We start from the raw sequence: 144,179 nt of genomic DNA, 5'->3' as shown, positions 1-144,179 counted from the left end.
ATTTTAGAACAAAAAGCCCAATCTTGCAACCGTACCAAAAAACAAGCAACAAGCTTTGTTTCTTTCTTGCTGAAGTATGCGACGGGGAATCAAAAGGACAAGGCATGATTTAATTCTGTCATTATAAAAGTTTTCTCTTTATTAATTTATCCTTAGCTCAATCTAATAGAAAAATAGAACAAGCAAAAGGTTGGAATTCAATCGAGACTTAGCAATGCACATAAATTTATAAACTTATAGAGTTGGGAGCCAATACAAATAAACTTATAGAGAGAAAATAGAAGGGTAATGTCCAAGTAAAATCTCACATGAAAATTATGAAAGCGTGTACATTATGAGATGGTTTAGAATTTTCCGCTCTTAATTAAAAGTTTCGGATTGAAATTATAATAATTGTATGGGTCAAAATCTAACCACACATGGATTAGTGCTAAAAAGAATGGTAAGAGGCCGACTAAGCCGTGGTCGTATGTACAATGTGTAATAACTACGAAGACCTCGGCAACTGCCGAGATCGAGCCATCCAAAAGCTTGTATGGTGAAGTAAATATCGTGATATTTGGGGGAGGCGACGTGAAGGAAAATCAAGGGATGAAGGCATTCCGGTTAAAAATCGATGGACAAAAGGGAATACTGATAGTATATATAGGAGGTAAAGAGATAAGAACATGGGCGATTCTCCTCCAAGGAAGGGAGACAGAAGAACAAAGAGAACCTCTGACAACCGAAAAGTTAAAATCTAGATCCAGGTTGCAAATCTTTGTAATCATCATTGCTGAATCAATAAAGGCAGATCCTTTAACTATCAATAGCACCCCCCTTTCTTCTTCGCTCTTATATTACGGAACAATGCCTCAAGAATGTAAGTTTGTTGTTTATATTTGGTATCTTTATAACGTTAAAAAGAGTTATGAGCTTGATTATATTCTGTTCTCGTCTTTAGCATGCTTTGATCTAGAGTTAATTATCCATCGAGTTTAGCGAAAAGTTTAGCACTTTTTGGTCAAATAATTTGGCGCCGTCTATGGGAATTTCTTAGCCAAATTTTTAGTTTCCTTTAGATCTAAAACTAGCCAAGTACCACTCCCAGGCTGTTATAGCCTCACCATCTCGGTATAAACACCAACTCGAAAAAAAATGGTAGATAAGCTTTTGAAATAACCGAACCAATCTAGGTCGGGCCTCTACATGAAATAGAAATTATGTCTGATATCTATGCAAAATCCATGCCTCATCTGTAGCGATAGGTTTGGCATGTCATATGCATGTTTAAAGTAGGATCACGGTCACTATGCACTTAACATGATCGCAATCCCATTTGACATATTCACCTTATATACCAGCCCGTAATTCCATCCCTTAGGAAGGGACGATAGCCTACTGTGTGATTCTTTGAAGTAACGGGCATATCCTGCCTTATTTTCGTACCCATACGCACTGTGTGATTCATGAGTAAAGTATGCCATGTTTTCCTTATGGTTTGCGCATATCGGATGGGATAGGATTGGGACTCGATCTCGATACCCCAACGGGCAAAGTAAGTCCAACCCATGAGAGGCCTAGACGCGACCAATGACGAAGCCGAATGCGGCTGCCAAATCTGAAACCGTCATTTGAGCACGAGGAAAAGTGAGCGACCCTACATCGTCGCTCCCCTCTCACCGATTTTCCAGGCAAAGGTAACAAGCAATTTTGTTTGGGTTTAACTTATCACGCTCCCTCTTTGGTTCAGGACAGGAACATGAGCGTTCTCACAAGTACACAAACAAGGAACGGACGCCACCTAAACACACCAGGAGAAGGATCCGTGCCATACAATCTCGCAAGTAATGACCGAGCAAAACCCGCTAAGCCGTACTGCACTACAAATAATATAAACGGCTCAGCACAGGTCGACTACAAAGAAACGATCTCCAGAATAGGGGACTGAGTGATGGGCCCACGAAAAGCACAGTACTCTCCAATGAAAGCAAAATTAAGTAAACCGGGACTTACCCCGATGCACGCATAAATAATATGGTGACGAGTAACGTTCAATAAATGTAATGCACCGGGTTACAATTACGACCTCGCTCAAATTAACACCCTTACGGCCATCGACCATTGCCAAACGAAAGGAAAATTCAACCTCACTCGAATCTACAACGGGTTACAATTCCAACCTCACTCGAATTAACCCCCTTATGGCCATCGGCCATCACCAAATGAAAGGAAAATTTGACCTCGCTCGAATCTACAACGGGTTACAATTCCGACCTCGCTTGAATTAACACCCTTAGGGCCATCGACCATCGCCAAATGAAAGGAAAATTTGACATCGCTTGAATCTACAACGAGTTACAATTCCGAACTCGCTCGAATTAACACCCTTACGGCCATCGGCCATCGCTAAACGAAAGGAAAATTCGACCTTGCTCGAATCTACAACGGGTTACAATTCCGACCTCACTCGAATTAACACCTTTACACCCATCAACCATCACCAAATGAAAGGAAAATTTGACCTCGCTTGAATCTTCAATGGGTTACAATTCCGACCTCGCTCGAATTAACACCCTTACGACCATCATACATCGCCAAGCGAAAGAAAAATCTGACCTCGCTCGAATTTACAACGGGTTACAATTCTGACCTCGCTCGAATTAACACCATCACAGCCATCGGCCATCGCCGAACGAAAGGAAAATTCGACCTTGCTCGAATCTACAACGTGTTACAATTTTGACCTCGCCCGAATTAACACCCTACGGCCATAGGCTATCGCCAAATGAAAGGAAAATTTGACCTCGCTCGAATATATAAGTCAAAATTGACTTTGCCCAAGTTGGCAACTCTAAGTTCGACCTCGATCGAATATATAAGTCAGGACTGATTTCGCCCAAATTGGCAGGTTTAAGTTCGACCCCGTTCGAATACGTAAGTCAAGATTGACTTCGCCCAAGTTGGCAAGTCAATTCAACCTCATTCAAATATACAAATAAAGGTTGATTTGGCCTAAGTTGGAAAATCAGAAGTCGACCTCGTCCGACTTATAGATTTGAGGCGACTCCATTCGAACTCACACCACGAAATCTGACTCAAACTTGATCCGAGCAAAGTCGGATTCCCAATTAAAAGTTCAAGGACTCGTCACGGAGAAATCCGAAGATCTTCTCCCCTATAAAGAAAGCAAAGAAACGGGAAAGAAAGAAAAAGAAAGTTAAAAGATACACAAACAAAGGTGAAGCAACTATTTTATTCAAATGTACGCGCACAACAACTGCACCTTACAAAAGGCCAAAACGAGCCCTCAAAAAAAAGTTGAAACTAAACAACAAAAGAACAAAAAAACTAAGTACAAATACTGCGACAAAGTTTCACTCGGCGTCATCTCCACCACCACTCTCCCCAGTATCATCATTATCAGAGGGAAGCCCATCCTCAATATCAATACCCTCACCAGCCTCCGGTGTTGCATGGTCGTAACCGCAGGCATTACGAGCCCCACATGCCCTCGCCCGAGCATCTTCAAAGGCGGCCTCTGGAACACTCTCCGCCTCCCACAATCCACTATATATATATATATATATATATATATATATATATATATATATATATATATATATATATATATATATATACATACATATATATATATCACATTGGGCCTCAACACAGACTCATAGCTCATATAGGCGACAGGGAATAATAGCCGACGCAGACTCTTGAGAGGGGATTTGAGCCAGTAACTGCGCCTTCTCAGCTTCAAGAGCCGCAACTCGGCCTCCCAAGCTCGAAGCATCCCGATCAAGCTCACCGATTTGCTCCTCGAGCCGTGCCTCCCTCAGCGTGGCCGTCGCCCTCTCAAATTCCTGCTCGAATTTAAGGACACGGATGGTGTCCTCTGGCGTTGCCGCCTTCGCTAAAGCGGACACTTGAGTATCCTCGGCCCTCTCCATCTCGGCCACTTCCTTTTCTAGCTCGGCCACCTTCTTCGTCCATTCTGCACTCAGAGTATTGACCCTGGCGGCATTCTTCTCAAGCTCAACTCGTAGAGACGACACCTTCGCCTGAAGGTGCTCGCACTCTGCGACAATCCCTTTGCCCACCTCAAGCTCTTCGTCCTTGGCATGAAGCAACTCCTCATGCTCACTGCATCTGCAGATAGATCGCATCAGTTCCTCATCTCTTTTCTCCAACTCCTCCCTGATGGACTGGTTTCCAGCGCCCGCTCTGAGCTACTCGTGCATCTCCCAGTATTTGTTGCGATAACACCGATACTTCTCGGCCATTTTCAGAAAGATCTTGGCCCGCGTCTCAGCCCTATGAGCACTTTCGACCTCCAACATGTAAGTCTAGAAAAGAAGGAGAAGAAAGAGTGAACATAAAAACAAAGGTCACAAAACGAAGAAAGAATAAGGGAACTCACCCTTAAAGCCATCGCAGCCACACCGTGTGACAACCCAGAATTATTGACATCCTGAAGAGGATTCGCTCTCACCGGTGGAGCATAGAAGATCGAACCGCGGCACCAAATTGACCCTGTCTTGCAACAGGTTGAGATTCGACAGAATTTTGAGTAATCGGGAAGGTCTTTCCGCTCTTACCACAGTTTGGCTAAAGCCCTCCTCGAACATCCTAATGTCCTCAGGGTCAATATCGGATTTGGATTCATAATACTCAACCACAACACCCTTCCCCCTTTCATTGGCTGAAGAAGGGGTGCAATTTGTCCGAGATGATGATGGCCTACTCAGAACAACAATATCAGCCTCAGAACTCCGTCCCTTCATCACAATAGCCTCTTGAATGCTTTTGACGGGCGTCGCCCCCATATCCAGGCTAGCACCACCATCGGTCTCGGGTGCCGTCGAAACAAGGTCGCCCCTCGAGGGTGTTTCAGCTAAAGAAGCCCCTTCCAAAATTACCCTTCGCCAATTCGACAAGGTCTCTCCACTATCGACACGAAAAAATTCTCTCATTGAACGGACTACGAGAACCAGAGTCTCCGGTTGAGGAGTAACCTCCAAGCGTACGGTTTTGGCCGCGACGCATAGGCCGAGCAGTAGCTCTTGGTGCAGGCCAGGCAGTAGCTATTGGTGCAAGCCGAGCAGAGGGCACCGGTTGACGGAATGCGAGCGGAGGAGCCCTCGTCCTCCTTATTCCTCTCGACCTGTCAATAAGGAGGAATTCGATCATATAATGACAAAGTTGAAGAAACTATAAAACAAAGAACAAAGTAAAACCACGACCAACCAACTCACCAGTAAGAGGCTTGCGCCCAAACTTCTCATGGAAAGGCGCCTACTCACGAATCCCATCGTATGTGGGAGAATTGCGCTCACTCATTCGCAAATATCGGCGACCAGCAGGGGAGGTAGTCTCTCGGCTTTAAAAACAAAAGCAACTCCTCAGTGAAGTCGTGAATAGGAGATGACCGGTGACCGTCTTAAGAAAAATTGCATAAAGTAAACAGGAAAACTCACGAGCAAAGTTCCACGTCTCAGGAAATCCCGCAGGGTTCGACACGATATGCCCTATTCAGACATAGAAGTAGCTCTCCTAAAAGCGGCAGTTAGACTTCTCGTCCATCTTCACCACTAAACCCTTGGTCCCTCAATGACGCATATGGATCATCGTACCTCGGAGAAAATTGGGGGGGGGGGGGGGGGCGAAGGGGTGGAGCATGTGCCCTAGGGAGATCCCTTGGCCAACCAGCTCTAAATACTTGATGAGCATAAGAAAGAGCTTGTACACATACGGAGAGAGTTGGGCCGGGCACACCTCATAGTAACGGCAGAAATTCACCACCAAGGGAGGAAGGGGAAGTGTGTACCCAATAACAAAGGGATACGCGTACAACGCGCAGTAGCCTGGGCGGTGTAAATGCACTATATCCTTATCCATCGGTACCATTTCAATATGAACGGAAATCCTCCATTTGGCTTTAGACGCCATGACCGCCTCAGCATCCATCGTGGAAGGAACGGGCTTCGGTTCATCTCCGGCGGGGCTGTTGAAATCAGTCCTCGCCTTCCCCGGGCGGGGAACTACCTCATCCACCGATGGAAACCCCTAATCTTCCACCACTTCCACTCCGACTTCCAGTAGGGATACGTCATTCTCCGACATCGAAGCACCTACAACTCTGTTAGAATGGGAAGAAAAACTAGCCATTTATTTTCTTTGATAAAAAGAAACGAAGATGATTGTGAGCACGTGATTTTCGCCCTATATGAGAATCACTCCCAAAAATTCAAAATAAAACAATTTTTCTTTGTGTGCAATGTTTGTATTTTTGTATAAATATTTGTATTTTGTCTGTGCATGTTTATTTGTTTAAATTAATAAAAATATAAAATATATCGCATTTTTATTTAGTATTTATTTAAGTTTGTTTTACAAAAATGAGAAAATCTTAAAAAATAATGTACGTTGCATTTTTAGCATTTAACGTCTAAATTGTGCGATTTTATCGTTAATTGCTATTTAAATGTGCGATAATAGTTATTTGGAATTATTTAGTATTTGTTTATAAGTTACTTTAGTTTATAAGTTAATTTAGAATTTTAGTTTTATTAATTAGGATGTAAAAACAAAGAGAGCAAGAATATAAAAGAAAATCGGAATTAGGCCTCTTCTTCAATTTTGAACCACAGGCCCAAATATACCCAACCTTCCTCTACGACCCGGTCTATTTCAAACCGGGTCGACCCAGTCCATAACCCAACACCCCTATTTCCCTATCTTTCAAAAAACAAAACCCTAAAATTGTATTTTTCTCTTTCACTGTTGAAAATAACATCCGCCCCCTTCCTCATCTTCTTCTTCTCCAAGAAAAACACCCCAAGCTCCCCTCCCATGGCTTCCCTCATTGCTCCTGCCCTCCTCACCCATCATCCACTAGCAGTCCACCATCGTCCTCTAACACCCACGAAGCCCACGCCATGAACGACCTCCCTTTCAGCTTCATCTTCTCCAACACCCTCGAAGCTCGGCCATAGACGACGTGAAGCAGCTTCCATGGCTGCCCCATCTTCATCTTCTTCATCTTCACCTTCTTTGTCGTCGTCACATCACCGGAAAACCTTCGTCGAAACCCAGCTCCACCCCGTCGTCTTCTTCTTCGCTGCTGGCCGCGGCCATGGCAGCTTCATGCTACTGTTGCGTCGTCTTCTTCTTCGTGCTGCTGCGTCGTCTTCTGCTTCGTGCTACTGCTGCGTTTTCTTCATCCATCACTGCTGCTGCCCACTGCATCTTCTTCGCTGCTGCTCCGACGTGCCACTGCTGCCATGGCTGCGTCGACGAGCTGCTGTCCGTTGCTTCCTTCTTCAAGTTCTTCGATGGTCCGTTCGGGGTCGTCTTCGGCGTCGAATTGTTTTGGTGCGATAATCGCTTCCGGACGGATTTGTTTTCATTCATGTTCTTCGTCGTTCCGATCCGGTTAATTGGTTTAAGTTTCGTTTCTGTCCGTAATTAGTTTGATATTTTTCGGATTTGAAATCAAATATGTTTGATATTAACTTCATGTTCATCGTTTTTTTATCTTTCTTCAGTTTGTTTCATTCATTTTTCTTGTTTATTTTTAGGTAGAAATTGATTAGCTTAATTATAATGTTGTTAGATTTAAGTTGAAGATTCAATTAATTATTTTTCAGTTTGTTTTATTAATTTAAAAGGATTTAATTTTAATATAGAAGAGTGTTAGTTTAAATCGCTTGAATCCGTTGTTTGTTGTTTAATATAGATTTAATTCGTGTTCATTTTGTTTGAAATTCGTTTTTAATTCAGTGATTTAATGTGAGTTTATGTTTTGGTTTTTAATTTTTTGATTTAGTTTGAATCATGTATCTTTGTTGTATTTTGTTGGATTTAATTTGAAGATCAATTGATTATTTGAGTTTAGTGATTTGAATCTGTTTATTTATTTTTGTTTAAGTTTGATTTGAATTTGAGCTCATGCTTTGAATATATTTGTTTGTTATTATTGGTGAATCTGAAAATAGATTTGTTGTTTAAAAAGATTGTTCAATCAAAATAATTCCAGTTGTTTCTTGTTGTTCATCATATAGTTTGAGTTTGTTCATAAAATCTGATTAGGAATTGGTTATAGCTGCTATATTTTGGTTAGAATTGATTAGTTGAACTTGTTATAGCTGACGGGGTAGATTGGTAAATTACAATGTCTTCAGGGTCAAAATGGTAATTTCAGTAAGGTCAGAGGGGTATTTTTGGAATTAAAATTTTGAATAAATATTTATTTTGAGTGTTCTGTCCATTAAGATTAAGATAATATTAAAATAATCAATAATCGGGGACAAGATATAATGGTGGGGAATAATGCAATTGTTTAATATAAGCATGGGGGACAAAATATAATGGAGTATTTGTTTAATGTAGTGGGGGACAAAACATTAGGTAGTGAGATTAAAAGGGGATGAGTGGGAAGATAGTGAGTTTTATATTTAAAAAATGCTGAAAGATGGGGATAAATAGAGGGACTTGATCAGATTTTAGGGGGAGGAGAGAGATAAAAAAAGAGCTGAATATTGAAGATAGAGAAAAAAATTCCGAAAATACTAAGACTCCAAAAATAAAAATAAAAATATTCTGGAAATTCAAAAGAAGAATAGTATACACCTGATATACAATCTAAATATTCTGATATACGGATTCAGAAATTAAGGGTTGAACAATTAATTAGTCTTTCAAATCTGAAAAGATTCCCTTGGCTTCTGTCCGTTGACTGTTGTCGGTGTTTCTGGATTTTTATCTTGATTTCAAAATCTGTCAATGGTTTCTCGTTGCTGGTTATTGGTTGCTGGGTGTTGCTGTTGTTGTATGCTACTGAATTTCTGGTGATCTCACTTTTCTTTTGCTTCCAATATCAGGTACACAACTGACACGTTGATTATTGTAAACTGAAACATGTAGCATGAATACGAAAATGAAGAGTTGAAGTTCTAAATTTATTTTAATTATATTCTGAATTTTATTTGTATATATAAATTATTTAGCTTACTCTAATCAGAATCATGTAGCTGTTTAATATATATAGTGAAACATCTGACGATAGCTTAACGGACGAACTATCTATATATTGCCTAAAAATAAATAAATGGTGTAGTAACTTCGTCTAGTTAATTCGTTATTGTTGGATGATTACCATGTCTCAAAAAGCACGTTAGTTCATCAAGCGAATAGACCATTTTGGAACTTGTAGAAATGTTGTTTAGTTAAATACTATTGGTTAATTTCAGCATGTAAATGGTTTAGAATTAAAATTAGATTGCTAAGTTTTTTTTTAATTTGACAAACTGTGAACATGCCTAGTATAATGTAATTAGGTGTAACATGTGAATAAGATGGCCCAGGTCTAGTTTATGCCATACGCGTTGGGCCTGGGCCCGCATTGGCAACGGACTGTCCTGTTTGCATCATTTTCAGATTTTATGAATCATATTCGAAACCCAACTATAATAACTCAATCATGTAAATAAATTAAGACATTTTCTCTTTCATTTTATAGAGACAAATTTAATAGAGGAAAATGTAGGAATTTTAGGATTGTCCTTTAAAAATAAATGAGATGAGCCTCGCCGAATAAAAACACAAATTGCGGGGCCCTCAGTAAATACTTGTTTAAAATTACTTAGAATTCAGGAGGGTCGTTTAGCGAATTTCACGGCCTCCGCAAAATAATAACGCGATAGTCTCTTTAGGCGCGTGTTTAATAATTTACTTTCTTAAGCTCGGGTGTGCATTTCATGCGACCCAAATCCAAATCTCAAAACATCAAATAAAATGCGTTCCGGATTGTGGGTGCATTTCATGTGACGCAGTCCAAAGACGTGTTTTAAGCGATGTTCACATTCTTGTAAAAACAATAATAATAAAGCGGTTAAAAGTTAAAATTTGCACATAAGTTCATATTCGTATAAAATCAGATAATCAAGCCAAATATAACAGTTGAGCGACCGTGCTAGAACCACGGAACTCGGGAATGCCTAACACCTTCTCCCGGGTTAACAGAATTCCTTATCCGGATTTCTGGTTCGCGGACTGTAATATGGAGTCATTCTTTTCCTCGATTCGGGATTAAATTGGTGACTTGGGACACCCTAAATTTCCCAAGTGGCGACTCTGAAATAAACAAACAAATCCCGTTTCGATTGTCCTTTAATTGGAAAAAACTCCTTCACCCCTCCGGGGGCGGAAAAAGGAGGTGTGACAGCTCTGGCGACTCTGCTGGGGACTCTAAACCTAGAACCACTGGTTCTGGGTTAGAAATTCGAGCTTAGAGAAATTGTTATATTTGGTTTTATCTGATTTTGTTACATGTTTGGGCTGAATGTGCTAAATGATGTTTTTACCGCTTTGATATTATTTGAACTGTATATAAACTGTGCCGAAACCCTTCTCTTCTTACCTCCGGGGAGAAGCTCGCTGGTCGAGACTCCCTATTCTGTTAGTCTCATACTTTGAAATAAGAAAGAGGCCGGACAAGTTACAAAACCAGACGATCCCGCGGGTCCCCGGTACGTAGCCCCCTCCTCGACTCGAGTTGTCCGCTCGGGTACACAGTCTAGAACAAATACCCAGGTTATGAACCTAGAATAACTCAGCTTCATGCTGGATCCCTAGTAGGAGCGTTTGTTTGCATCATGTGCATTTGACTTTGGAGGCTCAACACAGGGGTAGGGTCTGTCTAGGACAGGTGTACCGAAATGAAAAGACCATCCTGATGCATCCTATTTGTGCTGTGCATTTATTTGTTCCGAACCCGCATGTTGACCGGTTTTTGAATCTCGGGAACGTTGGAAAAGAAAAAGAAAAGAAAAAAAAATAAAAGAAATAGAGGTTAGGGAATTAATTATTTATTTTTGAAAAAAACCAATGCCCAAATACTATCAAAACTCTGCGAGAAATTTTGAGAAAATAAAAAATAAATAAATGTCTTACTAGTTTGTTTTATTAAAATCAAAAGAAAAATAGAAAAAAAAGAGTCGTTGTTCTGTCTTGTTTTTTTTTTAAAAAGAAAAAAAATAGAAAAGGAGAATAGTTTATCTTGCCATGAAAAAGAGTCTTGTTTTTAAAATATTTTTTTTTATTTATTTGTTTATGAAAATGCCAAATTTAAAAATAAAAAGAGTCGTGCATTGAACGCGGTTTTGTTATTTGTTGCAATATATATATATATATATAAATCCAAAAAGTTTTTCTTTATTTCCAAAAAAAAATATATATATCTTTATTTGTTGCAAAAAGTATTTGTCTTGCCAAAAAGTCTAGAAAAGTTATTTTTTAGACCTCCAATTTTCAAAAAAATAAAAATCCAAAAATATTTTCCATTATTGATTTCTTTATAAAGTCTTTTTAATTGTTTTTACAAATAATAATAATAATAATAATAATAATAATAAATAAAAATAAAAATATTTTCTTTTAATTCGAAAAAATTTTCATTCGTCTTTCAAAATTGAAAAGAAAATTCAAAATTAAAAAATTTTTTTTAAGTAAAATTCCAAAAATATTTTCTTTCTTCTTTAGAAGTTTTCTTTCGAAATTCAAAAAAAAAAAATTCTTTAGAAATCTTTCTTTGCAAAAATGCTCCCTTTCTTCTTTATAAGTCTTTCCTTCAAAAAAAAAATAAAATGAAAAAAGAGGTTAGTTTATTTACTTTATTCATGATCCCGAACTACGCGGGTTTGATTCTCACCGGATGTGAGATACGTAGGGAACCCTCATCGGGTCCAACCTCCCCTTTTTGCTAAAATAACCAAAAAATAAATAAATAAATTAAAAACATGTCAAATTTTAAATAAGTCGGGTGATGTCCAACCTCCCCTTTTGCAAAAAATAAAAAAAATATATATGTCAAAATAAAGAAGTCAGGTGACGCTGTTTTGTCAAGACATAACCGAATGTTCCCGAAAGGGACGCCGGAAGGCTGACTTTGCATAAACGGCCACTTTTTGGGTCATGTTTAAGATTTGGTCCAGTTGACCCATACAGCCTAAAAAATCTTCGTCCCCGAGGCGTTAAAAGGCCGTGTTTGCAATATTGAGTTTTCTATTTTGAAAAACGATAAAAAGAGTCATAAATAAGCCGGGATGATGCCCGCGGTCAGAGCAAAAACATATTAGAAATGGTTACTTGCCTAAGAACATTGCATTCCCCAAGGTGCAATTACAATATCTGTTAAGACTCTAACACTGACAAGTTTGTTGTTTTTCCAATCCAATATCAGTTAGTTTGTTAAAGCGTACTGGCACCGTACCATTATCAAACAAGATCAAAAGGGCCCTTACCAGAAAGCATGACTGGTTCAGACAATAGTGTTGAGTCGGAAAAGACGGCAAATCAGATGCTGAAGGAAGCCATGGAAAAAATGGAAAAGATGAGGCTGGAAATGAATGAAATGCAGATAGCCTTAGCTAAAGCCCAAAAGGGGCATGAATTACCTGTTACTCCTACTCTCCAACCAGGACACACGTCAGAATACCCCTCTCCCAGTCCTTCAACGAGTTTCCCAAGCCATCACTACTATCAAGAAAGAGAGGCCTATGATCCCCAAGCTCCACCACCCAATCAGAATCCTCCTCCACCAAATGTTCCCGTCTTTGTGGCGCCTGCCCCAGCCCCATTGCATAGATCGTCTAGTGATCCATTGTTTCAGGCTCACGATACACAATATTACCCCCCTGAACTCACATTCAAAGCACCCGAGCCACATACCTATCATCCCCACTTTGAGGTCCCGGCGGAGATTGAAAAGCCGGCTAAGAGCCCAGAGCAGGACGAGGTGATGCGGAAATTTAAAAACCTGGAGCAGTCCTTCAGGAACATGCACGGGTTAGGCAACCAGGTCAGCGTGGCTTACAAGGATCTATGCCCTTTCCCAGACGTCCAATTACCAGCAGGGTTCAAGATGCCCAAATTCGATTTATACGAAGGGCATGGCGATCCTATGGCACATCTACGGGGCTTTTGTAGCAATATGAGGGGAGCGGGGGGCAAAGATGAGCTACTGATAGCTTACTTTGGCCAGAGTTTGAGCGGGTCGGCATTAGAGTGGTATACAAGACAAGATCCGAGCAGGTGGTACACCTGGGATGATCTGGCACAGGCTTTCGCAGGACACTTCCAATACAACCTTGAGATAGTCCCAGACCGTCTCACATTGCTAAAGCTTGAGAAGAAACCCGGGGAAAGCTTCTGGGAATTTGGGTTCCGGTGGAGAGAACAGGCAGCCAGAGTTGATCCTCCGATGAGAGAGGGGGAAATGGTAGACTACTTTCTGCAAACTCTAGAGCCAACTTACTTTGGTCACTTGGTGACATCAGTTGGCAAATCCTTCAACGAGGTGGTGAAAATGGGCGGTATGATCGAAGAGGGACTTAAGTCCAACAAAATCCTGAGCTATTCGGCAATTAAGGCAACAACTCAGGCCATTCAGAGCGGCACATGAGGTGTGCTCGGGAAGAAGAAGGGGGAAGAAGTCGCAACAGTTGAAGCGGGTACTTGGTCCAGATCTAGAGGTCCTTCACCCTACTACCAATCTAGACCCCCACAACCTTACTACCCACCAGAGCCAAAATTTTCTGTCCATTATGCCCAAACATATCCCCGAGCTCCACATAATCCACCTCAGTATTATCCTCCGAACAATGTCCGGTCACATGTCCAACCATCAGGTCACCCCCTATGGCGAGCGCCAGCAACACATAATGCATTCTTGCCTTCACAACATTTTCGAGCACCCAATGACCCTAGAAAACAGGGGCAGGGAGGGGAACAAAGGCAAAGAAATAGTTTCACGCCGATTGGGGAGTCCTACACAAGTTTGTTTAAAAAGTTAAAGATTTCTGGCCTGATTGAGCCGCTCATTGGCTATACTCCAGACCCATATGCAAAAGGATTTGATCCTGTTGTACGATGCATGTACCACTCTAATGTCCAAGGACATAGCATTGAAGACTGTCTTTCTTTGAAAAAGGAAATAGAAAGAATGATTCAGGAAGGGGCAATTGTGATCAATGACAGTGACAGGGAGCACGCGAATCCTCTTGAGAACTTGTTGACTGATGTTGATGATGCTGAAGTTGGTGATGGTCTTGGCAATGCTGATATAGAGCTAAATGGCTAAAATGCCATGCTTGGTAGTTGGAAAGACACTTCATTTTTGGGTCAGCCAGAGAGGATCTTTGATGGCTTATTTTGTTGTCATTTCTGTTGTCTGGATTATTCTTAGGGTTTAATCTGAATATTGTCTTGTGTCAAACCCTCTTATCGTTCCATTTTTGCCACAATGGTTTGTTTAAGTTTTGTCCAGGTTATTTTAGGATTTTATTCTGGTTTGTTTTTGTTTGTTTTGTTAATCAAACCATTTCACCGGTAGTCTAATGCAAAATCCGGTCTTTTATTATTTCCAGTCCTCTTTTCGTTTAGTTCTTTTATCATTTTGTTCAGCACCGATTCTAGTGACATGACATGCGCACATAGTTTGGGCCTAATCCTAATAGTTAATCATAAAACCCCGGAAAGGTGATCAGAACATTTAAAGGAAATAAGGACGGTTTGAGATTATTCGGAGCTCGAGTCATACGGAACTAGGGCAAGTAAAACACAAAGAAAACCGTTAAAAGCAAGATTCGCCTTTCATGATAATGAGAGTGAGAGTGTTGCCCAACAGCGCTTTAGAGATGACAAATGAAAAGGCAAATGTGTGAATATAATTGTCAAGTCCAGCACCATCAGAAGAGGCTACAAGTCTTTGTTTAAATTGTGTTGTTTGCACTTGGCATGTTTTGAAGACTGGAATGACGAAGGCATTTTATTCTGCTATCTAAACAATTTATCCTTCGTTAACCCTCTGAGCCTTATTTGTTTTCTTTCATATCCCTCGTTCGGAATCAGTAGAAAAGGTTAGAAACACAAATGTGAAAGAAAAAGAAAAAAAAAGAAAGAAAAAAAAGGGAAAAGAAAACGACAAAAGAAAAAATGAAAAAAAATAAAAAAAATAAAATGATAACAAAAACAAAATAAAGTTAGAAGAAAACAGAGAAATTGGGAACTACGTTTGACCTGATTCCTCAAAGAAGGATACGTAGGCGCTGTAAGCACGCGATTTTTGCCCTATATGAGAATTACTCCCAAAAATTCAAAAATAAAATATTTTTTCTTGGTGTGCAATTTTGTGGTATTTTGTGATATTTTGAATAATTATTTGTTTTTGTCTGTGCATGTTTATTTGCTAAATTAATAAAAAATACAAAAATATGTCGCATTTTGCATGTAGGATTTAATTCTACAATTTGTTAGTAATTAAGTTTGTTTACAAAAAATAAAAATTTACAAAAATAGTCATCGTTTGCATTTTTAGCATTTAATGTCCAAATATACAATTTTATGCTTAATTATTACTTAATTGTGCGATAATTGTTATTTGGACAGATTTTTGAAATTATAACAGATTTTGAATCAGGGCAGTAACAGTAGTTTTAGGGGTAATACGGGAATTAATAAATTACAGATTATTTAATTATGGTGGGGACAAGACATAATGATAAAAGCAAAAAATGAAAAGGTGGGTAATAATGTCTTCTTTTCAAAAAGAGGGAACACGGGCCCCACTTTGACTACTTTTCAAAAGAGGGAACACGGGGGGCCACGTTGACTACTTTTACTAAAGTAAAAGTGTGGGTAATAATAACAGTTAGGCCCATATCGAAAAAGGGGGCCTAAGTCTGGCCATCTCGCATGAGCTAGGTTTGGGCCCATAATTTTCGGCTAGTTATCCATAATCGCAGTCACATTTTATTATTCTGTAAAAGCATTTTAAATCCTGTTATAAGTAAACTCGCAATCATGTAATTAATTAGGACTGTCTACCGTTTTCAATTGATAGAGACGAACACGACAAGAAACGTAGTTGCTATAGGATATCCTTTTAAAATAAGAACGAGATGAGCCTCGATGAAAATAAACAAAACACGCAGATGCGGGGCCCTTGTTAAATGTAAATCATTGAAGCATTTAGTTTCCCGGACGGGTTGTTTAGCAAATCTCACAACCTTCCTAAAATGACAACACGTTAGTCTCTTTAGGATACGCTTTAATAAACTTTACCTTCTTAAACTCGGGTGCACATTTATGTGACCCAAATCCAAATCTCGACGGATTCGAAATGCCTCTCTAATCACGGGTACATTGACTGTGACGTGGTTCGAGATGCATGTCCATGACGTTGCAAATTCATTAGAAATAAAGAACGAGGTGAGCCTCGCCAAATAAAAATACAAATTGCGGGGCCCTCAATAAATATTGCTTTAAAAATTGTTTAGGCTTCGGGATGGACCGTTTAGTAAAATTCCACGGTCCTACCCAAAATAAATACGCTAGTCGCTTTAGGCGCGCCTTTAATAATTTAATTTCCTTAAACTCGGGTGCACATTGATGTGACCCAAATCCAAATCTCAACGGAGTCAAAGTGTGTCGACGACCACGGGTACATTGATTGTAACGCGGTTCGAGATACATTTTCACAACGTTGCAATTCTTGATAAAAACAGTAAATGATAAAAGCGGTTAAAAGTTAAATTTTGCACATAAGTTCACACTTGTATAAAATCAGATAATCAAGCCGAATATAACAGTTGAGCGACCGTGCTAGAACCACGGAACTCGGGAATGCCTAACACCTTCTCCCGGGTTAACAGAATTCCTTATCCGGATTTCTGGTACGCAGACTGTAATATGGAGTCATTCTTTTCCTCGATTCGGGATTAAAATTGGTGACTTGGGACACCCTAAATCTCCCAAGTGGCGACTCTGAAATAAATAAACCAATCCCGTCTCGATTGTCCTTTAATTGGAAAAACTCCCTTGCACCCTCGCGGGGGCGGAAAAAGGAGGTGTGACAGCTCTCGCGACTCTGCTGGGGAGGTTAACCCAGAACCACTGGTTCAGGGTTAGAAATTCGAGCTTAGATAAATTGTTATATTTGGCTTTATCTAATTTTTACATGTTTGAGCCTAATGTGCTAAATGCTGCTTTTACCGCTTTGATATTATCTGAACTGTATATAAATTGTGCCGAAACCTTTCTCTTCTTACCTCCGGGGATGTGCTTACTGGTTGAGACTCCCTATTCTGTTAGTGTCATACCCTAAATAAAAGAGGCTCGGAAAGTTTCTAAGCCGGCTGGCCTTTTGGTTCCCGGAAAGGAGCTCCTTCCTCAGCTCGAGTTGTCCGCTCGGGTACACAGTCTAGAACAAATACCCAGGTTGTGAACCTAGTATAACGAAACTTCATGCCGGATCCCTAGTAGGAACGCTTATTTGCATCATGTTGCATTTGACTTAGGGGACTCAACACAGGGGTTGGGTCCGTCTAGGACTAGCAACCTGAAATGAAAAGACCATCCTGCTGCATCCTATTTGTGCTGTGCATTTATTCTGAACCCGCACGTTGACCGGTTTTTGAATCTCGGGAACGTTGGAAAATTGAAAAAAAAAAGAGAAAGAGAGAAATAATAGTTAGGGAGTTAATTGATTATTTTAGAAAAACCCAGTGTCCAAGTACTGTTGGAACTCTACCGAAATATATTTTACTTTTAAAATTATTTGTTTACCCAAAAAAAAAGCGGGAAGTGTGTAGGAAAAAGTCCTTTATTTTAGTTTACTTTGTTTTCAAAAAAAAAAAAGGAAAAATATGTTTGTTTTCAAAATCAGTTAGTTTACTTGCCCGAACTACGCGAGTTTGATTCTCACCGGATGTGAGATACGTAGGCAACCCTTATCGGGTCCAACCCCACATTTTTCTAAAATAGCCAAAAACAAATAAAAAAAAACATGTCAAAATTTTAATTTTGTCATGAAGAAGTCGGGTGACGCTGTTTTGTCAAAACATAGCCGAATGTTCCCGAAAGGGACGCCGGAAGGCTGACTTTGCATAAATAGCCACCTTTTGGGTCATGTGTAGGATTTTGGTCCAAGTTGACCCACACAGCCTTAAAAATCTTCGTTCCCGAGGCGCTGAAGGGCTGTGTTTGCCTCACCTGGTTTTTATTGTAATTTGAAAAAAAAAAAAAACAAAGAGTCATCGGTCAGGCGAATACCGTTTGAATTTTTAGTCAAAATAAGTTGAGCCAGCTTCGGCCGCGTCTTAAACCGTTCTTGCCGAAATAGCCTTAGAGTACATTTCAGTTGTTGAAAGGTTATTTTCGTAAAAGAACGGACAATTTTGTAAAGTTTCATAAAATAATCCTCCCCGGCCTCAAAATTCATGTGGAATTTGGAAGGGGCCACGTTTGCAAAAATAACCGTTCGGTTGCATTTGTCAAACGGAGAAAGGAAGCTGGCCATTTGTTTTTGGAGTTTGTAAATCTTCTAATTAAGATATGTGGGTTGTTTGATTTTCCAGTTTGTAGGTCATCTTCAAACCTTTGAAACCCAGTTTGTTATAATATGAAAAAAAAATGTTTAGTATTGTTTATCTTTTATTGGTCCGAACTACGCAAGGTCTGATTCATGCGGGGTCATGATACGTAGGCAATCTCCATAAGATTCGACCACAACAAAAAAAAATGAGAAAAAAAACGAAAAAAAAAGAAAAGAAAAAAATGAAAAAAAAGAAAAGAAAAAAATGAAAAAAAAGAAAAGAAAAAAATGAAAAAAAGGAAAGAAAAAAAGGAAAAAATGATGAAAAAAGAAAATGAAAAAAGAAGAAGAGGAAAAGATGTTATTAATAATGGGGACCGACGGAGTCCTTTCTAACCTGTTTCGCTTTGAATCACAAAGAAAGTTAAGGTGGTTGGTTTGTGGTAAGCCGGAAATACAAGACCCAGAAGCACACTCTGCGGGGATCAGACCTGATGACGTAAGCACTCGAATCCCATTGGGACTTGTTGACTAAGGTTGATGATATTGAAGTTGGCAATGGTCTGGGCAATACTGATGCGAAGCTCAGTGGCTGAGATGCCAGTTTTGATAAAATGGGAGGATGCTCCGTTCTTTGGTTAGCAGGAGAGAAGTTTTTGGTGGCTTATTTTGTCGTCATTTCTGTTGTCCGGATTATTCTTAGGGTTGTATTCCGAATATGGTCTTGTGTCAAACCTTCCTATCTTTCCATTTTGTCATATCAGTTTGTTTAAGTTTTGTCGAGGCTGTGTTAGGATTTTATTCTGGTTGTTTTGTTTGTTTTATTATTCAAACCATTTTGCCGGTAGTCTAACACAAAAGCCGGTCTTTCATTATTTCCAGTCATCTTTTTGTTTAGTCCTTTTGTCATTTTTGTTCAATGCCGATTCTAGGGACATGACATGCGCACACAGTTTGGGCCTAGTCTATAAAGTTAATCATAAAACCCTGGGAAGGTGATCAAAGCATTTAAAGGAAATAAGAACGGTTTGAGATTATTTGAAGCCCGAGTCATGTGGAACTGGGGCAAGTAAAACATAAAGAAAACCGTTAAATGCAAGATTCGCCAAATTGGCATGAGGGTCGTTCATGAGAATGAGAGTGTCGCCCAACGGTGCTTTAGAAGTGACAAATGAACAAGCAGATGTTGAATATAATTGTCAAGTCCAGCACCATCAGAAGAGGCTACAAATCTTTGTTGTGTTGTTTGCATTTGGCATGTTTTGAAGACTGGAATGACGAAGGCATTTTGTTATGCTACCTAAACACTTTATCCTTCGTTACCCCTTTTGAGCCTTATTTATTTTTCTTTCATACCCCTCGTTCGGAATCATTAGCAATGACCAGAAAACACAAAAAAAAACAACCAAACCAAAAATAGAGAAAAGAAAAAAAGAGAAAAGAAAAGAAAAATGATAACAAAAAGAAAAAAGGAAAGTCAAATGAAAAAAGAGGAATTGGGAACTACGTTTGACCTGATTCCTCAAAGAGGATACGTAGGCGCTTCACGGCTCGGTCATAGTTTTGAAAAACAAAAAAAAAAATCAATTAAGATATCCCCAAGCAAGAAACTGGGGCAAATGTTGCGTTTGTTGTAAATAAATCTTGTTCCGAAGGTTGTAATTAATAACCCAAAATCGATGCATTTTTGAGCCTTCAATACCCTTTCTTTCTAGCCCTATCCAAAACCCACATTACGGTCCAAAGAAAGACCTTCTGATCAGTCTTCAAAAGATGCCAAGTCAGACAAATGAGAGTCTTACCGGCGGACATAACATTCTGTTCCACAGCAGAAAGAACTCTAATCTCCAACAGAAAGAGTCATATCGACAACACTCCGAAGCCCCAGTTGGAAAGTGATACAAATAAGAGAGTTATCGGTGAAAATCTGCACGGACACCATAAGGCGATGAAAGTTGAGAGAAAAACCAAAATGAGAGACTTGATAGTGAAAACCCTTCGGGCACTACAAGTCGAATAAGATGGGGAATTGCCAATTGAAGATCTTGAAAGATGATTGACGGTAGAAGATAGGCCACATATGCATGTCATGACCATTAGAGTTGGTATCTGCATTTGATAGGTTTATTTATAGTTTCTTTTGTTAGAGAGTCATTTCTTTCCTTTGTCGTTTTATTCTGTTCCCTTTTATCTTTTTCCTTTCATAGAAAAATCCCCAATAGAGTCTGTTTGGTCAGAACAAGTGTGAATTGACTTCAAAATATGCCATCAGCTTTCCAATTATGCAAGATGAGATCTGACTAGTACATCCAAGTGGTATAGTCAGCAAGGAACAGTGCGAAGCCAGTGTCAAAAGATATCCCCAGCAGAAGTGAACTGACAAAAAGATTGACGAGTGTTAAGAGAGATATCCTTGCCAAAATCAAAGGTCATTAAACCTCAAGGCCGAGGCCCGTGGACAAAGCAAGGAGAGAAATGAACATGGTGTGGGGAAATTCATACTAGACTAAAAGGTCAGGGAAATGCCAGTTTCCGAGCTATGCCATAAAAGAAGAGGGATATCCCCAACAGAAAGGGATTATCCCCAGCGAATAATATCATCCCCAACAAGTTGTGGAACGCAGAGCAAGGAAGGAGAAAGGGAAAAGCCATCCCAGTGGGAGTATCACAACCAACCACCATGTTTTAAACTAACAAATTTTGTTTGATTTGAAACAGGTAGAGGAAATGGCATTGATGCCAGAAATGCATGCCACAAGGGATATTATCAAACTGGGGCAGAAAATTTTCCTTCCATTTAGAAAATTTTTTGGAAGTCAGGTACCCATTCGGGGAAGAATAAAGATAACACCAGTCTCAAGGGAAGTGGTCTTTGAACCAGTGTTGCCCCCAACATAATACGTTTCAATGGAGGAAGTTGTTCCTCAGCAGACAGAACAAAGGGATGAAACTTGTGCTCAGAAAAAGCAAAAGGCCAGTATCATTCCCAACAGCCTTCCGAAAAGTGAAGCACTAGTTCTGAAGGAAGCAGAATCCCCAGCAGTGTTATCCTCGACAGCGTTATCCCCAGCTGATAACATTTTATCCCCCAACAGGTAAGTAAATAATTCCCCTATAGTGTTATCCCCAGTAGTTTCGAGGAGTCCAATACAAGTTTGCTGAAAATCGGTATCCTCAGCAGTTCCTTTCGGGGAAAGGCAAAACGAGTCTTAAGGGAGTTAGTCTTCGAAGGAAGAAGCTAAAAAAAAAAAAGAAAAAAAAAAATAGAGAATAAAAAAGAATAAAAAAAAAGAGAAAAAGGGGAAGCAGTTTGCAGAGGAATGAAACATCCTACTTAAAAGGAAGTAATTTTGGAAGGAGTAAGATAACATATTTACTCAGCAGAGTTATCCTCAGCAGTGTTATCCCCAGCGGATCATCGAGATGTAGAAGCATCCTCGACAGAGTTTCGGACAACCCAGAGTGGGTAAGGAAGAAAAGGAAAAGTCATCCTCATCAAAATAATCCCCAGCAGTTTCGAGGGAAGACAACACAGGTAAGTAATTAATTCAGGAAGAAGGAAATGGTTCACGCATAGGAGACGCACTTCCTAAGTGAAGATTTCATTAATAGGAGACGCACTTCCTAGTTTGAAATTATTAAAGTTTTACCCATATGAGATGCATTTCCTCCTAAGTTTGTTTAGTTTCTCTCATAGGAGATGCATTTCCTCCTAAGTTTACTTTTACCCATAGGAGACGCATTTCCTCCTAAGTTTAGTTTTACCCATAGGAGATGCATTTCCTCCTATGTTTGTTTTAGTTTCACCCATAGGAGAGGCATTTCCTCCTAAAGTTTATTTTTACCCATAGGAGAGGCATTTCCTCCTAAGTTTATTTTCTCCCATAGGAGATGCATTTCCTCCTAAAGTTTATTTTTACCCATAGGAGATGCATTTCCTCCTAAGTTTAGTTTCACCCATAGGAGAGGCATTTCCTCCTAAAGTTTAGTTTTACCCATAGGAGAGGCATTTCCTCCCAAAGTTTAGTTTTACCCATAGGAAAGGCATTTCCTCATAAGGTTTGTTTTTACCCATAAGAGATGTATTTCCTCCTAAGTTTATTTTTACCCATAGGAGATGCATTTCCTCTTAAGTTTGTTTTACCCATAGGAGATGCATTTCCTCATAAGTTTGTTTTACCCATAGGAGATGCATTTCCTCCTAAGTTTGTTTTTACCCATAAGAGATGTATTTCCTCCTAAGTTTATTTTTACCCATAGGAGATGCATTTCCTCCTAAGTTTGTTTTACCCATAGGAGATGCATTTCCTCCTAAGTTTGTTTTTTACCCATAGGAGAGGCATTTCCTCCTAAGTTTGTTTTTACCGATAGGAGACGCATTTCCTCCTAAGTTTGTTTTATTAGGAGACGCATTTTCTCCTACGTTTATTTTCTCCCATAGGAGATGCATTTCCTCCTAAAGTTTATTTTTACCCATAGGAGAGACATTTCCTCCTAAAGTTTATTTTTACCCATAGGAGAGGCATTTCCTCCTAAGTTTAGTTTCACCCATAGGAGAGGCATTTCCTCCTAAAGTTTAGTTTTACCCATAGGAAAGGCATTTCCTCCTAACTTTAGTTTTACCCATAGGAGATGCATTTCCTCCTAAAGTTTAGTTTTACCCATAGGAGATGCATTTCCTCCTAAGTTTGTTTTAGTTTCACCCATAGGAGATGCATTTCCTCCTAAGTTTGTTTTAGTTTCACCCATATAGGAGATGCATTTCCTCCTAAGTTTAGTCTTACCCATAGGAGAGGCATTTCCTCCTAAGTTTATTTTACCCATAGGAGAGACATTTCCTCCTAAGTTGTTGTTGAAATCAGGAGTCCACCTGGAGAATAGAGACATTCAATTTTAAATTTAGCAATCAGGAGTCTGCCTGGAGAACAGAGACATACTTTTCAAGTTTGACAGCAGGAGTCCGCCTGGAGAATAGAGATATTCAATTTTAAATTTAGCAATCAGGAGTCTGCCTGGAGAACAGAGACATACTTTTCAAGTTTGACAGCAGGAGTCCGCCTGGAGAATAGAGACATTTAATTTTCAATTTAGCAATCAGGAGTCCGCCTGGAGAACAGAGACATACTTTTCAAGTTTGACGTCAGGAGTCCGCCTGAAGAACGGAGACATACAGTTTAAATTTCAAAAGTCAGGAGTCCGCCTGGAGAATAGAGACATTCAATTTTAAATTTAGCAATCAGGAGTCCGCCTGGAGAACAGAGACATACTTTTCAAGTTTGATGTCAGGAGTCCGCCTGAAGAACAGAGATATACAGTTTAAATTTTAAAAGTCAGGAGTCCGCCTGGAGAATAGAGACATTCAAATTTCAAATTTAGCAGTCAGGAGTCCGCCTGAAGAACAGAGACATACTTTTCAAGTTTGATGTCAAGAGTCCGCCTGAAGAACGGAGACATACAGTTTAAATTTGAAAAGTCAGGAGTCCGCTTGGAGAATAGAGACATTCAAATTTCAAATTTAGCAGTCAGGAGTCCGCCTGGAGAACAGAGACATACTTTTCAAGTATTGAAGTTGGGAGCCCGCCCAGATAACAGAGGCATACATTTCAGTCTTTACATTTCAAGCATTGAAGTTGGGAGCCCGCCCAGATAACAGAGGCATACATTTCAGTCTTTACATTTCAAGCGTTGAAGTTGGGAGCCCGCCCAGATAACAGAGGCATACATTTCAGTCTTTACATTTCAAGCGTTGAAGTTGGGAGCCCGCCCAGATAACAGAGGCATACATTTCAGTCTTTATATTTCAAGCGTTGAAGTTGGGAGCCCGCCCAGATAACAGAGGCATACATTTCAGTCTTTATATTTCAAGCATTGAAGTTGGGAGCCCGCCCAGATAACAGAGGCATACATTTCAGTCTTTACATTTCAAGCATTGAAGTTGGGAGCCCGCCCAGATAACAGAGGCATACATTTCAGTCTTTACATTTCAAGCGTTGAAGTTGGGAGCCCGCCCAGATAACAGAGGCATACATTTCAGTCTTTACATTTCAAGAGTTGAAGTTGGGAGCCTGCCCATAGAACAGAGGCATACATTTCAATCTTTTCATTTCAAGCGTTGAAGTTGGGAGCCCGCCCATAGAACAGAGGCATACATTCAGTCTTTTCATTTCAAGTGTTGAAGTTGGGAGCCCGCCCATATAACAGAGGAATACATTCAGCATTAATTTTCAAGTATTGAAGTTGGGAGCCCACCCATACAACCGAGGCATACATTTTAAGATCAAGTCAGAGGACAATAAAACAGAGGGTTACAATAGGAATCCCCAGCAGGAAATAATAAAAATCCCCAGCACCGGGAAACAGAAGGTTGCAACAAGAGGTCACAGCACAAACTCAAGTGCATGTGTCAAAAAGAAGAAAAGCACCAGAAAAATGCAAGCAGACGAGAAAGCAAGGCAACAAGAAAAATTGCAGTATAGCCTAGCTTCTTGTTTTCTTTTAAGCACGGTGTAACAAGGAGATCGGTAAGCAGTAGTAATAGCATGCAAAAACAGTAACATTGCAGTCCCATGGTAGTCCCAGCTACCAAAACTTCCCGAACTACATTGACCTGATTCCTGTTTAGCCCAGGATATGTAGGAAACCTCTGAAGCAAAGGTTCGGTCAAATCTTTTTCAAAAAAAAAAAAACAATGCTTCGTACGGAGTACTCGGATGGGCAAAAATCGCTCGCTTTATCTTTGCACGAAAACCCTTCGTGTCTTCGGGAAAAGAGGGGCAGCTGTAAGCACGTGATTTTTGCCCTATATGAGAATTACTCCCAAAAATTCAAAAATAAAATAATTTTTCTTGGTGTGCAATTTTGTGGTATTTTGTGATATTTTGAATAATTATTTGTTTTTGTCTGTGCATGTTTATTTGCTAAATTAATAAAAAATACAAAAATATGTCGCATTTTGCATGTAGGATTTAATTCTACAATTTGTTAGTAATTAAGTTTGTTTACAAAAAATAAAAATTTAAAAAAATAGGCATCGTTTGCATTTTTAGCATTTAATGTCCAAATATACAATTTTATGCTTAATTATTACTTAATTGTGCGATAATTGTTATTTGGACAGATTTTTGAAATTATAACAGATTTTGAATCAGGGCAGTAACAGTAGTTTTAGGGGTAATACGGGAATTAACAAATTGCAGATTATTTAATTATGGCGGGGACAAGACATAATGATAAAAGTAAAAAGGAAAATGTGGGTAATAATGTCTTCTTTTCAAAAAGAGGGAATACGGGGCCCACTTTGACTACTTTTCAAAAGAGGGAACACGGGGGGGCCACATTGACTACTTTTACTAAAGTAAAAGTGTGGGTAATAATAAAAGTTAAAGGGGAAAGAGGTAAAAGGGGGTCTTGCTTTGTATATAAGGGGGAGGAGGGGGAGAAGAATTTTTAGAAGTAGGGGAATTTTGGGAGAGATTTTGGGAGGAATTTTAAGAGATTTTAGGAGGAGAATTTTTAGAAAGAGGGTTTTTGGGAGAATTTTGGGAGAGACGAATACATTCTGAAAATTCGAAGAGAGTGTGGTAGAGTTTAAAAAGAGAACAAAAACAAAGTGAGAAGTTTCGGGTTTAATACACGCGTGGGTTGTTGTTGTTTAGTTTGTTTACATACTTTTGGTTTTGTTCTATTGAGTTGTTCGGTTTTCTTCAAAGTTTTCTGGGCCTTGAACCTGGGTCGAATTGCTGCTGGGGTTGCTGTTGTTGCTGTGTATTTACACTACTGCTGCTTCTACTGATCTTCATCTTCTTTCCTTGCTTTCCAAATACCAGGTACACAAACTGATACACTGGTTCATCTTGTAAGCCACTCGAAGCATGAATGCAAAAATGTGAAAGATTTGAAGTTGTAGTTTAATGTAGTCTTTTCTTTCTTTTACTGTCTGTATGTAGAATATTCTATGCGCTGCCCATGTAAACTCTTTAAACGACTCACTTTCGAAACTTAACTATAATAACTCGAAGTATGTAAATAAAGTAGGATCTTTTCTTCATTTATTTTAGAGAAAAACGAAAAAATAAAAAATGTAGTCGTTCTAAGATTATCCTTTTTAAAAAAAATAATGAGACGAGCCTCGCCAAATAAAAATACAAATTGCGGGGCCCTCAGTAAATATTTGCTTTAAAAATTGTTTAGACTTCGGGATGGACCGTTTAGTAAAATTCCACGGTCCTACCCAAAATAAATACGCTAGTCGCTTTAGGCGCGCCTTTAATAATTTAATTTCCTTAAACTCGGGTGCACATTGATGTGACCCAAATCCAAATCTCAACGGAGTCAAAGTGTGTCGACGACCACGGGTACATTGATTGTAACGCGGTTCGAGATACATTTTCACAACGTTGCAATTCCTTGTAAAAAATAATAATAATAATTATGAAAGCGGTAAAAAGTTAAAATTTGCACATAAGTTCATATTTGTATAAAATCAGATAATCAAGCCGAATATAACAGTTGAGCGACCGTGCTAGAACCACGGAATTCGGGAATGCCTAACACCTTCTCCCGGGTTAACAGAATTCCTTATCCGGATTTCTGGTACGCAGACTGTAATATAGAGTCATTCTTTTCCTCGATTCGGGATTAAAATTGGTGACTTGGGACACCCTAAATCTCCCAAGTGGCGACTCTGAAATAATTAAACCAATCCCGTTTCGACTGTCCTTTAATTGGAAAAAACTCCCTACGCACCTCGCGGTGCCGGAAAAAGGAGGTGTGACAGCTCTGGCGACTCTGCTGGGGACTTAACCCAGAACCAGTGGTTCAGGGTTAGAAGTTGTGAAAAGAAAGTTTGATTCCAAGAGTTGTACTGTTTTACCCCTCCAAATTATTTTAAACTTTTGATACCCCTTTTCCTTTTAGCCATACAAAAAAAACCATATTGATGTCCAAAAAAGACTTCCCGATCAGTATCCGAGAAGTGCCAAGTTCATGCACGTGGATGTCGGGAACAACACTCTGATCTCCAGCAGAGAAGATGATCATAAACTGGAAATGAATTGATAGCCGAAAGAATCCCCAACAAAGAGCGTCATATCGACAACGCTCCAATCCCCAGCTGAAAAATAAAATAAAATGAGAGAGTCTTATCGGTGAAAACCTTCACAGGCACCATGAGGCGACGGGAGTTGAGAGAAATGAGAGAGTCTTATTAGTGAAAACCCCTCGAAGGGCACTATGAGGCGACAAGGCGAGATTGGCGGAAAAGGTCCACATTTGGCAAAAGTTGAGTATTTATTTATCCCCAGCGAGATGAGGCCATCCGAAAGATTAATTGATACAAATAGACTGGGTTGATCAATCCGGAATGCACGACATGATCGTTGGGATTGGTTATATCATTCTGATAAGTTCTTTTCTTTTCTTTTTCCCCAGCGTTTGTTCAGAAAGATTCTTTTTCTATCTTTAAAATTATCACTCTTTCATTTCTTGGTTTAAAAGATTTTATTTCCCCAATAGTGTATTTTTGAAAAGGATTTTCAGAGCTTACTACCAGTTGCCAAAATGGTGCAAGGCAAAATGCGAAAAGGACAAGCCAAAGATAAGGCGACAAAGCGAAAAGAAGTTTGTCGCAAGACTAAATGATGAATGGGTCTAGATCCTAAGAGGCCCAAATTTCCAAGGGAAGTTATGGATCAAATTCCAAGAGGATCCCCAGCAGATTTGCAAGATACAGGAACAACTCCGATAAATTCTCGACCAGGTTCCACAATAGTCGGACAACACAGAGAGGGGAAGGAAGAGAAAAGAAAAAAACCATCCCCAGCAGGAATATCATCCCCAGCAAGTTTTGTAGCAAAGCAGGGAAAAGAAAAAGGGAAAAACCATCTCCAGCAGAAGTGGCACGATCACTCACAACGTATTAAACTAACAAATTTTTCTTTGATTTAAAGAAGGGAAATGAAATATTATTGACCACAGGAAGACAGGGTCACAAAGAGGATTATTAAACTGGGGCAGAAAATTTCCTCTCATTACAAAAATTTTCTTAAAATCAGATAGCCATTTGGGAAAGAGAGAAGATAACACAAGTTTTGAAGAAAATAAAATCCCCAGCAGTATACAAGAAGGGAGATGCAAGTTTTAAAAGAAAAGCAATCTTGGAAGAAGCAAGATAACCCAAAGTTGTAAAAGCAATGGCCTTTGAATCAATATCATCCCCACCATTGTTAAAAGGAGGAAGATAATTCCCCAGCATTGTTATTCCCGGCAAGTTTCAGGGAAGCGAAAGCACCAGCTTTAAAGGAAATAGTCTTTGAAGAAGGAAAATGACATATTGGTGAAATAAAATATCGGTGTTATCCCCAGCAATTTTCAGAGGAATAAAACACCAGTTTTGAAGGAAGAAGTTGTTGAAGTCAGGAGCCTGCCTGAAGAATGGAGGCTGAATTATTTTGAGAAAGTTGTTGAAGTCAGGAGCCCGCCTGGAGAATGGAGGCTGAATTATTTTGAAAGTTGGAGAAGTCAGGAGCCCGCCTGGAGAATGGAGGCTAAGTTATTTTAAGAAAGTTGTTGAAGTCAGGAGCCCGCCTGGAGAATGGAGGCTGAATTATTTTGAAGTCAGGAGCCCGCCTGGAGAATGGAGGCTGAATTATTTTGAGAAAGTTGTTGAAGTCAGGAGCCCGACTGGAGAATGGAGGCTGAATTATTTTGAGAAAGTTGTTGAAGTCAGGAGCCCGCCTGAAGAATGGAGGCTGAATTATTTTGAAAGTTGGAGAAGTCAGGAGCCCGCCTGAAGAATGAAGGCTGAATTATTTTGAAAATTGTTAAAGTCAAGAGCCTGCCTGGAGAATGGAGGCTGAATTATTTTGAAAGTTGGAGAAGTCAGGAGCCTGCCTGGAGAATGGATGCTGAATTATTTTGAGAAAGTTGTTGAAGTGAGGAGCCCGCCTGGAGAATGGAGGCTGATTTATTTTTCGAAGTTGAAGAAGTCAGTAGCCCACCTGGAGAATGGAGGCTAATTTATTTTTCAAAGTTGAAGAAGTCAGGAGTTCGCCTGGAGAATGGAGGCTGAATTATTTTGAAAATTATTAAAGTCAGGAGCCCGCCTGGAGAATGGAGGCTAAATTATTTTAAGTTGTTGTTGAAGTCAGGAGCCCGCCTGGAGAATGAAGGTGTTAAAATTTAAGAAGTTATTGAAGTCAGGAGCCCGCCTGTAGAACGGAGGTCATTATATTTTTAAGTTGAAGAAGTAAGGAGCCCGCCTGGAGAATGGAGGTGTTAAAATTTTGAGGAAGTTGTTGAAGTCACGAGCCCGCATGCAGAACAGAGGAGTACATTTCAAGATCAAACAGAAGTCAGTAATGAGGGGGAGTACAACAAAGATCCCCAGCATAACAAGCTTTAATGTAGGAAGCAGTGTCCCCAGCAGACAGAACGGAATAATAAAACTTATGTTCAAAAAAAGGGCAAAAGGCCAGTGTCATCCCCAGCAGTTTTCGAAAGAAAGGCACCAGAGGAAACACAAGCCGACAAGAAAGCGAGGCAACTAGAGCAAGGGGAAGACAGATAAGATTTTGTAATTCTTAGCTTAGTCTAGCTTCTTATTTTCTTTTGGCACGGGGTAATAAGGAGGTCAGCAAACAGTAAAAGTAGCATGCAACAACAGTAACATTGCAGTCCCATGGTAGTCCCAGCTACCAAAACTTCCCGAACTACATTGACCTAATTCCTGTTTAGCCCAGGATATGTAGGAAACCTCTGAAGCAAAGGTTCGGTCAAATCTTTCAAAAAACGCTTCACACGGAGTACTCGAACGGGCAAAAATCGCTCGTATCCGCTCACTTTATCTTTGCACGAAAACCCTTCGTGTTTTCGGACAAAGAGGGGCAGCTGTGAGCACGTGATTTTCGCCCTATATGAGAATCACTCCCAAAAATTCAAAATAAAACAATTTTCCTTTGTGTGCAATGTTTGTATTTTTGTGGTATTTTTGTATAATTATTTGTATTTTGTCTGTGCATGTTTATTTGTTTAAATTAATAAAAATATAAAATATATCGCATTTTCATTTAGTATTTATTTAAGTTTGTTTTACAAAAATGAGAAAATCATAAAAAATAATGTACGTTGCATTTTTAGCATTTAACGTCTAAATTGTGCGATTTTATCGTTAATTGCTATTTAAATGTGCGATAATAGTTATTTGGAATTAATTAGTATTTTTTATAAGTTAATTTAGTTTATAAGTTAATTTAGAATTTTAGTTTTATTAATTAGGAAGTAAAAACAAAGAGAGCAAGAATATAAAAGAAAATCGGAATTAGGCCTCTTCTTCAATTTTGAACCACAGGCCCAAATATACCCAACCTTCCTCTACGACCCGGTCCATTTCAAACCAGGTCGACCCAGTCCATAACCCAACACCCCTATTTCCCTATCTTTCAAAAAACAAAACCCTAAAATTGTATTTTTCTCTTTCACTGTTGAAAATAACATCCGCCCCCTTCCTCTTCTTCTTCTTCTCCAAGAAAAACACCCCAAGCTCCCCTCCCATGGCTTCCCTCATTGCCCCTGCCCTCCTCACCCATCATGCACCAGCAGTCCACCATCGTCCTCCAACACCCACGAAGCCCACGCCATGAACGACCTCCCTTTCAGCTTCATCTTCTCCAACACCCTCAAAGCTCGACCATAGACGACGTGAAACAGCTTCCATGGCTGCCCCATCTTCATCTTCTTCATCTTCACCTTCTTTGTCGTCGTCACATCACCGGAAAACCTTCGTCGAAACCCAGCTCCACCCCGTCGTCTTCTTCTTCGCTGCTGGCCGCGGCCATGGCAGCTTCGTGCTACTGTTGCGTCGTCTTCTTCTTTGTGCTGCTGCGTCATCTTCTTCTTCGTGCTGCTGCTGCGTTTTCTTCATCCATCACTGCTGCTGCCCGCTGCATCTTCTTCGCTGCTGCTCCGACGTGCCACTGCTTCCATGGCTGCGTCGACGAGCTGCTGTCCGTTGCTTCCTTCTTCAAGTTCTTCGATGGTTCGTTCGGGGTCGTCTTCGGCGTCGAATTGTTTTGGTGCGATAATCGCTTCCGGACGGATTTGTTTTCATTCAAGTTCTTTGTCGTTCCGATCCGGTTAGTTGGGTAAAGTTTCGTTTCTGTCCGTAATTTGTTTGATATTTTTCGGATTTGAAATCAAATATGTTTGATATTAACTTCATGTTCATCGTTTTTTTATCTTTCTTCAGTTTGTTTCATTCATTTTTCTTGTTTATTTTAGGTAGAAATTGATTAGCTTAATTATAATGTTGTAAGATTTAAGTTGAAGATTCAATTAATTATTTTTCAGTTTGTTTTATTAATTTAAAAGGATTTAATTTTAATATAGAAGAGTGTTAGTTTAAATCACTTGAATCCGTTGTTTGTTGTTTAATATAGATTTAATTCGTTTCATTTTGTTTGAAATTCATTTTTAATTCAGTGATTTAATGTGAGTTTATGTTTTGGTTTTTATTTTTTTGATTTAGTTTGAATCATGTATCTTTGTTGTATTTTGTTGGATTTAATTTGAAGATCAATTGATTATTTGAGTTTAGTGATTTGAATCTATTTATTTATTTTTGTTTAAGTTTGATTTGAATTTGAGCTCATGCTTTGAATATATTTGTTTGTTATTATTGGTGAATCTGAAAATAAATTTGTTGTTTAAAAAGATTGTTCAATCAAAATAATTCCAGTTGTTTCTTGTTGTTCATCATATAGTTTGAGTTTGTTCATAAAATCTGATTAGGAATTGGTTATAGCTGCTATATTTTGGTTAGAATTGATTAGTTGAACTTGTTATAGCTGATGGGGTAGATTGGTAAATTATAATATTTTCAGGGTCAAAATGGTAATTTCAGTAAGGCCAGAGGGGTATTTTTGGAATTAAAATTCTGAATAAATATTTATTTTGAGTGTTCTGTCCATTAAGATTAAGATAATATTAAAATAATCAATAATCGGGGGACAAGATATAATGGTGGGGAATAATATAATTATTTAATATAAGCATGGGGGACAATATATAATGGGGTATTTGTTTAATGTAGTGGGGGACAAAACATTAGGTAGTGAGATTAAAAGGGGATGAGTGGGAAGATAGTGGGTTTTATGTTTAAAAAATGCTGAAAGATGGGGATAAATAGAGGGACTTGATCAGATTTTAGGGGGAGGAGAGAGATAAAAAAAGAGCTGAATATTGAAGATAGAGAGAAAAATTCCGAAAATACTAAGACTCCAAAAATAAAAAGAAAAAAATTCTGGAAATTCAAAAGAAGAATAGTATACACCTGATGTACAATCTAAATATTCTGATATACGGATTCATAAATTAAGGGTTGAACAATTAATTAGTCTTTCAAATCTGAAAAGATTCCCTTGGCTTCTGTCCGTTGACTGTTGTCGGTGTTTCTGAATTTTTATCTTGATTTCAAAATCTGTCAATGGTTTCTCGTTGCTGGTTATTGGTTGCTGGGTGTTGCTGTTGTTGTATTCTACTGAATTTCTGCTGATCTCACTTTTCGTTTGCTTCCAATATCAGGTACACAACTGACACGTTGATTATTGTAAACTGAAACATGTAACATGAATACGAAAATGAAGAGTTGAAGTTCTAAATTTATTTTAATTATATTCTGAATTTTATTTGTATATATAAATTATTTAGCTTACTCTAATCAGAATCATGTAGCTGTTTAATATATATAGTGAAATATCTGACGATAGCTTAACGGACGAACTATCTATATATTGCCTATAAATAAATAAATAAATGGTGTAGTAACTTCGTCTAGTTAATTCGTTATTGTTGGATGATTACCATGTCTCAAAAAGCACGTTAGTTCATCAAGCGAATAGACCATTTTGGAACTTGTAGGAATGTTGTTTAGTTAAATACTATTGGTTAATTTCAGCATGTAAATGGTTTAGAATTAAAATTAGATTGCTAAGTTTTTTTTTAATTTGACAAACTGTGAACATGCCTAGTATAATGTAATTAGGTAGTAACATGTGAATAAGATGGCCCAGGTCTAGTTTATGCCATACACGTTGGGCCTGGGCCCGCATTGGCAATAGACTGTCCTGTTTGCATCATTTTCAGATTTTATGAATCATATTCGAAACCCAACTATAATAACTCAAGCGTGTAAATAAATTAAGACATTTTCTCTTTCATTTTGTAGAGACAAATTTAATAGAGGAAAATGTAGGCATTTTAGGATTGTCCTTTAAAAATAAATGAGATGAGCCTCGCCTAATAAAATGCACCAATTGTGGGGCCTTCAATAAACGTTTAATTGAATATTTAGAATTCGGGATGGACTATTTAGTGAATTTTACTGCCTTCCCCAAAGATAATAACGCGTTAGACTCTTTAGGCGCATTTTAATAATCTTACATTCTTAAACTCGGGTGTGCATTTCATGCGACCCAAATCCAAATCCCAAAACATTGAATAAAATATGTTCCGGATTGTGGGTGCATTTCATGTGACACAATCCAAAGACATGTTTTTTAAACGATGTTCACATTCCTTTAAAAATATAATAAAAGCGGTAAAGAGTTAAAATTTGCACATGAGCTCATAATTGTATAAAATCAGATAAACAAGCCTAATATGACAGTTGAGCGACCGTGCTAGAACCACGGAACTCGGGAATGCCTAACACCTTCTCTCGGGTTAACAGAATTCCTTATCCGAATTTCTGGTTCGCGGACTGTAATATGGAGTCATTCTTTTCCTCGATTCGGGATTAAATTGGTGACTTGGGACACCCTAAATTTTCCAAGTGGTGACTCTGAAATAAACAAACAAATCCCGTTTCGATTGTCCTTTAATTGGAAAAAACTCCTTCACCCCTCGCGGGGGCGGAAAAAGGAGGTGTGACAATGATGAAAGAAAAAGATGATGGTCACATCGAATCCTAGCAGAGGCAGAAATTTGAAAGATTAATGAAAGAGGAGAAGATTTGCGAGATTCTCCCTTAAGCAATCAAAAAACGTAACCTTCAAATGAGAGGCTTCCCCCCCTTATTTATAGGGATATAAATATACCAAGCACGAAAATCAAGAGCCGCCAGTTAGAAAATGGAAAGGGCATGGAAAACGATACAACACCTAGAAAACGTGCGCCATTATAACACATGGGGAATATTGATGATATCTTGAACCGACGTGATAGTCTACTCTTGAACTGACATAACGGTCTGATGCGATCCTCAAAGCGTCACGTAGCTGCCTCGCCATGAGGTCCTCGCCCTTCACATAAAGCATTCAGATTTCTCCCAGTTTCTGAATCAACAGGGTCCGCCCATCGAGCTCGCCAGCAGGCGACCCCAACAGGCAGAGGGACAAAATGTATGGGTCAAAATTTGACCACACGTGGATTTGTGGTAAAAGGAATGGTAAGAGGCCAGCTAAGCCGTGGTCGTACCTACGATGTGTAATAACAACGAAAATCTCGGCCACTGTAGAGATCGAGTCATCCAAAAGCCTGTATGGTAAAGTAAATATCGTGATATTTGGGGAAGGCGATGTGAAGGACAGTCAAGGGATAAAGGCATTCTGGTTAAGGACCGATGGACAAAAGGGAATACTGATAGTATATATAGGAGGTAAGAAGACAAGAACAGGGGCGATTCTCCTCCAAGGAAGGGAGACAGAAGAACAAGAGAACCTCTGACAGCCGAAAGGTTAAAATCTAGATCCAGGTTGCAAATCTTTGTAATCTTCGTAGCTGAATCAATAAAGCAGATCCTTTAACTATCAATAGCACCCCCTCCCCCCTTTATTCTTCTTCGGTCCTACATTACGGAACAATGCCTCAAGAATGTAAGCTTGTCATTTATATTTGGTATCTTTATAACATTAAAAAGAGTTATGAGCTTGATTATATTCTGTTCTCGTCTTTAGCATGCTTTGATCTAGAGTTAATTATCCTTGGCTAAGATTTATCCTTCATTTTCTCATTAATTAGTTTAGCAAAGAGTTTAGCACTTTTTGGTCAAACAATAATGACCAGATTATTGATAAGGAACGCCTTCTCTTCTAATGAACTTTAGGGACACAATTTCAAATTATCCGAACTAATAAATATTTATAATCGGATGGTTAAATTAAAAAAATTCAGCTTGTACATGAGGTAGATGAACAAAGGGATTTGGGAAAGCTTAGGGGGGAGAGGGGGTGGGTGGTTGGAGTTTAGGGGGCACTAGTCCTACAAAACCAATGTATATGTGACACTAATATTCCCACACTTGTTCCTTCCAACACTCTACGCGATAATACTTTTTCCCATTTTTAATACTTTCTTTTCTCTTCTGTTCTTCTCTTTCTCTTACCATTTTCCTCTTCTATGGTTTCTTTGCAGCCTTTTCTATATCATGATTCATGCCTATGATTTTGGTCAAGATTTTAATAATTAGTGTTCCACCTCCTCTTATAGACACCACAAAGACCAAAAAAAGAAAAGGAAGAAAAGAAAGCCCTTAAAACAATATTTTGTGGTCTTGGATCAGGGTTCAAGGTATTTCTTTGCTCATGCAGCTTAATCAAGAAAATTAATACATAAAGATGGAAATACTATGTAAAGTTTAGTAAGATATGCAAGTCCAAGAAATTGGAATTAAGTCGTTATATATAATACCCATTGTATAATAACCAAGGATTTTATCCCAACTCTCAAAAAGAAAGTTGTTTTAGCCTGATTATAGTATAATAATCAAGGATTTAATCTCTTACTATACCATATATACCAACATACTAGCTTACAACATGTAACTTAGAAAATCAAAATTGCATGGTCAAATACATATACGAACCCTCAAAGTTGCCAGTAAATCCCATTTAGACATTTGAACTTAGCTTTGTTCCAATTGAATACAATATTATGTTCACAATCATACCTATTAGGCACAACTAGCTGACTTGGCACATAACATGGATCACACAATATTTGAGCGCGTGAATGTTATTACACGTGGACTCTAATGATAATATTTTAAAAAATAAAATAAATATATACCTATTTAGACCCACCCGATTTTATACAAACCCTAATTTCTTTCCCTTTCGTTTAGCTCTGCCCCAATTGCTTCCAAATTAGGTCGAGAGACATCTTCTTGTTTCCAATTATTCTTCTTTTCTTTCCAATTCTTCTTCGTTTCTTTATAATTCTTCTAAATTTCTTTCTAATTCTTGCCTCTTTTCTTCCGCAAAGCAGTTTTAATGTCGAACTCGCCAAGTTTGTTGAAGGCACCTCCCACTGATGTTGTGTACTGTAACTGCGGTCAATTAGAAAACTTCAAGATATCACTGATCGTAACCTAGGTCGAGGGTTTTACAGTTGCAAAATTGGAAAGGTAAGCTTAATTCAAAGTGATAAATCAAAGAGAATAAATTGGAAATACAGTGAGAATCGAAGGTAATTGATGGAATTTTCTAGGAATTTTTCGGACCTCCAATCGCCATCTTCGATTGGGGTTAACGGGGAGAGAGAGTAATGAACGTGTCTTTTAATTTTAAATGGGGTGACTACTTAGAAATCTGATGTGGCGTATTAAAACAGTTGGCGTCTTTTAATTAGTTAGCTTTCCACGCCAGTTGCGCTTAAAAACACGCGCTTCAATTAATATTAACACTTGGCTGAGTTTTGAGCTAGTTGTGCATAATTGGTATGGTTATGAACATAGTATTGTGTTCAATTGGAACAAAGCTAAGTTCAAGTGTCTAAATGGGATTTTCGGGCAACTTTAAGGGCCCATATACGTATTTGGCCAAATTGCATCCATTTTTTTCTTTTAAACATCAAAAGGCAGTTCAGTGCACAAAGTATCACGCATTCATGCACGATCCACGAAAGGATCGCAACCAAGGGTGTGATGTAGATAGCCTATCCTAATATAAGCATTAATGACAACTTTCACGGTTCAAACCCCTGACCTATAAGTCACACGAAGACAACTTTACCGTATTTAAATATAATTATATAAATTAAATTATTAATTTTGAAATATTCTATTGCCTAAACATTGATATGCATTATATGTGGGGGAGTAATTCATTTTTACATTTGGGAAACTATCTGTGCTGTTTTCCTAGCATATATTGCTACAGCTGTTTAAAGAAAAAACATTTCTCATCAAAGACATTCTTTGCAGGTGCATGTTTTTGCTAAAAAGGATGTCTTTTCTTGATATAATTTTGTTAAATGTCATGTACAAAGTTTTTGACTTTAGTGTTGGCCTTATATGCAGAAAGAAAAATAGCTAGGACTTTATGTAGTACCATCTGAATATTCTATTATTCTGAAATATAATCTTAAGGGTTTTTCTTGGCTCAAGTTGTAAAAAATTTATATGACCTATGTTGACGCAGAATTCTTGACCATTTTCCTAAATTATGTCACAATGACAAACTCCAATCAGTTGGTTGTGTGTGGTTCAGTTCCATTACATTGACAACACGTGAGAAAAGTTCCCTAATCAGTTATGGATAGTTGGACAGAGAGTTGGAAACCTTGCCCTTTTGGCTCCTTTGTATAGGTTAGTTGTTGTGTATTCTATAGGTCACGGGTTCGAGTAGTAAAATCAATTTCTAATGTTTGCATTAGGTGTTAGGTTGTCTACATTACATCCCTTGGAGTGCAGCCCTTTCCCGAACCATGTGAACACGAAATGCCTTATGCACCGGGTTACCCTTAGTTGTTATGTGCTTCATATGTTTGTAGTTTCATTGTTAAGGGACAAGTTATTCTTTTAAATTATAGCTCAAAGTAGGATGTTCATGATTCAATTTAGTTTGGTTATTGCTTAAAAAGAAACCAAATTGTATACGGCCGAAATCATATATGCCCAATTTCCCAGGTTCGAGGGGTTGCTTTAAGCCCGAGTTCGGGTAAGGTCGAGTTCGAGCTCAATGGGCTAGACTCGAGCTCGAAGGCAGAATACAATGCACGAGGATCGAAGTGCACGAGGAACAACAAAGTCAATCATGACCAACTTCGAGATAATGCCGTTGTGAGTTTGTTATAGAAGGACCAGATTCTCGCCACGTCCCCAAGATCATGGCGTAAATTCCGGAATTGATTAGTACGAATTAATACAAATCCGTACTAGGCGGTTATACAGCTGTCCCAATAAGATTCTTTACTGTAAATGAAAATGTACCTTATTTAGGGCTCCCCTCCTATATAAAGGGATACCCAATCATTTGTAGACATCATCTAATCATTGACAAAAGAATATACTATCCTGCTTTTCTCTCTTACTATTCATCAGCATTGTCCTTTACATTTATTGTTCTTATTATATTGCTCTTAGTTCGTCTCGAGGTCACTAAGATCGAGGTCATCACTGGTGAGTAACGTTGGTTTGATTCATTTAATTCTTTCATTTCTACTTTGTACTTCTTGATTATTAATTGGTATTGAACTAAATTACATATCTTTAAAACCACAAATCAAATTTAATTGTTACTCATATTTTCGAGGTAAACAGTTTGGCGCCCACCGTGTGGCTAAAGATAATAGTGATTATTTCTTTACTGATTCTCATTACACATGTTGTTTTTACAATTTTTCTTGTCAAGATTTTTTGATTCTCAGGCTGAAACATGTCTAGCTCACAAAACGCACATGTTCATGACAACGAAGGTCTTGGAGAAAACAACAGTATAGGGGTCGGTGTACCACCAATAAACCCTGAGGAAGTGCCAAATATGGAACCAGTTGATGTTAGTTCACACAATGCTCTAAACACGAATTTAGGCACAGACCCTAGAGGGAATGTACGCAGGGAGGCTCGATCTGGTGGCCAAGGAGCACAAGGAATGGGAGATGGGGGAATCAACTTTCAAGTGATATTCAAGATGGCGTAAGCTCAACAGATTGCCTTCGCTCAACTTCAAAGTCAGAATAAGACTTTGAGTATAGCTGAACCAGAAAACACTTGACGTGCTGAACCAGCGCAAGAGAGGTCGAACGAAAATGACTCGGGGACTGACCCCACCATTATGAGAATGCCCGAAGAGCTCATCAAGAAGATCGAGTCTGGGGAAAAGAAGATTGTAGACAATGACAAAAAGGTGCAGACCTATAACTCCCACGTTGATCAAATACTGGGGGCACCTCCGGTCTTGAAAGGTTTAGATGCCAAAAAGTTCATACAAAAACCATTCCCTCTCGAATGCGGCTCCGATGCCCATTACCCAAAAGTTTTGCATGCCCGATATACCCAAATACAATGGGACAACCGACCCTAATGAGAATATTACTTCATACACTTGCAGGATAAAAGGAAATGACTTGAATGATGATGAGATCGAATTAGTTTTGTTGGAAAAGTTTGGATAAACGCTGTCGAAAGGAGCTATAATTTGGTACCACAACTTGTCTCCTAACTCTATTGATTTGTTTGCTATGTTAGCAGATGCCTTCGTGAAAGCACACATCGGGGCCATAAAGGTGGCAATGAGGAAATGGGACGTCTTCAAGATAAAACAAAGGAACGACGAGATGTTGAGGGAGTTCGTGTCCAGGTTTCAGATGGAAAGAATGAAATTACCACTGGTCTCCGATGACTGGGTAGTGCAGGACTTTATACAGGGTTTGAATGAATGGAATTAAATAGAATCTCAACAGTTAAAGCAGAACTTGATCGAGTATCCAGCTATGACATGGTCAGATGTGCATAACCGTTACCAGTCCAAGATTAGGGTCAAGGACGACCAGTTTGGAGCCCCCTCGGGCTCAGTTCATCCTAACAGGCTGGCGGTTAAGCCCCCAAGAGCTACAAATAGGGAATCAAGATTCAACAAAGAACGATATTAGCCATATGTCGATAGAAGGAACAACGGCTCGGGTCGTAACACTCCTCGGAATGATCGGAGAAACGATCGAGGTCAAAGTTCTCGGGGACTCATGAGCAAGAATGGGTTCGATAAACACACCGACCCTGTGGAAGCTTAACCTAGAGAAATGTGCCTTCGGAGTCGGCTCGGGTAAGTTCCTTGTCTTCATGGTGTCGAATCGGGGCATCGAAATTAACCTTGATAAGATCAGGCCATCGAGGATATCATGATCGTGGTTAGTGTGAAGGCTGTGCAAAAGTTAACAAGTCGAATAGCTGCTCTGGGTCGATTCATTTCGAGGTCATCAGATTAGAGTCACCGGTTCTTTTCCTTGCTCAAAAAGAAAAAGGATTTCGCATGGACCCTAGAATATCAACAAGCCTTAGAATAATTAAAGCGATATTTATCAAGCCCGCCTTCGCTTCACACCCCGAAGGTAGATGAAAAACTTTACCTATATTTGGCAGTATCCGAGATAGCGGTAATGTGATGACCCAGCCTGTCGTGTTATGAGTTACCGCTCCGTTTTCCCTATTTTTAATTCTTATTGCTTTGACTATCGGTTCTATATTGGATCGTGTTGGTTGTCTCGGGTTCAGAAAGGATTTGGTAAGGTTCGAGTCACTTAGTTTCTTTTGAGGGAACTTAAGTTGGAAAAGTCAACCGGATGTTGACTTATGTGTTAAAGGGCTCGGATGTAAGTTCCGATGGTTCGAATAGCTTCGGGAGGTGATTTGGGACTTAGGAGCATGATCTGAATGAGTTTTGGAGGTCCGGAGTAGATTTAAGCTTGAATTGGCGAAATTGGATTTTCGGCGATTTCCGGTTGGTATGTGAGATTTTGATATAGAGGTCAGAATAGAATTTTGAGAGTTGTAGTAGTTCCATTGTGTCATTTGGGATGTGTGTGCAAAATTTCAGATCATTCGGATGTGATTTGGTTAGGTTTTTGATCAAAAGCGTAATTTAGAAGATTTTGGAATTTTTAGGCTTGAATCCGATGCGAATTTGGCGTTTTGATGTTATTTTGAGAGTTCCAAAGGTTGGAACAAGTTTGAATGAGGTTATGAGATATGTTGGTATGTTTGGTTGAGGTCCCGAGGGCCTCAGGTGAGTTTCGGGTGGTCAATCGGACCATTTCATGATGTTTAGAGTTGTAGAAAATTGCAGGTCAGTGCTGTAGAGAAATGACATTCGCATTCATGAGTGGGTCCTCGCGTTCGCGAAGGGTCAGTTGAGGAAGCTGGGATTTAAGCCTTCGCGTTCGCGAGGAAGGCTCCGCGTTCGCGAAGGGCTGAGTATTTGTGCATCGCGTTCGCAGGGTGGTGTCGCGTTAGCGTAGAAGAAAATGGGCAGCTGAGCTTAAGGGGAATTTATTCATCGCGTTCGCGATCGTGAAGGTTTCTGAGGAAGCATCGCGTTCGTGATGGGCAGGTCGCAATCGCGAAAGAGGAATTTTGGTCAAAGTTATTTGTGCTTTACGAACATGAGGCTTTGACCGCATTCACAAGAAGGATTTCAGGCCTGGGCAGAATGTTTAAATAGTCGTCTTGTCCGTGATTTTGGGGTTTATTTTCACCATTGTTGAGCATTTTTGGATCTTTTTGAAGAGGATTGAAAAGGGATTCAAGGGAAATCACTTGGAGGTAAGATTCATGGACTTAATACTCGATTCTAATGTGAAATTTACCTAATTAATCATGGGAATTAAGCCTAAAATGGAAGAACTAGGGCTTGAAATTGGAGACTTAGAAATGGGTATTTGAGGGGTCATTTGTGGTTGGATTCTGATGCTTTTGGTATGTATGAACTCGGGGACTGATAAGGAATTCAATTACGTGAGTTTTATCGGGATTCAAGACGTGGGCCCTGGGGCCGGGTTTTGGTAATCTCATGATTTATGTTGTAAATTGCATATTTTTGCTTGGGTTTCATTCCCTTAGCATATTTTGACTCCGTGATTCAGATTCGATGCGAGTGGAGGCCGATTCGAGGGGCAAAGGCATCGCGGGATAGAGATTTAACAGGATTGAGGTGATTAATGATTGTAAATGATGTCCTAAGGGTATGAAACCCCGGATTGCACATCGTTGTGATATATTGAGGTGACACACACGCTTGATGACGAGCGTGAGATCGTGTACTATTGGGGATTGTGACTTAGTCCGTCCCGAATGATTATTTAACCATGTATTTGACTGAAATCTACTTGCTATCATCATTATTTGGGTTGAATGCCATATTTGGGCCTCGTGCCAACTATTTGAACCCTTCAGTTGCTTTTATTGTTATTTCATCACTGTTTTGACTTTATACTTGAACTCAGTCATGTTAAATTTTGCTGTTTTCATATTTAGCCATGTTTACTATGTTTTAACACTTAAATGATCTTTTAAATAATAATTGGGCTGAGAAATCATGTTTTACTATTGCCCGAGTGGCTTGTGAGGATTTTGATCGAGTAAGGCCAAGGGCCTATGTGGTGAGGAAACATTGACTATAATTATGAGGCCGAGGGCCAGAGATTTATACGCCACGAGATGGCTGTTGATATGAGGTCGAGGGCCTAGTGGTAATGCCACGAGATTGTTTGATGTTGCAATTGGGCCGTAAGGTGCCCTTCTAGGAGTCTGCACACCCCAGTGAGCGCGAGTACCCATGTGATGTGAGATGTAGCCCGAAGGGCTGGTATTGTTCTAAGATATTGCCCTAGGGGTGAACCTTTATGAGTTTAATCTTCTTAATTGCCTGTCTTTTACCTGCTTATTTGTTGAAAAGGTCTTTTCATGAAGTATAAGTTGAACTAAAATGACTTTTACATATCTTTACTGATTTATTGTTTTACTGGTTTTACTGCTTCATTATAGACTGCAATGTGCCTTACGTGATTTCCTGCTTTCAGTCTTTATTTATGATTATTACTCACTGAGTTAGAGTACTCAGTTTACTCCCTACACCCAGTGTGCAGATTTAGGTGTTGCTGATCCTGCCAGTGCGAGTTGAGAGCTCCCGGTAGACTTCAGAGTCTACGAGGTAGCTTCTTGGCGTCTGCAGTCCCGTGTTCTCCCCCTTTTTCATTTCTATCTCTTTATTAGAAATTTTGTAATAACTTATAGGCTTTTCAGTTTTGTATTAGGATTGATAGATGCTCATGACTAGTGACGCCCCGGTATCAGGTTGTGTCGGGTTGTTCTTCCGCATATTGTACTATTGACTACTTAAATGTTGGGTCATTTATCATGTTTTAGACTTAATTCTCATTGTTAACTGCTTAAAACTGAAATGGGTAAGTGTCGGCTCGCCTTGTCTTCACGAGAGGCGCCATCACGACCGGGTTTGGGTTTAGGGTCATGACAAGTTGGTATCAGAGCCTAGGTTACATAGGTCTCATGAGTCATGAGCAGGTTTAGTAGAGTCTCGCGGATCAGTATGGAGACTTATGTATTTATCCTTAAGAGGCTGCAGAACCTTTAGGAAAAACTTCATATTCTTGAAATTCTTGTCGTGCGAATTTATTGGATCCGTGAACTAAACTTATATTATTCTATTCTCTCACAGATGGTGAGGACATGCGCTACCGGTCAGGATGGACGACCACCATTACCACCAGCTGTGGCCACTAGAGGCCAAATACGCGGTCGTGGTAGGGGCAGAGGTATGGCTCGCACAGTAGCTATGGCAGTACTTGTAGATCTACCAGCCGCCCTAGTTTAGGATCAGGTCCCAGTTATGGATGCTGCAGTAGCACCAGCTCAGGCACCAGTTGTGCCCATTGTGATTCTGGGTCTTCAAGAGGCCCTAGCTCAGATTCTATCAGTTTGCACTGGCCTAGCTTAAGCGGTCTCAGCTACTACAGATGTAGCTACTTCTCAGATAGGGGGAGGCAATCAGACTCCCGCCGCTCGCACACTTGAGCAGGTCGTGCAGGGACTTCAGACGCCGGGGGCACATCCAGCCCAGCTGGTTGTAGCTGCTCAGGACTATGTAGTTCCTGCCATGCCGAAGGATGAGCAGCGTAGGTTAGAGAGGTTTAGTAGACTTCAGCCTCCGACCTTTAGTGGTGCAGAGGGCGAGGATGCCCAGGGTTTCTTGGATAAGTGTTAGAGGATGCTTCGTACAATGGGTATTCTGGAGACCAGCGAGTTCGCTTTCACTACTTATCAGTTTTTGGGAGCTGCCTTCACTTTGTAGGAGACTTTTGAGAGGTGTAGGCCTATTTGTGCAACACCCCTTACCTGGCAGCAGTTCTCCGTTCTCTTTCTAGAGAAGTATGTGCCGTAGTCTCACAAAGAGGAGCCGCACATGCAGTTTGATTGGTTGCATCGGGGAGAGATGATGGTGACGTAGTATGAGATGAGGTTCTTCGAGTTAGCTCATCATGCTATTTGGTTGGTTCCGACAGATAGAGAGAGGATTAAAAGGTTTGTTGATGGCCTCACTTATCAACTTCGTATTCTCGTGACCAAGGAGAGGGTGATTGATGCTACCTTTAAGGAGGTTATAGACATTGCTTGGGAGATTGAGTCTGTTCGTCGCCAGGAGCGAGAGGAGAGGGAGGCCAAGAGGCCTCGAGGATCTAGTAGTTACAGTGGTACTCATTTGAGAGGTCAATTTCAGCACGACAGAGGCCATCCATTTAGGCATGCTCAACCAGCTCGCCCAGGTTATTGTGGGGTATCATCGGGTCATGGTTGTCACAGTTCTCATCAGGGCCAGTCATCACTTAGTGCTCTTCCAACTCAGAGTTCATCCCGTGCTCCATTAGTTCAGGGCTCTTCTATGCCAGGTGCATCTGCTAGTCACTCCAGTGCGAGGGGTTCCCTTCAGTCCCCTTCTCCAGCACCTGGAAGTTGTTATGAGTCTGGAGAGATGGGTCATATGTGGAGGTAGTGCCCTCATTATATTGCATGTTTATCTCAACAGAGGGGTCAAACATCGACTTCAGCGCTAGTTACTTCATCACCACCCGCCGAACCAGCTAGGAGTGGAGGTCAGTCAGCTAGGGGTTACCCCAGAGGGGGAGGTCGATCAGGTGGCGGTCAGGCCCGTTTCTATGCACTTCCAGCTAGACCCGATGCTATTGCTTCAGATGTTGTTTTTACATGTATTATTTCAGTCTGCCATAGAGATGCCTCTATTATTTGATCTCGGTTCCACCTTTTCTTATGTGTCATCATACTTTGCTTGTTATTTGGGTATTCCTCGTGAGTCTCTTGCTTCACCTGTTCATGTATCTATCCTGGTGGGCGATACTGTTGTTGTAGACCGTGTGTACCGATTGTGTGTGGTGACTATTGGGGTCTCGAGACCCGTGTGGATCTTTTATTATTGTGTATGGTGGATTTTGATGTCATTTTAGGCATGTATTGGCTATCTCTATGTCGTTCTATTCTGGACTGTCATGCTAAGACAATCACATTGGCTATACCGGGCCTGCCATGCATTGAGTGGCGAGGTTTGACTGATTATGTTCTCAGTAGAGTGATCTCATTCTTGAAGGCCCAGTGTATGATTGGGAAAGGTTGTCTTTCCTATCTGACCTTTGTGAGGGATGTCGGTACTGAGACTCTTAGTATTGATTATGTTCTAGTTGTGAGGGATTTTCCCGATGTGTTTCCTGTAGACCTGCCGGGCATGCCACCGAATAGGGATACTAACTTTGGTATCGACCTGGTGCCGGGTACTCAGCCAATTTCTATTCCGCCATATCGTATGGAACCAACGGAGTTAAAGGAGCAGCTTTAGGAACTCCTAGATAAGGGGTTCATTCGGCCTAGTGTGTCACCTTAGGGTGCACCGATTATATTTGTGAAGAAGAAGGATGGCACTATGAGGATGTGCATTGATTATAGGCAATTGAACAAAGTAGCAGTTAAGAACAAGTATCCTTTGCCTCACATCGATGATTTATTCGACCAACTTCAGGGAGCGAGAGTGTTCTCCAAGATTGATCTCCGTTCAGGTTATCACCAGTTGAAGATCAGGGACTCAGATATTCCTAAGATAGCTTTCAGGACCCGATATGGTCATTATGAGTTCTTGGTGATATCTTTTAGGATGACCAATGCCCCAACAACATTCATGCATTTGATAAACAGTGTGTTCCGCCCTTATCTCGACTCATTTGTCATAGTCTTCATTGATGATATTTTGGTGTATTCGTGTAGTCAGGGGGAGCACGCGAAGCATTTGAGAGTTGTGTTGCAGAGATTGAGGGAGGAGAAACTTTATGCAAAATTCTCCAAGTGTGAGTTTTGGCTCAGTTCAGTGGCTTTCTTGGGGCACGTGGTGTCTAGCGAGGGTATTGAGGTTGATCCAAAGAAGATAGAGACGGTCTAGAGTTGGCCCAGACCGTCCTCAGCCATAGAGATTCACAACTTTCTTGGTTTGGCAGGCTATTATCGCCGGTTTATTCAGGGGTTCTCATCTATCGCATCGCCCTTGACCAAGTTGATTCTGAAGGGTGCTTCATTTGTGTGGTCGGATGAGTATGATGAGAGCTTTCAGAAGCTCAAGACAGCCTTGACCACAGCTCCAGTGTTAGTTTTGCCATAAGCTTCAGGTTCATATGTTGTGTATTGTGATGCTTCGAGTGTGGGTATTGGTTGTGTATTGATGTAGGAGGGTAGAGTTATTACTTATGCTTCTCATCAATTGAAACCCCATGAGAAGAACTACCCCGTTCATGATTTAGAGTTGGCTGCCATAGTTCACGCGTTGAAAATTTGGAGGCATTACTTGTATGGTGTGTCTTGTGAGGTGTTTACTGATCATCGTAGCCTACAACACTTGTTCAAACAGAAGGATCTCAATTTGAGGCAGCAGAGGTAGTTGGAGTTGCTTAAGGATTATGATATTAGGGCTGTACACAGATCAGATCGGATTTGATTTAGCATATTTTGGATTAGGATTTTGGATTCTGAAAAGGGCAATCCGAATCCGATCCGAATTGACATTGGATCGGATCAGATTTTAAACTTTGGATTGGATAATGTTTCGTATTATCGGATCGGATTGTCACAAAATTGCTGGTTAGGATTTAGGACCATTCATCTCCTAAAACACCATTCAATCAGAAAACACCATTCATCTCTTAAAACACCATTCAATCACTATCAAAAAAATTGAGTGAATAAACACCATCCATCTCATAAAACACCATTCAGTCAGATTGAGATTCACTGTTTTTGGTTGTGGAATCAGTTGAAGCATCACTTTCACCAAAATTTTCAAATATTTGAAGTTCATTCGGTGTCTCTGTCTCATCTTCCATCTACCAAAACAAAACAAAAAAATCAAAGTAAAATCAAAAGTTGAAGAATAGAACAAGAAAGACATATAAAAGACAGAAGAGAAGAGAAGAGAGGCGGAAGAAAGAGACATAAAAATCAAAGTAAATCCGAAAATCCAAAATCTGAAATTCGAAAATCCAAAATAGAGTGGATCAGATCGGATTTTGGATATCCAATTCCAATCCAAATGCACAACCCTATATGATATCACTTTATTGTACCATCCGGGGAAGGCCAATGTGGTGGCCGATGCTTTGAGCCGAAAGGCGGTGAATATGGGGAGTTTGGCATATATTCCAGTTTGGGAGAGACCTCTTGCAGTTGATGTTCAGGCCTTGGCCAATCGGTTCGTGATGTCAGATATTTCGGATCCTAGTTGGGTATTGGCTTTTGTGGTTTCTTGGTCTTCCTTATATGATCGAATCAGGGAGCGCCAGTATGATGATCCACATTTGCTTGTCCTTAAGGATAGAGTTCAGCATGATGATGCCAGAGATGTGACCATTGGTGATGATGAGGTGTTAAGGATGCAGGGCCGGATATGTGTGCCCAATGTAGATGGGTTTCAGAAGTTGATTCTGGAGGAGGCCTATAGCTCGCGGTATTCCATTTATCCGGGTGCCACGAAGATGTATTAAGATTTGAGGTAGCATTATTGGTGGAGGAGAATGAAGAATGACATTGTGGGATTTGTAGCTCGGTGTCTCAATTTTCAGCATTTGAAATATGAGCATCAGAGGCAGGGTGGCTTGCTTCAGCGGATGGATATTCCAGAGTGGAAGTGGGAGCGGATCCCCATAGACTTTGTAGTTGGACTTTCACGGACTTTGAAGAACTTCGATGCTATTTGGGTGATTGTGGATCAACTGACCAAGTCCGTGCACGTCATTCCTGTGTGTACTACCTATTCTTTAGAGCGGTTGGCAGAGATCTATATCCGGGAGATTGTTTGTTTGCATGGTGTCCCTGTTTCCATCATTTCAGATAGGGGCACTCAGTTTACATCGCAATTTTAGAGGTCTATGCAATGAGAGTTGTGTACTCAGGTTGAGTTGAGCACAACTTTTCACCCTCAGCAGGACGGGCAGTCCGAGCGCACTATTCAAATATTGGATGACATGTTGCATGCTTGTGTCATTGATTTTGGAGGGTCATGGGATCCGTTTCTACCATTTGCAGAGTTTGCTTATAACAACAACTACCAGTTGAGTATCCAGATGGCTCCATATGAAGCTTTGTATGGGAGGCGCTGTAGATCTCCGGTTGGTTGGTTTGAGCCGGGTGAGGCTAGGATATTGGGGACAGACTTGGTACAAGATGCTTTAGACAAGGCGAAGGTGATTCAGGAGAGGTTTCGTACAACGCACTCGAGACAAAAAAGTTATGCTGATCGAATGGTTCGGGATGTGTCCTACATGGTTGGTGAGAAGGTTCTGTTGAAGGTTTCACCCATGAGGGGTGTTATGAGATTTGGGAAGAAGGTTAAGTTGAGTCCGCGGTTCATTGGGCTTTTGAGGTACTTCAGAGGATTAGGGAGGTGGCTTATGAGCTTGCTTTTCCACCCAGCTTGTCGAGTGTGCACCCAATATTTCATGTTTCTATGCTCCGGAAGTATATTGAGATCCGTCTCATGTTCTGGATTTTAGCATGGTTCAGTTGGATTGTGATTTGACTTATAATGTAGAGCCAGCAGCTATTTTAGAGCGTCAGGTTTGAAAGTTGAGGTCAAAGGATATAGCTTAAGTGAAAGTTCAGTGGAGGGGTCGGCCCGTGGAGGAGGCTATCTGGGAGACCGAGCGAGAGATGTGGAGTAGATATCCTCATCTGTTTGAGGCTTCAGGTATGTTTCTTGATTCGTTCGAGGATGAACGTTTGTTTAAGTTGGGGAGGATGTGACAACCGGCCGGTCGTTTCATGAATTACCACTCTATTTCCCCCATTTTTGCTTCTTATTGCTTTGTCTATCGGTTCTATATGGGATCGGGTTGGTTGGCTCGGGTTCGGAAAGAATTTGGTAAGGTTTGAGACACTTAGTCTCTTTTGAGGAAACTTAAGTTGGAAAAGTCAACAAGATGTTGACTTATGTGTTAGAGGCCTCGGATGTGAGTTCTGATGGTTCGGATAGCTTCGGGAGGTGATTTGGGAATTAGGAGCGTGATCAGAATGAGTTTGGATGTCCGGAGTAGATTTAGGCTTGAATTGGCGAAATTTGATTTTCGGCGATTTTCGGTTGGTAGGTGAGATTTTGATATAGAGGTCGGAATGGAATTCCAAGAGTTACAGTAGTTCCGTTGTGTCATTTGGGATGCATGTGCAAAATTTCAGATCATTCGGATGTGGTTTGGTTGAGTTTTTGATCAAAAGCGTAATTTAGAAGATTTTGGAATTTTTAGGATTGAATCCAATGCAAATTTGGTGTTTTGATGTTGTTTTGAGAGTTCCGAAGGTTGGAACATGTTTGAATGAGGTTATGGGATATATTGGTATGTTTGGTTGAGGTCGCGGGGGACTCGGGTGAGTTTCGGGTGGTCAATCGGACCATTTCATGATGTTTGGAGTTGCAGAAAATTGCAGGTCAATGCTGCAGAGAATGACATTCGCATTCGCGAGTGGGTCCTTGCGTTCGCAAAGGGTCAGTTGAGGAAGCTGGGATTTAAGGCTCCGCGTTCGTGAGGAAGGCTCCGCGTTCGCGAAGGTCTGAGTATTTGTGCATCGCGTTCGCAGGGTGGTGTCGTGTTCGCGTAGAAGAAAATTGGCAGCTGAGCTTCCGGGGAATTTATTCATCGCGTTCGCGAGAGGGGGAACGCAATTGCAAAGGTTTAGTCTGAGGAAGCATCACGTTCCTGATGGTCAGGTTGCGATCGCGAAAGAGGAATTTTGGTCAAAGTTATTTGTGCTTCATGAACGCGAGGCTTTGACCGGGTTCGCAAATAAGGATTTCAGGCCTGGGTAGAATGTTTAAATAGTCGTCTTTCCGCGATTTTGGGGTTTATTTTCACCATTGCTGAGCGTTTTTGGATCTTTTTGAAGAGGATTGAAGATGGATTCAAGGGGAATCACTTGGAGGTAAGATTCATGGACTTAATACTCGATTCAAATGTGACATCTACCTAATTAATCATGGGAATTAAGCCTAAAATGGAAGAACTAGGGCTTGAAATTGGAGACTTAGAAATGGGTATTTGAGGGGTCATTTGTGGTTGGATTTTGATGCTTTTGGTATGTATGAACTCGGGGAGTGATAAGGAATCCATTGACATGATTTTTACCGGGATCCGAGACGTGGGCCCGGGGGGCGGGTTTTGGTAATTTCGGGATTTATGTTGTAAATTGCATATTTTCGCATGGGCTTCGTTCCATTAGCATATTTTGACGCCGTGATTCAGATTCGATGCGAGTGGAGGCCGATTCGAGGGGCAAAGGCGTCGCGGGCTAGAGATTTGACCGGATTGAGGTGGATAATGATTGTAAATGATGTCCCGAGGGTATGAAACCCCGGATTGCACATCGTTGTGCTATATTGAGGTGACACACACGCTTGATGACGAGCGTAGGATCGTGCACTATTGGGGATTGTGACTTATTCTATCCCGAATGATTATTTTACCGCGTATTTGACTGAAATCTACTTGCTATTATTATTATTTGGGCTGAATGCCATATTTGGGCCTCGTGCCAACTATTTGAACCCTTCGAGAATCTTATTGATATTTCCTCACTGTTTTGACTTTATACTTGAACTCAGTCATGTTATATTTCACTGTTTTCATACTCAGCCATGTTTACTATGTTTTAACACTTAAATGATCTTTTAAATGATAATTGGGCTGATCAATCATGTTTTACTATTGCTCGAGTAGCTTGTGAGGATTTTGACTGAGTAAGGTCGAGGGCCTATGTGGTGAGGAAACATTGACTATGATTATGAGGCCGAGGGCCAGAGATTTATACGCCACGAGATGGCTTGTTGATATGAGGCCGACGGCCTCGTGATGATGCCACGAGATGACCTGATGTTGGGCTTGGGCCGTAAGGGGCCCCTCCAGGAGTCTACACACCCCCAGTGAGCGCGAATACCCATGTGATGTGAGATGTAGATCGAGGGGCTGGTATTGTTCTGATATATTGCCCGAGGGGTGAACCTTTTATGTGTTTATTCTTCTTAATTGCCTGTCTTTTACCTTCTTATTTGTTGAAAAGGGCTTTTCATGAAGTATCAGTTGAACTAAAATGACTTTTACATATCTTTACTGATTTATTGTTTTGCTGGTTTTACTGCTTCGTTATAGCCTGCAATGTGCCTTATGTGATTTCCTACTTTCAGTTTTTATTTATGATTATTATTCACTGAGTTGGAGTACTCACTTTACTCCCTGCACCCCGTGTGAAGATTCAGGTGTTGCTGATCCAACTAGTGCGAGTTGAGAGCTCCTGCCAGACTTCGGAGTCCACGAGGTAGCTGCTTGGCATCCGCAGTCCCGTGTTCTCCCCCTTTATTATTTCTATCTCTTTATTAGACATTTTGTAATAACTTATAGACTTTTCAGGCTTGTATTAGGATTGATAGATGCTCATGACTAGTGACACCCCGGTATCAGGCTGTGTTGGGTTCTTCTTCCGCATATTGTACTGTTGACTGCTTAAATATGAAATGGGTAAATGTCGACTGGCTTTTTCTTGACGAGAGGCGCTATCACGACTGGGTCCGAGTTTAGGGTCGTGACAGGTAAGTGGGGTACTAGTCCGAGAAGACCAAGGTACGCAATTTCTTGTTTATTATGTAAGCCGAACTCTAGGAGATGCTGAAACCAGATACCCTCACTTAGAAAAATTAGCACTTGTATTGATAAGCGCATCTAGAAAACTAAAGCCATATTTTCAATGTGATCCCATATGTGTGTTAACCATATACCCCCTTTGAAATGTTTTACACAAATCCCGAGCTATCGGGCCGACTGGCTAAATGGGCCGTTGAACTTAGAGGGTACAATATCGAATATCAACCCCGAATGGCCATCAAGTCTCAAATTCTAGCTGACTTCGTGGCTGATTTTACGCCGTCCCTTGTACCCGAGGTGGAAAATAACTCCTGCTAAGTTCGGGTACATCATCGGGGGTATGGACCCTTTTCACGGATGGTGCTTTGAATGTAAAGGGGTCCGGGCTTGGCATTGTCTTAAAACCACCTACGGGTAGTACCATTAGACAATATATCAAGACTTTTAGGTTGACTAATAATGAGGCCGAGTATGAGGCCATGATTGCAGGTCTCAAGCTAGCCAAGAGCTGGGAGCAGAAGTCATTGAAGTCAAGTGCGATTCACTGTTGGTGGTAAACCAAGTAAACAAAAGTTTTGAAGTTCGAGAGGATAGGATGCAACGATACTTAGATAAACTACAGGTAACATTTCATCGCTTCAAGGAATGGACCCTAGATCATGTGCCCCGAGAGCAGAAATAGTGAGGCCGATGCACTTGCTGTCATCCAATTATCGAGGTCTGTGATTGAAAAGGGACATACTAAGATAAATTCAACAAGTTTGACTTGGGACTAGAGGAATAAGTACATTGACTATTTGAAAGATGGTAAAATCCCATCGGACGATAAAGAATCGAGGGCCTTACGAACCAAGGCTGCTAGGTTTGCATTAGACGAAGGCGGAACATTGTATATGAGAACGTTCGATGGGCCATTGGTGGTATGTTTAGGGCCGGGGGACATTGATTATGTTCTACGAGAGGTCCACGAAGGTACTTGTAGAAATCACTCCGGCGCCGAGTATTTGGTTCAAAAAATTATCAGAGCAGGTTATTATTTGGATAGCATGGAAAAAGACATTAAGGAATTCGTCAAAAAATGCGATAAATGCCAACGATTTGCACCGATGATTCATCAACCCGGAGAACAACTCCATTCGGTCCTATACCCGTAGCCTTTCGTGAAATGGGTAATGGACATAGTCGGTCCTCTACCAACGTCCTCAGGTAAAGTTAAATTTATTTTGTTTATGACTGATTATTTTTCTAAGTGGGTGAAAGCACAGACCTTCGAGAAGGTAAGAGAAAAAGAAGTTATTGACTTTATCTGGGACCATATCATATGCCAGTTCGGGATACCTGCCGAGATTATATGTGACAATGAAAAACAATTCATCGGGAACAAGGTGACGGAGTTCCTCAAAGCACATAAAATAAAGAGGATATTATCAACACCATACCACCCAACTGGAAATGGACAAGCCGAGTCAACAAACAAAACTATTATTCAAAACCTGAAGAAAAGGTTAGACGATGCAAAGGGAAAATGGAGAGAAGTTCTACCCTTGGTCCTTTGGGCATATGGAACAACATCAAAGTCTATCACGGGGGCTACTCCATTCTCTTTAGTATATGGCTCCGAGGCCCTAATCCCTGTCGAGGCCGGAGAACCCACTGCCAGGTTTCGACATGCATCAGAGGAATCAAATCACGATGCTATGAACACTAGCCTCGAGCTATTAGATGAAAAATAAGAGGCAACACTTGTTCGAATGGCTGCGCAAAAGAAAAGAATTGAGAGATACTATAATAGAAGGACCAACCTTCGACACTTTGGAATCGAGGACTTAGTTCTACAAAAGGTCACCCTCAATACTCGAGACCCGAATGAAGGGAAATTAGGCCTGAATTGGGAAGGACCGTATCGAGTCCTCGATGTTGTCGGTAAAGGATCTTACAAACTAAGCACAATGGAAGGCGAAGAACTCCCAAACAATTGGAACATATCGTTACTCAAACGATACTATTGTTAAGGTACGAGTGTACCTTTCTTATCCATTTGAATTTGAAACTAACTCATTGTAGGTGTTCGATCGAAGCTATCGAAGGCACCTTTTTACACAAAGGCCTTAGGTTTTAAAGCATACGTTGCACTCTTTTTCCCTTAGATCGGATTTTATCCCAAATGGGTTTTTCCAACGAGGTTTTTAACGAGGCAACAACTATGTGCTACCTAAGGATAACTCAACAGTACCCAAGGCTTCTTTTCAATCAACCTTGAATACTGGGGGGCATCATCCTCGGAGGTCATATTTTCGAGGAAAATACTCCATGCCAAAGAGGGCCTCGATAAGAGAACTTTGTAATGGACCAAACGGTCAGATGAACCATGTCCATGTAGAATAGTCGAGCCCCGATGGCAAAACATGTACGCATGTATCAATTATTCAAAGAAGCATTCTTTCTATATCGAAACACTTTGTGTCTCGAAGTCTATTACCATACGAGCTCTACCCGTATAATCCTACGAGAAACGGCCCAAGGGCCAGAATGCAAATACAACCCGAATACTCGGGGACTGTCATCGACAGCCAGCACACTCGAATCATCAAAAACTCGAACTCATAAGACCTCAAAGAGGCATCCCCTCGATATAAAGTCCAAGGCCATCATACTCGGGGACTCACCTTTCGAACAAGTTCAAAGAGTTATAGGGAAACAAGTCCAAGAGACATACTCGAAGGCTATGGCAATATCAAAGACTACGGTCATATAAAGGCTATGGACAAAATAATGCGGCTCGGAGATATCCAATCTCTTCCATAAATTACAGGCCTTCAAACACTTTAAAAAACCGGTTAAATTAGGCTACCTTTGGCAATAACAAATGATAAAGGGGCTTCCATAAAATCAGCCCTCGAACAACTTAAAGGCTTCGATAATATCAACCTTCGAAAAAACCTCAAGAGGTATTCGAGCATGTTTACAAAAACAAATCACAAATAAGGTTCCGATCCGTCGAGCCTCCGAAAAACCCAACGAGTACGAAAAATACATGCTAAGGCATAGAAAAATTTCACAAAGTCTTTTAGCCGAAAAAAGGGAAAATTTATAGTTGCTTTAGAGGCCGAATTGGCCCAACTAAAAGAGCCTAAGGGCCAACCTACAAGAGCTTAAAGGCCGATATAAAAGAGCCTAAGGGCCAAAATATATAGGGTTCGAGACTTTGCTCTCACTCAACTCAGACTCAAGAGTCCCGACATCCCGAGCTCGTATCAAATCAATTTAAGCTTATCTCGAGGATTAACAAAAACCTTAATAGGTATTATATTGATCCATAAAAAACCTAAGGGTTTAGCATGTTCCGAGTCCAAGCGAATATTCAGACTGATCATTAGAGTTATACAATCAAATTTTTCACAAATAAAGACGAAACGGAATTCAACACAAATCGAAGATGAAGCAAAGAGGTTCCTGAAATTTATGAGAGATATTTGCAAAAAATATTTACAATACCCACAAGGGGTCCTTACGCAAGAACACGAAAACAAAATAAATAAACCTAAATCTACTCCGGGGCTACATCTTTGGCAGCTGTATCTCTGAGAACCTCCTCCCCGGGGACTCCATCTTCGTCTCCTCCACTCTCGGAGCCACTAGCTGAATCATCATCGTTAGAAAGCAAAGTGGTACCCTCTTCTTCCAAAGTCTTTGCTTTTTCAATGTCGGCTGAGAGGTCGAAGCCACGAGCGTGCACTTCCTCAAGGGTTTCCCTCCAAGACTGTCGCCTGGCATGGTCGAGTGCACACGATAGCTTAACTTCGGCCACAACGTAGATCTCCTTTTCCCGGATGTTAGAAGCTTCAACATCAGCTCAATATGAAGATACAAATGCCTCTGCCATAGATTTAGCATTGGCAAGCTCAGCAACAAATTTAGCTTGAAGTTCTTAGATTTTGCGGCTTCAAGCTAGGCTTTCCTCCTTTACACTTTGAAGCTGGTGTTCGATTGAAGCTAGCTTCTCCCGAAGAGTATCTTTCTCCGAGGCGAGACAGTCCATACCTTGTCTCCACCTAAGGGTTTCGGGCTCCTTTATCTTGAGCTCCTCCCGAAGCTTTTCCACCAACTCACCCTTATGCTGGAATTGCAAAATTGAAGTATTAGTCATCAAAACAAGCAAATGCATAGCAGATCCTCAAAGGCTATATTACCTTTTCAATGAGCTCGGTCTGTTCTTGACGGTCCTTCGTCAATTCAACTCGGATATCGCTGATCTCCCCCTCTTTTTTGACATATAGGATCTTATGGCTGTCCCTCTCCTCCACGAACCTATTAAGTTCGGCTTCTCATTGGGAAAGCTCAGTTTGAGATTTGGCGAATGCTTGTAGGTGAAGCGATACGGCCTTCTCACGAGGAAAAGAAGTCAGACTTGGAAAGATGTAGATTAAACTCGAAGTAATGGAAGACAAAATTTACTTGTTTGAGAAGCTTTTTGGCCTCCTCAAAAATAAATAAGGCATCAGGATCGGGACCTTCTTCGATCCCTGCAAGACACTCCCGAAAAATATCGTTCCCTTCATGGGTCGTTCCCTCATCAGGAGTCCCCATGGCCTGGGTATCTCGGAATTGCCCTTCGGAGAAGATTGGGCCCTGCGGCAAGTCGTCTATGTTGATTACCCTAAGTGGTTCCCTTGGGATATTATCTTGTCTTGAAGAGCCTCGGAGTTAGGCTCTTCGAGCTCATCCACTAATCGGCCTCCAAGATAAGGCACGCTTTTTCCACCTGATGACTCGGGGACTTTTCTCGAGCTCCCCTATGAAATTTCTTCGGTTCGAGATCGAACTGTCTTTGCCACCATCGGTTTAGCGGCCTTCGAAGCATCAGAGCCTCCTCTTTCCCGAGCTACCAGTAGGCAATCTTCATCTTCTCCCTCTTTTTCCTGACCCCGAAGACGTTGGGCCGTTTTTGGGGATAGGGCCACGGTGTCAGTCCTAGGCTTTTGAGCTTTTGCTTTTCTTTGGCTTCGGGGAATTTGCAGGTGACCTCCTTTTTATTTTTCTTTTCCTTGGAAGGCTTTGGTGTCTCTTCCTCACCTGGTGGGGGTGACCGTATGTCAACGGCGTCTCCGAGGCCTATATAAAGATGAAATAAGTATTTCACTAAGAAATATAAGTTTGCAAACAAGAAGACTCATCATGGGTTTTTGCATCCCATCGACCTTTGGCCAAGTCACGCCAGTTACGCTCCGCGTACGAAGAAGTAGAGGCCAATTTCTGGACCCAACCTTCGAGGTTTGGGACCGCACTGGGAAACCAAGCAACAACTACACCATCAGAAAGTGGTTAGATTGAGAAAAAGATAAGGTCGAGAAAGAGAAGAGAAAACTAGGTATAAAAGTCACTATCAATAAGCGTGTACTTACTTTTCATGTTCCATTCCTCATGGAATGGCATCTCTCAACAGGAATTAGGTCAGAGGTCCTGACTCAGATAAACATGCTCATTCATTCTCGGTCTTTGTCCTCATCGATGTTGGAGAAGAGAGATTTCAAGGATCGGTGTTGCAGCTTTATCAGGAAACCTCGATAATGGCGAGGGCTATACAACTTGATCAGATGGTGGAGGGTAAAAGGCATCCCCTCAATCTGGCTCGAGAAGTATCAGATCAGATTGACGATTCGCCAGAATGAGGGGTAGATCTAGCCAAGCGTCACTTGGTATTGTTGGAAAAAATCAAGGATGACTGGATCTATGGGACCCAAAGTTGGGTTGGCAAGACCCAGCGTGAATGGGTAGGTATACACGCTTAAGTACCTCGCTTTGTGAGCAGTGATATCCTCTTCATGGTAAGGGATCATTACGTCCTTGTTCTCCCAGTTACAGTCCCTTTTCACTTGCTCGAGCTCTTCTTTGGTTATCAAACAAATATATCAGGACATGGGCTCTCATTGGCCTGGTGTCGACGCAGGTTTATTGATCTTGAAATAGGATGTTATTTCTTATGGCGGGGGAATGCACTCCTCGATGAAAGGTGGCACCACCGTTTTACTTCTAGACGGCCGTGATGGCGAAAAGGCTTTTTCTTTTTGGGGAACAATTTTAGATGTTTTAGCCATTGTGGTGTAGAAATTCAATGAGAAAAGGTTGATGATGAAGTAAGGGCAAACAAAAGAGAAGGATGAACTTAGAGAGGTTGAAGGAGCTAATGAGATTTTGAAAACGATTAGAGAAGTAAAGTTTGTAAAATGGTGAAGTTGGTCTGTTTATAAGGGCCACTTAAGCGTGTTAAGGAAGCCGAATAGCCGACCGTCAGCCGCCTCCAATTAATGGCCATGGAAAACTATGCAACTGACGCCACGAGATTGACATCGTGATCGAGGCATTGAAGGATCGAGAATCAAATCGTTTCTTATCATTTTATTCTAAGAAATGCAGGGACTATCTGTATATAGTCGAAATCAGGTATGCCCGATTTTCTAGGCTCGAGGGGTTTCTTTAAACCCGAGTTTAGGTAACGTCGAGTTCAAGCTCGATGGGCCAGACTCAAGCTTGAAGGCAGAATGCAGTGCACGAGGAACATCAAAGCCAATCATGACCAACTTCGAGATAATGCCGTTGTGAGTTTGTTATAGAAGGACCATATTCTCGCCACGTCCCCATGATCATGGCGTAAATTCTAGAATTGATTTGGTACGAATTAGTACAAATCCGTACTAGGCGGTTATACAACTATCCCAATAAGATTCTTTACTATAAATGGAAATGTACCTTATTTAGGGCTCCCCTCATATATAAAGGGGACCCCAATCATTTGTAGACATCATCTAATCATTGACAAAAGAATATACTATCTTGTTTTTCTCTCTTACTATTCATCAGCATGTCCTTTACATTTATTGTTCTTATTATATTTCTCTTAGTTCGTCTCGAGGTCACTAAGCTCGAGGTCATCACTGCTGAGTAACGTTGGTTTGATTCATTTATTTCTTTCATTTTACTTCATACTTTTTGATTATTAATTGGTATTGAACTAAATCACATATCTTTAAAACCATAAATCAAATTTAATTGTTACTCGTATTTTTGAGGTAAACACAAATCAATTATGCCAATTATTTAAATATTCAAAACGACCAAATCAAAGGCGCATGTTAGTCAGACGTATGCCCACCGTGGTTATGGCTCGGGGGAGAGGACGAGCTCGCGAAAAACCTAGGTTGCAACCTTTAGCTGTTATCGGTAAACCAGTTGAAGTTCTCATGCAACTAGAGAAAACACTAACAACTGAAATAGTAAAATCTCCTGTTCCATTGGATGATGCAAGGATGAAACAACATGAAAGTGAAGTGATGATACAAGGCCTGCTAAGAGGTTGGATCTGAGTATTAGTCCTTCACTAAGCGGCCAAAAATACAAATCAACTGGGAAATTTGAAGATCTAGTGAGTACAAGAAAATCTATACCAGATCTAGAACCAACAATTGAGAAGAAAGGGACAACAAAAGCATGGACCTCACTATTTGCAGATAATCGTAGCTCTGAGAATGGGTTAAAGTTATCTTACATTCCCCCTAAAATTATTGATGGAAAAACTGTTGTGCAACTAGAAAAAAAGGATGTTGATAAGGAAATTCTGAAATGGAGATGTGCTTTAATTGTGTATGTAATTGGGGAAACTCCGGGATATAACTATATGCATAGATTTGTAAAGCAAAGCTGGAATCAAGTTACAGAGCCAGAGATGTTCTACCATGAATAAGGCTACTATGTAATCAAATTTCAGTCCATAAATGATATGCATAAAGTCCTCTATTCCAGTCCCTATACAGTTAATAATAAGCCTCTTATCCTGAAACCATGAATTGTGAATTTTGACTTTACAAAGGAATTCCGCTGAAATTCCTCTGTGGGTAGTGTTACCAAACCTTCCTATAAGTTGCTGGGGGGCTCAATCACTAAGCAGAATTTCAAGTGCAATAGAAAAACCTTTGTATGCTGATGAATGCACTTCCAAGCAAAAGAGCATCTTCTATGCCCGTATGCTAATTGAAATCAATGTTACTCGGCCACTTCCCTCTAGTGTCACTGTGTGGGTAACTGATGGAAGACAATTTGATCAAGTGATAGAGCATGACTGGAAACCAGAATTTTGTGAAGTATGTTTGAAAATTGGCCACTCTTGCAAGCAAATGCCAATGCACAGCCAACTCCACAAGCAGGCCCACATCCAGTGGTAAAGGTGATCCAGGAATGAAGAACAAAGAAGACTGGTGAGGTGAAGGAACAACCTACTGAACTATTAGAAGCAAATAAGCCAACTGCACAGACGCATGATAAATAAGTGCTTGAGAAAGGACAACAACCTCTACCAAGATGTGAAGTGCAGACAGTTGTAAGGAGCAAGGAGACTTACAAGGAGGACTAGATACCTTAAAGAAGCCCTGAACTGAGTTGTATTAGGGAGTTCCCAGCTTTGACTACTAGTGTGGCAAGAGGGAGTACAATAATAGGGAAATCGGGAGGGAATAGGACTCAGAAATGCTTGCCTGCAGCAGACAGTAGGCCTCCTATAATAGCATAATGACCTGGGTAGTGTGGAATGTTAGAGGAATTAATAAGAGATATAAGAAAAAAGAGCTAAGGTTATACTTAAAGAATAAATATATAAAACTAGCTGGTTTGTTGTAAACTAGAGTTAAAGAAACCAGAGTCAATAGGGTTTTCAAAAATATATTACCAGGATGGGCAATTTAGTGCAATTACCAAAGTGTAGCGAATGGAAGAATATAGATTACCTGGGATCCTAATGTATACTGTGTGGATATTGACAGAGTAGAGACTCAACTAATCCACTGGCTAGTTAAGGGTCAGATGGATGGTTTTGAAACATATTTTACATTAGTATATGGCTTTAATACAGTGGAACAGATGAAGGTTCTATGGACAAGTTTGAATGATATTTCTGTACATATGACCAAGCCTTGGATAATAAATGGAGATTTCAATGCCATGTTGTACATGCATGATAGGTTGTATGGGAATCCAGTCACAATAAATGAAATGGCTGACTTTTCAGACTGTATTCATAACCTTTTTTTGAATGAGCTACCATGGAAAGGAGAATATTATACTTGGTCGAATGAACAATAAGGAACTGACATGATACTTATCAGGATTGATAGAGTATTTGTCAATGATATGTGGATGATGAACTAGGGCAATGTGTACATTGAGTATGACAATCCGTTGATATCTAATCACTCACCTATGTTACTCAATAAAATCTGTAAGGCAAAATATTAAATCACCTTTTAAATTCTCAAATGTGTGGGCAGCTCATGAGGATTTTGAAGCAATGGTGGAGAACTATTGGAAGAGGAGAGGGGCTGAGGATAAAATGGAGGACATCTGAAAAAAACTCAAAGCCCTTAAACCATTGTTTAGAAGGCTTAACATAGAAGAATATAAGGACATAACATAGAGAATTGAGAATGCTAGGTTGGAGCTCATCACAACACAAGAAAAGATGCAATAACACTACACTAACACCCTACTAGAACAAGAGAAGCACACACTACAACAGTTAGAGAAATGGTCTTTAATTGAAGAGAGCATTCTGAAGCAAAAGTCAAGGGTAAAATGGATCACTCTAGGTGATGCTAACACTAAGTATTTCTCTTCTATTATGAAAGAAAGAAGCCACATGATGGATGGAAGCTAACTACTCCTGCTAGCATCAAAGAAGAGTTTGTCAACTTTTATAAAATTCTGATGGGCTCTTCTGCTAATTCCTTGCCAGCAATCAATAAAAAGATTATGCAAAATGGTCCCAAGATCACTCATGATCAATAGCTCAGCTTAATTGCAGAAGTCTCAGCGGAGGAGATATATGAAAGTCTATGTGCTATCAACGAGGACAAGGCTTCTGGGTGGCTACAATTCATGCTTCTTTAAAAAGGCATGGCCCATAATTAAACAACAGATAGTGCAAGCGGTCTAGGAGTTTTTCATTACTGGTAGGATTTACAAAGCTATAAATTGCACAACAATCCCTAAAGTAAGTAACCTAGCAACAACAAAGGAATTCAGACCTATTTCTTGTTGCAATGTCCTATATAAGATCATATCTAAAATAGTAGCAAATAGAATTCAAAGAGTAATTGCTCGTGTTATAAGTGAAGCTCAAGCATGATTCATTCCTGAGAGTAAAATAGAAGACAACATAATTCTATCCCATGAGCTTGTTAAGGCATACACAAGGAAGAACTCATCTCCAATATGTATGATTAAAATTGACCTAACAAAAATGTACGACTCTATGAAATGGATTTTTTTGGAGTAGGTGATGGTAGAACTGGGATTTCCTAGTAGGTTTCAACAGTGGATGCTAGCTTGTGTGAAAATAGTGAGCTACTCAATAATTATAAATGGGGAACCTTTAGAGCCATTCCCAGTAGGTAAAGGGTTGAGGCAGGGAGATCCTATGTCTCCTTTCCTTTTTGCTATTGCTATGGAGTACTTGAGTCGATGCCTAAATGGATTGAAAAAGAAGTGTGGTTTCAATCTCATCCCAGATGTTCCAAGCTGATAATTACTCATCTTAGCTTTGCGGATGATCTGCTGCTCTTTGCAATGAGCTTATATGGCATCACTCACTCAGCTGCAACAATGCCTCAATCAATTTTATGAGGCTTCAGGCTTGAAAGCTAACCAAGAGAATAGCTCAATCTACTTTGGAGGAGTAACACAATTGGTAAGAGAAGAGATATTGCAGAAGCTAGGATATACCAAAGGTGAATTACCAGTCAAGTATTTAGGAGTTCCATTGTCCACTAAGAAGATGTCAATAGCTCAATGACAACCCCTCATTGAGAAAATGGTAGCAAGAATCTCATCATGGACTGCAAAAAAGCTTTCATATGCTGGTCGGATATAGTTAGTGCAGTCTGTCTTGTTTGGCATCCAAGCTTATTGGTACAACTATTTTTGATCCCTAACAAAGTGTTGAAGACAATCGAAGCCTATTGCATGAGCTATGTATGGTCGGGAGAGAATTTATCACAAGAAGATCACTAGTGTCTTGGGAGAAAATATGTACAACTAAAAGTGCAGGTGGACTTAATTTAATCAACCTCAAAGTATGGAACAAAGCAGCAGCAACAAAGAATTATTGGATCTTGCACACAAAAGGGACAAAATGTGGATCAAATGGATACATGCCTACTACATAAAAGGGAAACGGATTTATGATATGCCAATACCTCAGCATGCCTCTTGGCTAGTCAAAAAGATGATTGAGGCAAGGGATTTGGTAGAACCAACTCAAACTCAGACCAAGAGCAACAATAGCATGATTAGACAAATATACCATTCGATGGTGGGCCAATTACATAGAGTGGAATGGAAGTTGTTTATGTTTGGGAATGATGCAATGGCTAAAGCTAAATTCACCATGTGGCTGTATTTTCAAGACAGGATGCTGACTAGTGATAGACTGGCTCGATGGGGAATACAGGTGGATCCTCTATACGTACTATGCCAATCCTATAATGAAAGCAGAAATCATATATTTGTTGAATGTGAGTTTGCCAAGATAATATAGAAGAAGATAGTACGATGGATGCAAAGACAACATTACTGTGCAAATTCATGGGACCAACATTGAAAATGGGCAGTGAAACACGCAAAAAGGAAATCAAGGAATGCGACTGTCTTCAAAATGGTATATGCTGAGACATTGTCATATGATTTGGAATGAGAGAAATCTCAAAATCTTTGAGGAATGTAGCAGGGAAGTAGAAGAGTTAACTAGAACTGTTGGATGTGTCTATAATGTGAGAGCTTCTGCTCAAACTAGAACACTCCTGCAACAGCTTAAATTTTGAGTTAGAAGTAGACTATCACATAAGATTTGAGGATTATTTATGTATGTACAGGTAGAGATAGACATTTTAGATGAGACAGGAGGCTGAAATAAAAGCCAATTGTGGTTTTGTAAAGTAACATTGGTGATTAATGGAAAATGTTTAACTACCAAAAATAAAATAAAAAGATAATACAAATTTATCAGTTTTAGTATTAGGGGTTTGGCTTTTTTCGGTTTATAAATAATTAATATTTTTGAACAATAAGTTAGAAAGAGCTTAAACTTTTCGATGTCTAAGGAAGATGAATAAGATTAATAAAAAATTTAAAGAAAGTAAAAACAAATAAAGAAGTAACCGGAAGAGAGGCAAATGATTGTAAACAAGTAAAAATTAAATTGGAGAAGAAAGCAATACTTATACGTTGTTGTTGCTCCTTTTACTTGTATTTCCTACTCCTTACTTCCCCTTTTTACCCCAAAGTATAAAGGGCAATTGTTAAGCCTCTTTTAATATTTACTGTTCGAAATTTTCAAAATTTAAAAGCAATATTTGTACATACATTAGTCCAGATAATGAGTTGTCATCACAAATAAAAATATTATTTAAGCTTCTTCACCAAATTAAAAATCAAATAGGCCAAATATGAATTATATGTACTGTAAAATATCAATATCCTTTGTTCTCTCATGAAATATAGAGTTGACTGCAATTTGAATTGCAGCTTTGCTGTCACACCTTAACTGAACTAGTAACTACATTGACTCTATGAATAGTCCAACTAGCCAAGTAATCTCTACACATGTGGCCAAGCTTCTGAATTTGGCTTCAGATGAACTTTTACGCATAGTTTCTTGCTTCTTTGACTTCTTAAAAACTAAGGCATTTCCAAACTTCACGAAGTATCTTGTCACTAACATTCTAGTTTGCAGACAGGCTCGCCAGTCTGAGTCACAATAGGCCAATAGTTGATTTGAGTGTTGTGCAGGCATAAACAATCCTAGACCAGGTGTTAAAATAATATAAATTAAGTCTTTAACATAACAATAATCCCAAAATAAGGTGAAACAGAACAATTGCAGAATAAACATAGCCCGACATCGGGGTGTCACCAGTCATGAGCATCTACTAACCGATTAAAAACAGGAGGGGTCTACATAGTCTATTACAGAACTAAAATAAGAGAAAATAATATAGAGGGAGAAACACTGGGCTGCGAACACCGAGCAACTACCTAGTGAATCTCTGAATCCGCCTGAGCTGGAAGAATCAACACTTGCCAGCGGGACCTGAAGCGCCTGAATTTGCACACAAGATGCAGAGAGTAAATTGAGTACTCCAACTCAGTAAGTAATAACAATAAATAAAGGTTGAGCGACAAGAAATCACATAAAAGCACATCAACATGCTATAAAGAAGCAGCATAAAACCAGTAAAAGCAATGGAACAGTGAATATATATAAAAACACCTTAGTTCAGAATAAGCTTCTTTAAAACACCTTTTTAACAATTAAACAATTAAATAAAAAGCATCTAGAACAGATAAACACATAAAAATCTGCCCCTCGATTTCAATGTCAATAGAATCCGCCCCTCGGGCAATATCATGGAACAACACCAGTCCCTCGGGCTATATCTCATATCATAATGGGTACCCGCGCTCACTGGGGGTATACAAACTCCGAGAGGGGCCCCTTATGACTCAAACTCAATATCAAGCCATCTCGTGGCATAATCAATAGGCTCTCAACTTCATATCAACAAGCCACCTCGTGGCGTACAATCTTAGGCCCTCAGCCTCACAATCATAAATCAGTGTATCCTCACAACACAGGCCCTCGGCCTTACTCAGTCAGAATCTCGTAAGCCACTCGGGCAATAGTAAAACATGATGCTCAGCCCAAATTATCATTTAGAATATCATTTAATGTGTTAAAACAGAGTAAACATGACTGAGTTATGAAAATAATAGCATATAGCTTGACTGAGTATAAGTATAAAGTCAAAACAGTGAGGAAATATCAGTAAAATCCCCTAAGGGTCCAAAGAGTTGGCACGAGGCCCAAATATGGCATTTAACTCAAAACATGATAGCAAACAGTTTTCAATCAAATACGCGGTAAAATAGTCATTAGGGATGGACTAAGTCATAATCCTCAACGGTGCACGACCCAACGCTTGTCATCTAGCATGTGCGTTACCTCAATGTAGCACAACGATGTGAAATCCGAGGTTTCATACCCTCTGGAAAATATTTACCATCATTACTCACCTCTATCCGGTCCAATCTCTAGCCCGCGATGTCTTTGCCTTTGACCTCCGGATCTCCAAATCTAACCAAAATCAGTGCAAAACCATCAAAATATGCTAAGGGAACAAAGCCCACTCGAAAGAAATCAAATTACAATATAAATCCCGAAATTGGCCAAACCCGACCCTCGGGCCCACATCTCGGAGTCCGATAAAAATTACATCAATAGACTCCTTATCACTCCCCCGAGTTCATTCATATCAAAATTACAAAAATCCAACCTCAAATGATCCCTCAAATCCCAAATTTTAGGTCTCCACTTACAAGCCCTAGTTCTTCAATATTAGGCTTAAATTCCATGATTTATTAGGTAAAATTCACATTAGAGTCGAGTATTAAGTCCGTAAATCTTACCTCCAAGTATTCCCTCTTGAATCCCTCTTTAATCCTCTTCAAAAAGATTCAAAATCGCCAAAAATGGTGAAAGTTAGCCCCAATATCGCAGACAATGGGTATTTAAACATTCTGCCCAGGCATTCAAAGCCTTCTTCGCGAACGTGGTCAAAGCCTCGCATTCGCGAAGCACAAACTGACGTTGACCACATTTTCCTCCTTCGCGAACGCGTCTGACCTCTCGCGAACGCGATGCTTCCTGACTCCAACCTTCACGAACGCGGCTCCCCTTCTCATGAACGTGTAGCTCAATGGCCCAGCCCTTCGCGAATGTGGGACCTCCCTCGTGAACGCGAAGGCAATATTCAGCCTCACCTGCTAACCTTTCACGAACGCGAGGGCCTACTCGCGAACGTGAAGGCCAATTTCTGCAACATACACAACAGTTTTTCTGCAATCTTTCATAACATGAAAATGGTCCGTTTAACCACCCGAGGCCTTCGGGACCTCAACCAAACATGCCAACATATCCCATAACATCATTCAAACTTGTTCCAACCTTCAGAATGCTCAGAACAACATCAAAACACCAAATTTGCATCGGATTCAAGCCTAAGAATTCCAAAATCTTCCAAATTCCGCTTTCAATCAAAAAGTCTATCAAATCACGTCCGAATGACCTAAAATTTTGCGCACACATCCCAAATAATACAACGGGCCTACTGCAGCTTTGGGAATTCCATTCCGACCTCTATATCAAAATCTCACCTATCAACCGGAAAACGCCAAAATTCCATTTTTGCCAATTCAAGCCTAAATCTACTCTGGATTCCAAAACACATTCTGATTACGCTTCTAAGTCAAAAATCACCTCCCGAAGCTATCCGAACCATCGAAACTCACATCTAAGCCCTTTAACACATAAGTCAACATCCGGTTGGCTTTTCCAACTTAAGCTTCCTCAAAAGAGAGTAAGTGTCTCAAACCTTACCAAAACCTCTTCGAACCCGAGCCAACCAACCCGATCAAACATAGAACCGATAAACGAAGCAATAAGAAGCAGAAATGGTGGAATTGGAGTGGTAACTCATGAAACGACCGGCCGGGTTGTTACATCTACCCCATCTTAAATAAATGTTCATCCTCGAACGAGTCAAGAAACATACCTGAAGCCTCAAACAGGTGAGGATATCTGCACCGCATCTCCCGCTCAGTCTCCCAGGTAGCCTCCTCCATGGGTTGACCTCTCCACTACACTTTCACTGAAGCTATATCCTTTGATCTCAACTTTCGAACCTGACGCTCCAAAATAGTTGTTGGCTTCACATCATAAGTCAAATCATCATCTAACTGAACCGTGCTGAAATCCAAAACATGAGATGGATCCCCAATATACTTCCAGAGCATAGAAACATGAAATACCAGATGCACACTCGACAAGCTGGGTGGCAAAGCAAGCTCATAAGCCACATCCCCAATCCTCCAAGCACCTCAAAAGGTCCAATGAACCGAGGACTCAACTTACCCTTCTTCCCAAATCTCATAACACCCTTCATGGGTGAAACCTTCAATAGAACCTTCTCACTAACCATGTAGGACACATCCCGAACCTTCCGGTCAGCATAACTTTTTTGTCTCGACTGCACTGTACGAAGCCTCTCCTGAATCACCTCCACCTTGTCTAAAGCATCCTGCACCAAGTCTGTCCCCAATAGCCTAGCCTCACCTGGCTCAAACCAACCAACCGGAGATCTACACCGCCTCCCATACAAAGCCTCATATGGAGCCATCTGAATACTCAATTGGTAGCTGTTGTTATAAGCAAACTCTACGAACAGCTGATCCCATGACCCTCTGAAATCAATGACACAAGCACGCAACATGTCCTCCCATATTTGAATAGTGCGCTCGGACTATCCGTCCATCTGAGGGTGAAAAGTTGTGCTCAACTCAACCTGAGTACCCAACTCTCGCTACACAGTCCTCCAAAGCTGCAAAGTAAATTAAGTGCCCCTATCTAAAATGATGGAAACCGGGATACCATGCAAACAAGCAATCTCCCGGATATACATCACTGCCAACCGCTCTGAAGAATAGGTAGTACACACAAGAATGAAGTGCGCGGACTTGGTCAGCCGATCCACAATCCCAAATAACATCGAACTTCTTCAAAGTCCATGGGATCCCAACCACAAAGTCCGTGGTGATCCGCTCCCACTTCCACTCTAGAATCTCCATCTACTAAAGCAAGCCACCCGGTCTCTGATGCTCGTATTTCACCTGCTGACAATTGAGACACCGAGCTACAAATCTCACAATGTCCTTCTTCATTCTCCTCCACCAATAATGCTATCTCAGATCCTAATACATCTTCGCGGCACCGGGATGAATGGAATACCGTGAGCTATGGGCCTCCTCTAGAATCAACTCCCGAAGCCCATCTACATTAGGCACACATATACGGCCCTGCATCCTCAACACCCCATCATAACCAATAGTCACATCTCTGGCATCATCATATTGAACTCTGTCCTTAAGGACAAGCAAATGAGGATCATCATACTGGCGCTCTCTGATGCAATCATATAAGGAAGACCGAGAAATCACACAAGCCAATACCCGACTGGGCTCCGAAATATCTAATCTCACGAACCAATTGGCCAAGGCCTGAACATCAATTGCAAGAGGTCTCTCCCCAACTAGAATATATGCCAAACTCCCTATACTCACTGCCTTTCAGCTCAAAGCATCGACCACCACATTGGCCTTCCCGGGATGGTACAATATAGTGATATCATAATCCTTTAGCAACTCCAACCATCTCTACTGCCTCAAATTGAGATACTTCTGCTTGAACAAGTGTTGGAGGCTACGATGATCTGTAAACACCTCATAAGACACACCATACAAGTAATGCCTCCAAATCTTCAACGCTTGAACAATGACAACTAACTCCAAATAGTGAACGGGGTAGTTATTCTCATGGGTCTTCAGTTGACGAGAAGTATAAGCAATAACTCTACCCTTCTGCATCAATACACACCCAATACCAACTCTCAAAGTATCACAATACACGGTATATAAACCTGAAGCTGATGGAAAAACTAACACTAGAGTTATGTTCAAGGCTGTCTTGAGCTTATGAAAGCTCTCCTCGCACTCATCTGACCATACAAATGAAGTACCCTTCTGAGTCAACTTGGTCAAGGGTGATGCGATAGATGAGAATCTCTGAACAAACCAGCGATAATAACCCGCCAAACCAAGAAAGCTGCGAATATCTATGGCTGAGGATGGTATAGGACAACTCTAAACCGCCTCTATCATCTTCGGATCAACCAGAATACCCTCGCTGGACACCACGTGCCCCAAGAAAGACACTTAACTGAGCCAAAACTCACACTTGGAGAACTTTGCATAAAGCTTCTCCTCCCTCAATCTCTGCAACACAACTCTTAAATGCTTTGCGTGCTCCTCCTGACTATGAGAATACACCAGAATATCATCAATAAAAACTATGACAAACGAGTTGAAATAAGGCCGGAACACGTTGTTCATCAAATGCATGAACGCTGCTGGGGTATTGGTCAGCCCAAAAGACATAACCAAGAACTCATAATGAACATATCGGGTCCTGAAAGCTGTTTTAAGAATATTTGAGTCCCTAATCTTGAACTGATGATAACCTGAACGGAGATCAATCTTGGAGAACACTCTCGCTCCCTGAAGCTGGTCGAATAAATCATCAATGCAAGGCAAAGGATACTTGTTCTTAATTGTTACTTTGTTCAACTGCCTATAATCAATGCACATCCTCATAGTGCCATCCTTTTTATTCATAAATAAAACCGGTGCACCTCAAGGTGACACACTAGGCCGAATGAACCCCTTATCAAGGAGTTCCTAAAGCTGCTCCTTTAATTTCTTCAACTCCGCTGGTGCCATACTTTACGGCGGAATAGAAATGGGCTGAGTGCCCGTCACCAGGTCAATACCAAAATCAATATCCCTATCCGGTGGCATGCCTGGTAGGTATGCAAGAAACACATCGAGAAACTCCCTCAGAATTGGAACAAAATCAATACTGGGAGTCTCTGCACCGACATCCCTTACAAAGGCTAGATACGAAAGACAACCTTTCCCAACTATACACTGGGCCTTCAAGAATGAGATTATCCTACTGGGAACATAATCAGTCAAACCTCGCCACTCAATCCGTGTCACACCCGGTATAGCTCATGTTACTGTCTTAGCATGATAGTCCAGAATAGCACGGCATGAAGATAGCTAATCCATGGCCAAAATAACATCAAAGTCTACCATACATAATAACAACAGATCCACTCAGGTCTCCAGACCCCCAATAGTCACCATACACAACCGGTACATACAGTCTACAACAATAGTATCGCCCACTGAAGTAGATACATGAACATGTGAAACAAGAGACTCATAGGGCGTATCCAAATAATGAGCAAAGTATGATGACACATAAGAAAAGGTGCAACCGAGATCAAATAATACAGAAGCATCTCTGTGACAGAATAAGACAATACCTGTAATAACAACATCGGAAGTAATAACATCGGGTCTAGCTGGAAGTGCAATGAAACGGGCCTGACCGCCACCTAATCGACCTCCCCCTTTAGGGTGACCATTAGATGACTGACCTCCACCCCTAGCTGGGTGGGTGGGTGGTGGTGAAGTAACTAGTGCTGAAGCCGATGGCTAACTCTTCTGCTGAGATGAACCAGCAAGACGATAAGGACACTACCTCCATATATGACCCATATCTCCACACTCATAGCAACTCCCGGGTGCTGGAGATGGGGACTGAAAGGAACCCCTAGAATCGGAATGACTAGAAGATGCACCTGGCATAGAAGAGCCTTTAACTGATGGAGCACGAGACGAACTATGAGCTGGAAGGGCACTAAGAGATGACTGGCCCTGATGAGAATGGTGAGAATCATGACCCAATGATGCCCCATAATAACCTGAGCTGGCTGGCTGAGCATGCCGAAGGGATGGCCTCTACCGTGCTGAAACTAACCTCTCGAATGAGCACCACTATAACTACCAGATCCTCGAGGCCTCTTGGCCTCCCACTCATCTCGCTCCTGGCAACAAACTGACTCAATCTCACAAGCAATGTCAACAACCTCCTCAAAAGTAGCACCAGACATCCTCTCCCCGGTCATAAGAATACAAAGTTGATAAGTGAGGCCATCCACAAACCTCCTAATCCTCTCTCTATCTGTCGGAACCAACCAAATACCATGACAAGCTAACTCAGAGAACCTCACCTCATACTGTATCACCGTCATCTCTCCCTGACGCAATCACTCAAACTACCTGTGAAGCTCCTCTCAGTGACACTGCGGCACATACTTCTCCAGAAAGAAAACGAAGAACTGCTAACAGGTAAGGGGTGTTGCACCAACAGGCCTGCGCCTCTCATAAGCCTCCCACCAAGTAAAGGCAGCTCCAGAAAACTAAAAAGTAGTGAAAGCGACCCCGCTAGTCTCTAGAATACCCGCTGTGCAAAGAATCCTCTAATACTTGTCCAACAAACCCTGGGCATCCTCGCCCTCTACACTATTGAAAGTTGGAGGCTGAAGTCTACCAAACCTCTCCAACCTACGCTGCTCGTCCTTTGGCATGGCAGGAGCTACATAGTCCTGAGAAGCTGCAACCGGCTGGGATGGGTGTGACCCCGGTGTCTGAAATCCCTGCACAACCTGCTCAGGTGTGCGAGCGGCGGGAGTCTGAGTGTCTCCCCCGGCCTGAGAAGTAGTTGCGGCTGTAGTAACTAAAACCGCCTGAGCTAGGCCAGTGCATAATGATAGAATCTGAGCCAAGGCCTCCTAAAGACCCGAAATCACAATGGGCACAGTTGGTGCCTGAGCTGGTGCTGTTAGAGCGTCCACAATTGGAACCTGATCCTGAACTAGGGCGGTTGGTGGATTTGCAGGTGCTACCCTAGCTGTTGTGCGAGCCACACCCATTCCCCTACCGCGACCACGACTGCGTCCTTGTCCTCTAGTGGCCACAGTTGGTGGTACTGGTGGTCGAGTATCCTGACCGATAGCGCATGTCCTCACCATCTATGAGAAAATATAATAACAGAAGTTTAGTACTCAGATCAACAGATTCGCACAACAAGAATTTCAAGAATATGAAGTTTTTTCTAAAGGTTCTGCAGCCTCTCATGAATAAATACAGAGGTCTCCATACCGATCTACGAGACTATACTAAACCTGCTCATGACTCGTGAGACCTATGTAACCTAGGCTCTGATACCAACTTGTCATGACCCTAAACCCGGACCCAGTCGTGATGGCGTCTCTCGTGAAGACAAGTCCAGCCGACACACTCCCAATTCATTTTAAGCAATTAAAATAATACAATTAAGTTTTTAACATAACAATAATCCCAAAATAAGGTGAAACAAAACAATTGCAGAATAGACATAGCCCGACATCGGGGTGTCACCAGTCATGAGCATCTACTAACCGATTAAAAATAGGAGGGGTCTACATAGTCTATTACAGAACTAAAATAAGAGAAAATAAGATAGTGGGAGAAGCACTAGGCTGCGAACGTCGAGCAACTACCTAGTGAATCTTCGAGTCCGCCTGAGCTAGAAGAATCAATACTCGTTAGCAAGACCTGAAGCGCCTGAATCTGCACACAGGGTGTAAGGAGTAAGGTGCGTACTCCAACTCAGTGAGTAATAACAATAAATAAAGGCTGAGCGATAAGAAATCACGTAAAAGCACATCAACATTCTATAAAGAAGCAGTATAAAACTAGTAAAAGCAATGAAATAGTGAAAACATATAAAGACACCTTAGTTCAGAATAAGCTTCTTTAAAACACATTTTTAACAGTTAAACAATTAAATGAAAATCAGCTAGAACAGATAAAAACATAAAAATCCACCCCTCGGGCATAATGTCAATAAAATCCGAATATCGAGCAATATCATGGAACAACACCAGCCCCTCGGGCTATATCTCATATCACAATGGGTACCCACACTTACTGGGGGTGTACAGACTCTAGGAGGGGCCCCTTACGGCCCAAACGCAATATCAAGCCATCTCGTGGCATAATCAGTAGGCTCTCAACTTCATTTAAACAAGCCACTTCGTGGCGTACAATTTCAGGTCCTCAGCCTCATAATCATAAATCAATGTATCTTCACAACACAGGCCCTCGGCTTTACTCAGTCAGAATCTCGTAAGCCACTCGGGCAACAGTAAAACATGATGCTCAGCCCAAATTATCATTTAGAATATCATTTAATGTGTTAAAACAGAGTAAACATGGTTGAGTTATGAAAATAGTAGCATATAGCTTGATTGAGTATAAGTATAAAGTCAAAACAGTGAGGAAATATCATAAAATCCTCTAAGGGTCCAAATAGTTGGTACGAGGCCCAAATATGGCATTTAACCCAAAACATGATAGCAAACAGTTTTCAATCAAATACGCGGTAAAACAGTCATTCTAGATGGACTAAGCCACAATCCCCAATGGTGCACGACCCAACACTCATCATCTAGCGTGTACGTCACCTCAATATAGCACAACGATGTGAAATTAGGGGTTTCACACCCTCAAGACAACATTTACCATCATTACTCACCTCTATCCGGTCCAATCTCTACCCCGCGATGCTTTTGCCTATCGAATCGACCTCCGGATACCCCAAATCTAACCAAAATTAGTGCAAAACCATTAAAATATGCTAAGGGAATAAAGGTCACTCGAAAGAAATCAAATTACAACACAAATCCTGAATTGTCCAAACCCGACTCCCGGTCCCATGTCTCGGATTCCAATAAAAATTACATCAATAGACTCCTTATCACTCCCTGAGTTCATTCATAACAAAATCGCCAAAATCCAACCTCAAATGATCCCTCAAATCCCAAATTTTAGGTCTCCAATTACAATCCTCAGTTCTTCAATATTAGACTTAAATTCCACGATTAATTAGGTAGAATTCATATTAGAGTCGAGTATTAAGTTCATAAATCTTACCTCTAAGTGTTTCCCCTTGAATCCCTCTTCAATCCTCTTCAAAAAGCTTCAAAAACGCCCAAAAATGGTGAAAGTTAGCCCCAAAATCGCGGACAATGGCTATTTAAACATCTGCCCAGGCATTAAAACTTTCTTCGCGAATGCAGTCAAAGACTCGCGTTCACAAAGCACAAAATGACGTTGACCTCATTTTCCTCCTTCCTGAACGCGTCTGATCTCTCGCGAACGCGATGCTTCCTGACTCCAACCTTCGCGAACGCGTAGCTCAATGGTCCAGCCCTTCAAGAACGCGGGACCTCCCTCGTGAACGCAAAGGCCAAATATTCAGCTTTACCTCCTAACCCTTTGCGAACGCGAGGGCCAACTTGCGAACACGAAGGCCAATTGTCTGCAACATACACAACAGTTTTTTTTCAATCTTTCACAACATGAAATGGCCCGTTTAACCACACGAAACTCACCCGAGGCCCCCAGACGGAAACCAAACATGCCAACATATCCCATAACATCATTCAAACTTGTTCCAACCTTCAGAACGCTTAAAACAACATCAAAATACCAAATTTGCATCGGATTCAAGCCTAAGAATTCCAAAATCTTCCAAATTCCGCTTTCGATCAAAAAGTCTTTCAAATCACATCCGATTGACCTGCAATTTTGCACACACATCCCAAATGACACAACATACCTACTTCAGCTTTCGGAATTCCATTCCGACCCCTATATCAAAATCTCACCTATCAACCGGAAAACGCCAAAATTCCAATTTCGCCAATTCAAGCCTAAATCTACTCTGGACCTCCAAAATACATTCCGATCCTGCTCCTAAGTCCCAAATCACCTATAAAAGCTATCTGAACCATCAGAACTCATATCCGAGCCTTTTAACACATAAGTCAACATCCGGTTGACTTTTCTAACTTAAGCTTCCTCAAAAGAGACTAAGTGTCTCAAACCTTACGAAAATCTCCCCGAACTCGAGCCAACCAACCCAATCACATATAGAAACGATAAAAAAATAATAAGAATCAGAAATGGGGGAAACATTGTGGTAATTCATGAAATGACCGGCTAGGTCGTTACACCAGGTGCCTCTTTTGTATACTTCACTACTCTAAGAGCAGCTTCCATATAGGAGATCATTGGCATGTGCATATAATAACTTAGCAATTGAACAAAAAAATCCAAGTCAGGTCTAATCATAATAAGGTATAGCAGCCTTCCTACTAGTCTCCGATAGGATCCTATATCCTTGAGTACTTCATCTTTAGAATTACTTTGTATATGTTTGTCATACTCCTGAGAAGTTAGCTTCTAATTTGAATCTAAAGGAGTACCAATTGGTTTTGATCCTCATAGCTCTGACTTAGCTATGAGTTCTAGAGTATACTTCCTTTGGCACATCATAATACCCTCCTCTGACCTTGCAAATTTAATTCTCTCAGGTCTTTCATTTTAAACTTGGTCTGTAATTCATCTCATCTCTGATCTAACAAAATTTAATGGCTGCCTATGATTCGCAGGCCATCAACATAGACTAGAACAATTGTCAGATCACAATGAGTCTTTTTGGTAAATAAAGAGTAATCAAAATAACTTTATTGAAACCCTATTTGTGATAGGGCTTTTGTCAGCTTCGTGTTCCGTTGTCTGGGGTGCTTTTCTTAAGACCAGATAATGATTTATGTAGTTTTCAACCTTCATACTCTTCCTGTGTCTAGCAAACCCCTGAGGAATATGCATATAGACCTCCTCTAGAAGATTTACATTTAGAAATGCATTATGAATCTCCATTTAATAGATCACCCAACTCCTGGAAGCAACAAGGGCCAGAATAGATCTAGCTGTCACCATTGGCCACATGCGAAAAGATTTCTGTGTAGTCAAGTACCTCCTATTGACTATAACCCTTATCAACCAACCTAGCCTTGTATCTCTCTATTTCCCTTGAGGCCTTATATTTGATCTTAAAAATTCACTTACACCCAATACAGGTCTTATCAGGAGGTAGATTCACTATACTCCATGTGTGATTTGTTTCCAAGGCATTAATTTCAAGCTACATTGCTTCTACCCGCTTGGTATCCACCACTACTTTTGCAAAGTTCCTAGGTTCAGTGGTAGTTGCGTTAGGTGACATTGTATGTCTATAAGGAGATTTGACATTGACATAGGTGACATAAGAGGAAATGGGAAAGTGACAGACACCTTTTCTTGGAAATGATCACATAATCTTTCATCTAGAGATGGGTCAGCACCTTTACTGGATCTTCTAAGAGATTGATCAGGAGGTGGTTCATGTAAATGTTTATTAGGGCCAGGATTTTCTACAGTTGGTGCTATAGTTAAAGAAGGTTGTGACTCCACTTGACCTTTAATATCAGATAAATGAAATGAAGGATCAGAGCCCTTGTAGTACCACTTGATGGTGTAACATTTGGATCAGTTATGCTGCACTCACCTGATGATACTGAATAAAGAACATAAAACATAGGATTGCTTGCATCCTTCATGTGCTTGATAGGCAATAAATATTATTGAAACACCACATTTCTACTTACAAAGAAGGACTTTATATGCAAAACATATAGCTAGTATCCCTTTTGAGAGGGAGAATATCATATCAATACTGTTGGAATGGCTCTGGAAGCAAACTTATGCTCTTTTGAACTAGTTGCATAGCAGAGATATCCAAACACTCTAAGATGAGAGAGAAGGAGATTGCAATTAAAGCATCTCAAAAGGACTTTTGTGATGTATAACTCTGGAAGACAGTCTATTAATAAGATATGCTGCAGTACAGTCAGAGTCACCCCAAAATCTCAAGGGGACTGCAGCTTGAAACCTGAGAGACCTAGCCATTTCCAAAATTGTCTTATACTTCTTTTCAACTACTCCATTTTATTTTGGAGTATAGACACATACGATTTGGTGTGCAATGCCAAGACTAAACAATAATTGCTGAAACTCACTACTACAAACTTTACTGCAATTGTCTTTTCTGAGAGTTTTAACAGTAGTAAAAAACCATATTTTGTATTCTAGTCAAAAAGTCTCCAGATTTAGAGTTAATAAAAAATACCCAAGTGTATCTAATATAGTCATCTATAACTGTAATAAAGTACTTCTTTCCATCAAAGGTGGGAAATCTATAAGATCCCCAAATATGGCATTGTAGTAGATCAAAAGCAGACTTAGAGAGTGTAGTACTCAAGTGAAAAGATAGTTTTGCTTGCTTTGCTAATGGACGAACAATACAGTGATGTGGAACTACGTTCTTCAAGAATCTAAGTGACTCATATTTCTTAATTAAATCAAGAGGTGCATGACCGAACCTCAAATGTCACAAATGAAGAATCAGAATTAAGACTAGTTGTGTGTGCACATTTATGTTTACTACTGACTGTGATTGTGACATCAGGAGTGAGATCCCTTGTAACAAATAGAGTTCATGATCCTCCTTACCATTAACCCTCACCAAACCATTGTAGAGGGCCTGAAATACACAGAAATCAGGAAAGAACGCGACAAAGCAATGTAACTCCTTGGTGATTTTGAGCAATATATAAGAGATTGTACTTAAAGTCACGTATGTGCAACACATTACTGATGTCCTGATCTTTAAACATAGAAGAGTTTCCCTTATATGATACTAATACATTATTTCCTGTTGGTAAGTGAACTTTGCTTTATTGTGACTCTGGAATCAACTGATACCTTTTTAGCAGCTGTAGATTTGATGCCCAAATATCTACTATCCAGTTGCGATTAACATACTTGGATAGTAAAGTTATTAAAGTACATGCAAATGTAGCTTTGCTAGATGGTCCATCCTCATCTCCTTTGTTGAGCATCTGCATAATCTTTTGATATTGCTCCTGGGTAAAAAAAAGAACATGTAGTTAGGTAGATGCTCGTTGAGGCTGAGGCTGAGGCAAGATTGGATATCCTCATCTACTTTGTGGAATACCAAATCCTCCTCTATCCCGTGGAGTTCCAAATAGCTCCTGGCAGTTTCCTATAATATTGCAAACTTCTCCTACTTGTAAACTTACATCACTAGCATGATTACCATATAGACCAGGATTTACTCATTTCTTCTTAGACTTCAAGTCAGAAAGATAGCCAATCCGCTTGTAACAGGTTTTCTTGGTATGACCTTTGTAGTTACAATATTCACATTGAACTTGATTCTTCTTCTGCTTGAAGTTTCCTCTTGCATTGAATTGGTTCCATGTACTCCCAAAGCTTCTATTGCTATAGAGTGCAGTGATGTCCAATGCCTCAGTAATCTGCACTACCTGTGTAAAATTCTATAGACTCCTTTGACTTTCTTGATCAACAAACAAGGGGTATGCTTTATTAATGCTTAGAATAGGAGATATCATCATGAGTTGACTTGCTGATTGTAAATATGACTCATTTAAACCTATGAGAAATTGCAGTAGTATGTGATACTCAAGGTGCTGAGCATACTTCTTAAATTCTGGGCAGAGGAAGTCAAGACAGGGCATGAGTACATCGACTCATCCCAAAGGTCCTTTAATTTTGAAAAATAATCAGTCACTGTCATGTTACCTTGTGTGGGAGTATGAATCACACTATGGAGTTATAAAATATTAGGTCCATTAAACTTATAAAATCTCTCTTTCAAATCCTCTTACACCTTATGTGCATTATGGGCATATAAGACACTACTGAGTAGCTCAGACCTTACGACATTCATAATCTATGACAACACCACAACATTCACCTTCTCCTATTAGTCATAAAGTGCAGGTTCAAATCTAATCTTAGGGAATCGACCATCAACAAATCCTAACTTGTTCTTGCCTAGTAGACTAACTCTCATAGTATGATTCTACAAAGCATAGTTGTCAGATCTAATTAACTGAAGAGAGATCAGAGAACTACCCAGAGTGTTAGTTGGTTGTTAAACAGAGGGTGATTTTGATCAATTGTGGGAAAGGTTGTAGTAGCAGTGACGTAATTTCCTGTGCCAGAAGTCAGAAAGGTCGTCGAAAAGGTTGGATGAATATTTTGCGCTTCTATAGAGGTTGATTCATATCTGATCTCTATTGTAATAGCAATAAATTACCAAACAATTCCCAAATCCTAGCTTTGATCCATGATACTCTAAGACACTTCAACACATGGATATTGAAGTGCATATGTTGATTGACTTAACTATTAGGAAAGATTTGATTCTGATTGAGAAAGATGATTCTGATTGAGATTTGATTGTATTCTATTTGATTGTAATTTGTTTTCCTTCCAAAAATAGTCATAAGACTTAGTGTATAAATATATTTTCTTAGGGATGTAAGAAACACACATAAATACAAGAAGCATTTTCTTCTTCTCAAAATCTACATGGTATCAGAGTCATTGCTGCCTTTTTAGGTGGGTTATCTCCCTCGTAGCGCTAGAGTTCTATTTTATCAAAGAGTTCGAGTTTTCTCTCTCATGGTGGCTGTCCGCAATACAAATCCCTTCTAGTTCCATCGAGACATATTTGGTTTTCGGTGTGGCAAATTATTTTTTGAGCAATTGTTTTATATTTCCTTCTGATTGGGCAGAAAATATGGCGACATTCAAGGAGATGGTTTCCTAGCCAAACTTGACTACGCTAATATTGCCACATCCAATTATGTACAATCAGGTAGTGCCTTTGCTTCTCACCTTAATTCTTGGATTGTTTATTATGGTACAAATAGACACATTACAAGCTCTTCTAAAGACATTCAAAACTATTCCCCATGTTTCAAATGAGATAATGTTAAAATAACCAATGGTTCTTTTACACTTATCTCTAGAACACGTTCTGTCATTTATAATCCTAATATTAAACTATCATCCGTGCTCCATGTCCCTGAGTTACTTGTCAATCTTTTATTTGTTAGTGCTATCACCAAAGGTCTAAACTGTAAAATCGAGTTTTCTCCCGATCATTGTATTTTTCAAGATCTTCAAATAGAAAAAATGATTGGCAGTGGCAGATTACATGATGACTTTTAAATATTAGATGGTATTCAAAACTCTGGTCAAGCCTTTTTTTGAATAAAGTAAAGATGTCAACCAAGAAATAATACAACGGCATAAACGGTTAGGAAATTCATCATTCTTTGTTTTGAAGAGGTTATATCTCGATTTGTATTCAATGACTCAATTTGAATCTTTGTTCTGTGATGTGTGTGAATATGCCAAGCATACTAGAAACTCTTATTCCGTGAGTTATAATAGAAGCACAACTTCGTTTATGACTATTCATTATAATGTATGGGGTCTTACAAAAAATGTTTCTTTGTCTGGTCGATGGTTTATTACTTTCATTGATTATTGCACTAAGATGACTTAGGTATATTTATTAAAAGCCAAAAGTGAAGTTTTCTCTTGTTTTAAGTCATTTCATAAAATTATTTGTACTCAATTTGATGGTGAAACAAAAATTTTGAGAAATGACAATGGCGGCGAATACATGGATAAACGATTTGGTGCTTATTTGGAGTCCAATGGGATAGTCCATTAGACTAGTTGTTCTTACACTAATGCACAAAATGTGGCCGTTGAAAGAAAAAATAGGCATTTGTTAGAAGTAACACGATCTCTTATGTTCACCATGCATCTACCAAAATCTTATTGGGGGGATGCTATTCTAGTAGCTACCTATCTTATCAATATAATGCCACTTAAAACCCTCAATTTTTAAAGTCTTTTGGAAGCTTTAAAGGGTAAGAATGAATATATTATTTCTCCAAAGGTATTTGGGTGTTTGCTTTGTCCACACTAGAAATTCTGGGAAACTTGATCCTAGAGCTATAAAGTGTGTTTTCATTGGGTATGCTCCAACACAAAAAGGTTACAAATGTTATCATCCTCCCTCTAGGAGATCTTTTGTTAGCATGGATGTTGCTTTTCGAGAATTTGAGCCCTATTTCAGTATTACCTCATCACCTCTTCAGGGGGAGAGTAGTAGAGAGGAAGAGATGATTCTACCTAGTTCCATCAGTAAAGAGGAAGAGGTGATTCTACCTAGTTCCATTACTGGACCTCTTGATGACATTGGCATATGGGAAAGTGAAATTAGAGAAAGAATTCAGGGGGAGACTATTGGACATTTGGATATGCCTGATTTGAAAACTTACTCAAGGAAAAATAGAGTAGAAGAAGACATTATGCCATCTACTGAAGCTCAACCTTCTTCTACTAGTGAGTTATTTATATTTCTAATAAGTTAGATGGACCTGTTGCTCATAGAAAAAGAGCCAGACCTTGCACCACCAAACACTCTTTATATAATTTTGTCTCCTATATTTCTTTGTCTCCCTCATATAGAGCCTTTGCCTTGTCTATTTCTTCCGCGTCTATTCCCTAGAATTGGAGGGAAGCTTTTGCAGATCCTAAATGGAAGCAAGCTATGACTGAAGAAATGAAAGCCTTGTCAAAAAATAAGACTTGGGAACTTGTCACTTCACCACCATACAAGAAGTTGGTTGGCTGCAAATGGGTCTTCACTGTGAAGTACAAAGCTGATGGCTCGATTGAAAGATTCAAAGAAAGATTGGTGGCTAAGGGATTCACTCAGACTAATAGAGTGGATTATTAAGAGAGATTTGTCCCTGTTGCTAAGATGAACACTATTAGAATTCTTTTCTCTTGTGCATCTAATCTTGATTGGGACTTGCAACAATTTGATGTGAAAAATGCAGTTCTTCATAGAGACTTAGAAGAAGAGGTGTATAGGGAGATTCCTCCTGGATTTGATACTGCACAAAGTCAAGGAAAGGTATACAAATTCAAGAAAGCCTTGTACGAACTGAAGCAATCCCCTAGAGCTTGGTTTGATAGATTCTGCATAGCAATGATCCTCTTTGTTTACCAACAAAGCAATGCTAATCACACTCTCTTCATAAGAAATCATACGATAAACTTACTCTTCTCATAGTTTATGTTGATGACATAGTAATGACAAGAAATAACAAAGAGGAGATGGCCTGATTGAAGAAGCTGTTGGCACATGAATTTGAAATCAAGGATTTAGGAAAATTATAGTACTTCTTGGGAATTGAGGTGCTAGATCAAAAAGAGGAATCTTTATTTCGCAGAGGAAGTATATTTTGGATCTCTTGAAAGAAACTGGTATGACATGTTGCAGACCCGCAGAATCGCTCGTTGAAAGAAATCACAAGTTACAAGGCGAAGTTGGAGAGTCAGTTGATAAGGAGAGATATCAGAGGTTGGTTGGAAGACTCATTTATCTCTCCCACACTAGACCAGATATAGTATATTCAATTAGCCTGGTGAGTCAGTTCATGCATGATCCCCGAGATCCTCATATGCAAGTTGTCTTTCACATTTTGCGATATCTCAGATCTTGTCTAGGGAAAGGTGTACTTCTCTCCAAACATGATTACCTCCAAATAGAAGCCTTTATAGACGTGAATTGGGCTGGATCTCTCAATGACAGAAGATCTACATCCGGTTATTGTACGCTTGTAGGAGGAAACTTAGTTACTTGGAGAAGCAAGAAGCAAAATGTAGTTGCTTGATCAATTGTGGAGGCAGAATATAAAGCTATGGCGCTTGGTGTTTGCGAATTGCTTTGGCTACAAAAGATACTAGAGGAATTGAGACTATCTGAAAAAGGAAAACTTTCCTTGTACTGTGACAATAAAACTGCCATCAGCATAGCTCATAATCTAGTCTATCATGACCGAACAAAGCATGTAGAAATTAGTCGACACTTCATCAAAGAAAAAATTACAACTGGTATCTTGAGTTTGTTTTATGTGCCATCGGAAAAACAGTTAGCTGCTATGTTTGCCAAGGTTCTCAACAAACGGACTTTTCATACATTGGTTAGCAAGTTGGGTGTGTGTTACATATTTACACCAACTTGAGAGGGAGTGTTGATTGATTTAATTATTAGGAAAGATTTGATTCTGATTCAGAAAGATTTGATTGTGATTTAACTGTATTTTGTTTGATTGTAATAGATCGTAAATTGATTGTATTTTATTTTCCTTCCAAAAATAGTCGTAGGACTTAGTGTATAAATACCTTTGCTTAGGGATGTAACAAACACCCAAAAATACAAGAAGCACTTTCTTCTTCTCAAAATCTAGAGTATCAACCAAGACGAAGAAATGTGAGCTGAAAGGAGGTTTAAATTGCTAGCGATGGGTCTAATACCATGTTAGCAGCCATAGAAATGGCAATTACAACTAAGAGACAGACGACGTGGAGAGAAATCTAAGAGAGAAAGAGAGAGCATTCAGAGAACTAATTCGATTGAAGTGGTGTAAAATGAATCGTGTTCTCAAAATATTTGTACAATGAGTATTTGTACTCTTCTTCTATAGTGATAACTAACTTGGAACTAGCTATATATTCAACTTAACTATGGTTACACAACTTGTTAAGATTAACCATAGTCAACACTCCCGATCAAGCTGATAGTTAAATATATGTTTTCACCACTAGTCTATGAAGTAAACAATTATGTTGTGTCTTTGCCAGACTTTTTGTAAGAATATCAGTAAGTTTTTCTTTACAGACTTGTAGTATTCTTTCTCTCACAAATTAACAATCTGTATCAAATATGCTTTGTTCTCTCATGAAATAAAGGGTTGGCTGCAATTTGAAAGTGCAACTTTGCTATCACACCTTAACTGAACTGGTAAATCTACATTGACTCCAAGTTCATCGAATAGTCTAATTGGCCAAGTAATTTCTACTGTACATGTGGCCATGTTTCCGAATCAGCTTCAGATAAACTTCTACACATAGTTTCTTGCTTTTTTACTTCTAAAAAACTAAGACATCTTCTGTTACGACCCGGATTTCCCACCCTCAGGAGTCATGATAGCGCCTACTCGTGAAAGCTAGGCAAGCCGAGTATTATAGATTCACTAACCCTTTTACTTGGCCTTTTTAACAGTTTATGACAACATGCGATCAACAGTGGAATATTAATAATAACTAAAGACATGTGGAAGACGAAATCTGATAACTTAGCCAAATACAGGTACGAAAAACACAAAGTACATCTCTACCCAGAACTGGTGTCACAGTATCACGGACCATCTATAAATACTACAAACAGTTGTCTGGAAAGAAAGATATAATATGTCTTTGAAGTAAATGAAAACAGAATGCAAAGATAGAAGGGGACGTCAGGGCCTGCAGATGCCTGCAGAACTACCTCGGGTCTCCTGATGGACTGAAGATAGAAACCTCTCTCTACGGTCCGTATGCTCTGATAACTAGGGATTTTGACACATTTTATACTCCTTCTTTCTCATGCTTTGATTAGAAACTCATACAAAATAGTCCCAAAAAGCTCATAAGTTGTACTTGATTGCAGGTTTGATCAACAAAGTGACAAGATGTCAAATATCAGCTCAAAAGGAGTGAAATTTGCACAAGTACCAAAGACAAGACAAGCTCAGGCAAAATAGGTCTAGTGCGGTTGCACACCACTTTGTGCGGTCCGCACTAGGAGGTTCAGAGGGTAGCTATTCAGGTTAAAAGGCAATGCGGCTGCACTAGATTTAGTGCGGTCCGCACTGGAGTCCATGTGACTGCACTATCATTCTGTGCGGTCCGCAAAGCCAAAATTCAAAGAAGTTGAAGTTGGAGCTTTCAAGCCAATGTGGTCCGCAGTCCACTTTGTGCAGACCACACTAGAAGTCACCGCGACCGCAATCCATTCTGTGCGGTCTGCGGAGCTTGAGTTCAGGGAGTTGGATTTTTAAGCCAAGAGTCCCAGTGTGGCCGCAGTCCATTTTGTGTGGTCCGCACTAACCCCGCATGGGCATTTTTGTCCAGATTTTTCAGCTTAGTATAAATAGAACCTTTTTTCATTTTTAGGTCATCAAATAGATTTTAGAAGCAGCTACGCTCGTAGGAACGACTCTTGTATCCATTTTGGGCAATTTTACTTACTTTTCATCATTGAATCTTTGTATTTAACTTAACATTTAATTAATATGTGTTTATCTTCATTTATTTCTTATTTTTCTTCTTTGAATATGAGTAGCTAGACCCTATAGCTAGGGTTGTGGCTCAACCCTAGTGTGGGTAATTGATGGGTCTTGCATTTTAGGGCTAAATTGACTATGGGTGTTTGATATTTGGGCCAATTTCATGGTTAAATTGCTGAATTAGTGGTTGCAAGCACTAGTTTGTGTTTAGTTGACAAGGGCTCTTCTTGAGAAAGAGAGCCTAAGTCTCCGAAATTGATCCAACAAGATATTGGGGCGTACTTAAGAGATTGATAGCCCCAATAAAAGGGTTAAACCTCGAGAGAGTAATACCCGACTTGAACCCTAAGTTGCTTGTGCAAATTTGCATACCCAATTGGTCTTGAGAAAGTCAATTGGAAAAAATCACTTGAACCACCGAGAGGTGTATAGTGGGTAAAGTAGTGCAACTGTTATATCATACTCCCTAATTATGTCAATCGTGCCTCAGTTTCAAGTACCCGTCAATTGACCACCTAGGCGAATGTCACTACCCTAGTGCCTTTAACTATTTGAACAACCCGTAGCATTTAACTCTCAGCTTAATTTGCAATTTGTAGTTTGTTAAAAGTAGAATTAAAAGAAAACCCCAAAAATTATGAGAAGTGCAATCTGGAACTCTGCGCAATCCTAAGCTAAATAGATACACCACTCCATTTCTAGCTCTCTGTGGAAATCGATCCCGACCCAATATCGGGTAAAAGCTATTGCGACCCTCTCTTGCTACTTATTAGTGGTGCGGAGCAGGCTGCGATCATGCTTCAGTACCATGATATGCACATAGTGCAGAGTGTAGTATCAGTACAACTGACCCTATGTGCTGGTAAGTATCGAGCCTAACCTCGGCGAAGTAGTGACGAGGCTAGGACAAGACTACCAACTAAACCTGTACAGTTAAAGCATATATATGGAAAGTAATAATAAATGAAACTAGAAGTTAAAGATGGGAAGGAGACATGCTATGGGGGAATATCATTTACCAACAATAATTCTGGAGAAAAGCATAAAGAACAATTTAAAATTCGCAGCAGAAAGAATAAAGAAACAGTAACAAATCAATATCCACTTTTATCCTTTATTGTTGCGGCGTGCAACCCGATCCAAATCATAAAACTCTGTTGCGGCGTGCAACCCGATCCATATCATGTTTCATTGTTGCGGCATGCAACTCGACCCCTCATATCCTCCCTTATTACTCCATGTTGCAGCGTGCAACCCGATCCATATAATATTATTGCGGTGTGCAACCCGATCCATATATATTGTTGAAGCATGCAACCCGATCCCAATAATACAATTCAACACCAATCAAAAAAGAATCCCGACAAGGGAACAACAAAATCCCGACAAGGGAATCGATAGTAACAAGTAAATACGTCCTGGCAAGGGAATCAGCTATAACCAAACTTGTTCCAACATTTGACTTCACAAAAGCGACCTCAACTAGAACCAATACTCAACCATAAGAAATTTTCACGAGAATAATCATAATTCTTGCCCAACACAGAGAATCAACAACTTAGGAATTTGTAGTACTTATTAAGAACACAACGATGTCAATTTAAAACTCACGACATGCTTGAAACCAACGTATAGATACTCGTCACCATGCTTGTACGTCATACTCATCAAATAACACATAGCAAATATTACTCGACTCCTAATCCCTCAAGCTAAGGTTAGACCAAACACTTACCTCGATGCCACGAACACAATTCAAGCCTCAACTACCGCTTTACCTCTTGTTTCCACCACCAACTCTCTTGTATCTAGCCACAATTTACTTAATGATATCAATAAATGTTAAATGAATCAACTCCAATGCATGAAAATAGGTTTTATAAAGTTTACCCCAAAAGTCAAAAATAGACCCCGGCCCGCTTGGTCCAAACTCGAAATTCGGAGCAAAACCTGATTACCCATTCATCCCCGAGCCCGTATATATAATTGGTTTTGGGAACCGACCTCAATTTGAGGTCTAAATCCCCAAATTTCAAAATTCTTAGGTTTCACCCAAAATCCCCAATTCCACTATGAAAACAGTAGATTCTATGATGAAATCTTATTAAAAGAAGTTAAGGAGTGAAAGAAATAAGTTAGAAATCACTTACTAGTGTTTTGGAGAAGAAAGAGTATTTGGAAAATCGCCTCTTACGTTTTAGGGTTTTTGAAAAGTGAAAAATAACTGAAAAGTCCGTTTAAATATACCCCTCTCAGACCCTCTCCGCGGACCGCACAAAAAGGACTGCGGCCGCGGTGTTCCACCATGGACCGCATGAAATCGAGTGCGGCCGCAAAGTCCCATCCGCGGTCGCAAGAAATCAATGCGGACCGCACATGCTGGTTCAGAGATCTGCAACTTCTCTGAACCTGCAATAGCTATGTTCTAAGTCTAAATTCACTCCGTGGCCCATCCAAAACTCACCCGAGCCCCCGGGGCTCCAAATCAAATATGCACGCAAGTCTAAAAATATCATACGGACTTGCTCGTGCGATCAAATTATCAAATATACATTAAAACTATGAATTAAACCTCAAACTCATCATTTTCATCAAGAACACTTAAAGTTCATAATTCTTCAACCGGAGGTCCAAATCACGTCAAATAAACTCCATTTTCACAAAGTTTCACAGTTATTATTTAATTACTTTATCAAGTTTGTACCGGGCTCCTAAACTAAAATACGGGCCCGATACCAATGGTTTCAAATATTAATTCTTTTCTTTGTTTCATAAATAATTCAGCAGAACAATTTCTTTCAAAAATTAATTTCTAAGGCTTGGGACCTCAGAATTCATTTTTGGGCATATGCCCAAGTCTCATATTTTACTATGGACCTCCCTGGATCGTCGGAACACAAATTTGGGTCCTTTTGCTCAAAATACTGACCAAAGTCAACCATGATCAAATTTTAATTCTAGAAATTTCTATTTCTCATATTTTTCACATAAAAACTTTCCGGATATACATCCGGACGATGCACGCAAATTGAGGTGAGGTAAAAAGAATTGTTTCTAAAACAAGTGATGACCTTTCGAGTCATCACATCCTCCACCTCTAAAATAATAGTTCATCCTCGAACGGACATAAGAAGGAAGTACCTGAGTCAGGGAAAAGATGGGGATAACGGCTCCGCATATCGGAATCGGACTCCCATGTCGATGCCTCAGCAGACTGACCTCTCCACTGAACACGAATAAAAGGGAAACTCTTCGATCTCAACTGACAAACCTGCCGGTCTAGAATATCTACCAGCTCCTCCTCATAGGACAAGTCCTTATCAACCTGGACAGTGCTGAAATCTAACACGTGGGATGGATCGCCATGATACTTCCGAAGCATGGACACATGAAGCACTAGATGCACGGCTGATAAGCTCGGCGGAAACGCTAGTCTATAATCCACCTCCCCCACTCGATCAAGAATCTCAAAAGACCAATGAACCTAGGGCTAAGCTTGCCCCTCTCCCCAAATCTTATCACACCCTTCATAGGTGACACCCGAAGCAACACCCGCTCACCGACCATAAATGCCAAATCGTGAACCTTACGGTCCACATAACTCTTTTGCCTGGACTGAGCTGTACGAAGCCTATCCTGAATGATCTTGTCCTTGTCTAAGGCATCCTGTACTAGATCCGTACCCAACAACCGAGCCACTCCCACCTCAAACTATCCAACCGACGACCGACACCGCCTACCATATAAAGCCTCATAAGGAGCCATCTGGATACTCGGCTGATAGCTGTTGTTGTAGGCAAACTCTGGTAAAGGTAAAAACTGATCCCACGAGCCTCCAAAGTCAATAACACAAGCTCGAAGCATGTCCTCCAAAATTTGAACAGTATGCTCGGACTGCCCATCCATCTGAGGATGAAATGCTGTGCTAAACTCAACCCGTGTGCCCAACTCCCACTGAACTGCTCTCCAGAAATGTAAGGTAAACTGTGTACCTCGGTCCGAAATGATAGACACGGGCACACCATGAACACGAACAATCTCCCAGATATAGATCTCAGCTAACCTCTCAGAAGAATAAGAGACTGCCACGGGAATGAAATGTGCTGACTTGGTCAACCTATCAACAATAACCCATACCGCATCGAACTTCCTCTGAGTCCGTGGTAGTCCAACAACAAAGTCCATAGTGATATGCTCCCACTTCCGCTCAGGAATCTCAATCTTCTGGAACAAACCACCAGGCCTCTGATGGTCATACTTAACCTGCTGACAATTCAAACACTGAGCCACATATACAACAATGTCCTTTTTCATTCTCCTCCACCAATAATGCTGCCGCAAATCCTGAAACATCTTAGCGGAGCCCGGATGAATTGAGTATCGGGAACTATGGGCCTCCTCTAAAATCAACTCCCGGAGCCCATCCACATTAGGCACACAAACTCGACCCTGCAACCTCAAAACTTCATCATCTCCTAATGTAACCTATTTGACACCTCCGTGCTGCACCGTGTCTCTAAGGATGCACAGATGAAGGTCATCATACTGCCGATCTCGGATACACTCTAATAAAGAAGAATGATCGAATGTGCAAGCTAACACATGGTTGGGCCCAAAAACATCCAACCTCATGAATTGATTGGTGAAAGCCTGAACATCCAAAGCAAGCGGTCTCTCAGCGACCGAAATATACGCAAGACTACTCAAACTGGCTGACTTCCTACTCAAAGCATCGGCCACCACATTAGCCTTTCCCAGATGATATAAGATAGTGATATCATAGTCCTTTAATAGCTCCAACAAGCTTCCCTGCCTTAAATTTAGCTCCTTCTTCTTGAACAAGTATTGCAAACTCTTGTGATCCGTGAACACCTCATATGATAGCCATATAGATAATGCCTCCAAATCATCAATGCGTGAACAATGGATACTAACTCCAAATCATGAACCGAATAGTTCTTCTCATAAAGCTTCAGCTGTCATGAAGCGTAAGCAATGACCTCGCCATCCTGCATCAACACTACACCAAGTCTAATATGAGATGTATCACAATAAACTGTATATGGCCCTGAACCTATGGGCAAAACCAACACTGGTGCCGTAGTCAAAGCTGTCTTGAGCTTCTGAAAGCTCGCCTCACAATCATCCGACCACATAAACTGGGCACCCTTCTAGGTTAATCTGGTCATCAGGGTCGCAATAGATGAAAACCCCTCCACAAACCGACGATAATAGCCTGCCAAACCCAAGAAACTCCGGCTCTCTATAGTTGATGCGAGTCTAGGCCAAATCTTGACTGCCTCTATCTTCTTCGGATCCACCTGAATACCCTCTGCTGAAACAACGTGACCCAAGAAAGCAACTGAACGCAACCAGAATTCACACTTCGAAAACTTGGCATACAACTAATTGTCTCTCAAAGTCTGGAAGACCACTCTCGAATGCTGCTCATGCTCCCCTCGGCTGCGGGAATAGATCAAAATATCATCAATGAAGACTATCACAAATGAATCCAAGTAAGGCCTGAACACTCGGTTCATAAAATCCATAAAAGTTGTCGGGGAGTTTGTCAACCCGAATTGCATCACCAAGAACTCATAATGCCCGTACCGAGTGCGGAAAGCTGTCTTAGGGACATCAGATGCCCTAATCCTCAACTGATGGTAGCCAGATCTCAAGTCAAACTTCGAAAATACCTTGGCACCCTGAAGCTGATCAAACAAATCATCAATCTTCAGATATAGAAACTTATTCTTGATTGTAACCTTGTTCAACTGCCGGTAATCTATACACATCCTCATCGATCTGTTCTTCTTAACAAACAACACTGGCACACCCCAAGGCGAGACACTAGGTCTAATGAAGCCTTTTTCAAGCAAGTCTTGCAACTGCTCCTTCAACTCAGGCAGGGCCATACGATACGGTAGAATAAATGGGCTGAGTGCCCGGAGCCAAATCAATGTAGAAGTCAATATCCTTGTCAGGTGGCATACCCGGCAAGTCTGAAGGAAATACCTCAGGAAACTCATGAACAACAGGCACATAATCAATAGAAGGAACCTCGGCACTAGAATCACGGACGTATGCCAAATAGGCCAAACACCCCTTCTCGACCATACGTCGGGCCTTCATATATGAGATAACACTATGGGTAGAATGACTAGGAGTCCCTCTCCACTCTAAAAGAGGTAAACCCGGCAAGGCTAAGGTTACAGTCTTGGCATGACATTCCAAGATAGCGTGGTAAGGTGATAACCAGTCCATCCCCAATATGACATCAAAATCAACCATACCCAAAAGTAACAGATATACTCGGGTCTCAAAACCCCCAATCACGACTATACATGAACGATGGACACGATCTACTACAATAAAATCACCCACCAGTGTAGACACATATACAGGAGCACTCAAAGAATCACTGGGCATGACTAGATACGAGGACAAATATGATGATATATAGGAGTATGTAGACCGTGGATCAAAAAGAACTGAAGCATCTCTACTACATACCAGAACGATACCTGTGATAACTACATCGGAGGCCTCAACCTCGGGCATGGCTGGAAGAGCATAACATCGGGGGTGGGCCCCACCACTTTGAGCTACATCCCTAGGATGACCTCCTGCTGGCTGGCCTTCACCTCTAGCAGCTTGTCCTCCACCTCTAATACCTCTACCTCCACCTCGAGAACCTCTACCCCTACCCCTAGCTGGCGGAGCCGATGGTGGAACACCCGGTGCCTGAACCATAGCACGGGAAGGCTGCTGCTGTGACTGAATACCCACTAATCTCGGACAAGACCTCCGAATATGACCATACTCACCGCACTTAAAGCATCCACTTGAGTGTTGCGGTTGAGAAAATTGAGACTGATCCTGGCGGGCAGCTGACCATGAAAATAGCTCTAAATAGGAGGTACTCTGATAGGAGCTAGTGGTGCACTGTAGGACTGCTGATCAGAATACTGCATATGAGAATCACGGCCACCTGAAGCACCGTGAGAAACCTGAAGTGCTGACTGAAAAGCCCTAGGAGTATGGCCTCTACCATACGAATCCTGCCTCCAGACGAGACGCCACTAAATCTACCTGTTCGATGAGGACTCTTGTCAGACCCCTGACCACCTCCCTGCGATAGAACCATCTCAACTCTCCTGGACACATTGGCCGCCTATTGAAAAGAAATCTCACTCCCCGTCTCCTTAGCCATTTGAAGTCGAATAGGCTAAATGAGTCCATCAATGAACCTCATCACTCTCTCTCTCTCAGTAGGAAGTATAAGTAGAGCATGCTGGGCCAAATTAATAAACCTGGTCTCGTACTAAGTAACTGTCATAGAAACCTACTAGAGATGCTCAAACTGCCTCCGATAGATCTCCCTCTAAGTGACCGGAAGAAACTTCTCTAAAAGCAGCTGAGAAAACTGATCCCAAGTCAAAGCTGGTAACCCGACTGTTCTAGCCTAACAATAATCTCTCCACCAAGTCTTGGTGGATCCAGATAAGCGAAAAGTAGCAAAGTCAACCCTATTGGTCTCCACTATCCCTATTTCCTGAGAACCTCATGACATCTATCTAGATAATCCTGGGGATCCTCGGAAGATGCACCGCTGAAAGTAGAAGTGAAGAGCTTGGTGAACCTGTCCAATCTTCACAAGGCATAGGCAGACATAGTTGCTCCATCACTAGTTTGAGCTACCACACCTGGCTGAACTGCTCCAACTGACTGAGCTGCTGGAGTCTGAAACTGGGGAGTCATCTGCTCCAGAGTGTGAGTAGCAGGAATTTGGGCTCCTCCTCCAGCCTGAGAGACGGCTGGTGCTACAAGAAGCAAGCCTGCCCCGGTGACACTCTTCATAAGGCCCACTAGACGGACCAGAGCATCCTGTAGTACTGAGGTAGCAATGAACCTCTATACGACTTGAGTTGAGCCCCACCGGAATTGCCTGGGCCGGAACCTCATCGTTAAACTCAACCTGAGGCTCCGCCGCTGGTGTTGCTGCTCTACCCCTGCCCCGGCCTCTAGAATAGCCTCACCCTCTTCCCCTCGTGGGAGCTACTGTTGGGGGCACGGGTTGCAGGTCAGCGGATGAAGAAGCGCGTGTTCTCTCCATCTGCAAAAGAATAGAGTAGAAATTCAATTAGCATTGAGAAACCAAACCGCACGACAAAGATGAATAGAAGTGAATGTGTTCCTAACTTTGCAGTCTCTGGGGGATAAGCACAAACGTCTCTGTACCGATTCCTTAGACTCTACCAAGCTTGTATGTGAATTGTGAGATCTAAGCAACCTAGAGCTCTGATACCAACTTGTCATGACCTGGATTTCCGACCCTCGGGAGTCGTAATGACGCCTACTCATGAAAGCTAGGTAAGCCAAGTATTATAGATTCACTAACCCTTTTACTTGGCCTTTTTAACAGTTTAAGACAATATGTGATCAACAGTGGAATATTAATAATAATTAAAGACATGCGGAAGACGAAATCTGATAACTTAGCCAAATACAGGTACGAAAAACACAAAGTACATCTCTACCCAGAACTAGTGTCACAATATCACGGACTATCTACGAATACTACAAACAGTTGTCTGGAAAGAAAGATACAATCTGTCTCTGAAGTAAATGAAAACAAAATGCAAAGATAGAATGGAACGCTAGGGCCTGCGGACGCCTACAAGACTACCTTGGGTCTTATGATGGACTGAAGGCAGCAACCTCTCTCTACAGTCCGTATGCTCCAGTACCGTGATCTGCACACAGTGCAGAGTGTGGTATCAGCACAGCCGATCCCATGTGCTGGTAAGTGTCGAGCTTAACCTCGGCGAAGTAATGATGAGGCTCAGACAAGACTACCAACTAAACCTGTGCTGTTAAAGCATATATATGGCAAGTAATAATAAAGGAAACTAGCAGTTAAAGATGGGAAGGTGACATGTTATGGGAGAATATCATTTACCAACAGTAACTCAGGAGAAAAGCATAAAGAACAATTTAAAATTCGCAGCAGAAAGAATAAGGAAATAGTAACAAATCAATATCCACTTTTATCCTTTATTGTTGCGGCGCGCAACCTGATCCAAATAATAAAACTTTGTTGCGGCGTGCAACACGATCCATATCATGTTTCACTGTTGCGGTGTGCAACCCGATCCATATAAGATTGTTGCGATCTGCAACCCGATCCCAATATACAATTCAACACCAATCACAAAAGAATCCGACAAGGGAACAATAAGGGAACAACAAAATTTCGGCAAAGGAATCGACAGTAAGAAGTAAATACGTCCCAGCAAGGGAATCAATTATAACCAAACTTGTTCCATCATTTAAATTTACAAAAGAGACCTAAACTAGTATCGATACTCAACCATAAGCAATTTCCACGAGAATAATCATAATTCTGCCCAATATAGAGAATCAACAACTTAGGCATTTGTAGTACTTATTAAGAACACAACGATTTCAATTTAAGACTCGCGGGCATGCAACGTAAAGATACTCATCACCATGCCTATACGTCGTACTCATCAAATAACACATAGCAAATATGACTCGACTCCTAATCCCTCAAGCTAAGGTTAGACCAAACACTTACCTCGATGCCACGAACACAATTCAAGCCTCAACTACTGCTTTACCTCTTGTTTCCACCACCAACTCGCTTGTATCTAGCCATAATTTACTTAATAATATCAATAAATGTGAAATGAATCAACTCCAATGCATGAAAATAGGTTTGATAAAGTTTTCCCCAAAAGTCAAAAATTGACCCCGGGCCCGCTTGGTCCAAACTCGAAATTTGGACCAAAACCCGATTACCCATTCACCCCCGAGCCCGGATATATAACTGGTTTTGGAATCCGACCTCAATTTGAGGTCTAAATTCCCAAAGTTCAACATTCTAAGGTTTTACCCAAAATCCCCAATTTCACCATGAAAACCGTAGATTCTAGGATGAAATCTTGTTAAAAGAAGTTAAGGAGTGAAAGAAATAAGTTTGAAATCACTTACTAGTGTTTTGGAGAAGAAAGAGTGTTTGGAAAATCGCCTCTTACGTTTTAGGGTTTTTGAAAAGTGAAAAATAACTGAAAAGTCTGTTTAAATATACCCCTTTCAGACCCTCTCTGTGGACCGCACAAAAAGGAATGCGGCCGCAGAGCTCCACCGCGAACCGCAAGAAATTGAGTGCGGCCGCAAAGTCCCCTCCGCGGTCGCAAGAAATCACTGCGGACCGCACAGGCTGGTTCAGAGACCTGCAACTTCTCTGAACCTGCAACTTCTATGTTCTAAGTCTAAATTCACTTTGTGGACCATCCAAAACTCATCCGAGCCCTCGGGGCTCCAAACCAAATATGCACGCAAGTCCAAAAATATCATATGGACTTGCTCGTGCGATCAAATCACCAAAATAACATGTAATACTATGAATTAAACTTCAAAACTCATCATTTTCATCAAGAACACTTAAAGTTCATAATTCTTCAACTGGAGGTCCAAATCATGTAAAATAAACTCCATTTGTTTACCAAATTTTACAGTTATTATTTAAATACTTTATCAAGTTTGTACCGGGCTATGGAACCAAAATACGGGCCCAATGCCAATGGTTTCAAACATTAATTCTTTTCTTTGATTCATATATAATTCAGCAGAACAATTTCTTTCTAAAATTGATTTCTAAGGTTTGGGACCTCAGAATTCATTTACGGGCATACGCCCAAGTCACATATTTTACTGCGGAACTCCCGGGATCGACGGAATACAGATCCGGGTCTTTTTGCTCAAAATGGTTACCAAAGTCAACCATGATCAAATTTTAATTCTAGAAATTTCTATTTCTCATATTTTCATATAAAAACTTTCCGGATATACGTCCGGACCATGCACGCAAATCGAAGTGAGGTAAAAAGGAGGTTTTAAAGCATCAGAACATAGAATTTATTTCTAAAACAAGTGATCACATCTCCAAACTTCACTAAGTATTTTGTCACTGATCTTCTAGTTTGCAAGACAGGCTCCCAGAGTCACAATAGGCCATTAGTTGATTGGAGTTTTGTGCAGTCATGAACAATCCTAAATCTTTATACACTTCACCATATAAGGGAGATCTTTGGGCTGTGCATATAATGACTTAGCACCTGAACTACAAAAGTCAAGTCAAGTCTAATCATAGTAAAGTATAGTAGCCTTCCTACTAGTCTCTGATAGGATCTTATATCTTTAAGCATTTCATCGTTAGAATTACTTTGTACATGTTTGTCATACTCATGAGAAGTTAGTTTCTGATTTAACATCTAAAGGAGTACCAATTGGTTTTGATCCTCCTAGTCCAGACTCGGCTATGAGTTCTAGAGTATACTTCCTTTGGAACATGACAATGCCCTCCTTTGACCTATAAGATATAAGATGAAATGCGTTAGTTGTCTCATAAATTATATGATTTTAAATGATTCCAATAAGAATCAAATCTTGCACCTATAAGAGTATAAAATAACAACTTTAATACCTATAAATTACCACCAAATTCTTTCCTTTCAGTCACTTAGTAATGTGTCGATAGTCGATGGCAAATACAACAACTACTATAATTTCAATTCCAAATAAATATACACCTGAATCCCAAATGTTTCAGACGGTAGCAAATACATCTAATAAAAAGTTTGGTATATTTTTCTACTGATCTAATCACTATGCAAATGTTCGCTGCAAAGTTTGATCAAGTACTCTAGTGTTCTCCTTAATTCAACTAAAACTATAATGGTGTCATTTCATCCTCAAAGCTAATTATTCTTTTGGGCTTGTTAGACACTTTACATTTTAGAGTGATATGACTAATAAGTAGAACATGCAACGGTTTGGGGGGGCGGGGGGTTTCATTTTCTCTTTCTTGTCATACCTACTTTGACTTTCTGTTAAGTTCTTTTCATAGTACGTGTAATTCTTTTGGCCTTCTATATATAGGGACAACAAAGCCTTTAATTAAGAATGAGCTCCATAAATAATTAATGTTTGACCATCATCATTGCGTATCACTATATTTTTCACTTCTTTTTTCCGGCTTAAGTTTGTAAGAAAAGAATATTTACTCACTCCGATCTTCTTACTCCATTTTGCTACTTAGCTAAAGTTTATTATGGCATCATTTGTTTACATTTAACGTAGGTCCACGTCTTAATTATTTAGATCTTAGACATTAAGTACTCAGTTCGATCCTTCTTATTTGCTACTTAGCTAAAGTTTATTAATGCATCATTTGTTTATATTTAATGTAGGTCTAAGTCTTAATTATTTAGATTTTAGACATTAAATAATTTTATTTTTAAAGTTTAAATTTTAACCATTTAAATCTTAATTATTAAACGTGCCTGTTTTTTTACTTAACATTCACTTAATGAGTCTGAATAGATCTGTACGATTAAGATCTTCATTAGGATGTTGTCATCCACATTCATTACTCACTGCTCCCACCACCTACGATTATCAACTACCACCACCATCATCATCAACCATAATCACATACTCACCCACCTCAACTACCAAAACTAATCACCTCATTACCATCAATGACCATAGCTGGAACTGTCCACAATTATAAACCAGCACCACCCACATCACCTTCCTCAATCACAACCAGAATCACCACCCACCATTATAGGCTATCACCATCCACCACTACCATCCTCAATCATAATCGTTCTTGCTACCAATCGCCACTAGCTACTACCTAGAACCACCTCCATTAGATTAATTAGTATTTTATTTAAATTATATGTTTATTAATTTTTAAATAAAGATAAATTTTATATATTCAGATGTTAAAACATAAATAGTCTTAATCATTTATGTAACGATCCGATTGGTCATTTTGAGCAATTTCGTCCGATTTGGCAGTTTGAGGTCACGAGTAGCTTCATATTATGTGTATCGACTTATGTGCGTAGTCCGGACGTCAAACTGGAAAGCTTTTATGTGAAAATATGAAAAAAATAGTAATTTTTAGAGTTAAAATTTGGGTTTTACTTGACTTTGGTCAATATTTTTGGGAAACAGATCTGTGTTTCAACAATCCCAGGAGGTCCGCGGTAAAATATGAGACTTGCGCGTATGCCCGGAATTGAATTCCGAGGTCCCTAGCCTTAGAAAATAATTTTTGAAGAAAATTGTTGTGCTAGTTTTTAAAGGAAATAAAGAAATGAATTAATATTTGAACTCGTTGGTATCAGGCCCGTATTTTGGTTCTGGAGTCCGGTACAAGTTTGTTATGATATTTAAGTCTTATCTGTAAAATTTGGTGAAAATCGGAATTGATTTGATGTGATTTGGACGTCCGGTTGAAAAGTTAGAAAATCATGAGTTTTGAGGTTAAATTCATAGTTTTTGATGTCATTTTGATGATTTGATTGCACGAGCAAGTACGTATGATATTTTTAGACTTGCCTGCATGTCACGACCCAAAAATCCCTCCGAAAGAGTCGTGATGGAACCTAGTCTCTAAACTAGGTAAGCCTAACATCTACTGAAATAACATTGATATTTACTAACTTCAAATGAAATTTCTCTAAACAATTTACATTTACCAAAACCGGTAGTACAAGTCATTAGCTTTTCTAAGAGTAGTTATACAAAATAAATACATCACTGTTTCGAACAAAAGGAACATATGGAAATAAGTACAATTGAAGGTGACTCCGAGGACCGCAAACGCTGCAGCAGGTTTACCTTGAGTCTCCACCGCAACGAACAGCTACTATCGATCCAATACCTGGATCTGTACACAAAATGTACAGAAGTGTAGTATCAGCACAACCGACACCATGTGCTGGTAAGTGCCTAGCCTAACCTCGGTGAAGTAGTGACGAGGCTAGGACCAGACTACCAAATAAACTTATACAATATAGCGTACAAGATAATAGAAAGCAGATAACAACGATGGCAACAATGATCAACCAGTGATATAATTAGCAGGTAACAAGAACACCATAAATGCTTTTCAACAAATAATAAATACAAGTACAATCAATTAATCGAGTCGTTCAAATATAAATCTTTCGCCTATAAATCCTTCAAGTAATAGTCTCTAAGATAATATGCTTTTCAATAAATACATTTCGAATATATTTTCTTCAAATAAGTATCTTCCAAGTAAGCATCTTTCGAATATAATTCTTTCAAGTAAAGGTCACCTTGTGACGCCTCATTTCATAATCACAAATAATATAAGTCTCAACCCACTTTCATATTTTTATGGCACCTCGTACCCACATATTTCTGTCTCATATTGCACAACAATATCCTCATATTACTCAGTTCATAGGTTCCATGACCCAATACAATTAAGAATGTTCAAGGAGCCTCATTCACTTAACATAAAGTAGAGTATAGCTCCCAACCCAAATAGGAAAATCAACAAGAAAAGATGAAGTTATTTTTAGAAATCATTTAATAAAAAAAATACCCTTTTCAATTAAAGTACAATATCAAATAAATTATTACCTTTAATACGAGAAATCAATAAATCAAAACATAGAAGAAATTCCTTTTTAAGTAAAGTACAACCTCAAACGGTTTAAGGAAAATTTAGTTGAGAAATAAATTGAGTTAAAAATGTAACAATTGTTGAAATTTTAAGTATTGAATATATATATAAAACAAATAGGGCGAGGTATTGTCAACACTATGGATTCCCACACAAAAGATCACAGCCGTAAAGGAATTTAAACCATTAAAACACTTGAATTGATAATAACAATTACAACGAAGACAAAATAATCTCGGAAGGAGTACAGCGGTCAGGGCCCTACTGAGATAAAATAAAATATAAGGTATGATGGATAAGATAAGCAACTCAATTGCAAGCTAACAATAAGAATATTAATACGAGAAAGTAAGAAATGCAATAACCGAAACAGAGGCTAAAACAATCGCTAGGATAATAACCGGGGATCTCTCAGTATCACGAGGATCTCTTGGTATCCTCAATCTGTACCAGGAATCTCTTGGTATCCTCATTACATACTAGGGATCTCTTGGTATCTCGAGGATCTCTTGGTATCCTCATTACATACTAGGGATCTCTTGGTATCCCGAGGATCTTTTGGTATCCTCATTATATACTAGGGATCTCTTGGTATCCCGAGGATCTCTTGGTATCCTCAATATAAATTCTAGGAATCTCTTGGTATCTCGAGGATCTCTTGGTATCCTCAATATATGTGCGAGGGGATCTCCCGGGAATCTAACCCGTAGCCCCAAAGTAAATACACAACACAACCAACAAAATCAACAGTTACATCACAACAGAAGGATCGGATATCACCGCAATACATATAATAACAACAAATGACAATAATACAAAGTAAGACAAGTAAATCAACTCAGGGGCTGTAAATCACGAGAAATAGTAGAACCAGCGCAAAGGAATAACCACAGAAAAGAATAGTGGCATAAAGGAAATAGTTCAATAACGGGAAAACTAACACGTAGCAATGATCTCACCATATATAAGTCAATAATAAGGAAATCAACACGAGTCAAGTAGCTATGAAAATATACACAACAATAGGAGAGACGAAACTCTTCAGTTAAGTCAAATAGGAGTCACATTAATCAAAGTATAAGACTGAGGTGCATGCTTGACTCCAACGAATAGATACTCGTCACCATGCCTATATGTCGTACTCGACAAATAACACATAACAATTATGACACAACTCTTAATCCCTCAAGCTAAGGTTAGACCAAACACTTACCTTGCTTTGCAACCAATTTAGTCCACTAGTAGGCGTTTTCCTCGATTATCAAACTTTGAATGGCTCGAATCTAGCCAAAAATAATTCGATACGGTCAACAAAATTATAGCAATCAATCCCATATGAAAATATTAATTTTTCCAATAAAATCCGAAATCAACTCAAAAATTGCCCGCGGGGCCCACATCTCGGAATCCAGCAGAAGTTATGAAATATGAACACCCATTCAACCACGAGTCTAACCATACCAAAATTACTAAATTTCGATAACATTTCGACCCTCAAATCCTCAAATCTATCCGAGAGGGTTTTTAAACTCTTCCAACTAAATTCACAGATTTAATGCCAAAACTAGTAATAGATTCGGATAATCTAACAAAAATAAAGTTAAGAACACTTACCCCATTGTTTTCTCTAAAAATCTCCCGAAAATCGCCTCTCCCTGAGCTCCAATTTGGTAAAAATCCCATTTTCAGAACTTGAATTATAATCTGTCCAGCAATTTTCGCATCTGCGGTACTGTTCACCACAGGTGCGGTTTACTGTTCACCGCAGATCCGGTACTGTTCACCGTAGATGCGGGATTACTATTCATCGTAGATGCGGTACTGTTCACCGCATCTGCGAAAAAACCAGCAATTGCCTAGAAAATTTCAACAGTTTTTTATTTCACTAAAAATGCTCTAACTCCATCATACGAACTCGGAATTCGACAATTCTTGTTCCTATGAGTCACAAATAATAATACGAACCTATTCCTTCAATTGAAACTAAATTCAGATATCATTCGCTCAATGTGATACCCATTTCGCTCGTTAAACAATTAACTCATATTTCGCGCTAAAAACTCAACCGCGACTTGATGAAATTAGACCAAGCTTTCTAGATCACTCATATAATTCATTATCAAAATCCAGAAAGTCTCGAAATTAAATTTTGATTTCTAGAACTAAAAATGGGCCTTTGGATCACTACGTGCTTATGCTCAAAACACCAAACTCTTCCAAAACTCATCCGAGCCCCATGGGATCCCAACAAAGTATACTAACAAGTCCCATAATATGACACGAACTTGGTCGATGCCTCAAATTATATTGAACAATACTAAAACATGAATCGCACCCCAATTCAAGCTTATTCAAAACTAACAAATTCCAAATTCTACATTCGATGCCGGAACTTATCAAATCAATTCCGATTGACCTCAAATTTTACACACAAGTCATAAATGACATAACGGAGCTGTTCCGATTTCCAGAATCGGATTTTGATCCCGATATCACAAAGTCAACTCCCCACTCAAACTTTCCAAAAATCTTCTATTTTTCCAACTTTTGCCAAAATGTGTTAAATTGTCCTTCAGATTTTCAAATCCAAATCCGAGCATATGCCCAAGTCAGAAATTACCATATGAATCTATTAGAGTTATCAAAATTCTATTCCTGAGTCGTTTGCTCAAAAGTCTAACTCCGATCAACTCTTTTGATTTAAACTTCCAAAATGAGAGTTATTCTTTCATTTAAATTCTGAATCTTCCAAAAATCAAGCTCGACCACACATGCGGGTCATAATGCATATTATGAAGTTTCTCAAGGTCTTAAGACGTTGAACGAAACACAAATTCTTAAAATGACTGGTCGGATCGTTACATTGCATGTTTGTTTTGGAGCCCCGAGGGATTGGGTGAGTTTCGAATAGGTTTAGGCTATGTTACGCTTGTTTTTGGATGCTTTATCGTCGTTTCTTCAAGCAAAAATAATACCAAATTGACAAAATGAGATCCAAATTCAGTTTTATTTGAACCATTAGATCCATATCGAGATTATGGAGCCATAGAAAAAAGAATCATCGAATTTGGACATCGTATGAGGAAGTTATGCTCATTTTCGTGTCAAGAAAAATTGTTGGTTCTCGTGTGGTCGCAAATGCAAACTTTTTATCGCATTTGCAATGCCCAGTTCGCAAATATGAGATTATTATCGCAAATGCGACTTCTGCAAGCCCTATATTGTTCGTAATTGTGAGGGGTTCGCAAATGCGAACCCTGGGTCTCAAATGCGACATCTGAGGCCTGTTAAGTGAGGTTTTTGATGAGATTTTCACCCTTTTTTTTTTAAATTTTCTCAAACCCTAAACCTCTATGGGCGATTTTTCAAGGACCCAAACTTCTCTATATCATTGGGTAAGTGTCTCTAATCAATTTTCAACTATATTTTGTGATTATATCTTAGATTTAACATCAAATTCATGAGAATCTAAAGGAAAATTTGGGGAAAATTGTGAAATCTTTCAAAAATGTAAAATGATGATTTGAATGACCAAATGGTATCAAAGATAGATAATTTTTGTATGGGTGAACTTGTAGCGGAATGGGTATCCGATTTTTGTAAATTTTGTCGGGTTCTGAGGTACGGGCCCGAGGAGTTGACTTTTGTTGACTTTTTGCAAATTGTATAAGAATCATAGTTTTGTCAATTGAAATTATTTTCTCTTGTATTGTTTGATGTATTCAAGTTGTTTTTGGCTAGATTGAGCCGAGCGTTGATGAATTGATAAAGGAAAAGCTAAATTGAGTATTGAATTGGCCGGATTGAGGTAAGTATCTTGCCTAACTTTGTGTGGGGGACTTCCCCTTAGGAATTGAGTCTTCTATGCTAATTGTAGTCCATGCATACAAGGTGATAAGTGTGTGCTCGGACTTATTTGTGGAAAATTTGTCTCTAGGGTTCTTAGGTCCTTATGTGGAAAGTATCCCGTTATGATTGAGTTTCCTAGTTGCTTAAATTGCCTCTATATGCTCCATACGAAGTTGTTAGCTTTCCTATAATTCTTACGTGTTACATTGACCCTTAATTGCCTTCCTTATCGTTTTGATACTTCTTGATTTTGAGTTCCTCTATGACTTCGTGCAAATAGGTTACATGTCCAATTGTTGTGATTACCGGTGTAGTTATTGCGTGCTAATTATGTCTTGTTGTTTAGTTGAGGTTTCATTGTGAAGTTAATTGTTGGTACAAGTTTGGTTATAGTTGATTCCCTTGCCGGGACATATTTAATTCTTACTGTAGGTTCCCTTGTCGGGACGTGTTGATTCTTGTTGTTGACTCCCTTGCCGGAATATTGTTGTTTCCTTATTATTCCTTTGCCGAGATTCTTTTGTGATTGGTGTTGACTTGTATATGGGATCGGGTTGCACGCTGCAACAATATTATATGGTATCGGGTTGCATGCCGCAACAATATTATATGGGATCGGGTTGCACGCCGCAACAATACTATATGATTTGGATCGGATTGCACGTCGCAGCTTCACTATATGATTTGGATCGAGTTGCATGCTGCAACAAGAAAGAATAAAAGTGAATATTGATTCTTATGGTGAGAACGAGAGTAAAAGCACGAAGGGTGATGTCATGCACGTTCTTCTGTTTTGTTTATTTGTTGTTATCAATTCAAATGTTTAAACTGTTTAATTCCTTTATTGCTGTGATCCTTTGTGTTAGAACCCACAGTGTTTTTAATACCTCACCATATATATATATATATATATATATATATATACATACATACACACACACACACATTCCATTACTTCAAACTTCAATAATTGTTACATCCTTAGTTCAATTAGTTTCTCAATTATATCCCCTTAAACCGTCTGAGGTTGTATTTTTCTTAAAAAGGAATTTCTACTATGTTTTAAGTTATTAACTCTCATGTTAAAGGAAATAATCCATTCGATGTTGTATTTTAATCCATTCGATATTATTAATTCTCATGTTAAAGGCAATAATCCATTAGCTTAGAAATTGTAATTTTCTTTATATTAGGTAAATGGTACTTCTTGGACATATTTAGTGCATTGTACGGACGATATGTATTGTATAGCATGTGGATTTTTTTGTTAAAAGTGAAATGGAAAATGAAATATGGGGGCACAAGGTGCCATGTGTGTTGAAGGTTCAGAAGTTGAGATTATGATATGAGAAATTGAGGGTTGATATGGTCGGGACTATGTACTAGGCGTGATGTGATTGATTTAGTTTGCATTGCCTTCTTTATTTGGATACATTCTTACTTGTCTTTGTTCCTGTTATGTCAGTGTTGATTCAATTGGTTATCGTTCATTACTACCCGTGTTCTCCCTTTATTTCTCCTACTGTTTGTATTTTGATTTCTCCCCGTTGTTGGTATTACCATGTCATCTTTATCTCGATATTTTATTATAATATCCTGTTCATTTCATTTGACCAGTAGGCTTCTTGACTGTTCCTCCTCACTACCCCACCGGGGTTAGTCTTTATACTTACTAGGCACCGTCGTGGTGTGCTCATTCTATACTTCTGTACATTTTTGTGTACAGATCTAGGTATTTAATCGGTAGTAGCTGTGCGGGTTATTGCGGTGGAGACTCAAGGTAAACCTGCTACAGCGTTCGCAGGCCTCATAGTCACCTTCATTTGTACTTAATTCCATTTGTTCCTTTTGTTTTTGAGAAGTGATGTATTTATTTTGTATAACTACTATTGGAAAGGCTTGTGACTTGTACCATCGGTTTTGGAAATTGTAATTTGTTCACAGTAATTTAATTTAAAGTTAGTAAATACCCATGTTATTATAGAAAATGTTAGGCTTATCTAGTTTAGAGACTAGGTGCCATCACAACTCCTTTGGAGGGATTTTGGGGTCGTGACAAGTTGCTATCAGAGCTCTAGGTTCTTGGGTGCTACGTGTCACAAGCAGGTTTAATAGATTCTTGCGGATAGGTATGGAGACGCCTGTACTTATCTTTGAGAGGCTATAGAACTGTTAGGAAATTCCCCTTCTTTCATTCCTTATTGTGTGATATTGATTCAGCTCGAAGTATATAACTTATGTTCCTTGACATCTACTCGTGTATAATATTACACTCTCAGCGTTAGCCATGTGCTAGTGGTTCATGATGCTATAGAGTGGCTACGAAGGAGTCAGTGATGCTCAGGCATTGCCATGACGTGTTGTTTAGGCTTAAGATACAGAGGCATTGAGAGACTATTTAGTTGTTCGTATGGAGGCGTAGCGGTTTCCGGCATCTGATTGATGAGTGCTAGCTTGGGAAGGTTTAATTGGTTGACTAGTCATCGCAATTGTGGCAAGGCCACAAAGTGAGTGTTGATTGGGAATAGTTGATGGTATTGGAGTACCTTGTGATTTGTGTTGTACGAGCTTTGAAAGTTAGTTTTGCGGATTATCAGACGTTGTTTTCTATGGCTTTGCGCCAAGTGAAGGAGTCAAATAGCGGCATTCAAATTGCAGAGTTAGATTTATATCATACTTGGCATAGGGTATATGTATATGTGGTATTGGTAGGTTTCCGGAATTAGTGCCCCTAGCCTATGTTATGTGCTACTCTTTTATGTTGTGTTAGGCGGTGAGGTTGTATGATAAATCCCACGCATGTTGTAATTCTGTTCAGGCCTTATGGCGATGCGGGCAAGATAGCCCTCGTAATGTTGATTTGTTCATTGCACCTTAGTTGTGCTTGTTTCTTTCATGTTCTAGCACTTCTATTCATTGTTTCCACAATTTTACTTATGCACTCTGCTGTGCCTGATATCAATATTTATGTGATCAGTGGACCCGAGCATTTTGGCTTGATGAGTATTTGGGAGGGGGCTGCGCGCCACAGCGGATGTTATGTGGGGTACCCTTTCATTGTGTTTATTTGGTGTTGTGTTTTCCCTTTGTGGGACGATTTGATGAAAGACTATACTTTTGTTGTCACGCATGTTGTACTTGTTAGATAATTCTTATACTTGGCTTTCCCTTATTTGTGCTGCATAAGTTAGTTATTGCTGGTTTGGTGTACGAACTGTGTAGTGTGAGAATCTATGTGGTTCTGTAGTGAGTTGTTAGTTTGGCTGTTTGTACTGGCTGAGATAAAGTTCTTAGACATGAGATTTGTACTATAGTATTGGGGTGAGGAGTGCTTGGATGTATGTGGTTGATTCTGCTAAGAGTTGGGTAATGGCCCTTGGCGGGCGAAAGAGTTTCTTGACTTGTTGACTTCATGAGCAGCTATGAATATCTACATGTTTCTTTATTATGGGTAGTTTTGTGGGGGTCCGGAACAAGGTTATATTCAATGTGAGGTGTATTGCCGGCATTCAGGATGTAATTTGAACAGCTATGGTCGTCAAAGGTTATTGCTTCGGGCATTTGAGTTGTGTGGAATAACATGTGATTGTATACTAGATTGGAATTTTGGCTCGATTCAGCTTGTTCAGGTTCATGTAGTGTGATGATGTGGGATTTAGGTCCTATGATGAATTTTAGACGTTGAGGTTTGGGTTCTGTCCTAAGGATATGGACTAAGGATGAGGTGAGACCATAAGTTAAGTTGCATTGTCAGCCCTACATAGGTTTGGGTGATGGGGAATTTCCCCGGGTGTATGTATGAGGAGCTTATGCAGTGTTTCGATGGCTTCGGAACGACTCTGGGCATGTTCGAGGACGAACGTATGTTTAAGTGGAGGAGTATGTAACGATCCGACTAGTCGTTTTGAGCAATTTCATCTGGTTTGGCAGTTTGAGGTCAGGAGTAGCTTCATATTATATGTATCGACTTACGTGCGTAGTTCGGGCGTGAAACAAGAAAGCTTTTATGTGAAAATATGAAGAAAAAAAATAGTAATTTTTAGAGTTAAAATTTGGTTTTTAGTTGACTTTGGTCAACATTTTTGGTAAACGGACCCGGATCTGTGTTCCGATGATCCCGGGAGGTCCGCGGTAAAATATGGGACTTGGGCGTATGCCCAGAATTGAATTCGAGGTCCCTAGCCTTAGAAAATAATTTTTGAAGAAAATTATTGTGCTGGTTTTTAAAGGAAATAAAGAAATGAATTAATGTTTGAACTCGCTGGTATCGGGCCCGTATTTTAGTTCCGGAGCCCGGTACAAGTTTTTTATGATATTTAAGTCCTATTTGTAAAATTTGGTAAAAATCGAAAATGATTTGACGTGATTTGAACGTCCGGTTGAAAAGTTAGAAAATCATGAGTTTTGAGGTTAAATTCATAGTTTTTGATGTTATTTTGATGATTTGATTGCACGAGTGTCACAACCCTAACCCTGAACCACGTCGTGATGACGCCTATCGTGAAGACAAGACCAGCCAATTGAACCAAATTCTCATTTTAAGCAGTTAATCAACAAGAAAACAATATAAGGGTGATTAAATGATTCTAAACAGCGGAAAATATCGATAAAGGTGGGGAATATCCAACCCGACATAGCCCTAACTGGGGTGTCACAAGTCACGAGCATCTATAGACCATACACAAGTCTGCTAAATCCAATACTAATACAAATGTTTGAAAATCTTAGAAATGACAAGATAGTAGAGACACGGGGCTGTGGACGCCAACAGCTACCTCGTAGTCTCCGAATACTGCCTGGAACCGGTGGAATCAGCACTTAGGAGTGGAACCAGCAATGCCTGAATCTGCACACATGGTGTAGGGAGTAATGTGAGTACTCTTACCCAGTGAGTAACAAAAATAAATAATGACTGATGGTAAGAAAACACGTAAAGTACAAGGCATTCTATAATGAAGCAGTTAAATCATTTAAAGAGCAGTAAGCCAGGGAAAATAGAGAGAAATCCTTTTGCAACAAATAAACAGGTAATTAACAGACAGTTAAGATAAAATAAACAAATATAAATTTGCCCCTCGGGCACATCATCAACAATTTCCGCCCCTCGGGCTCGCTCTCACATCACAATGGGTACCCGCGCTCACTAGTGGTGTGCAGACTCTGGGAGAGGTCCCTTACGGCCCAATCGCAATATTAAGCCATCTCGTGGCATCAAATCTAGGCCCTCGGCCTTATATCAATCAAGCCACCTCGTGGCGTATATATGTATCTCAGGCCCTCGGCCTCATATCAGTATCAATGTTCCTCACAATATAGGCCCTCGGCCTTACTCAGTCCAAAAATCATCACAAGCCCCCCGGCAATAGAAAAATAGTGTTTTCAGCCCAAACATAATTTAAAATATCATTTAAGTCTTGAAAACTGAGAAAGAATGGCTGAATAGTAAAACAGTGGGAAAATATCGTGACTGAGTTCAAGTAACAAGTCAAAACAGTGAGGAAAATATCAATAAATAGCCCCGAAGGGTTCAAATAGTTGGCACTAGGCCCAAATACGGTATTCAACCCAAACAGTAATAAATAATGATAACAGCACATAGTTTACGATCAAATAAGCGGTAAAATCATCAATCGGGACGGATCAAGTCACAATCCCCAATAGTGCACGACCCCACGCTCGTCATCGGGCGTGTGTCTCACCTCAATATAGCACTACAATGTGCAATCCGGGGTTTCAAACCCTCAGAGCATCATTTACAATCATTACCACCTCAAACCGGCTAAATCTCTAGCTCGTGACAACTTTGACTCTCGAATCGGCCTCCATGCGTGTCGATTCTATCCAAAATCAGAACGAATACGTCACAATATGCTAAGGGAACAAAGCCCAAGTGAAAGCAATCGAAAAATACCAAAAATCCCGAAAGTAGCAAAACCCGAGCCCTGATCCCACTTCTCGAAACTCAAAAACATTCACATCATTAGATTCCTCGTCTCCCCACGAGTTCATACATATCCAAAACACAAGAATCAGAGTTCAAATGACCCCTCAAATCCTTAATTTAAGCCCTATTAAACTCAAGCCCTAAACCTCCATTTTTAGTCCTTTAATTCCTTAAATTTCAGTCTCAATCCATGAAATATTACCATAGAAGTGTGTTTTTAGGTCCAAGATCTTTACCTTAACGAAGTCTCTTGATTTCTCCCTTTAGAATCTCCCAAAAAGCTCTAAGGTCGAAGGCAACAATGGTGAAATAACCCAAAATCGCGAAATGAAATAACTTATATGTTTTGCCCAGGCTTTTTCGCATCTGCGACTCACCAACCGCTTCTGCGGTACCACATTTGCAGTCACACGTCCGCTTATGTGAAACTCACTTAACCAGCCCAAAATCGCTCCTACGATATCCCTTCCGCATCTGCGTGTCCGGAGATGCGGTCCAACACTCCGCTTATGTGATTCCTGACTCCTTCAGCGTTTCCCGCTTCTATGACTTCCTCAACGCACCTGCGACACCGCACCTGCGGTCCTCAAACCGCAGGTGCGAAAACACCAGAAGCAGCAAATCTTCAGCAGCTGCAATAACCTCCCAACTCTTCCGTTAACCACCCGAAATTATCCCGAGGCCCCCCGGGACCTCAACCAAAGGCACCAACACATCTTAAAACCTTATTCAAACTTTCTCCAATCATAAAAACACCTCAAACAATATTAAATTACCCAAAACATATCGGATTCAAGCCTATGTTTCTAAAATCTTCCGAAATACACTTTTGATCAAAAACCCAACCAAACCACGTCCGAATGACTTGAAATTTTGCACACACATCCCAAATGACATAACGAAGCTATGCAACTCTCAAAATTTCATTCCGACCCCTATATAAAAATCTCTCCTATCAACCGGAAATCGTCAAAATATCAACTTCGCCAATTCAAGCCTAATTCTACTCCAAACCTCTAAAACCAATTTCGATCACACTCCTAAGCCATAAATCACCTCCCGAAGCTAACCGAACCATCGGAACTCACGTCCGAGCCCTCTAACACATAAGTCAACATCCGGTTGACTTTTCCAACTTAAAACTTCTTAAGAGAGACGAAGTGTCTCATTTCTTGCCAAATCATCTCCGAACTCAAACTAATCAACCCGGTCACATAAAACACAGATAGCGAATCATAAAGAAATAGAAATGGGGGAAACAGAGCGGCAACTCATGAGATGACTGGCCGGGTCATCACATAGAGCAAGTCCGTATGATATTCTTAGACTTGCTTGCATGTTTGTTTTGGAGCCCCGAGGGCTTGGGTGAGTTTCAGATAGGTTTAGGCTATGTTGCGCTTGTTTTTGGATGCTTCATCGTTGTTTCTTCAAGCAAAATAATACATATTGAGAAAATGAGATCCAAATTCAGTTTTGTTTGAAACATTAGATTTGTATCGAAATTACGGAGCCATAGGAAAAAGAATCATCGAATTTGGATATCGTATGAGAAAGTTATGCTAATTTTCGTGTCAGGAAAATTTATTCTTTTTTGTGTGGTCGTAAATGCGAACTTTTATTGCATTTGCGATGCCCAGTTCGCAAATGCGAGATTTTTATTGTAAATGCGACTTCTGCCAGCCCTGTGTTGTTCGTAATTGCGAGGGGTTCGCATTTGTTGCAAATGCAACATCTTGAGGCCTGTTAAGTGAGGTTTTTGACGAGATTTTCACCCATTTTTTTAATTTTCTCAAACCCTAAAAATCTATGGGCGATTTTTCAAGGATCCAAACTTCTCCATATTATTGGGTAAGTGTCTCTAATCAATTTTCAACTATATTTTGTGATTATATCTTAGATTTAACAACAAATTCATGACAATCAAAAGAAAAATTTGGGGACAATTGTGAAATCTTTCAAAAATGTAAAATGGTGTTTTGAATGACCAAATGGTATCGAAATTAGTTAATTTTTGTATGGGTGAACTTGTAGTGGAATGGTGTTCGATTTTTATAATTTTTATCGGGTTCCGAGGTGCGGGACTAGGGAGTTGACTTTTGTTGTCTTTTTGCAAATTGTATAAGAATCATAGTTTTGTCAATTGAAATTATTTTCTCTTGCATTATTTTTGATGTATTCAAGTCGTTTTTGGCTAGATTAAACCGAGCATTGATGAATTAGTAAAGGAAAAGCTAAATTGAGTATTGAATTGGCCGGATTGAGGTAAGTATCTTGCCTAACTTTGTGTGGAGGACTTCCCCTTAGGAATTGAGTCTTCTATGCTAATTGTAGTCCATGCATGTGAGGTGACGAGTGTGTGCTCGGACTTATTTGTGAAAAATTTGACTCTAGGGTTCCTAGGTCCTTATGTGGAAAGTATCCCGTTATGATTGGGTTTCCTAGTTTCTTGAATTGCCTCTCTATTCTCCATATGAAGTCGTTAGGTTTCCTCTAATTCTTACGTGTTACATAGACTCTTAAATTCCTTTCTTTTCGTTTTGATACTTCTTGATTGTGAGTTCCTCTATGACTTCGTGTAAATAGGTTACATGTCCAATTGTTATGGTTACCGGTGTAGTTATTACGTGCTTATTATGTCTTGTTGTTTAGCTGAGGTTTCATTATCAAGTTAATTGTTGGTACAAGTTTGGTTATAGCTGATTCCCTTGCCGGGACATATTTAATTCTTACTGTTGGTTCCCTTGCCGGGATGTGTTGATTCTTGTTGTTGACTCCCTTGACAGAATATTATTGTTTCCTTATTATTCCGTTGCCAAGATTCTTTTGTGATTGGTGTTGATTTGTATATGGGATCGGGTTGCACGCCACAATAATATTATATGAGATCGGGTTGCACGTCGCAACAATATTATATGATTTGGATCGGGTTGCACACCGCAACAATATTATATGATTTAGATCGGGTTGCACGCTGCAACATCACTATATGATTTGGATCGAGTTGCACACCGCAATAGTACTAGATGATTGGGATCGGGTTACGATTGAGTCCTTGGGTTTCCGAAATAGTGTAAAAATAAGTGCTTCGAATCATTGCTATTTGACTCGGACCTGTTCTAAAAAAGTCGAGGTATTTCGAATTGTTTGTTGACACGGACAAAGTCAGGGAAACCCTCTGAAATTATTTCAATATTGAACCTTGATATTTTCTGATTCCTTCTTTCCGCTCTTCGCTTAGCTACACCGGCTTACAGATGCCCATGTCCTTCATGGATCTAGGAGTTCATACGAATAATGGCTAGTGGGATTTCGCATTCAATCGGAGTTGCCTTAGTTGGTTTCCGAAGGGAAGGCACTCAAGACTCTATATAGTGGTTTATGCCCTTATTTGGCTTCAAGAAGCATTAGAATCCCTTATTTAACTTGTGGAGCAATCAAGGAATAGAAGCTACCATCCTAGGGTGAGGATCTATTATCTCTCTACCCAGCTCCTCGTCTAGCAGCCAAGATGCACGCCGCAACAAGAAAGAATAAAAGTGAATATTGATTCTTATGGTGAGAACGAGAGTAAAAGCTCGAAGGGTGATGCCGTGCACTTTCAAACTTCGAAAATACCTTGGCACCCTGAAGCTGATCAAACAAATCATCAATCTTCAGATATAGAAACTTATTCTTGATTGTAACCTTGTTCAACTGCCGGTAATCTATACACATCCTCATCGATCTGTTCTTCTTAACAAACAACACTGGCACACCCCAAGGCGAGACACTAGGTCTAATGAAGCCTTTTTCAAGCAAGTCTTGCAACTGCTCCTTCAACTCAGGCAGGGCCATACGATACGGTAGAATAAATGGGCTAAGTGCCCGGAGCCAAATCAATGTAGAAGTCAATATCCTTGTCAGGTGGCATACCCGGCAAGTCTGAAGGAAATACCTCAGGAAACTCATGAACAACAGGCACATAATCAATAGAAGGAACCTCGGCACTAGAATCACGGACGTATGCCAAATAGGCCAAACACCCCTTCTCGACCATACGTCGGGCCATCATATATGAGATAACACTATGGGTAGAATGACTAGGAGTCCCTCTCCACTCTAAAAGAGGTAAACCCGGCAAGGCTAAGGTTACAGTCTTGGCATGACATTCCAAGATAGCGTGGTAAGGTGATAACCAGTCCATCCCCAATATGACATCAAAATCAACCATATCCAAAAGTAACAGATATACTCGGGTCTCAAAACCCCCAATCACGACTATACATGAACGATGGACACGATCTACTACAATAAAATCACCCACCAGTGTAGACACATATACAGGAGCACTCAAAGAATCACTGGGCATGACTAGATACGAGGACAAATATGATGATATATAGGAGTATGTAGACCGTGGATCAAAAAGAACTGAAGCATCTCTACTACATACCAGAACGATACCTGTGATAACTACATCGGAGGCCTCAACCTCGGGCATGGCTGGAAGAGCATAACATCGGTGGTGGGCCCCACCACTTTGAGCTACATCCCTAGGATGACCTCCTGCTGGCTGGCCTTCACCTCTAGCAGCTTGTCCTCCACCTCTAATACCTCTACCTCCACCTCGAGAACCTCTAACCCGACCCCTAGCTGGCGGAGCCGATGGTGGAACACCCGGTGCCTGAACCATAGCACGGGAACGCTGCTGCTGTGACTGAATACCCACTAATCTCGGACAAGACCTCCGAATATGACCATACTCACCGCACATAAAGCATCCACTTGAGTGTTGCGGTTGAGCAAATTGAGACTGATCCTGGCGGGCAGCTGACCATGAAAATAGCTCTAAATAGGAGGTACTCTGATAGGAGCTAGTGGTGCACTGTAGGACTGCTGATCAGAATACTGCATATGAGAATCACGGCCACCTGAAGCACCGTGAGAAACCTGAAGTGCTGACTGAAAAGCCCTAGGAGTATGGCCTCTACCATACGAATCCTGCCTCCAGACGAGACGCCACTAAATCTACCTGTTCGACGAGGACTCTTGTCAGACCCCTGACCACCTCCCTGCGATAGAACCATCTCAACTCTCCTGGACACATTGGCCGCCTATTGAAAAGAAATCTCACTCCCCGTCTCCTTAGCCATTTGAAGTCGAATAGGCTAAATGAGTCCATCAATGAACCTCATCACTCTCTCTCTCTCAGTAGGAAGTATAAGTAGAGCATGTTGGGCCAAATTAATAAACCTGGTCTCGTACTAAGTAACTGTCATAGAAACCTACTAGAGACGCTCAAACTGCCTTCGATAGATCTCCCTTTGAGTGACCGGAAGAAACTTCTCTAAAAGCAGCTGAGAAAACTGATCCCAAGTCAAAGCTGGTAACCCGACTGTTCTAGCCTAACAATAATCTCTCCACCAAGTCTTGGTGGATCCAGATAAGCGAAAAGTAGCAAAGTCAACCCTATTGGTCTTCACTATCCCCATGTTCCTGAGAACCTCATGACATCTATCTAGATAATCCTGGGGATCCTCGGAAGATGCACCACTGAAAGTAGAAGTGAAGAGCTTGGTGAACCTGTCCAATCTTCACAAGGCATAGGCAGACATAGTTGCTCCATCACTAGTTTGAGCTACCACACCTGGCTGAACTGCTCCAACTGACTGAGCTGCTGGAGTCTGAAACTGGGGAGTCATCTGCTCCAGAGTGTGAGTAGTAGGAATTTGGGCTCCTCCTCCAGCCTGAGAGACGGCTGGTGCTACAAGAAGCAAGCCTGCCCCGGTGACACTCTTCATAAGGCCCACTAGACGGACCAGAGCATCCTGTAGTACTGAGGTAGCAATGAACCTCTATACGACTTGAGTTGAGCCCCACCGGAACTGCCTGGGCCGGAACCTCATCGTTAAACTCAACCTGAGGCTCCGCCGCTGGTGTTGCTGCTCTACCCCTGCCCCGGCCTCTAGAATAGCCTCACCCTCTTCCCCTCGTGGGAGCTACTGTTGGGGGCACGGGTTGCAGGTCAGCGGATGAAGAAGCGCGTGTTCTCTCCATCTGCGAAAGAATAGAGTAGAAATTCAATTAGCATTGAGAAACCAAACCGCACGACAAAGATGAATAGAAGTGAATATGTTCCTAACTTTGCAGTCTCTGGGGGATAAGCACAAACGTCTCTGTACCGATTCCTTAGACTCTACCAAGCTTGTATGTGAATTGTGAGATCTAAGCAACCTAGAGCTCTGATACCAACTTGTCATGACCTGGATTTCCGACCCTCGGGAGTCGTAATGACGCCTACTCATGAAAGCTAGGTAAGTCGAGTATTATAGATTCACTAACCCTTTTACTTGGCCTTTTTAACAGTTTAAGACAATATGTGATCAACAGTGGAATATTAATAATAATTAAAGACATGCGGAAGACGAAATCTGATAACTTAGCCAAATACAGGTACGAAAAACACAAAGTACATCTCTACCCAGAACTAGTGTCACAATATCACGGACTATCTACGAATACTACAAACAGTTGTCTGGAAAGAAAGATACAATCTGTCTCTGAAGTAAATGAAAACAAAATGCAAAGATAGAATGGAACGCTAGGGCCTGCGGACGCCTACAAGACTACCTTGGGTCTTATGATGGACTGAAGGCAGCAACCTCTCTCTACAGTCCGTATGCTCCAGTACCGTGATCTGCACACAGTGCAGAGTGTGGTATCAGCACAGCCGATCCCATGTGCTGGTAAGTGTCGAGCTTAACCTCGGCGAAGTAATGATGAGGCTCAGACAAGACTACCAACTAAACCTGTGCTGTTAAAGCATATATATGGCAAGTAATAATAAAGGAAACTAGCAGTTAAAGATGGGAAGGTGACATGTTATGGGAGAATATCATTTACCAACAGTAACTCAGGAGAAAAGCATAAAGAACAATTTAAAATTCGCAGCAGAAAGAATAAGGAAATAGTAACAAATCAATATCCACTTTTATCCTTTATTGTTGCGGCGCGCAACCCGATCCAAATAATAAAACTTTGTTGCGGCGTGCAACACGATCCATATCATGTTTCACTGTTGCGGTGTGCAACCCGATCCATATAAGATTGTTGCGGTCTGCAACCCGATCCCAATATACAATTCAACACCAATCACAAAAGAATCCGACAAGGGAACAATAAGGGAACAACAAAATTTCGGCAAAGGAATCGACAGTAAGAAGTAAATACGTCCCAGCAAGGGAATCAATTATAACCAAACTTGTTCCATCATTTAAATTTACAAAAGAGACCTAAACTAGTATCGATACTCAACCATAAGCAATTTCCACGAGAATAATCATAATTCTGCCCAATATAGAGAATCAACAACTTAGGCATTTGTAGTACTTATTAAGAACACAACGATTTCAATTTAAGACTCACGGGCATGCAACGTAAAGATACTCATCACCATGCCTATACGTCGTACTCATCAAATAACACATAGCAAATATGACTCGACTCCTAATCCCTCAAGCTAAGGTTAGACCAAACACTTACCTCGATGCCACGAACACAATTCAAGCCTCAACTACTGCTTTACCTCTTGTTTCCACCACCAACTCGCTTGTATCTAGCCATAATTTACTTAATAATATCAATAAATGTGAAATGAATCAACTCCAATGCATGAAAATAGGTTTGATAAAGTTTTCCCCAAAAGTCAAAAATTGACCCCGGGCCCGCTTGGTCCAAACTCGAAATTTGGACCAAAACCCGATTACCCATTCACCCCCGAGCCCGGATATATAACTGGTTTTGGAATCCGACCTCAATTTGAGGTCTAAATTCCCAAATTTCAACATTCTAAGGTTTTACCCAAAATCCCCAATTTCACCATGAAAACCGTAGATTCTAGGGTGAAATCTTGTTAAAAGAAGTTAAGGAGTGAAAGAAATAAGTTTGAAATCACTTACTAGTGTTTTGGAGAAGAAAGAGTGTTTGGAAAATCGCCTCTTACGTTTTAGGGTTTTTGAAAAGTGAAAAATAACTGAAAAGTCCGTTTAAATATACCCCTCTCAGACCCTCTCTGTGGACCGCACAAAAAGGAATGTGGCCGCAGAGCTCCACCGCGAACCGCAAGAAATTGAGTGCGGCCGCAAAGTCCCCTCCGCGGTCGCAAGAAATCACTGCGGACCGCACAGGCTGGTTCAGAGACCTGCAACTTCTCTGAACCTGCAACTTCTATGTTCTAAGTCTAAATTCACTTTGTGGACCATCCAAAACACATCCGAGCCCTCGGGGCTCCAAACCAAATATGCACGCAAGTCCAAAAATATCATATGGACTTGCTCGTGCGATCAAATCACCAAAATAACATGTAATACTATGAATTAAACTTCAAAACTCATCATTTTCATCAAGAACACTTAAAGTTCATAATTCTTCAACCGGAGGTCCAAATCACGTAAAATAAACTCCATTTGTTTACCAAATTTTACAGTTATTATTTAAATACTTTATCAAGTTTGTACCGGGCTATGGAACCAAAATACGGGCCCAATGCTAATGGTTTCAAACATTAATTCTTTTCTTTGTTTCATATATAATTCAGCAGAACAATTTCTTTCTAAAATTGATTTCTAAGGTTTGGGACCTCAGAATTCATTTACGGGCATACGCCCAAGTCACATATTTTACTGCGGAACTCCCGGGATCGACGGAATACAGATCCGGGTCTTTTTGCTCAAAATGGTTACCAAAGTCAACCATGATCAAATTTTAATTCTAGAAATTTCTATTTCTCATATTTTCATATAAAAACTTTCCGGATATACGTCCGGACCATGCACGCAAATCGAAGTGAGGTAAAAAGGAAGTTTTAAAGCATCAGAACATAGAATTTGTTTCTAAAACAAGTGATCACATCTCCAAACTTCACTAAGTATCTTGTCACTGATCTTCTAGTTTGCAAGACAGGCTCCCAGAGTCACAATAGGCCATTAGTTGATTGGAGTTTTGTGCAGTCATGAACAATCCTAAATCTTTTATACACTTCACCATCTAAGGGAGATCTTTGGGCTGTGCATATAATGACTTAGCACCTGAACTACAAAAGTCAAGTCAAGTCTAATCATAGTAAAGTATAGTAGCCTTCCTACTAGTCTCTGATAGGATCTTATATCTTTAAGCATTTCATCGTTAGAATTACTTTGTACATGTTTGTCATACTCATGAGAAGTTAGTTTCTGATTTAACATCTAAAGGAGTACCAATTGGTTTTGATCCTCCTAGTCCAGACTCGGCTATGAGTTCTAGAGTATACTTCCTTTGGAACATGACAATGCCCTCCTTTGACCTATAAGATATAAGATGAAATGCGTTAGTTGTCTCATAAATTATATGATTTTAAATGATTCCAATAAGAATCAAATCTTGCACCTATAAGAGTATAAAATAACAACTTTAATACCTATAAATTACCACCAAATTCTTTCCTTTCAGTCACTTAGTAATGTGTCGATAGTCGATGGCAAATACAACAACTACTATAATTTCAATTCCAAATAAATATACACCTGAATCCCAAATGTTTCAGACGGTAGCAAATACATCTAATAAAAAGTTTGGTATATTTTTCTACTGATCTAATCACTATGCAAAAGTTCGCTGCAAAGTTTGATCAAGTACTCTAGTGTTCTCCTCAATTCAACTAAAACTATAATGGTGTCATTTCATCCTCAAAGCTAATTATTCTTTTGGGCTTGTTAGACACTTTACATTTTAGAGTGATATGACTAATAAGTAGAACATGCAACGGTTTGGGGTAATTAATGTTTGACCATCATCATTGCGTATCACTATATTTTTGACTTCTTTTTTCCGGCTTAAGTTTGTAAGAAAAGAATATTTACTCACTCCGATCTTCTTACTCCATTTTGCTACTTAGCTAAAGTTTATTATGGCATCATTTGTTTACATTTAACGTAGGTCCACGTCTTAATTATTTAGATCTTAGACATTAAGTACTCAGTTCGATCCTTCTTATTTGCTACTTAGCTAAAGTTTATTAATGCATCATTTGTTTATATTTAATGTAGGTCTAAGTCTTAATTATTTAGATTTTAGACATTAAATAATTTTATTTTTAAAGTTTAAATTTTAACCATTTAAATCTTAATTATTAAACGTGCCTGTTTTTTTACTTAACATTCACTTAATGAGTCTGAATAGATCTGTACGATTAAGATCTTCATTAGGATGTTGTCATCCACATTCATTACTCACTGCTCCCACCACCTACGATTATCAACTACCACCACCATCATCATCAACCATAATCACATACTCACCCACCTCAACTACCAAAACTAATCACCCCATTACCATCAATGACCATAGCTGGAACTGTCCACAATTATAAACCAGCACCACCCACATCACCTTCCTCAATCACAACCAGAATCACCACCCACCATTATAGGCTATCACCATCCACCACTACCATCCTCAATCATAATCGTTCTTGCTACCAATCGCCACTAGCTACTACCTAGAACCACCTCCATTAGATTAATTAGTATTTTATTTAAATTATATGTTTATTAATTTTTAAATAAAGATAAATTTTATATATTCAGATGTTAAAACATAAATAGTCTTAATCATTTATGTAACGATCCGATTGGTCATTTTGAGCAATTTCGTCCGATTTGGCAGTTTGAGGTCACGAGTAGCTTCATATTATGTGTATCGACTTATGTGCGTAGTCCGGACGTCAAACTGGAAAGCTTTTATGTGAAAATATGAAAAACAATAGTTATTTTTAGAGTTAAAATTTGGGTTTTACTTGACTTTGGTCAATATTTTTGGTAAACGGATCTGTGTTTCAATGATCCCAGGAGGTCCGCGGTAAAATATGAGACTTGGGCGTATGCCCGGAATTGAATTCCGAGGTCCCTAGCCTTAGAAAATAATTTTTGAAGAAAATTGTTGTGCTAGTTTTTAAAGGAAATAAAGAAATGAATTAATATTTGAACTCGTTGGTATCAGGCCCGTATTTTGGTTCTGGAGTCCGGTACAAGTTTGTTATGATATTTAAGTCTTATCTGTAAAATTTGGTGAAAATCGGAATTGATTTGACGTGATTTGGACATCCGGTTGAAAAGTTAGAAAATCATGAGTTTTGAGGTTAAATTCATAGTTTTTGATGTCATTTTGATGATTTGATTGCACGAGCAAGTACGTATGATGTTTTTAGACTTGCCTGCATGTCACGACCCAAAAATCCCTCCGAAAGAGTCGTGATGGAACCTAGTCTCTAAACTAGGTAAGCCTAACATCTACTGAAATAACATTGATATTTACTAACTTCAAATGAAATTTCTCTAAACAATTTACATTTACCAAAACCGGTAGTACAAGTCATTAGCTTTTCTAAGAGTAGTTATACAAAATAAATACATCACTGTTCCGAACAAAAGGAACATATGGAAATAAGTACAATTGAAGGTGACTCCGAGGACCGCAAACGCTGCAGCAGGTTTACCTTGAGTCTCCACCGCAACGAACAGCTACTATCGATCCAATACCTGGATCTGTACACAAAATGTACAGAAGTGTAGTATCAGCACAACCGACACCATGTGCTGGTAAGTGCCTAGCCTAACCTCGGTGAAGTAGTGACGAGGCTAGGACCAGACTACCAAATAAACCTATACAATATAGCGTACAAGATAATAGAAAGCAGATAACAACGATGGCAACAATGATCAACCAGTGATATAATTAGCAGGTAACAAGAACACCATAAATGCTTTTCAACAAATAATAAATACAAGTACAATCAATTAATCGAGTCGTTCAAATATAAATCTTTCGCCTATAAATCCTTCAAGTAATAGTCTCTAAGATAATATGCTTTTCAATAAATACATTTCGAATATATTTCCTTCAAATAAGTATCTTCCAAGTAAGCATCTTTCGAATATAATTCTTTCAAGTAAAGGTCACCTTGTGACGCCTCATTTCATAATCACAAATAATATAAGTCTCAACCCACTTTCATATTTTTATGGCACCTCGTACCCACATATTTCTGTCTCATATTGCACAACAATATCCTCATATTACTCAGTTCATAGGTTCCATGACCCAATACAATTAAGAATGTTCAAGGAGCCTCATTCACTTAACATAAAGTAGAGTATAGCTCCCAACCCAAATAGGAAAATCAACAAGAAAAGATGAAGTTATTTTTAGAAATCATTTAATAAAAAAATACCCTTTTCAATTAAAGTACAATATCAAATAAATTATTACCTTTAATACGAGAAATCAATAAATCAAAACATAGAAGAAATTCCTTTTTAAGTAAAGTACAACCTCAAACGGTTTAAGGAAAATTTAGTTGAGAAATAAATTGAGTTAAAAATGTAACAATTGTTGAAATTTTAAGTATTGAATATATATATAAAACAAATAGGGCGAGGTATTGTCAACACTATGGATTCCCACACAAAAGATCACAGCCGTAAAGGAATTTAAACCATTAAAACACTTGAATTGATAATAACAATTACAACGAAGACAAAATAATCTCGGAAGGAGTACAGCGGTCAGGGCCTTACTGAGATAAAATAAAATATAAGGTATGATGGATAAGATAAGCAACTCAATTGCAAGCTAACAATAAGAATATTAATACGAGAAAGTAAGGAATGCAATAACCGAAACAGAGGCTAAAACAATCGCTAGGATAATAACCGGGGATCTCTCAGTATCACGAGGATCTCTTGGTATCCTCAATCTGTACCAGGAATCTCTTGGTATCCTCATTACATACTAGGGATCTCTTGGTATCTCGAGGATCTCTTGGTATCCTCATTACATACTAGGGATCTCTTGGTATCCCGAGGATCTTTTGGTATCCTCATTATATACTAGGGATCTCTTGGTATCCCGAGGATCTCTTGGTATCCTCAATATAAATTCTAGGAATCTCTTGGTATCTCGAGGATCTCTTGGTATCCTCAATATATATGCGAGGGGATCTCCCGGGAATCTAACCCGTAGCCCCAAAGTAAATACACAACACAACCAACAAAATCAACAGTTACATCACAACAGAAGGATCGGATATCACCGCAATGCATATAATAACAACAAATGACAATAATACAAAGTAAGACAAGTAAATCAACTCAGGGGCTGTAAATCACGAGAAATAGTAGAACCAGCGCAAAGGAATAACCACAGAAAAGAATAGTGGCATAAAGGAAATAGTTCAATAACGGGAAAACTAACACGTAGCAATGATCTCACCATATATAAGTCAATAATAAGGAAATCAACACGAGTCAAGTAGCTATGAAAATATACACAACAATAGGAGAGACGAAACTCTTCAGTTAAGTCAAATAGGAGTCACATTAATCAAAGTATAAGACTGAGGTGCATGCTTGACTCCAACGAATAGATACTCGTCACCATGCCTATATGTCGTACTCGACAAATAACACATAACAATTATGACACAACTCTTAATCCCTCAAGCTAAGGTTAGACCAAACACTTACCTTGCTTTGCAACCAATTTAGTCCACTAGTAGGCGTTTTCCTCGATTATCCAACTTTGAATGGCTCGAATCTAGCCAAAAATAATTCGATACGGTCAACAAAATTATAGCAATCAATCCCATATGAAAATATTAATTTTTCCAATAAAATCCGAAATCAACTCAAAAATTGCCCGCGGGGCCCACATCTCGGAATCCAGCAGAAGTTATGAAATATGAACACCCATTCAACCACGAGTCTAACCATACCAAAATTACTAAATTTCGATAACATTTCGACCCTCAAATCCTCAAATCTATCCGAGAGGGTTTTCAAACTCTTCCAACTAAATTCACAGATTTAATGCCAAAACTAGTAATAGATTCGGATAATCTAACAAAAATAAAGTTAAGAACACTTACCCCGTTGTTTTTTCTAAAAAATCTCCCGAAAATCGCCTCTCCCTGAGCTCCAATTTGGTAAAAATCCCATTTTCAGAACTTGAATTATAATCTGTCCAGCAATTTTCGCATCTGCGGTACTGTTCACCACAGGTGCGGTTTACTGTTCACCGCAGATCCGGTACTGTTCACCGTAGATGCGGGATTACTATTCATCGTAGATGCGGTACTGTTCACCGCATCTGCGAAAAAACCAGCAATTGCCTAGAAAATTTCAACAGTTTTTTATTTCACTAAAAATGCTCTAACTCCATCATACGAACTCGGAATTCGACAATTCTTGTTCCTATGAGTCACAAATAATAATACGAACCTATTCCTTCAATTGAAACTAAATTCGGATATCATTCGCTCAATGTGATACCCATTTCGCTCGTTAAACAATTAACTCATATTTCGCGCTAAAAACTCAACCGCGACTTGATGAAATTAGACCAAGCTTTCTAGATCACTCCTATAATTCATTATCAAAATCCAGAAAGTCTCGAAATTAAATTTTGATTTCTAGAACTAAAAATGGACATTTGGATCACTACGTGCTTATGCTCAAAACACCAAACTCTTCCAAAAACTCTTCCAAAACTCATCCGAGCCCCATGGGATCCCAACAAAGTATACTAACAAGTCCCATAATATGACACGAACTTGGTCAATGCCTCAAATTATATTGAACAATACTAAAACATGAATCGCACCCCAATTCAAGCTTATTCAAAACTAATAAATTCCAAATTCTACATTCGATGCCGGAACCTATCAAATCAATTCCGATTGACCTCAAATTTTACACACAAGTCATAAATGACATAACAGAGCTGTTCCGATTTCCAGAATCGGATTTTGATCCCGATATCACAAAGTCAACTCCCCACTCAAACTTTCCAAAAATCTTCTATTTTTCCAACTTTTGCCAAAATGTGTTAAATTGTCCTTCGGATTTTCAAATCCAAATCCGAGCATATGCCCAAGTCAGAAATTACCATATGAATCTATTAGAGTTATCAAAATTCTATTCCTGAGTCGTTTGCTCAAAAGTCAAACTCCGATTAACTCTTTTCATTTAAACTTCCAAAATGAGAGTTATTCTTTCATTTAAATTCCGAATCTTCCAAAAATCAAGCTCGACCACACATGCGGGTCATAATGCATATTATGAAATTTCTCAAGGTCTTAAGACGTTGAACGAAACACAAATTCTTAAAATTACTGGTCGGATCGTTACATTGCATGTTTGTTTTGGAGCCCCGAGGGATTGGGTGAGTTTCGAATAGGTTTAGGCTATGTTACGCTTGTTTTTGGATGCTTTATCGTCGTTTCTTCAAGCAAAATAATACCAAATTGACAAAATGAGATCCAAATTCAGTTTTATTTGAACCATTAGATCCATATCGAGATTATGGAGCCATAGAAAAAAGAATCATCGAATTTGGACATCGTATGAGGAAGTTATGCTCATTTTCGTGTCAAGAAAAATTGTTGGTTCTCGTGTGGTCGCAAATGCAAACTTTTTATCGCATTTGCAATGCCCAGTTCGCAAATATGAGATTATTATCGCAAATGCGACTTCTGCAAGCCCTATATTGTTCGTAATTGTGAGGGGTTCGCAAATGCGAACCCTGGGTCTCAAATGCGACATCTGAGGCCTGTTAAGTGAGGTTTTTGATGAGATTTTCACCCTTTTTTTTAATTTTCTCAAACCCTAAACCTCTATGGGCGATTTTTCAAGGACCCAAACTTCTCTATATCATTGGGTAAGTGTCTCTAATCAATTTTCAACTATATTTTGTGATTATATCTTAGATTTAACATCAAATTCATGAGAATCTAAAGGAAAATTTGGGGAAAATTGTGAAATCTTTCAAAAATGTAAAATGATGATTTGAATGACCAAATGGTATCAGAATTAGATAATTTTTGTATGGGTGAACTTGTAGCGGAATGGGTATCCGATTTTTGTAAATTTTGTCGGGTTCTGAGGTACGGGCCCGAGGAGTTGACTTTTGTTGACTTTTTGCAAATTGTATAAGAATCATAGTTTTGTCAATTGAAATTATTTTCTCTTGTATTGTTTGATGTATTCAAGTTGTTTTTGGCTAGATTGAGCCGAGCGTTGATGAATTGATAAAGGAAAAGCTAAATTGAGTATTGAATTGGCCGGATTGAGGTAAGTATCTTGCCTAACTTTGTGTGGGGGACTTCCCCTTAGAAATTGAGTCTTCTATGCTAATTGTAGTCCATGCATACAAGGTGATAAGTGTGTGCTCGGACTTATTTGTGGAAAATTTGTCTCTAGGGTTCTTAGGTCCTTATGTGGAAAGTATCCCGTTATGATTGAGTTTCCTAGTTGCTTAAATTGCCTCTATATGCTCCATACGAAGTTGTTAGCTTTCCTATAATTCTTACGTGTTACATTGACCCTTAATTGCCTTCCTTATCGTTTTGATACTTCTTGATTTTGAGTTCCTCTATGACTTCGTGCAAATAGGTTACATGTCCAATTGTTGTGATTACCGGTGTAGTTATTGCGTGCTAATTATGTCTTGTTGTTTAGTTGAGGTTTCATTGTGAAGTTAATTGTTGGTACAAGTTTGGTTATAGTTGATTCCCTTGCCGGGACATATTTAATTCTTACTGTAGGTTCCCTTGTCGGGACGTGTTGATTCTTGTTGTTGACTCCCTTGCCGGAATATTGTTGTTTCCTTATTATTCCTTTGCCGAGATTCTTTTGTGATTGGTGTTGACTTGTATATGGGATCGGTTTGCACGCTGCAACAATATTATATGGTATCGGGTTGCATGCCGCAACAATATTATATGGGATCGGGTTGCACGCCGCAACAATACTATATGATTTGGATCGGATTGCACGTCGCAGCTTCACTATATGATTTGGATCGAGTTGCATGCTGCAACAAGAAAGAATAAAAGTGAATATTGATTCTTATGGTGAGAACGAGAGTAAAAGCACGAAGGGTGATGTCATGCACGTTCTTCTGTTTTGTTTATTTGTTGTTATCAATTCAAATGTTTAAACTGTTTAATTCCTTTATTGCTGTGATCCTTTGTGTTAGAACCCACAGTGTTTTTAATACCTCACCATATATATATATATATATATATATATATATATATACATACATACACACACACACACATTCCATTACTTCAAACTTCAATAATTGTTACATCCTTAGTTCAATTAGTTTCTCAATTATATCCCCTTAAACCGTCTGAGGTTGTATTTTTCTTAAAAAGGAATTTCTACTATGTTTTAAGTTATTAACTCTCATGTTAAAGGAAATAATCCATTCGATGTTGTATTTTAATCCATTCGATATTATTAATTCTCATGTTAAAGGCAATAATCCATTAGCTTAGAAATTGTAATTTTCTTTATATTAGGTAAATGGTACTTCTTGGACATATTTAGTGCATTGTACGGACGATATGTATTGTATAGCATGTGGATTTTTTTGTTAAAAGTGAAATGGAAAATGAAATATGGGGGCACAAGGTGCCATGTGTGTTGAAGGTTCAGAAGTTGAGATTATGATATGAGAAATTGAGGGTTGATATGGTCGGGACTATGTACTAGGCGTGATGTGATTGATTTAGTTTGCATTGCCTTCTTTATTTGGATACATTCTTACTTGTCTTTGTTCCTGTTATGTCAGTGTTGATTCAATTGGTTATCGTTCATTACTACCCGTGTTCTCCCTTTATTTCTCCTACTGTTTGTATTTTGATTTCTCCCCGTTGTTGGTATTACCATGTCATCTTTATCTCGATATTTTATTATAATATCCTGTTCATTTCATTTGACCAGTAGGCTTCTTGACTGTTCCTCCTCACTACCCCACCGGGGTTAGTCTTTATACTTACTAGGCACCATCGTGGTGTGCTCATTCTATACTTCTGTACATTTTTGTGTACAAATCTAGGTATTTAATCGGTAGTAGCTGTGCAGGTTATTGCGGTGGAGACTCAAGGTAAACCTGCTACAGCGTTCGCAGGCCTCATAGTCACCTTCATTTGTACTTAATTCCATTTGTTCCTTTTGTTTTTGAGAAGTGATGTATTTATTTTGTATAACTACTATTGGAAAGGCTTGTGACTTGTACCATCGGTTTTGGAAATTGTAATTTGTTCACAGTAATTTAATTTAAAGTTAGTAAATACCCATGTTATTATAGAAAATGTTAGGCTTATCTAGTTTAGAGACTAGGTGCCATCACAACTCCTTTGGAGGGATTTTGGGGTCGTGACAAGTTGCTATCAGAGCTCTAGGTTCTTGGGTGCTACGTGTCACAAGCAGGTTTAATAGATTCTTGCGGATAGGTATGGAGACGCCTGTACTTATCTTTGAGAGGCTATAGAACTGTTAGGAAATTCCCCTTCTTTCATTCCTTATTGTGTGATATTGATTCAGCTCGAAGTATATAACTTATGTTCCTTGACATCTACTCGTGTATAATATTACACTCTCAGCGTTAGCCATGCGCTAGTGGTTCGTGATGCTATAGAGTGGCTACGAAGGAGTCAGTGATGCTCAGGCATTGCCATGACGTGTTGTTTAGGCTTAAGATACAGAGGCATTGAGAGACTATTTAGTTGTTCGTATGGAGGCGTAGCGGTTTCCGGCATCTGATTGATGAGTGCTAGCTTGGGAAGGTTTAATTGGTTGACTAGTCATCGCAATTGTGGCAAGGCCACAAAGTGAGTGTTGATTGGGAATAGTTGATGGTATTGGAGTACCTTGTGATTTGTTTTGTACGAGCTTTGAAAGTTAGTTTTGCGGATTATCAGACGTTGTTTTCTATGGCTTTGCGCCAAGTGAAGGAGTCAAATAGCGGCATTCAAATTGCAGAGTTAGATTTATATCATACTTGGCATAAGGTATATGTATATGTGGTATTGGTAGGTTTCCGGAATTAGTGTATGAATAAGATCTGAGATCTTGCACGGGACGATGTTGGGACTTTGACTGGGATTATTGCATATCGATTATCCGAAGAAATGGGTCAGCTCTGTGGTATTGGGTCAGCATAGCGATGAAGTAATTGGTCCTTTGAATAGGAAATATCTACTGGCATTTGTGGCAGCACTCTTGTATTGGATGATTTGTGTGACTCGGTTGAGTTGGGGAGGTGCAATCCTGATGGCTTAGTTGCGTGCGGGCAGATCTCGGAAGGGTCTCGATGGTTCGACAAAGGCTTGAGTTGGCTATCTACTATGAGCGTAAAGATTATGTAGTACATTGTGACTTTCTCCTGAATAGGTATTAGAAATTAATAGAGTGTTGACCTTGTTGGCTATCATATGTGAAGGGTGTGCATTTTTAGAAGGGACCTTGAGTTTTGGTTTGCGGGTGCGTGGCTAGTAGAATGGTGATTACTGGGTTTTGAGGCTTTCGGGGTTCATGTTTTGTTACACGGCTAGAAATCCTATATGGGTGCTTCAACAGAATAATAGGGTGTGAGTGATATATCAGCCATTTGATTTGCGTAGTTGAGTTGGGTATGGAAATTTTAGTATTCTTGAGGTTTGGGCTAGATGCCCTCATGAATGGACTATTTCCTGTTTGCGGACCTTGAAGAAATGTTGAGAATTAATAGCATGTATTATCGATAAGTTGTTGCGGATCTTTTTGAAGCATACTTACCTATTTGGAAATAATCAGGATTTGGGTTGGGGGCTATTTGAAAGCTCAATAAGAATATGTATCTTGTATCAGATCAAGTTTGAGCGCTCCTGTGAGATTGTCATTATGGTTATGTTACCGGGCAGAATGGATAGTATTTGTGCCCCTAGCCTATGTTATGTGCTACTCTTTTATGTTGTGTTAGGCGGTGAGGTTGTATGATAAATCCCACGCATGTTGTAATTCTGTTCAGGCCTTATGGCGATGCGGGCAAGATAGCCCTCGTAATGTTGATTTGTTCATTGCACCTTAGTTGTGCTTGTTTCTTTCATGTTCTAGCACTTCTATTCATTGTTTCCACAATTTTACTTATGCACTCTGCTGTGCCTGATATCAATATTTATGTGATCAGTGGACCCCAGCATTTTGGCTTGATGAGTATTTGGGAGGGGGCTGCGCGCCACAGCGGATGTTATGTGGGGTACCCTTTCATTGTGTTTATTTGGTGTTGTGTTTTCCCTTTGTGGGAAGATTTGATGAAAGACTATACTTTTGTTGTCACGCATGTTGTACTTGTTAGATAATTCTTATACTTGGCTTTCCCTTATTTGTGCTGCATAAGTTAGTTATTGCTGGTTTGGTGTACGAACTGTGTAGTATGAGAATCTATGTGGTTCTGTAGTGAGTTGTTAGTTTGGCTGTTTGTACTGGCTGAGATAAAGTTCTTAGACATGAGATTTGTACTATAGTATTGGGGTGAGGAGTGCTTGGATGTATGTGGTTGATTCTGCTAAGAGTTGGGTAATGGCCCTTGGCGGGCGAAAGAGTTTCTTGACTTGTTGACTTCATGAGCAGCTATGAATATCTACATGTTTCTTTATTATGGGTAGTTTTGTGGGGGTCCGGAACAAGGTTATATTCAATGTGAGGTGTATTGCCGGCATTCAGGATGTAATTTGAACAGCTATGGTCGTCAAAGGTTATTGCTTCGGGCATTTGAGTTGTGTGGAATAACATGTGATTGTATACTGGATTGGAATTTCGGCTCGATTCAGCTTGTTCAGGTTCATGTAGTGTGATGATGTGGGATTTAGGTCCTATGATGAATTTTAGACGTTGAGGTTTGGGTTCTGTCCTAAGGATATGGACTAAGGATGAGGTGAGACCATAAGTTAAGTTGCATTGTCAGCCCTACATAGGTTTGGGTGATGGGGAATTTCCCCGGGTGTATGTATGAGGAGCTTATGCAGTGTTTCGATGGCTTCGGAACGACTCTGGGCATGTTCGAGGACGAACGTATGTTTAAGTGGAGGAGTATGTAACGATCCGACTAGTCGTTTTGAGCAATTTCATCTGGTTTGGCAGTTTGAGGTCAGGATTAGCTTCATATTATATGTATCGACTTACGTGCGTAGTTCGGGCGTGAAACAAGAAAGCTTTTATGTGAAAATATGAAGAAAAAAAATAGTAATTTTTAGAGTTAAAATTTGGTTTTTAGTTGACTTTGGTCAACATTTTTGGTAAACGGACCCGGATCTGTGTTCCGATGATCCCGGGAGGTCCGCGGTAAAATATGGGACTTGGGCGTATGCCCAGAATTGAATTCGAGGTCCCTAGCCTTAGAAAACAATTTTTGAAGAAAATTATTGTGCTGGTTTTTAAAGGAAATAAAGAAATGAATTAATGTTTGAACTCGCTGGTATCGGGCCCGTATTTTAGTTCCGGAGCCCGGTACAAGTTTTTTATGATATTTAAGTCCTATTTGTAAAATTTGGTAAAAATCGAAAATGATTTGACGTGATTTGAACGTCCGATTGAAAAGTTAGAAAATCATGAGTTTTGAGGTTAAATTCATAGTTTTTGATGTTATTTTGATGATTTGATTGCACGAGTGTCACAACCCTAACCCTGAACCACGTCGTGATGACGCCTATCGTGAAAACAAGACCAGCCAATTGAACCAAATTCTCATTTTAAGCAGTTAATCAACAAGAAAACAATATAAGGGTGATTAAATGATTCTAAACAGCGGAAAATATCGATAAAGGTGGGGAATATCCAACCCGACATAGCCCTAACTGGGGTGTCACAAGTCACGAGCATCTATAGACCATACACAAGTCTGGTAAATCCAATACTAATACAAATGTTTGAAAATCTTAGAAATGACAAGATAGTAGAGACACGGGGCTGTGGACGCCAACAGCTACCTCGTAGTCTCCGAATACTGCCTGGAACCGGTGGAATCAGCACTTAGGAGTGGAACCAGCAATGGCTGAATCTGCACACATGGTGTAGGGAGTAATGTGAGTACTCTTACCCAGTGAGTAACAAAAATAAATAATGACTGATGGTAAGAAAACACGTAAAGTACAAGGCATTCTATAATGAAGCAGTTAAATCATTTAAAGAGCAGTAAGCCAGGGAAAATAGAGAGAAATCCTTTTGCAACAAATAAACAGGTAATTAACAGACAGTTAAGATAAAATAAACAAATATAAATTTGCCCCTCGGGCACATCATCAACAATTTCCGCCCCTCGGGCTCGCTCTCACATCACAATGGGTACCCGCGCTCACTAGTGGTGTGCAGACTCTGGGAGAGGTCCCTTACGGCCCAATCGCAATATTAAGCCATCTCGTGGCATCAAATCTAGGCCCTCGGCCTTATATCAATCAAGCCACCTCGTGGCGTATATATGTATCTCAGGCCCTCGGCCTCATATCAGTATCAATGTTCCTTACAATATAGGCCCTCGGCCTTACTCAGTCCAAAAATCATCACAAGCCCCCCCGGCAATAGAAAAATAGTGTTTTCAGCCCAAACATAATTTAAAATATCATTTAAGTCTTGAAAACTGAGAAAGAATGGCTGAATAGTAAAACAGTGGGAAAATATCGTGACTGAGTTCAAGTAACAAGTCAAAACAGTGAGGAAAATATCAATAAATAGCCCCGAAGGGTTCAAATAGTTGGCACTAGGCCCAAATACGGTATTCAACCCAAACAATAATAAATAATGATAACAGCACATAGTTTACGATCAAATAAGCGGTAAAATCATCAATCGGGACGGATCAAGTCACAATCCCCAATAGTGCACGACCCCACGCTCGTCATCGGGCGTGTGTCTCACCTCAATATAGCACTACAATGTGCAATCCGGGGTTTCAAACCCTCAGAGCATCATTTACAATCATTACTACCTCAAACCGGCTAAATCTCTAGCTCGTGACGACTTTGACTCTCGAATCGGCCTCCATGCGTGTCGATTCTATCCAAAATCAGAACGAATACGTCACAATATGCTAAGGGAACAAAGCCCAAGTGAAAGCAATCGAAAAATACCAAAAATCCCGAAAGTAGCAAAACCCGAGCCCTGATCCCACTTCTCGAAACTCAAAAATTTTCACATCATTAGATTCCTCGTCTCCCCACGAGTTCATACATATCCAAAACACAAGAATCAGAGTTCAAATGACCCCTCAAATCCTTAATTTAAGCCCTCTTAAACTCAAGCCCTAAACCTCCATTTTTAGTCCTTTAATTCCTTAAATTTCAGTCTCAATCCATGAAATATTACCATAGAAGTGTGTTTTTAGGTCCAAGATCTTTACCTTAACGAAGTCTCTTGATTTCTCCCTTTAGAATCTCCCAAAAAGCTCTAAGGTCGAAGGCAACAATGGTGAAATAACCCAAAATCGCGAAATGAAATAACTTATATGTTTTGCCCAGGCTTTTTCGCATCTGCGACTCACCAACCGCTTCTGCGGTACCACATTTGCAGTCACACGTCCGCTTATGTGAAACTCACTTAACCAGCCCAAAATCGCCCCTACGATATCCCTTCCGCATCTGCGTTTCCGGAGATGCGGTCCAACACTCCGCTTATGTGATTCCTGACTCCTTCAGCGTTTCCCGCTTCTATGACTTCCTCAACGCACCTGCGACACCGCACCTGCGGTCCTCAAACCGCAGGTGCGAAAACACCAGAAGCAGCAAATCTTCAGCAGCTGCAATAACCTCCCAACTCTTCCGTTAACCACCCGAAATTATCCCGAGGCCCCCCGGGACCTCAACCAAAGGCACCAACACATCTTAAAACCTTATTCAAACTTTCTCCAATCATAAAAACACCTCAAACAATATTAAATTACCCAAAACATATCGGATTCAAGCCTATGTTTCTAAAATCTTCCGAAATACACTTTTGATCAAAAACCCAACCAAACCACGTCCGAATGACTTGAAATTTTGCACACACATCCCAAATGACATAACGAAGCTATGCAACTCTCAAAATTTCATTCCGATCCCTATATAAAAATCTCTCCTATCAACCGGAAATCGTCAAAATATCAACTTCGCCAATTCAAGCCTAATTCTACTCCAAACCTCTAAAACCAATTTCGATCACACTCCTAAGCCATAAATCACCTCCCGAAGCTAACCGAACCATCGGAACTCACGTCCGAGCCCTCTAACACATAAGTCAACATCCGGTTGACTTTTCCAACTTAAAACTTCTTAAGAGAGACGAAGTGTCTCATTTCTTGCCAAATCATCTCCGAACTCAAACTAATCAACCCGGTCACATAAAACACGGATAGCGAATCATAAAGAAATAGAAATGGGGGAAATAGAGCGGCAACTCATGAGATGACTGGCCGGGTCATCACAAAGAGCAAGTCCGTATGATATTCTTAGACTTGCTTGCATGTTTGTTTTGGAGCCCCGAGGGCTTGGGTGAGTTTCAGATAGGTTTAGGCTATGTTGCGCTTGTTTTTGGATGCTTCATCGTTGTTTCTTCAAGCAAAATAATACATATTGAGAAAATGAGATCCAAATTCAGTTTTGTTTGAAACATTAGATTTGTATCGAAATTACGGAACCATAGGAAAAAGAATCATCGAATTTGGATATCGTATGAGAAAGTTATGCTAATTTTCATGTCAGGAAAATTTATTCTTTTTTGTGTGGTCGTAAATGCGAACTTTTATTGCATTTGCGATGCCCAGTTCGCAAATGCGAGATTTTTATTGTAAATGCGACTTCTGCCAGCCCTGTGTTGTTCGTAATTGCGAGGGGTTCGCATTTGTTGCAAATGCAACATCTTGAGGCCTGTTAAGTGAGGTTTTTGACGAGATTTTCACCCATTTTTTTAATTTTCTCAAACCCTAAAAATCTATGGGCGATTTTTCAAGGATCCAAACTTCTCCATATTATTGGGTAAGTGTCTCTAATCAATTTTCAACTATATTTTGTGATTATATCTTAGATTTAACAACAAATTCATGAGAATCAAAAGAAAAATTTGGGGACAATTGTGAAATCTTTCAAAAATGTAAAATGGTGTTTTGAATGACCAAATGGTATCGGAATTAGTTAATTTTTGTATGGGTGAACTTGTAGTGGAATGGTGTTCGATTTTTATAATTTTTATCGGGTTCCGAGGTGCGGGACTAGGGAGTTGACTTTTGTTGTCTTTTTGCAAATTGTATAAGAATCATAGTTTTGTCAATTGAAATTATTTTCTCTTGCATTATTTTTGATGTATTCAAGTCGTTTTTGGCTAGATTAAACCGAGCATTGATGAATTAGTAAAGGAAAAGCTAAATTGAGTATTGAATTGGCCGGATTGATGTAAGTATCTTGCCTAACTTTGTGTGGAGGACTTCCCCTTAGGAATTGAGTCTTCTATGCTAATTGTAGTCCATGCATGTGAGGTGACGAGTGTGTGCTCGGACTTATTTGTGAAAAATTTGACTCTAGGGTTCCTAGGTCCTTATGTGGAAAGTATCCCGTTATGATTGGGTTTCCTAGTTTCTTGAATTGCCTCTCTATTCTCCATATGAAGTCGTTAGGTTTCCTCTAATTCTTACGTGTTACATAGACTCTTAAATTCCTTTCTTTTCGTTTTGATACTTCTTGATTGTGAGTTCCTCTATGACTTCGTGTAAATAGGTTACATGTCCAATTGTTATGGTTACCGGTGTAGTTATTACGTGCTTATTATGTCTTGTTGTTTAGCTGAGGTTTCATTATCAAGTTAATTGTTGGTACAAGTTTGGTTATAGCTGATTCCCTTGCCGGGACATATTTAATTCTTACTGTTGGTTCCCTTGCCGGGATGTGTTGATTCTTGTTGTTGACTCCCTTGACAGAATATTATTGTTTCCTTATTATTCCGTTGCCAAGATTCTTTTGTGATTGGTGTTGATTTGTATATGGGATCGGGTTGCACGCCACAATAATATTATATGAGATCGGGTTGCACGTCGCAACAATATTATATGATTTGGATCGGGTTGCACACCGCAACAATATTATATGATTTAGATCGGGTTGCACGCTGCAACATCACTATATGATTTGGATCGAGTTGCACGCCGCAATAGTACTAGATGATTGGGATCGGGTTACGATTGAGTCCTTGGGTTTCCGAAATAGTGTAAAAATAAGTGCTTCGAATCATTGCTATTTGACTCGGACCTGTTCTAAAAAAGTCGAGGTATTTCGAATTGTTTGTTGACACGGACAAAGTCAGGGAAACCCTCTGAAATTATTTCAATATTGAACCTTGATATTTTCTGATTCCTTCTTTCCGCTCTTCGCTTAGCTACACCGGCTTACAGATGCCCATGTCCTTCATGGATCTAGGAGTTCATACGAATAATGGCTAGTGGGATTTCGCATTCAATCGGAGTTGCCTTAGTTGGTTTCCGAAGGGAAGGCACTCAAGACTCTATATAGTGGTTTATGCCCTTATTTGGCTTCAAGAAGCATTAGAATCCCTTATTTAACTTGTGGAGCAATCAAGGAATAGAAGCTACCATCCTAGGGTGAGGATCTATTATCTCTCTACCCAGCTCCTCGTCTAGCAGCCAAGATGCACGCCGCAACAAGAAAGAATAAAAGTGAATATTGATTCTTATGGTGAGAACGAGAGTAAAAGCTCGAAGGGTGATGCCGTGCACTTTCTGCTGCTATGTTTATTTGTTGTTTTCAATTCAAATGTTTAAACCGTTTAATTCCTTTATTGATGTGATCCTTAGTGTTAGAACCCACAATTTTTTCAATACCTCACCGTATATATATATATATATATACACACACACACACACGTTCCATTACTTCAAACTTCAATAATTGTTACATTCTTAGTTTAATTAGTTTCTCAATTATATCCCCTTAAACCGTCTGAGGTTGTATTTTTCTTAAAAAGAAATTTCTACTAAGTTTTAAGTTATTAACTCTCATGTTAAAGGCAATAATCCATTCGATATTTTATTTTAAATTAAAAGGGGTACCTTCTTTACTCAAAGGATTTCCAAATAAACAACTTCATCTTTTCTTGTTGGCTTTCCTAATTAGCTTAGAAATTGTAATTTTACTTATATTAGGTAAATGAGACTTCTTGGACATATTGAGTGCATTGTACGAACGTTATGTATTGTATAGCATGTGGATTTTATTGTTAAAAGTGAAATGGAAAATGAAATATGGGGGCACAAGGTGCCATGTGTGCTGAAGGTTCGGAAGTTGAGATTATGATATGAGAAATCTAGGGTTGAGAAGGTTGGAATTGTGTACTAGGCGTGATGTGATTGATTTAGTTGGCATTGCCTTCTTTATTTGGATACATTCTTACTTGTCTCTGTTCCTGTTATGTCAGTTGATTTACTTGGTTATCTGATTTACTTGGTTATCGTTCGTTACTACCCGTGTTCTCCCTTTATTGCTCCTACAGTTTGTATTTTGATTTCTCTCCGTTGTTGGTATTACCATGTCATCTTTATCTCGATATTTTATTATCATATCATGTTCATTTCATTTGACCAGTAGGTGTCTTGGCTGTTCCTCGTCACTACCCCACCGAGGTTAGTCTTGATACTTACCGGGCACCGCCGTGGTGTGCTCATACTACACTTCTGTACATTTTTATGTACAGATCCAGGTATTTGATCGGTAGTAGCTGTGCGGGTCATTGTGATGGAGACTCAAGGTAAACCTGCTACAGCGTTCGCAGGCCTCGGAGTCACCTTCATTTGTTCCTTTTTTTTGGAGCAGTGATGTATTTATTTTGTATAACTACTCTTAGAAAGGCTTGTGACTTGTACCACCGGTTTTGGGAATTGTAATTTGTTTAGTGTAATTTAATTTAAAGTTAGTAAATACCCATGTTATTACAGAAAATGTTAAGCTTACCTAGTTTAGAGACTAGATGCCATCACGACTCCTTTGGAGGGATTTTGGGGTCGTGACAATTTAGTATTCAGATCTTAATATTCAGATGTCTTAACCTTAATACACATCTTCATATTCAGATTCAGATATCTTAATCTTAAAAAAAACAATTGAGGCCTATTACTTTGTTTGCTTAGAAAATTAAGAGGACACATTAATTTCCGTATTCTACCATATTTACTCAAAAAAGATATATTAGTTATTAATTACTCATTTAAGAAAGAGATAGAGGTCATTAATTACTCATATCTAATGATTTTTTAATGGTTATGTCAAGATGTTTGCATATATGCTCATAGCACCGTAGTAGAAGATAAAAACAATCCTAGGTAGATATATTTATATTTAAAATTTATTTACATATCAAAAATTCGATCTAAGACGTATTTGGGGAAGAGTTTTATTTAAAAATGTCTTCAATAGTGCAAAAACTTTATGAGTATCCACGTCGAAATCGATCTTTGTTGATCAATGAAGTTCACGAAAAAATTAAGTGAAAATTATTGTGCCAAAATTCTTATAAAATCCTCACCCCAAACATGAAAGAACAAGAAACTAAGTGGGCATTTGGACATAAAATTGTGAAATTTCGGAAAAAAATGAAATTTATTTTTAAGTGAAAATGGTATTTAAAAATTAAAGTTGTGTTTGGTCATCAATACAATTTGGAGCTATTTTTGAATCTTTGTGAGTGATCTTAAGTGAAAATTTTGAAAAACTATTTTTTGGAATTTTTCGAATTTCCAAATTTTTTTGATGTTTTTCGAATTTTTGGGCATAAAATTGTGGCCTTATAAGTTTAATATTAAGCTGATAGTAAATTGATCATATGAATTTACTAATCAAGGGAGATCTCTAGCGACACTCCTTAATAGCCAAATGGAATAAAATATATAAATTTACTCTTTTGAACCTGTAGAAAAATAAATAGAATTTTCTTTTGTCCTTATAGCTTTGAGTCACTCTAGGATATGGTTTGACTGTCAAATTCAAATAGGCGACCAACTATGTGTTCATATCAAATATAATCAACCAATGAATGACTTAAGAAACTTCTTTCTCTTTTCATTCAATTGTCCTGGCCAAGATCTTAATTTGGTTGTTTATAATTCATGACAACTAGAGCTTAAACTCATTGCCAAGAGTTGATAGATTTCATCTTGATCAATCACTAATTCTACAAGTATTTGATCATAGCAAATATCCATTCAACTATCTCCCTAGGTCCACAGGTGTTCGAAGCATAATAAATAATTTGCCAATCACTATGATGTTTTTATGTCAAAGGAAACTCTTGTATAGTATTCTTCAAGCGAATATTCTTGTGATGACTCGAGAGGTCATCTAGAATTTTAGAACCTAATTCTATATTTTGAAGCCTCATTTTAGCCTTTCTCGATTTGCATGCACAATCCGAATATTCTTCCGAAAAGCTTTTATGTTAAAAATTGATAAAATATAAAATTTTACCTTAAAAATCTATTTGAGTTGATTTCGGTCAACGTTTTGAGCAAACGGATCCGAATCCATATTTTGACGATCTTAGTAGGTCCGTATCGAGATTTGGGACTTAGGCGTGTGCCCGGAATCAAATTCGGAGGTTCCTAACTCGAGTTATTATGTTTTGTTGAAACATTGAGGTTTAAAGACTTAATGAATCTAAAAGTTTAACCAATATTTGAATTTATTGATATTGGGCCCGTATTTAGTTTCGAAATTCGGTATAGGTCCATTACTACATTTATGACTTGTCTGTCAAATTTGGTGAGAAACAGAGTCGGTTTGATGTGATTCGGATGTCCGGTTGTTAAAATAGAAGTGTCTAAGTTTTCTTGAAAGTTTCAATTGATTTGGTGTTCTATTCGTAGTTCTAGGAGTTATTTTGGCGATAGGATCGCGCGATCAAGTTCGTATAATATTTTTGGACTTGTGCAAATATTTGGTTTGAAGCCCCGAGGGCTCGGGTTATTTCGAATAGGCTACGGAGTGATTTTTCGAATTAGGAAAATGCTGGTGTGCTTCAATTCTGGTGCAGGCCTCAGACCTCGCAATTGCGAGGTCAGACTTCGCATTTGCGATCTCTGTCAAGTTTGCATTTGCGAGCTACTCCATCGCATTTGTAAAGAGTAGCTGGGGCACGTTAGGTTTGCATTTGCGAACAAGACTTTGCTTTTGCAACGTGGGACTGGTGGGACGGGGGTCACATTTGCGATCATTTGGGTCGCAATTGCGGAAGATCACTGTTCGCATTTGCGAATAAATCATCGCAAATGCGATGATAACATAGATGCTGAGACTTCGCAATTGCAAAGGTTTTCTCAGATTTGCGCACCCCAGGTTGCAATTGCGACATCTGCGACTGTTCAAATATGAGTTAGACGGGATTTTCTCTCATGATTCAAATTTTCAAAACAAGAAAACCCTAGAGGCGATTTTTCCAAGAGTCCTTTTTCCCCAATCCATTGGTAAGTGATTCTAACCTATTTTCTTTCAATCTTTCATTATATTTTATAAGATTTCAACCTAAAATCTAGTGTTTTCATTGTGGTATTTGGGGGTTTGGGTAGAATTAGGGATTTTTTAAAAACTAGAATTTAGACCTCAAATTGTGGTCGAATTTCGAAACAACTTACATAATTGGACTCGGGAGTAAATGGGTAATCGGGTTCTGGTCTGAATTTCGAGTTTGGACCAAGCCGACCTGGGAGTTGACTTTTGTTGATGTCACGACCCTAACTCGGACCCGGTCGTGATGGTGCCTCTCGTGAAGACAAGGCCAACCACTATTCCCAATTCGATGTTAAATGGTTAAAAATAGCAGTAAAACAGTCTAAGACATGATTTATAATACGAAGTAGCAGATAATATCGATAAAAATGCGGAAGTACAACCTAACACAGCCCTAACTAGTGTGTTACAAGTCACGAGAATTTACTAGGGTCTAAATACAACTAAAAAGTCTGAAACGTACAAAATACGAACTAATGAAATAAAGAGGGAGAAAAGCAGTGCTGCGAATGCCGGCAGCTACCTTGCTATACTCCGATGACTATGCCTCCGATCAGCCAATACCCGCTATCGGGTTCAAAATTACCTAAATCTGCATACAAGGTGCAGGGAGTAAAGTGAGTACTCCAACTCAGTGAGTAATAATCATAACTAAAGTCTGAATGGTAAGAAATCACGAAAAAGTGCATCAACATGCTGTATAGAAGCAGTTCAAAAACCAGTAAGAAAGCAATGAAGCTGTAAAATCTCTTAAAATATCTTAACTCAGTTTAAACTTCTTTGAAAATGACTTTTTCAACAGTTGCGCAAATGAATGCAAAATAATTAGTGCAGATAAGCACAGAAATCTGCCCCTCGGGCACAAATACATAATTAAACAGGTACATGACAAGCAAATAAGAAAGATAAGCATATATGTTTCGCCCCTCGAGCATAATGTCAACCAATCTGCCCCTCGGGCAATATCTCAGAACAATACTAGCCCCTCGAGCAATCACATAGAATAATACTAGCCCCTCGGGCTATATCTCACATCACAATGGGTACCCACGCTCACTGGGGGTGTGCAGACTCCTGGAGGGGCCCCTTACGGCCCAAGCGCAATATCAAGCCACCTCGTGGCATCATAAACAGGCTCTTGGCCTCATATCAATATCAACAAGCCACCTGGTGGCGTACATATCTCAGGCCCTCCGCCTCGTAATCAAATCAGTGTATCATCGCTGTGGCGTGTAGCCCGTCCCTAAAGTATCCTCACAACATAGTCCCTCGCCCTTACTCTGTCAAAAATCACATAAGCCACTCGGGCAACAGTAAATATGATGCTAAGCCCAAAATATGATTTAAAATATCATTTAAGCAGAGTAAATATGGCTGAGTTTTGAAAACAGTAGAATATAGCATGATTGAATACAAATTTAAAGTCAAAACAGTGAGGAAATATAAATAAAAATCCCTGAAGAGTTTAAATAGTTGGCACGAAGCCAAAATATGGCATTCAACCCAAATAATGATGATAGCAAATAGATTTCAATCAAATATGCGGTAAAATCATCAATTGGGACGGACCAAGTCACAATCCCCAATAGTGCATGACCCCACGCTCGTCATCAAGTGTGTGCCTCACCTCAATATATCACTACGATGTGCAATCCGGGGTTTCAAACCCTCAGAACATCATTTACAATCATTACTCACCTCGATCCGGTCCAACTTCTAGCCCGCGATGCCTTTGCCGCACAAATCGACCTCCGGATGCTCCAAATCTAGCCACATTCAGTACATAATCATTAAAATATGCAGAGGGAACGAAGCCCACGTCTTGAAACTCGATAAAATTAACATTAATGGAATCCTCATCCTCTCATGAGTTCATACATATCAAATTTACCAAAATCCGACCTCATCTGGTCACTCAAATTCTAAAAATTCACCCTCCAATTTCAAGCCCTAAATTCTCAACTCTTCCTCTAATTTCCCCCAAATTTTCATGATTAAACAGTGATATAATCACCATAAACACAAGGTATAAAGCCCAAGTAGCTTACCTCTGTGGATACACTTGATCCCCTCTTGAAATCACAGCTTGGAGCTCTAAAATTGCACAATAATGGTGAACAAATGACTAAAAATTGCGAAGGGGCATTTTTATACCTTCTACCCAGCTCTTTCGCACCTGCGATCCTATACGCGCATCTGCGCCTCCGCTTCAGCGGAAAAACATCCGCTGCTGCGGATTGCACTTATGACACTAGGACCCACATCTATGGTCAATCCACACACATGCGGTACAGCATTTATGGTATCTCGCGTGCTTCTGCGGAAATCACTAAACAGCCGAAATTACGCATCTGCGATCACACTTCCGCATCTACGATCACACTTCCGCATCTGCGGCTCCGCAGATGCGGTCCACATAGCCGGTTCTGTGGTTCCTGCTCCTCAATCCCGTTTCCGCTTCTGCGACTAAAACTCCGCTTATGCAGCGCCGCACCTGCGGTCCCCAATCCGCAGGTGCAAAAATACTGAAGCAGCAAATTCAGCAGCTGCAACATAATCCAAACTTCTCCGTCAACCATCCAAAACCACCTTGAGGCCCCCAGGACCTCAACCAAAAGCACCAACATATTCTAATACCTTATTCAAACTCTTTCCGATCATCAAAACACCTCAAACAACATCAAATCACCCAAAACACATCAGATTCAAGCCAAACTTTCTAAAATCTTCCGAATTTCGCTTTTGATCAAAAATCCAACCTAACCACGTACGAATGACCTAAAATTTTGCACACACATCCCAAATGACACAACGGAACTACTGAAACTTCCGAAATTCCATTCTGACCTCTATATCAAAATCTCACCTATCAACCAGAAAATGCCGAAATCTCATTTTCGCCAATTCAAGCCTAAACCTTCCACGGACTTCCAAAATGCATTCCGATCACGCTCCTAAGTCCCAAATCACCTAATGGAGCTAACAAAATCATAAAAATTCCGATCCGAGATCATCTACAAACAAGTCAAATCTTGGTCAAACCTTTCGAATTACAAGCTTCAAACTGAGAACTATTCTTCCAAATTTTATGTTGATTACCCTGAAAACCAAAACCAACGATTTACATGAGTCATAATACATCACACAGGGCAAGTCATGCCCGAGAACCGGCGAGTCAAGTGCAAAATCTCAAAACGACCGGTCGGGTAGTTACATCTTCCCCACTTAAACATACGTTCATCCTCGAACGTGCCCATAGTTGTTCCAAAAGCCAACCAATCGCTGAATAACCCTACCATGCATATACCCAGGGGTGATCCCACGTCACCCTATCTCATATAGGTTCGATAACACATTGTAACTGAAATTTCACATCCCAATATAGACCATAAACCATAGAACCACATTTCCACTTTTAAAATCATCAATACAATCAGAATCTCACATTTATACTATGAATAAGTCCGAACAAGCTATAACAAACCATATCTGCTATCTCAGGTGCAATCACATGATATACCACATAACTCAAACACTTGTAGTGATAACTTCTAATCACAGCAGCTGCACACAACACCCGAATACCGATAGAAAACTCTTATCAGCCAAAGTCTCATCCCAACACTTTCATA

The 144,179-nt window shown here is 39.8% G+C and overlaps 1 protein-coding gene across 1 annotated transcript; it reads left to right on the top strand.

Annotated features, from left to right (window-relative positions):
• The first annotated feature begins 82,484 nt into the window (after positions 1–82,484).
• Positions 82,485–83,403, top strand: LOC138868532 (secreted RxLR effector protein 161-like). Its single transcript, XM_070146087.1, has 2 exons — positions 82,485–82,640; positions 82,960–83,403. Exons 1-2 carry the CDS (start codon positions 82,485–82,487, stop codon positions 83,401–83,403), a joined length of 600 nt encoding a protein of 199 aa, XP_070002188.1.
• The last annotated feature ends 60,776 nt before the right edge of the window (positions 83,404–144,179 follow it).

Source organism: Nicotiana sylvestris, chromosome 5, assembly GCF_000393655.2.
Source record: "Nicotiana sylvestris chromosome 5, ASM39365v2, whole genome shotgun sequence".
NCBI lineage: Eukaryota > Viridiplantae > Streptophyta > Magnoliopsida > Solanales > Solanaceae > Nicotiana > Nicotiana sylvestris.
This window is presented reverse-complemented; position numbering and strand designations above follow the sequence as displayed.

What these genes read in the sequence shown, in the direction of transcription:
- LOC138868532 (XM_070146087.1), top strand. Translation starts at nt 82,485, where the DNA reads ATGAACACTATTAGAATTCTTTTCTCTTGTGCATCTAATCTTGATTGG. An exon ending in CTGCACAAAGTCAAGGAAAG is followed by an intron (nt 82,641 to 82,959) that starts GTATACAAATTC and finishes TTTATTTCGCAG; the next exon opens with AGGAAGTATATTTTGGATCT.